Source organism: Oxyura jamaicensis, chromosome 4 (genome assembly GCF_011077185.1).
Source record: "Oxyura jamaicensis isolate SHBP4307 breed ruddy duck chromosome 4, BPBGC_Ojam_1.0, whole genome shotgun sequence".
Classification (NCBI taxonomy): Eukaryota; Metazoa; Chordata; class Aves; order Anseriformes; family Anatidae; genus Oxyura; species Oxyura jamaicensis.
In genome coordinates this window covers 50,499,193-50,643,371 of record NC_048896.1, presented here as the reverse complement: position 1 = coordinate 50,643,371, position 144,179 = coordinate 50,499,193, and the positions used below count along the sequence as shown (strand labels likewise).

At 37.0% G+C, this 144,179-nt stretch overlaps 3 protein-coding genes across 4 annotated transcripts in view; 2 read left to right on the top strand and 1 right to left on the bottom strand.

Moving 5' to 3' along the window:
* The first annotated feature begins 30,698 nt into the window (after window positions 1–30,698).
* Window positions 30,699–64,980, top strand: GUCY1A1 (guanylate cyclase 1 soluble subunit alpha 1). 2 transcript variants are annotated; one of them, XM_035323426.1, is made up of 9 exons: window positions 30,699–30,842; window positions 51,011–51,420; window positions 54,097–54,158; window positions 55,383–55,441; window positions 56,491–57,200; window positions 58,399–58,884; window positions 59,397–59,540; window positions 61,586–61,740; window positions 63,899–64,980. In XM_035323426.1, the coding sequence occupies exons 2-9, from the start codon at window positions 51,172–51,174 to the stop codon at window positions 64,098–64,100; spliced, it is 2,067 nt and encodes a 688-aa protein (XP_035179317.1). In that variant the 5' UTR covers window positions 30,699–30,842; window positions 51,011–51,171; the 3' UTR covers window positions 64,101–64,980. The 2 variants fall into 2 exon arrangements, with proteins under 2 accessions (XP_035179317.1, XP_035179318.1); XM_035323427.1 differs by lacking the exon at window positions 30,699–30,842 and adding an exon at window positions 40,135–40,381.
* A 7,377-nt stretch (window positions 64,981–72,357) lies between these two features.
* GUCY1B1 (guanylate cyclase 1 soluble subunit beta 1) lies at window positions 72,358–113,940 on the top strand. Its single transcript, XM_035323428.1, has 14 exons — window positions 72,358–72,410; window positions 72,675–72,748; window positions 86,644–86,744; window positions 87,525–87,643; window positions 92,562–92,759; window positions 101,741–101,971; window positions 103,436–103,552; window positions 104,402–104,535; window positions 105,350–105,547; window positions 106,117–106,354; window positions 107,205–107,345; window positions 108,523–108,677; window positions 109,248–109,374; window positions 112,586–113,940. Exons 1-14 carry the CDS (start codon window positions 72,408–72,410, stop codon window positions 112,607–112,609), a joined length of 1,860 nt encoding a protein of 619 aa, XP_035179319.1. The 5' UTR covers window positions 72,358–72,407; the 3' UTR covers window positions 112,610–113,940.
* A 20,841-nt stretch (window positions 113,941–134,781) lies between these two features.
* ASIC5 (acid sensing ion channel subunit family member 5) overlaps window positions 134,782–144,179 on the bottom strand; it is a 13,907-nt gene continuing 4,509 nt past the window's right edge. The window contains exons 3-10 of the mRNA XM_035324831.1: window positions 143,105–143,336; window positions 142,305–142,424; window positions 141,187–141,336; window positions 140,481–140,628; window positions 139,742–139,798; window positions 138,170–138,338; window positions 135,701–135,792; window positions 134,782–135,090 (exon numbers count right to left, since the gene is read on the bottom strand). Of these exons, the coding sequence (XP_035180722.1) occupies window positions 134,891–135,090; window positions 135,701–135,792; window positions 138,170–138,338; window positions 139,742–139,798; window positions 140,481–140,628; window positions 141,187–141,336; window positions 142,305–142,424; window positions 143,105–143,336 (1,168 nt within the window). The 3' untranslated portion in view covers window positions 134,782–134,890. The remainder of the gene's footprint in view (window positions 135,091–135,700; window positions 135,793–138,169; window positions 138,339–139,741; window positions 139,799–140,480; window positions 140,629–141,186; window positions 141,337–142,304; window positions 142,425–143,104; window positions 143,337–144,179) is intronic.

The window sequence follows — 144,179 nt, the reverse complement described above, 5'->3', positions numbered from 1 at the left end:
TCATATTTCCAGATATTTTTGATTAATAACCAAGAGCATAAGCAAGTCTTATATTTGATCCTTATTCACAGGAACTTTTCATAGGGGCAGTGTCAGTCTTACATGAAAGAGTTGACAGCTGTTGTTAGGGGGCTGGATTTAGTCGTGACTGTCTTTGACCCAGTGCCTCACATTGTAGTTCAAACAATGCACTAGGAGTGCAGCAGTCTAACCAACTGTGCATGTAAAATAGCCAGTTTTGTATCCTTGCCTCAGAAGAGGCATACTATTTGCTTTTGGATCTATTATCTGATAGGTTGGGGGGGGGGCCCCCCCCCCCCAGTTAAGTCAAAAATAACTGTAGGGAAATTAAAATGCTATGTTGCTCTGCCAGCAACTTCTATTATTACATCTACTTATCATGAGAACCTTTCTCGGTTCTTTCACTTAAATACCTTGTCATAATAGCTGCCATCAACACTCTTCTTTGATTCAACTACAGTTATTTTAAATTTCCCAAATGACACTTGGAACTTTCTTGAGGCGAGTTTTACAGTGATATATCCATTGCACTGCTCTGTCGAAGTCAGAGCAAAATCTGACTCCCTCTTATTTTTTTTTTTCCTGAAACTGATTCACTGATTTAACTGATTGTATGGAAATCCTTTGTGCTTTTGTTAGGGTAGGAAATTAACTTTTTAACACTAGAGTTAGATATGCAAAAGAAATGCATATCTTAACACATAATTATTTGATTGCTAGTGCTGTATATTCTTTATTGCATATTACCATCTTTTTGAGTTCCTAGTATAGTAAAATGAAAGTTATGAAATAACAGAGAATTATGTCACAAAAAATGTAGGTATAAATTATGGGTGCTCTGTGCTGTTTTAATAAAGAATGTTTTCTTTTACCTATTGAGTTCTGTTAATGAGGTAGTACCCTTCAAAGAAATTATAAATATTTTCCTGAAGTGCCCCAATGAATCATAAGATTAAACTTTTTCTTTTTATATATAAGCATGAATCTCACTTCATGCATAACAAATCACTGTTGTGGTTTTTTTTTTTGTTGTTGTTGTTGTTCTATTAATAATTCATTTGATATGTTCATTTCCAAATATAAAGCTACATGAATTTTCACAGATATAGTTAAAAGTCATCCTGAAGTCCCAGCGCTAAACAATAGGAAACATAAAATGAGGAGAAATGCGTTGATGTTAGCTAGTTAAATCTGAGTCCTGGTAAGCCGTTTCATTTATATACCTGGTTTACTGTAATGTAGAATCTTTTTACTTGGTCATCTGAATAGCAAATACTTGTAATCAGCCAACAGAACAACTGTAGGAAGTTTTGGCTGAGGCTAAGTAGATGTCAAATGAAGGCTTTAAGGGTTCAAGAGTCAGATAAATATATTAGATTCCATTCCTGAGCTAAGCTTAGCTAAAAGAAGAACCTGACTGCATAAACAATATTAATCAACTACTCCTATACTGGTAAAAGAGAAGTATCTCGACACTTCATATATGAGCAGACTTTTAGAAATACTTGGACGATTTCTAGTTTTGGATTATATACATTGTTTTCTACTGTAGCCTTAGTAAACAGGATCTTTGTTTGAAAATCCATGTTCCAGAAAGAAACAGAAGAAAATTTCAGAAAATTTTCATTTATATTTTCCATATAGACTGAAAAGAGTTACGCATGTCTGATATCCTCAAGTGTGATCACCAGTTCCGGGCTTCTCTGATGATACATCTCTGGATGTTCCTATCTTCTCTTCCATATGATTTCAATAGAGTTGCTCAGACTATTGCCAGAAAAAAATGTTTTTAGTAAGAGAGATAACAACAGGTAACAATATGTTCTTTATGTGTCAGTGCACTGTTGTTGCTGGAGTGTCCCATTTTCACAGTGCTTCCAGGAAGACTAAATGCAGTCACACTGGGCCCCTCATGTCTCTGGTCTGTAGATTCTTCCTCCCCTAGCTAGTCGTCAAGTTTTCAGATAAAATAACAAATTAGCTACAAAATATGCAGACCAATGATGACAACTATACTGCAGAAGTAATTGGATTTTATTTTTCCCTAATTTCTTTCTAGTCATGTCTGTAAGAACTGTTTAAGCCCGACTCTTTCCAGAAACATTCTAAAAGACAGATTTTAGTATCTTGAGTGCTTATTTTTTTTTAAGACATACTTTTGTAACTTTTCATGATACAGAGTACAACCAGTACTTGAAACTAAATTTACTGTCTGCTATTATTTTCAGGTTTGTTCCACTGCACATGCTAACAAAGGACCAAAATGATGACACCAGTTTCAGAAAATGGCTGTTCATGTACTGTAAAACTAATAAAAAAAAAATGCAGTGTATATTAACCTCCCAGGTACTTACTGAATTTGTCAGGTGATGTCAACACATACTGGGTTATTTGCTGCCACTAGTCAAATGTTGTCATTACCTAACTAAGCAACAACCCCATAAGCAGACAAGGTGAAGTCAAAGCCTGTTCGTCTTCCATGGTTCATAGTCATCTGTGCTGACTCTCCCATGCACCCTGACACTCAAGGGAAAAAGGAAACTTCCTTAGATTTATGGAAGAAAGACATAGTTCAGCCAGGGATGTCAGCCTAGAGGGAAAAACAAAACAAAACAAAACAAAACAAACAAAACAAACAAACAAACAAACAAAAAAACAGGGACATTGCCCTCTAAAATACAAAATTTGTGGGCACCTTTGCAGACCTCCTCTCCCCTTCACCACTGAAAATACTGAAATGACACATGAAATACAGTATACCAATTCAAGTCAAACAACATGATAGGATGTACATTATTTTGATATTTCTCATGAAAAAAAAAATGAAAGAAGTCAGAAATAAAATCAGTCTTTCTGAAGACATTTTCAATGTTGTGCTCTCTGGGTCCTCTTCAGAAGTATTACATAGAACTGCTCAACTTTATTTTACATGAACAGGAGTTAGATTTTGACTTACATTGTTTATGTACCTGATTGAACAAGAATGTATACAAGCATACTTAGCCTGTCAAAGGTGACAATGAAATCACCATTAGCTGACCTCAGCCAAACTAGCCTCTCCTGTCAAAGGTAATTCCTTTTCAATAACCAGTCTATGGGTGGCTCATTTTTCTTTCTGAGTCGTGTATACTTAGAACAATCAGAAGAAGGGATCAGGAACAGAAGTGTGGCAAGTCAAGAGTGCTGCTGAATTTTATGTTAATATTTTTAAAATTCCTGTGTTTAAGTAAACTTTTAGCAGGTAAATTTTAAAATACTTGGTGAAAATGAAAATCATTGACTTGATACCAGAAAATAAGCTAGTTTTCTGGGGTCACTGTAGAGAAGTCATTACAACATCAATAATTACTGAATGTGGATTTGAAGATTCTTAAGGTCAGCCATATCTGTTAGTATAAATAAAGATAAACAAGTAACTGGGCCTGGGGTCTTCTGACACAAGCCAGATGTTGACAAATAGTTAAGAATAAGCCCCAAGTATTGCCCTTGTTCTTACAACCCTAAGTTGCCCCCTAACCTGGATAGTGGCAGATTCTGGATTCCTTGCACAGCTATACCTTGCCAGCTGTATTTTCTTGTTTACGATACAAGAAAATTACATTAATCATAGAAGTCCTATTTCTTAGAGCCAACACAGTGTTCATTAACAATATTCCCAGAGGATCTGCCAATATATCTATTTGTTTTTTCATTTCTGTCCCTCAAGTCTGCTATGCAATTAGTCAATGTAATTAAAGACTGCAAATCATAGGAAAAATGTTTGGAAAGTATATCATTAATTAAATTCAAATGATTTGAACACATTGCCACTAATGTGCTACGGCGTTTCTGTCACAGATTTTTAGTTTTAGATCTACAGCAAATTTTCTATTAATCTATTAAGTATCATAGCTTGTCTCAGACCCATAGTGTATGCATTCCACTTAAGCTGGGATGTACTCCATAGTTGTTCTCAGGCTTTGTCAGGAGTTCCTGTGTGGGCACAGGAACACACTTGGGGATATTAAAATCTTCAAAATATGCATACTTTATGCATGGAAATGAGTAAATGCACTGGTTTCTCTACCAGGTCATGTTAGTTTTTTTAAAAAAATAAAATAAAATAAATAAACTTAAAAAATCATTGTATGGGTAAATTCTTTCTTGTAATCTTGTAATCTCCTAAAAAGTAGGAGAATTGTTGAAGTTTAAAAAAAAAAAAAAAAAAAAAAAGTCTTAAGCTCACTGGTATTTTTAGATATTTGTCACACAATATGAAGGATTTCAAAAGTTTGACCCTTCAGAGCCCTCCCCATCTACGCAAACATGCAACCCAGTTTTTCAGTTCACAGAAAACAACATTTTTCTCCTCTGTTTTACTTGGCTTGAATTTTAATTGGAACTTCTCTTTCCCACAGTGTACTTTGAAATGACAGAGAAAAAGATCAAGAGTTTTCTTAATGGATGACAGTTAGCAGTAAAGGTCTGTGACTTGATAATTTTCAGTCAGTAACCTCTTCAACAGCAAATATGCTAAATCATTATTTTGCTCTTCACGTTTGAAAATGCATTTGTAATGTGCCCTCAGGGAGTATGGCCTGGCCTATCTGCTCGCCATGCATTAAAGGAGGCATAAGCACAGCCACCTAAGCTTTAGTGCAGTCAGCCCCTGCAGAAGAGGACAGAGGCACACACTGTATCACAGCAATTTGCAAAATCTATTTGTCAGCAGCTACATGGATTTCAAAATAAACCAGTAAAATGTTCTAAACACATAATGAAAAAGCAGGCTTTGCACAGTTACTTGAATGTCTTATATGTGAAGCTATGATTAGTTTATAAAATAAACTATTCTGATGAAAAGTAGTGACATAGTTCATGTTTAAATCTTGCAGTAAGAGTAGCAAGAAATAAGAAAGCACGAAAGACCTCATGTTTAGTTTAACTAGTCTGTTTGGGTTTGATGCAAAGTGGTGCATCTCCTAGGGAAAAAAAAAAAAAAAAAAAAAGGAAAGACAACTTGCAAAGAAGAATGTGACTATCTTTACTGAGCAGTGCTCCCCACTCTGCAATGTTGAGAAAGGATTCAACCACAACTTCTGTTTTCTAGCACTGCTCTGGATATCATGTACTTCTAGCACTGTAGCTGCAGCACAATTAAAATACTCTATCCTTCTCATCATAACTAAATGGACTTGGACTATCAGCTAGCTATTATCCTACAGGAAATGTTCTCTGACTTGATCATTGCTGAATGAATCTACAATGCAGATAATTGATGCCTGTACATCAATACCAATTGTGGTTATGACCATTTTAATTTACTTAGCAAAGAGTAATATAAAACCTTGGCAGGTATTTTCCATCTGTATTTTCCAAGCTGCTGTCAGACAGTCTGATAAGAGTAACACTGTGGTTTGCTAGAGTTAGCAGCCAAGTTGATACTTATGCACATAAGATAGAAAGCCAGTCCTGTGGGAATATATGTGATGTACCCAGAGAAGCATTTTAGTATGTGTTTATCTTTGAATACAAGAGCAACCTCATTACTTCTTTGAGCTGGCTTAGATGTTTAATAACAAGTACATGTTGAACAAGTTGGCAGAACTGAAATCATAATGCTTTGCACTTTGCAAGGCTGATCCCAAAGGGCCTCTCATTTCAGAAAAACTGATTTCTGATCATACTGCAAGTTCAGCCACTCACTACTGTCACACGTTCAGTACCAGTCAGCTGTACAGAATATATCAAAAAGTCCTTAGCATAAAGCTTTGCATTTAGATTATTGAGTAATTTGTTGAAACAGACTAGACAGAAGTACTATAAACTTTGAGCCAAATTGTACCATGATAAGTTTACATACAGCTTCCAATGACTTCATATCTGCTGACTGCAGGGTAGCCACATGCTTCTGTCTGAAAACAGAATTTGGCTCTATGACAACTTAAAAACAGAAAGAAGCCTTTCAAACCAGTTGGTAGATAAATACTTTGTACCAAAGGCCTTTGTATTTCAACCAAAATGAATCACCACTCTCTCTTTTTAGACAATATCTTTTCAAATCAAGTCAGAATTAGGAAAACCACAAAATCACACATTTGCTTTTTTTTTTTTTTTTTTTTTTTCCCCAATGAGAAAAATTCTGTGACCTACAAATCTATTTTCAGCTAGAAAAGAATTATATTTATAGGGCACATAGCTAATTCATCCCTACATTCTGGTAGCAGAAGGTCTGTCAATGGAATTGAGACATTATAGCAACTGTTTAAATGTTTCATATATTACAGATGGGATGAGCTCATTTAGAATATCACATCTGATTATTAACTACACTATTTACACTAATTAGTATGATTATACACAAGCTAATAACTAAAGAAGGGGTCAGTCAGAATTTCCCTTCTTGCAGTTTGTGTTTGCTATCTCACCTCCTTTGGCTATTCACACTGTGAAGATTCTGGTTCCATATTCTCTATAGCCTTCCATAAGATACTAAAACACCAGAAAACACCTCCCTTGATCATCTCATTCACCAGCTGCACATCAACATACTTCTTAAATGTCCTGGACAGTTTGCACCCTGCTATACTGCCCTTCCATCACACCTTGTGGTTGCTGAGAACCAGAGCCTGCAACCGCTATGCTTCTTTCAGTTGCTTAAAGAAGGCCTTTGCCACAGTTTTGTTTGGGTAGTCTGTAGCAGAAGCCTACCATGGCATGAACAAGTTGGAGACCTCTCTGATCCTTACAGGTAAACTATCAGCTGTCCCCTTGCTCAGTCCATTGCAGAGCTCTTGCATGTACAAACTGCTCCTGTGTGCAGCAGGAGCCCTCTTCCTGCTCCCCCAGTTTGGCTTTCCTGAGGACACTATATTATTCTCTGCAGTACTGCTGTCATGTGAGCTATCCCACTACTGTGACTTCAACAGCACACATCAGCAAAAGTGCATGAACCTCTAACTTGGCATGTTTGCTTCCCATGAAGTGTGGGCCTGTGTACAGGCACTTGAGATGGGCCACGGTCATAAAAGCCAAAGCCCTGCATTTGACACCCACCATGAAAGTATGTCCAATCTTGTTCAACATTCTCCTTTCTGGTGGCAGGAAAAAAAACACCAGTGGGATTCCAAAGCCCCACAGTCACTCCCGATATGTCTGTTATCTTCCTTAGCAGATTGTTGGTGATCACATGGGTGAGCAGCAAAAGGTAATTGTCCCCATGAGATGGCCTTGGCAATTTCTGTGCAACATCCTCACTCTGGGCCTGTGGCAAGCAACAGACTTCTTGAGATTACTAGCATAGGGGTAAATTGACTCATATAAATGGAGCAGCATGTATTCAGGATAAGGGTCTGCATTACTTTTATCTACAAATTCTGGTTTAGGATATGCTAGCTCTTTTATACAATGTCACACTGGCACTAGATTAGATACCAGCAGCAATAGTAGCAGCATTTGCATTGAGGCTACTCCAATTGGCTTTTAATGCACAAATCCTATGATGAAAAGCAGTATGTGTGAATCCCAGCAGAATTCTTCTCTAATGTGGATTTATTACTCCCAGTATTCAATCTTCTCCATTTATTCATAACTCTGGTAATTCTGCATTGTACTGCAATGTGCAGTATAGACATAATCATCAGCTAAGCCAACTGTATTCCCTGTGACTAGAACCTGAAGAGCTTCCTTCTGCTACCAGATGGCATAGTTTATGTCTCATGAAACAGAAGTGAACTTACAGTGTTTAATGTTAAGGAATAAAGCATGCTACTTCCATTTTGAAAACTGTTTGCGATCTGTTTTCTTAGCACAGATAGTACTTCTGACAGCCCATTTTAAAATTAATCCTGACATCTTTGACAGTCTGTCTCTACACGGGGAAACAGTGTTTTCTTGCTGTACTGACATTTCACATCCCACTGAGTTCAGAACAAAGGTGGTTCTGCTGCATTGCTTGAATGCTAAGCTTTGAGTAAGAGATGACAAGGTGAATGTGTCTTTGATTAGGTGGATCCATTTTTAAGACATGATTGATATATAATATTTGCATCAGATTTATACTGAAAAAGTCCTGTCCCATTAAAATGTGCAGTATTTCTTGGAGAGATGCATTTAAAGGTAAGTATGCTCTGCCATTGGTAAGCTAACATTCTGTTCTAGGTAACAGTGTTAGCTTTCTTATAAACAGTACTAGACAAATAGATTTTTTTCTACTTTACCCATATCCAGAACATGTTATTTTCCTTCAAACTATTAAAAATCAATCTCAGAACCTTTACCACAGGTGAGGCTATAAATACCTGAAAATCGGAGGCTTTATTTGTGCCCTCTTCTTCTTCTGTATGTTTCCTCTACATGATGGCATCACAAGAGTGTAGGATATAGCTATCTGTACTTGTTTGGGACAGAGGACCGAGTAATATGGAGTAATATGCAGAACCAGTTCCTTGGCTTTACTCCAGCCAAGGGCAATTCAACACAAGCTGACCTGAAGCTTTAAAGTTTCTGTTCTTTTTCATGTAATACAAAATGAAAGTTACATTGTCTGTACCACAACACAGATAACTAAATTAATTTATAATCCTTTTTCCGCAGTTCTGCTGGAATAGTCAAAGGGTTTTGGTAGATGATAGAGGTTTCATTTTATTCCTTTGAAGCCATGCTTATTTGTTAATGTTGTACAGTAATCAGCTAGAGTAGGTGTTTGGAATTCAGCTTTAATTATATTTTTGGTTCATTTAAATGATACTGCAGCAGACATTGTGTAGCTTGTAGGATCAGCTTAATTACAGAAACTCAGTACCTTTTTTAAAGCTAGGAAATCTAATAGCTTAATATGAAACATAAAATGTTCCTAAATGATATTAAAGATCATGCTCCATATATTTTACATTTTAGGGCAAAATTTGCACATGTGCAAAACCTGCACCACAGCAATAGCAGACACCAGTGTATCTGCCTCGAAAACTATACCCAGGCTTTTTGATCTATTTATTTAATGTTATGTCACAGCATAAATACCAAGTGGGATCATCTGGTTGTAAAGGGGCAATCTTAATTTCAAGCCGTTGATAATCATAGAGAGTCCTGCATATTCTGATTATTGCTATCATGTCATTAATTAGTAAGGCATATTAGTGTACGGCAGTATTAAGCAGATCTGCTGAAAGTATCTGTAAGCAAAACCAGATTGGACATGTCCATTTGCACTGTGTTGAACAAATTTAGTTTTGTATAGGTTTTTTTTTTAGATTTTCAAGAGATTTTCTAATATTGCAGCACTATATCAACTAGCAGACTGAAAGAGCTATGCAAAGATAGAGACTCCAGAAAAAGACCTTGTTGCAAATATTTTTGTAACTTTTTGAGATGCATGTCTCATACTGGTGGTTCAAAAATACATGGCAAGAGTGCACCACCCACACTGCAGCACTTCTCATGTGCCAGGGAGTGGAAAAGAGAAACATTATCTTTCTTCATTCTGCCCATTTTGAGTAACTGACATATTGTTTGTGCAATTGTATATCCCTGGAATGGGATATTGGATTCTTTCATTTGTTAATACAGGGTTTATTTATAACCTGGAATACATCGCTTAGATGATTTTCCACGCACAAATGCATATTCACACACACATTCATAAATTACTTATGGTATAAATAAATGAGAAAAAATGGTAAACTTTATGAATCAACTGACTGACTGTATTGATCCTGTAGTACAGTACAAAGCAAGAACAACAGCTGCTAGACTTGCATGGTTGTTTTAATTTACTTTTGAAAGTAAAGACAAGAAAGTTTTGCTTTATGAGTTCTCTCACAAATGAATAAGCTGGTTGCCATACAAAGTTAAGATTCAATTTTGGGAGTAAGGGCCTCTGCAAATCACATGCCAAATAGATCTATGTACATAGTGAGTCGCACTATGAATGATCAACACTGAAACTGCATGTTGTCACTGCAAGAGATCCTTCCAGTACTGTTTAGTGAATAATGATTTGAATGCACTATAGCATGAAAAAGAATAGTATATGTGTCCTCCTGCTGTAACCATGAAGGGATACAAAAACTCATCATTAATATGGTGAAGACAGGAAGCTACAATCAGGAAGTTTTCCATTCATATTACACTGACTGTCATTCATAACCTGCCATTTTCCAAACCCGTTAAAAACTTTGCTTGAAAGAAGACGATTTCCATCTAGAAACAAAATGCCCAGAAACCCCCAACATCTGTTTGTGTGAAAAATACTCACCACTTCAAAGACCCTGGCCTAATGCTTCCCATATTCTCTAAAAGCTGAAGAAGACTGAAGCAACATGCTTTCTGTTCTCCAGATTTGCTGGTTTATCTTGCTTTCTATTATTGTCTGAGAGATACAGAATAATCTAGCCAGACTAAACTAGTTGCTTTAAAAATACAGCATATATAAAGCCTACGCATAAGTATCTCTCTCTCTATATATATGTAGTAAGTATACCTACTATAATGACACACTTTTGCTGAACACTTAAAAAAAAAAAAAAAAAAGGAATTTATGTATTTCTGAAGCGTGAAGGGCTAGAAACCTTAATTATATTTAGCAGCTAACATGCAATAAATAAATAAATAAATCCAAACAGTATGTTCATGGAGATTTTGATCATCCTATACACTGACAGTAGCACAGTCATGGGTTACTTATCTTCCACATGTTTTCTGAAAATAAGTAAGTACATTAAAATTCTGAAGTGCTCAAACATGGTAAAAGAAAGAGCAGAGAACCAAAGGGAGGGAAAGAAAGAAAAGCACAAAAGGGTACCAAGAGAAATAGAGAAAGAAAAAGAAAGAGAGATAAAATTATCAAATACAGCTAGCAATAAATTAATTCCATCTGTCAATGGTAGGAAATTATCAGAAATAAGAATTTACCTGACGGGGTCAATAAAGGAGAGCAGTAGCTAAAAGGTTTCTTCCAAGGTGCTACAACCCAGAAACTTACCCTAATCTTTCCCTTACACAGGGAAGTCTACCCCATTAAACAAATCGTTCAAAATATTTTTCACAATAAATCTAGGTACTAGGTCTAAATGGCACAGATAATCTTTTCTAAGGCAGATAGCTCTTAAGCTGAGATTTAACACACATCAGTAATTTTATGAAATTCCACAGACTGTGCTCTCTAGTTTTGTGAACCCTGATAAAAATCAGATGCTTACATATAGATTTTTTCATAAATTCTTGTATATCAGTTTTTATCATAAGTTTGCTGTTCTGCAGTTTCTACTACTGTTCTCTGTTATCCAGCTTTAATCAACAAGGCTCTGATTGTAGATATATCACATTTTGTTACAATGATTCCTTCCTAAATTATGGCAAATGGTTTCTGCAACATCTTTCAAATCTGTACTAAGTTCCTGAAGATTCACGTGTTAATCCATAGCAGGAAAGCATGAACATTCATGACAGGTTTTCAGACTGAAGCAAACATTACCGAAATAAATAAAACACAATGTGCTCACAATTAATTAGTTAAACCAGTGCAATTTTGTTTCTAATGAACAGAAATTTGAATGAATACAAAGAAATATAATTTAATTATAAATATACTTGCAGTTGAACATAATGGTTCCATCAATTTTTTAGCAGACTCCACATTACAGTCCATGGGGGATCTGTTAAAATATTGATAGCAGGATATGGCCCATTATGAGGACACACAATGTGTTCTATGTTAAACAGAGAATTAATGAAGATTTGTTTGAGGAGGATGTAAGAAGAATAACTGTAAGCTTTATTTCAGTATATTGCTGGAGCATATAAGGATATCTGAACTATCGTCTTTCTTTTTTTCTTCATACATACACATTATTTATAGAAAAAAGAAAGAAAAAAAGGAACAGTGTGAGCTAGAATATTTATATTGTATAATATATATTATCATTTTCTTATATAATAAAAATGAGACTCCCTAAATCAACCGGAGTACTCAAAGGCATGGAATATTTTCTTAATTTTCTGCTGACATCTCATCCAGGTTTACTACAGGCACAGCCACTAATATAATATTTCATGTATTTATTCTTCTCTTTCTGCTTTCTTAGAAATAATTGTGGTATATTTTATGAATGTTTTCTAGATAATGCTTTCCAAATGCTCAAAAGAGGAGGACAATATTACACTGGTGGCATCTCAGTCTTTGGGATTTTTTATGTGATAATCTTCTTTCATTTTACAATTTGTTCCCCCCCACAAAAAAATCATTTTCCCCCTATTTTTTTCTTCTGCTAGGGTGAAGGGAAAGAAGCACAAGTGTAAAGAGGAACTGGAGGGTAGTGAAGCCTGTCGAGCCAGTACTTTCCTCAGGATCCAAAAGTTCAGACTGACAATCTCCAACTCTGTTTCCTGTACACCGTATTTTGGAAACAAGGGGAATTTATCACCACCTAGACAGGGATCTTGAAAACTGATGATCAAATCCTTTATCTTCAGGTTTCACAGATTAAATAAAGTGTTAGAGTATGTAACTTATTGTTACTTATTTTAGCTAACATAACAATATATGAAGATAAGCTATCTGAAGACAGCTAGCTGATGATAAGGTTTTGGCTGAAGTAGGCTTTTGGCTTTCCCAGTTGGTGAGGCTGGGATATCTCTCAGAGCAGCGATTAGGAGTTCATAGCTCCCCTGGCCCCCCTGAAGGGATAGAAATATGGCATGTCTGTCACAGCTGCCAAGCCCAGTTTGATTCTGGGAATAATTTACATCCGGTCCACTATGCATATACAATTAGAATTGATAGATCTTGGAAACACATGTGGCACCTGTACAAATGCCAAACCAGCTCATTAAAATTGGTGAGATAATGCTTAAGTAATCATTAAACTAATCAGATCTGACTGAACTATCAAACAAATGGGAAATGAGTGTTCCTGAATTCCTAAAATCTAAAGTTACCTCTGCTTCTTGTGTCTCCTTTTTCTCCATCTTTTACCTGTGTTGTCTAAGTCTAGGTACTATGTAGAGGTTTGATCCTGGTCTGATCCCCAGCAAGGCTAGGGTTACAACCTTGAATTACACAGGTGGAAAATGAATAAGCTACAGCTGAATGCAAATTTGTACCAAACAGAAACCAGCAAACTCAGACAGTGTCATCCAGTGGGGCCAACAGTCATGCACACTGATGGCATTACATTAGCATCTGGTGCTGGCAGGATGTCCCTTCCTTTTACAAAACAGGTCAAGAAGTCAAGCATTAGATCCCGAGGGTTTTTTCTTCAGCAGCTGCATCAAAGAATGCAGTTTTCTAAATCTATACTTCTGTGTCTTTTTTTTTTTTTTTTTTTTTTTACTTTTCCTTTTTAAAGTCTTAATACAGTTTCTTAGTCCTTGTTTGTATGGGATGTTACACGTAGAAGCTTCTTGAAAACTGAAACAAAGACCAAGCTTCTGTGAGGGAAAAAGTCATACTTGCTCTGGTGTGGCCACATAAAGAAATGGGAAAAGAAATAATCTTTTTGATTTGTCTGAGACCCTATGACTGCATCTAAAATGTGGGTAGAATCACCTTGAAGTGTGCCTTGTTCCCCATCATGTAGATCAGGGATGTGTTGGTGCATACTACAACCTCCCTTGCCAACAGTGAAAGCAGCAGGTGATGAAGGAAATAGTGAATCCTAAGTCTCAACCTGGAGAGTTTTCATGACATAAGAAGGATGCTTCTTTGATGTGGGGGTCCACATCAACGTGCCATTTGTCACCCGTCAGACTGAGAGCACGTTTGGCAGTACAGGTGAGCCTAACGTGAAGGAGAGAGTGCATAACCAGGGAATGTATGTACAGATGTGCCAAATACACAAATGAAAATAATAATCATGATATATGAAAGAAATGGATGACAGCATTTTGGCTGCAGACAACTCTCCATTCTTTGACAACAGGGCTAGAGATTGCTATATTTTCTCCAGGTTTAGATAGCTTCACTGATGAAGTGGATTTCCACCAGTGTAACAGCTGCCTCATAAATACTAGCCAGACAAGCCATATTTTACTTACTCACTACGTTGAGTCCATTGACATTGAATCATAGAATCACAGAATGGCTTGGGTTGGAAGGGACCTCAAAGATGATCTAGTTCCAATCCCCTGCCATAGGCAGGGATGCCACCCACCAGACCAGGTAGCTCAGGACCTCATCTAACCTGTCTTGAACACCTCCAGGGATGGGACATCCACAATCTCTCTGAGGAACCTGTTCCATTGCCTCACCACCCTCAGAGTGAAGAAGTTACTCCTAACTTCCAATCCAAATCTCCACTCTTCTGGTTTAAAACCATTCACTGTCACAGAATCATAGAATAGCTTGAGTTGGAAGGGATCCACAAGGATCAACAAAGCCACCTCATGGCTCCACACAGCACCACCCCAAAATCAAAGCATACTTCTAAGAGCTTTGTCCAAATGCTTCTTGAACTCCATCAGGCTTGGTGCCATGACCAGTTCCCTGGGGAGCCCATTCCAGTTACTGACCACCCTCTGGGTGCAGAACCTTTTCCTTGCACCCAGCCTGACCCTTCCCTGTCCCAGCTCCATGCGGTTCCCTCAGGTCCTGTCCCCAGAGAGCAGAGCTCTGTGCCTGCCCCTCCGCTCACCTCGTGAGGAAGTTGCAGGCCGCCATGAGGCCTCCCCTCAGCCTCCTTTTGTTCAGCCTTTGGGCTAAACAAACCAAGTGACCTCAGCCCCTCCTCATACACCTTCCCCTCTAGACCCTCTGCCATCCTTGTAGCCCTGACCAAAGCATTGTTCACCTCTTGAACTCTGACCATACACACAGCTTTGCTCATGCACTCAGCAAGAAAAGCAATAAAGATATTGAAACCTGTGGCATGCAGAGAGCCAGAACAAGAATTGGAACTAGCTTAAAGGAGAGCTGATTATTGTAGTGCAGTTTAATGCCAGAATGTTTTTGGTGCAAGTGTTTCAACCCTCTGAATCAGAATGTAAATTCGCTATCAGTAAATCACTAGTGAATTTAGTATGCAGGTAAATCTCAAAAACCTACAGGATAGAAACTACACAGCCTCCCTAGACAACACTGATGATTACCCTTATGGTGAAACTGTTCCTTTGTCATTGTCCTGCTTAGGAAGTTGTCTTCTCGTCCTTAGGGAGAAAGTACTAGCACATTAGCCATTCCTCATGAAGATTCTTTGGCTTCAGAAAATACACATTGCTACATCTTGTATTTAAGGAGATGGTATAAAGACTGTATTTCCCCTTAGATTTTCAGTGAGCAATTTTATCCTTAAATTGAATATATTCAAGAAGACATGAACTAGCTACATTTTAGCTACAATAGAACTATGTATTTTATATTTATTTAGACCTGTGTATTTTAGCTACAGTGGAATCACTTAGTATCTGTAAGTTGTGATTGCTTTAAAGAAGTGCCCATCTTGGTTGAAGAGGCATGCAAACATAATCACACTGTGTTAAAAACAGGCCTCTTGCAGCTCTGCACTGGGCAACGTGATGAGGATATTCTATATATGTCATGTCCTGTTTTGTGTTGGAGAAGCATGAAAGGGGGATTTTATGATTTCTGAGGGAATTCAGGGAGAGAAGAACAAACAAAGACTAGCAGAAAGAGGAAAGGTAAATTTCATAAAGCCTTGTCTTCAACACCTAATCAGATCTACAGGATTTATAGGCTCATGTTTCTATACTCCTCAACATTCCTACAATCATCAAAATGCAAATTAAATACTTTAACAATAATTCAGAAAAGAGAAAATGAATATAATGAAGTTTTGATTGCACAAATATAATTAATTGCACAAGTCAGCATAACAGAACATATCAAACAGACAAAATCACTCATTTTCAATTGCGCTGTGTAAGAAAGCTAATTTCTCTCTCATTTGCAGACCTTTTTTTTTATTAAACAACATTTGAGGCAAAAGGCTAGAAAGAGCTATTATATAAACACATATGCACTGTTTAAAAGAAAATTGCCAAGGGTTTGCTATGAAATTAGATACTAGCTGAGTTTTAGAAAGAAAGGCCATGTACTAAGGCTTGCCATGTTAGACTGGCAGTTCCTGCCTGTTAGCACACAGTCTAGATGTTTTATTAGAATTGCTGTAACAACTGTGAAAATACTGCTCTAATGATGTGAAGTTAGAAACAAAATTGAAAACTGCAATTGTTAAAGAAAGGTACCAGGATCAAAGGGAGATAAAGTATCAAACTTTTTTGTTTTGTTTTGTTTAACAAGTTGTCTTTTTAAGGAAAGCATATGATCGAAAAGCTGTGGTGCTAATAGATACACAGAAAAAAAATAATAATTTTAATTTGTCTTACAACTTTAATTCCTGCCAGCAACAGAACTACGCAGAAATGCAACAAAGTGTTTTTGTTTGGATACTTTCTAATTAGGGTGAGCTATATTGTCATGACTGTTCTTTAACCTAATATTTCAGTACCGTAAAGAGAAATTTTTAATTTCTTAGGCTAGTCTCTTTCGGACATAATGATAACATTAGGTGAGCTGTGGAACTAGTCCATGAGCGTTACCGCTTTCTATCTACCAGAAATTTATCTTTTTTTTCCAAAAGTCTGATGAATAGTGCTCAGATGTCCTCCCTGGTATGAGAACTAACCGGTAGGAAAGCAGCCTGAACATTTCTGAACTGGAGCTTTATTGTCTTCCATGACATAAAACTAACCAGCCAAGGTTAGCATTTAGTTATGACATGTTATGACTCAGCAAGTACTATAGCTGTAAATACCCACAAATGCACCACAGGAATATCAAAGTACTTCACATATACAATCCATGTAACAAACTATTGAGTAATCCAAGCACAAGTACTTAAAATACAGTTCAAATAATTACCACTACGCATGATAAACTCAGTGGTTTGTCGTATAAACATTAGGGACTGCAGAAGTAAAAATATTTCTCTCAAGAAAACAAATAAATTAATTGTTCTGTTATCACTGAGGGAAAGGAAAGTTAAATAGCTTTAGCTGGTGCCTGTTAAACCCTTGTGTAAAGAAAGTTATGTTCAATCCTGTGAAATACTCCTTTAAATAATAATTTAAAAAAACAGCTCACTCATTATGAACATTACAGATTGCATATTCATTCTCATTCATAAAAGAAATGCAAACATTGTTCCAGGTCTATGCATATCAGACTAGGGCACAATGAATCACCTTTCAGAATACAGAAATATTATGGAAACAAATGTTTAATTTGTTTTAATTAAATTTAATTAATTCAAAACCTGAGGTACAGATGCTGAATTGTGGTAAATTACCATATAATGCCGTCATTTTGTATCTTACTTCTTTAGGGGAAACAACAGAGAAGAGCAATAGTCTTTCACTCAAATAAAGCAATGAAGTAATCGTAGCAAGAAAGGGCAGGACTCTTCGGTGTCTTTCTTATACTTACAGTTTACTTTTGGCATAATCTTCAGCAAGGATTCCTCTAGTAATTACAGTAAGGAATAGCTTCCCAGAACAAAGGTAGACTTCCCATTGAATGTAATTGAGTATTCCCCAAATTGTCCCTTGTGTGCACACCACAAGATTTTGCATGGATCAGAATATCACAAACTATAACATAGGAACCACTGTGGCTCCACAGAGTGCTTGCTGTTGTTGGCAGAAATTCAGCTGACTTAACGATGTTACCTACACCTTTTTTTCTAATGGCTGAGTTGCATTACAAGACATCTGGAAATGCACAGAGTATTTTCCTAAGGCTGATCTGCTATGGAGACAATTGCTGTTTTTACCACATGATCCTAAAGCAGCTGCAATGGAAAAAAAAAAAAAAAAAAGAAATCTGTTGGAGGAGCAGCATGTGGAATTTATAAGGTAAGGACTGGTTCATCCATATGAAAGGCCAATAATGAATATCTGGTGACTTTTCCTCTGGTGGGTGGAAGCCGTGAGAGGTCTAAAGCGTGGAAGGGCAGGACAGGAAGAGACTAGTCATGAATAAGGTGTTAAGATCAACTGATCTGCTGCAAAGATAGGATTTGCCCCAGATTCACAACTGCATTTCCTAAACTTTCATAACACCATTGAGTGTTATTTAAAACCTAATCGTGTTTAAAAAGTAGCTTAACCATGCTCTCTCTGTTCAGAAGGTTACAGCCAGAGCTGTTTGAATGAACAAGAAGTTCAGTGGCCATAAAACTGTATTGATAATCCATTTTTCAAAATGATTTCAAAAGAGATGTCTACCTATGTGTTTAAATACACCAGAAAGTACAAATAGGAAAAATTCCCTCTGCACGTTGTTTTTATTTTTAACCTATGTTTACTTTCCTCTTTCTGTGAAATTTTCTACATGACTTTTCTGCTAGTAATATTTTACAGGGCATTGGAGGAAACCAAAGAGCAGAATTAAAAATATCCATAAATATTTCTTATTTTCCCTCCCTTTCACATTCTCCATTTTCTGTCTGTTTGATTTCTCCTTCTGCTGCTTTTAATAAGTCTGTGTCCTTATAACTTCAGTCAAGGCTCTGACACTGTATTTTACCGGTATACCATTAATAATAAAGATTATACAGGTAAAAAAAATCTATTATTTGCACAAACATAAGTCATGACATTAGGTGATCAGTAATTTAAATAAAACTTAGTGTTCGTTATAAACAACACACAGAAATTATCTTAAATTTCAGACATTGGCAGGCACATGCCCTTTAAACTATAACTTGTTAAACTTTCAGTGTGTTTTGATGATTGTTTTTCTTGTAGCCTGCAGTTCTGGATTCAAAGGTTACATCTAGATTCTCACTTTTTATTTGAAAATCAAAAGGTAATATGAGTAATTTAAGAAATTTTAACATGCTATTTAAAATATTTTTCTTGCTAAGCTAACATAATAATTATTTGAAATCTAAATCCCATGTATTAATGCATGGCGTCAGAAATACTAGAAAATAATGTACATGATGGTTACAGGAATTAGCTTTTCTAATTCTTTAGAAGCTTCAAGGAAGAGCACAAAATTTAGACTTTACTGAAGTCTTCATTGGTGATAATCTTATGTTGAATACCTTTACCAACACGTTATTTAAATAGCGCATTAAATTCCATATTTGTGAATAAACCTAGTAATTCAGTGGCTAAATGTTCAGGGCCACGAGTCTTAAAACAGTTCAACACCGAATATGTATCACTTAAAGAAGTTGCAGAGGGTTCCTCCCAGTTGTGTGCACTGTTCATCTTGATGTGCCTTTTGTTAATATTCATGAAAAATCCCTCTTCATTGTGCTAAGCTGAATAGTTTGTGCAGTGGTGCAGGGCTCTTCTAAACACAGATGTGAATATGAGAGGCACAAAAGAGTACTGCCACCCTAGATGCTAAAGAAGAAAAATCTTTTTTTTTTTTTTTTTGTTCATGACTAAAAGCCTTTATCTCTCTTTCAATAGTCTTTTTGAAATTGCATAGCAAGCTTTCGAATAGGCCTGATCAATGGTTCAATTCAATTAGTATATTAAATTGTCTATCTCAAAAATTAATACATTTCCCATAGAAGAGGAAAATTACATTTTTAAAATGTACTTTTCTGCTGGATTTATTTTTTTTAAAGTAGGAAAAATAATCCAATCCCAACTGTACAATTTATGCGAACAGAGCATGGGAAAATATATTCACTGAACCACAACCAAAGTTAAAAAACTAATTCATCATTCCAAGACTCAGGTGAGAGTTTTTTTGGACAAGAGGCATGGAAGCTGCATGTGAACAGAGTAAGCCTCCAAGCTTTGTGGATGCTGACTTCATCTGCCTTTTGCCCTGAAATACATTTTTGTGTAGTTTCAAAGATATCTGTAGAAATCGATATATTCCTACTAAAATATGCTATACGCCCTTGAGAATTTAATATCATGTTGTCCCCTTTTTGCCAGAAAGCCTGTTGAAGTTATACTATTTGTATAAGTATATATGTCACATTTTATAAGTTTCAATTATATACTTTGAGAAATTTATTTGCATTTATTTTAGTCCCTCTCTCACTGGCTATAGTAAACTGGTTCAAGTTCTGTCCTTACTGTGATCTTATCAGATCAAAGGCAACAAAATACTATTCTTCTATGTTTCTGATTGGTTTCATTCAGAGCATAGATAAAACTGACTGCTTGATTTAAAACATAAAAAACATTTTACAAACAATCAAAAAATCCACAGAACACATACATACTAATATGGTGTTTATGCTAAATATCAGTTTCTGACACATCCTGTAGTAATCACTGCAAAAATAGTGTTGGCAATCTTGTTTAGTATCTAAAACAGCACAGGATAACATAGAAAACTGTGCTTACAAAGCAAGTCTGCACAGACAGGGATGAACAGGTTTTTAGTTTTTACTTTTGAGAACTGGTAGGTTTCTTCATTTGCCATTTGTTTGTGAAGTTTCCCCTGTAATATGGGTCAATCATTAAAAAATATTTCTCATACACAGGGCTACCCATTTTCCCTTCCCCTTGTTCAGGGGGATGATATTTTATAAAATCAGGAAAAAAGAAGACCAGGGAAATTTTTTAAGTCTTCTGTGAGCTAGGATTTTTAGTGTTTTTTTTTTTTTTTTTTTTTTTTTTTTTTCCATTGTACCTTAGAATTATTTTTTTAGTTCTTTCTGAATTTAAAGTAACAAGTAAACAAGCAAGTAGCAAGGAATTCCATAATATAAACCTTGGTTATTTGGTGTCCTCTGACTGATACTCCTCAGGTATAGCAAGAAGTACAATACAAAACACAACATTCTGTTGTATCTTGCTGCATACCTATACATCACTTAGGAAACTATTATTGAAAAGAATCCTTCCATACTCTGTAAACACAAAAAGTTCATAGTGATGGACAAAGATCCTCTTGAATGCTCCTACTATATTGTATCCTACTGAACATGGGATCCTACACTGAGTCACTCTTAAAGTTGACAAAACTCCCTGGGTAAAAAAAATAAAAAATGTTAATAATACAACTGTCAGTTTAATGGAAACTGACAGTTTAACAGAAACATGGGAGACTGGATATCTTTTTTTATTATTATTATTTTCCCCCAATCAGCCTTTTCCAGAATGATACTGTTTAAAAGTAAATAAATAAAAATAGAACTTTTATATTTTGACTCAAACACAGCACACTGTTTCATCCAAGTTAGTTCATTACCAATGGATATTGACTTTTTCAATGTCTAAATCTAGAATATAGCTAGTTTCTTATTTCCTTCAACTTTTTTTCACCTTTTTTTTTTTTTTTTTTTTTTTTTCTGGGCATCTACTGTCTTTTGCACCTTTACCTCAAAATCATTCACCTGTGATTTTTTTCTTTCAGCTATGCTCTTATGTGATTACCACCTGGTATTCTGTACATGAACAAGTCAGTGTCATGTCTGGACCCAAGGCAGGAAGTCCATTTGTGTGCTTTCAGATTCCTGCTGAAGACAGTCATTTCAGCTGCTGCTTTACAGACTCATACCCTCACAGAGAGGAAGATAAAAAACTGCACACCATAATCTCATCAAGTCATCTATTTCAGAAGTTTCCTTTATAAGGATTTCTGCAGCAGGACACCATCAGCTGTTATCTAGAACTGATAGAGAGATATTAAAAAGAGACTGTTTTGCATAGTAAATGTCAAAACCACCTGGGACAGCAGCAGGTTATATGCTGAGGTGATAAACGTAACTGAAATAGAATTAAAGCAGATGGATGAAACTTGACCCCTGCATAGAATGTCTTAAGCACATCAACTGACTTATCTTGAGATCTCTATATTACTATGAACTCCACGATAACAATCTGATTTAAAGAAAGGAAAAATGCACTAACATCTTAATTTTGATAAATATAAAAGTGAGGCTACTAAGAAGATAACGGTTATAGTAGATTTTCTGGGTTTTAGCTTATTCCTAAAAGCAGCATGCAAATAAATTTTAACCCATAGAATCACAGAATCACAGAATAGTCTAGGTTGGAAGAGACCTCCAAGATCACAGAGTCCAACCTCTGACCTAATGCTAACAAGTCCTCCACTAAACTGTATCCCTAAGCTCTACATCTAAACATCTTTTAAAGACCTCCAATGAACATTTCTAAACAGTTATATAATCCATTCACTGTGGAGTTGCTAAAAAATTTGAATGACTATCTGTACAGGTGAGCAAAGGAACAAAACAGACTACTGGAATTTTACACTATATGAAAGGGAGAGCAGACTTTGTCAAGCTTTTTCTTAAGAGTAGGAAAGGATTGGAAATATATGATAACCTGATTCTAGACATGTTTCCACCACAGACAACTAAGTACCATCTAGTAGGCTGGTTTGTAAAGTTACCAAGTTCAATCTTACATGAAGTAGGAAAACTCAGATAGTAATTACAAAGAACTTAAAAATGCAAGCAAATAGTACAAACTAAGCATAGACTATCTGGTCTGGTATCTATTACTATAATGGTATTTAGATAGTGCCTTGCTATCTGAAAAATCCCTAACTTTGTAAACAACTTAGTCCATGGTGTTGCTGCGTATGATAGCTATACGGTGGGCTCATTTCCTTAGTAGGAAGATCAGCAATCTTTCCAGCCTCAGCTTCTTCTAAGACTTCTAAATCTACCAAAAACATAACAAACTCTTACATAAGACCTGAAAGAAAGTCTTTTCATCCTCCACATTTTTAATTTAAAAAAAAAAAAAAAATTAAATTCAAAATTGAGGTAAAAGAGCTGTGGTTCTGTTACAAGAACTGGCACAAGGTGATCCTGTTGGCAACATTTGGGTGTACAAGAGGAAAGTGAACTTTGGTGCATGTGCATTTGTAAGAATATTTATGTGCTTTGGATTTTCCTGCTTGCTAGTGTGCAGTATATAATTTTAAAATACTACAAATATAATGAAATGTACTTTTCACCCTGCTTCATAGATATTTTAATCTAAAGAGCTACTTCAAGAAAATCAAGTTAAACCTAGTGATAACAAATCAGTACAAGGGAAGTGATGAGGCTAAGCACAGGCGCATATGATCTTTACTATTTGAAGAATACCTTTCAGTCTGCTGGCTGAAGGTTTTCTGTTTTGTTTGTTTGTTTGTTTGTTTTGGTTTGGGGTTTTGTTTGTTTGTTTGTTTTGTTGTTTTTTGTTTGTTGTTGTTTCTCTTTTACTTCAGTTCTAAGGATGCATGATTCAATTGTGCAAAATTGCTCTAACATACAGCTCTAACTTTCAGGAATTTTTCTATACCAAGCCAGTTATCATAAAACTGACAATATCAAAATGCACATTTGAAGCTTTATCATGTAGAATTACCTTGCTCAGCTATGTATCCGCTTGACTTGATTAGAAGCAAACATCTTTGTTCACTCAACCCTTCACTATGAGGATTTGCTTGAGATGTACACACTGTAGTTTAAACTGTGAGCTATTTGTTTCATCTTTATTTACCTGAATTTTAATATCAAATTAAAATAGTAAATTTAATTATGCTTATATACTACTACTTTACTGCTCTGTTTTCTCTTTCTGGGCATTACAGAGATGTTATTATTATGTGAAGAGTATGATCTTTACTAGTTTCCTCACTCCAGCACATCACTGCTCTCATCAATACACCATGGCCCATATTTCTCCCACAAAACTTCTTAAAGTTGACCAGCTAGTCCTACTGTCCATACTCATCATTTCTATTGGATACTGTTGAAACTTCTGAAAAAGACTTTTTACCTGAAGAAACTTCAGTCTTGAACCTATTCAGATAACAAAAAGCTGAACAAGAATATAGGTTATAAAATCCATCCTATCTTTGAAAAACTAGCATGCACCCTTCTCTGTGCTTTAAGCCTTGTCTTAGAGCAGTGCCTACACTGCAGATCTCATTTTCACCCTGCATGTTTTGGAGATAATTATACTGCAGAACTGTTTAGCCTCTGCAAATGAGGAAATATTCTGCCATCAAAATCCAAGATCAGTCGAGGAAATTAGAAATATTATCTGAGTTTGATGAAAATGAGACGTATGAGAGATATATGCTAACTGCATACAGATGCAGCTTAGATCAGTCACGAGTCTCCTCCATATATAGACATACAGACAGCATAGTTAAGGCAATGAAATCTGAGGATCAGCAGAACACTCATTAAGGCTGAATATCAATAGATAAATTAAAATGTGTGGGTCTTTTAGATGGCATCTTTTATTTTCTTCGTACTGGAATTTTTCTACATTGCCTTTGTAAGCAGCACTTTGGAGAATGCGCACTTAGGCAGGGCAGGGACATGTTTTTTGCTGCTGACCACCTTGTAGCAAGTGCACTGGTACCTGATGTAAAGTAGAAGTGGAAATTTTTATGGAACAGCTAATGTGTATTGAATTTGAAATTCAGAGGCAAAAGTATGAAATCATTCAAGTGATTCTGCTCTTTTGTTACTATTCAGATTATTTTATTCTTCTTACCTATACTTTTATCCGTTACCAGGTAGTTCTGGCTTTTCAGAACGTGTTTTTTTCTTTCTTCCTTATTCTGGTTCTAGTCATTATATTAAGTCAATTTCAGATTTCCTTCTTTTGTCTTATTATCATATTTAATTATTCAAAACTGAGAGCATAAGTGTTACTTTGTATTGATTTTACACAAAGAATCTACTCATAGACTTATTCCATGGAAAGGTCTGCAGAACAAAAGGAGTGTCAAGCTCATTATAGGACAATGTGCACTGCAAAGAACTAATTCTTTTGATGAATACAACTGTGAGGTGAAGGGAGAATGACAAATTTTCATGCCTAACATAAAAAGGAAGGTTTCTGCATAGATGTGGGACATGTTAAAAATGATTTTATGAAGTTTTCGAATGAAGAATCGCATTCGGGAAAAAAATAAAAAATAAAAAAAATAAAATCAAAGCTCAGCGTGCTTAATGTGTCAAATTCAGGTGATAATATACTTTCATCTGCAGTCAGTCTTGAAGTAATTAGTATGTGCTTGTCTGAAGAGCAGCCTTTTTCTTACACTTTCAGTGCTCAGCCACACAATGCATTGGTCTTCAGAAAGAATATTGTAATACCTTTTTCCTGGTGTCATTTCATAGGAAGTGCTCTGCTGCTGCGTTAGCGGGAGGCAGTTTCTTTGTCAGCTCTCTGTTAGCCGCTCTAAAACTAAACTACTCTGTTTAACTGGGCAGGTGGGAACTTTTCCTGATGAATTAGAAAGCCAACTGCAATCAGTGCCTTGCAGTACCATAAGCCTATTCAAATGTTTCCAGCATTCTGAATCAAGTGCTGAGAGGTGGATTCTATTGATAATAATACCTTTGTTCTATAAGTAGTCAATTCATTTTAACTCCATGTGAACCAAGCTAAGAGGATTCAAACTAAAATGAGGAAATCCAGGAGCAAAATCAGAAAACATGAAACCCTGCTTTTTTTACAGTGGGTCAGTAGGAGTTTTGCCATGATACATAATTGGAATAAGAGTGAAACCTTCATCTATACAAACCAGTGTTTGCAAAACTGAGATCAACCAAATTTTATCCCTTTCTCAATGAAGATTATTCAGTACTGCATTCCATTTTCTGTTGACACAAAAGGATCTCTGGAATGAAATCTCTGTAACTAACTATTCATGATAGTTTGCTACAAAAGCAAAAGTGGATCCAGATGTTTGCAAAACAGTATCCAGAACAGAAGCTTCATGACTTTGCTTGAGAATGTTTTCATGTGTGATTTTAGCTGTAGAAAAATGAGATATTGTGTGTATAGGAAGTTGGATCTCAGCATATATTTGTAATCTCACAGCAGCCAAACATAAAAAATGACTGGAACTCATTGTACTTGGCACAATGCAAACAGATTCTCCTTAAAAAAAGAGCAAATGAGTAATTTTTATAACAATGTAATTATGCAACTTTATCTAATTTAGAATATTAGAGATTGAAATACTGAATGAGAACTACTGTTGTGGATAAGAATAATACTTGATCTGATTTTCAATAATGCTAAGACAGCAGATATAACAAGCACCTCAGATGTGATTGCCAACTTGTGCACAGGATTTTCTTCTTACATCAGTTCAACAGCTGAATTAAATTGATATTCAGAATTCCTGTACCTACGAGAATCAATTCGCTAACCTGAAGATAAAATGTGAAACAGGCTAAAAGTTATTGCAGCATAAATGCACTTTATGGCATTTGATCTCTGCAGTCCTAACTCCCGGAGCTCTGTGCTCCCTATGGGAGCACTCTGCAGCTCTCTTCCTGCCTGCCTGCCTGCCTAACCTTTCTTTTCATGTAAATCAAGGCATAACAGAAAAAAAAAAAAAAATGCATCTGCAGAGCTCCTCCAAGACAAAGTCGGGGTCTCATCAGGGCATGCACCTGGAACTGGGAGCTGAAGAATGATTTTGGATCACACAGCATAGGCATAGCCAATGTTTAGTACAATGCATGACAAAGATTTCATAACAAGTCACTTGGGACAGGAAGGATTCAATAACAATTTAAATTAGAGGAGGATGCAAAGAGTTTGCAACTACCCAAGCTGGAACTTGTATTTAAAGTTGAAATCTTTTTAAGTATGACTTCAGAAGTGAAAGAAAGTTATCTTCTGGCCAAGTGTCACAGATTCCCTGCCTAAAAGGAGATATTAATAATTTATCACTACAAAGCATTACATTCATCTTCTGAATGAAAATAAGAATATTGGGCAAGAAAGCAAATCTGTCTGGCAGGGTAACTTCCAATGAAGAAGGCTGGGAATCCTATTTCTCTGTTGCTACTGCTAGAGCCGTTGTAGTATTTCTGTGACTCTTTGTGGTAAGTCATCTTAAGAACGTCACAAAATCGTATTTCTACACAGTATACAGGCATATTGTCAGAGGACACACAGTTAGTCTAGACAGTCCTTCAGGAAACAGTTTACCAAGAAAACTTGCAACCGCAACAAAAAATCCTTTCTATCCTGGAAATCATATGTTCCAGGACAGCTTGCTTGCATGTGTACAAAGTCTATGAAAGAATGTGGAACCTATGCTTTTATTTGTTGACACAAAACCTTTCTTCATGGAAGACTTTAAGCTCTCTTTGCAACAAACTTCCTTTGGTGAAAAAGTAGACATTACTCCTAATAAATCTTAAGATCTGACTGATCAAAGCTGTGTAACAGTAAGACTATGACACGTAGTCTTTGAAAAGAACAAAAATAAGTGGGAGTCTTTCAGGGGAAAAGGGTGAAGGAAAAGACATTTTAACATTGGTGCCCTTTTGAAATGCAGTGTACATCCAGACAGCAAGACCTGTGTTCCTCATAAAGGTATTTATGAGCCTTGAGGATAACTAATTTCTAACTAAGATGAATTAACATTGTCCAGAAAGGGATAAATTGAACTACATGTGTATAAATCGCTGGAATTTCCTCTGAATTTGATATAATTTCAGTAAGAGGTCTGGGGTGGGCCCATCACAGGTAGTATGTTTCCCACAGTGTTTTCAAGTCCTTATAGAAAGAACTAGAAAGGAATAAAAGAGAAAAATAACCAGGTGGTAGAGGTGTCCAACACCCATAGTTAATCTGAGGTTGGATGTATTGTAGGTAGTACAAAACTATAACTCTCCATTTTACAGCACACCTTTTGGCACTTGGATTGATTTTAGAAGGGTCTCAAAAAGATAGAGTGTATGCAGCGTATTACACTTTTTTATTGTTTTCTTTTCTTTCTTTCTTTTTTTTTTTTTTAAAAAAAAGATTTTTGTACTCTCATCTGCCTTGAGGAATAATTGTCATTTCTTGATCTATAAAACTTAATGTGATTACAAGTGCCATGGATCAAGTGACTGTCACCTTTCTGTGTCATGTGCACCTCCTCTGCACTAGAATGAAAAGCTATTGTGTTCCTTGTGCAAGTCTCCAATATTTGTCACTGAATGGCAATGCTGGAAATGTATCATTAAGGGGTGGAGTATAAATTGCTGTTACAAACTAGAAACACTTTGAGAAAAAAAAAAAAAGTTGCAAAGGTAAATGCTATAGTTCAGGAACAATAAAGTTTGCCCATGCCTTAAAAAAAGACACAGAGTATAGCCATATCACTCTCGAGTTCAGTAATTTAGATAGTAGGAGTGAACTGAGCCAGGGAGCCCATGAAGAACCTGATCAACCATTTTGGATTAAAAAGCTGAAAACCAAAGTGTTCTTAGTAGTGTATCCACATTAATAAAATTTTTGGATAAATAATAGACCACTGACTGAAATGGATGTCTGAAATATAATTTGGGCTGCAATAAGCTTTGTATAGGCTGCAGTAGGAAGAGCACTGCCATCATCTGGGGGGAGGTGATGCTTCCTCTCTACTCAGCACTGGTGAAACACATCTGGAGCACTATATCCACTCCAGAGGTGCCTTCCAACCTGAGTCTTTCTGCCAGTATTTCCAGTCCCACAGGGCTGCTGCCTGAAGCCATCAAGGCTGAGCCATCAGTTGCTCAGCACCCAGCTCTGGGCTGCAGCTTTCTGTATTTTCACTCAATCAGTGTCAGAAATTGCAGTTGCCATGGGGGAGATGATAAATTTGAGAGGCACTTCTTTGAAGACATATGATTTTGAGAACTTGATTTAAATACAGCAGATGCCAGTAAATGGCAGTTTAGGAGTGCTGATTATGCTCTGAATTATGATTCCCTTATATTTGATTTTACATACATCTTAGCATCATTAGAGAAAATCTTGACATTTTATTGGTTGAAAGCAGATCTTTAATTTAAAGAAACTGAAGAAAATGAAATCATTTTAAAGTATAACATAAATGCTTCTTGATGGAAACTTTTTTTTTGAGATCTTATGAAATAAATTTATCTAATCTAATTTTGCTTGAGGAATTAACTTTTCAATGGTTAAAGAAAAAAGAATACTGCCATAGATGAACATTTCAATTAATGTAATTTGAAATACCATTTTCTTCTTCCAAATGCTCACTGCATAGGTCTTACTCATAAGCCTTCTCTTTAGTGCAAGTTTACGAGTCATTACTAGTGCACATATAGCGACTAATGTGACAGGGACGAGCAGCATCATTTCAAGAGCTCTAGAAGACCTCTGCGTGCTGATGATCCAGTTATTCACCCAATGTTCAAATCCCCCCTTGTCACCTAGCATTAGTCTGTTACGTTGGGCACAACAGGTTCACACTGCAGTGATCATCAGCTCTAAATTTGTGTCGCATATGCTGCAATAGGCATTCTCTGTGCAACAGAAGCTCTTAGTCCTTTTTGGTAGAGAATCCTGACAACAGAATCAATCATATCAGGTGCTTACAGAAAAAGCTGGTACCCTGAGGTCAGAAAAATGAGACTGAACAGGAAGAGTGAGAGCAGTTTGTAGGTGAGGACAAACATTGGCAAGACCACACCTTGCCATGAGACTAATCTTTGTTTCCAGAGGCAAGAGACTCCATCAATGCACTATTTATTAATTCAGTAATTTTATCAGGTACAGGATGTCCCAGTCTATTTAGCACTCAATTAAGCTTCACGTTGCCCATCAATAACTGCAGAAATGGCAACAAAATGGGCTTTGGCAGATTATTTTCATCTGACTGACTGGTGGTTGGAGGAATTCATCAATTGCTTTACTCTAGCTGTCAGGTTTGTCTTCTGTCAACACAGCAGGGAGGGAGGAATGGTGTGAAGCAGACATTTATGAAACCGTTTTTCAGTTCTGATAGTCAAGAAGGCAACAAATCACAAATCACTCACACTTTGAGATTTGATATCTCTCTCATGTGAAGTTGATCTGTTCAAAACCACTCAGAGATATTCTGGTTTTCTTTTGGTTGATTTCAACTCTGTCTTCAGCACTAGCTTGTTAAGTTACAAGACATTATACCCTTTCTTTTCATATCATGTATGCAAACACTATACAGTGTATGGTGCTCCTGCAAACTCATCCTTGAGCACACAACAGCTGTATTTCTTGGTGAAATCTTCTGATTGCTTCCATGTGACTTCGTAGGGCAACTAAGCCTACTGTGAGGTTAGTCAGCGTTAATTGCCCATGTCCAGCAAAATAACTATTGCTGACCTAGGGCTTCCAAAAGCAATCTGGTGTTTTCACAGAGAAAATACTCCATTTATGAAGATTTAAGAATTGTAGAGATGTCATTCTGTTTCGTTGCTGATACTCAAGAGTTAAGATTGGTCAAAAACGGTCTTAATAATTTGGGTAGCTCTATCAAAAGTATTTTCTCAATTTGAGGTGTATCTCAAGCTTAACTTTTCACTCCAATGTTGTGAAATCATCCAAATTCTTCTTTGCGGTGCTTATTTTTGTTTGGAAAGGTATTGTTTTCCTTCAGTCATTGCTGAGCTCCTGGCTGCAGTAGTCAGATAGCTACAGTAAAAACGTATGTATCATGGAACGCATAAAGATGTAGGGTATCCCCAGCACCAAGTAAATGAAGGCTGTGGTGGCAAAAGTGCAAAGGGAACAAATGCGGTAGCACCCGAGTGCCACGCTGGGGAGCGTTCAGAAAGACTGTGGTCTGGGAAAGGCACCAACAGCCTGGTCGCTGCCCATGCGGGACCAGCAGCCGGGAGCCGCTGCCCGGAGCAAGCCCGGCTGCTCGGGCCGGCGGGGGCCGCACACCCCCTCCCCTGTCCCCCGCCGCGGCTCGGGGCCCGGGGCTCGGGGCCGCCCGTGCGGGCCCTGATTGGGTCTGCGGGGAGGCCCCTCCCGCCCGGCCTCCTCCCGCCCGCCCGCCCGGGTGGCCCCGCCGCCGAGCCGCGCCCGCTCCCCAAATACACCGTGGCGGCGCTGGGCAACGGCAGCGGTTCCGCGGCATGGTGAGTGAAGGAGCGGGTGAGTGCCTGCGGGGACCCTGGACAGCGCTGGGACGGGGCGAGCAGCGGGGAGCTGGGAGCTGGGGCAGCAGGGACTGAGCGCCGGGAGCCAGGGGGCGCGGGGTGCCCCCGCTCTGCCCCCGCTCAGCACCCCCGGACCCGCGGCGGTGCGGTGCAGACGGCTCAGGTGGCGGTGCGGAGCGGTGCGGGGCGAGGGGCTTGCTGAGGGCTGAAGCCGCCAGGGGCACTCGGGCGGCCTTTGTGCGTGGTGAGGCTCGCCAAGAATTTGCCAGCTGATAGTGCCCGTCGAGCTAATTAAAACCATTCAGGCTACTTTCACTGCCTTACAATTAGGCAAGGTTTCTTATCTCGTTCTCAGAGTAATTCATGTCATTGCACTTCATGAATTAGTCACAAGCCTCACTTAATCACATGCTTAATGCTCTAACAATAACTTCACTTATGCATTTATTTCATTTTCTGGCCTTGCATTCCTTATGATTGGCAATTCATTTTTGCAGTTGATTTTCACAGCTTAACTATTTTTTCATTTTTTTTTTCTTTTATTTTTCTTTTATTTTTTCTTCTTTCCCTCTCAAAACTGTAGGCTCGTAGTTCCTTGTCTGCATGGCTAGAGGTAGCTGTTTCTGTGGCTCAAATCCAGGGAACATTATTAGCCTAGGCCTAGTAGAGTTCCTTTATAAAATCCTCTCTGTGTATAAACATTTGAGACACTTGAAAAGTTTTTGTTTCTAATGTAAAGGAGCGCTTTTATACATCTTATGTACTCTATCAAGCTTGATCCAATGCTACTCCTAAAATGGCTGTATTTTTAGAGCTGATCGCTTACTCTGTGTATGTAGTGAGATGGCTTATTTATGCATGAAGGATGAATTAAGAGGAAAAGGAAGAAGTCCTAAGCAAAGATGTAGCATTGGTAAAATGAGTACTGCAGTGCAATGAAGTGGTTTATAATGCTGTATTGAGCCCATCCAGTTTCACTGGGCTGCAGTTTACAATATGCTGCATATGAGTTGGTCTAAAAAGAAATGGTAAGACTTTTGATAGTTGAGATACTAATAGGGGAAAATAAATTTTTATTCACTTATATTTTTCCATGGTGAAGTCTCTAGTCAGACTCTAGTAACAGAAAAAATGTAATGGAGCAGTTTCTCATAAATGTGAATTGTAACAAAACAAGTGCTATTGTTCAGCTATCTTTGTTAGTAGAATAAAGTGTATTACTTGTTTGGAAATGGCCTAATTGTATAGCTTTTCCTAAAGCAAAAATCCCAGTAGAGCCACTCCCTTTTCTTGCAGTTATGCTAAGATGATTTGTCTCCAAATTGCCAAAAGTAGGAGCAAGGAAACATGCACTTTAAATCACATAAATAGGTCTAGTGCTTTTCTAGCATTAAGAACAAAAGGTGGTGACAGCCCATGTTAGAAAGGGATTCCAGTAACAGATTATTTTATGTAATTAATCAGAGAATAGTGATGATTGAAGCAACCAGAGAATGTGTGCAAATGTGTTAGAAACGCATGCATGGGATGTTCTCTTCATTGTAGGGAAGTTTCTTGCTTGTATTGTGCTGCTTTGGAGCACTACGTATGGCCATACATTCATAGCTCTTATGACTTTTCTCTTTAGTTTGCCGACAGCAAGACCCTTAAATGAACTAGATGATTTTAAGGAAGCATGAGGAATACTGTAACAGTGACTTTACATTCCACATTCTCAGAAGAGAAAAGCAATTGCTGATATCATGCTGACCCAAAGCATCCAGGAAAAGTAAGGAAGGAGAAAGGAAATCACAACTTGAGATCTCTTGTTTTTGTTTGTTTTGTGGAATTATGTAGCCTACAGCTACTATGAGTCATGAAAGTGCAAGATCATGAGGCAAACATTGCAGGAGAAACAAAGGAATGTAGTTCTACTTTTTTTTTTATTTTTTTTTGACGTAATCAATAAAATGGCTCACCATTCTTTCTCCCACTGGTTCAGTTGCTGTCTGACCATTCACATAGATTATTCAATTGAGGTTTTGATGCAAAAAAAGAAAAAAAAGAAAAAATTAAAAATGAGAAGTCAAGGTTAGTATTTGTATTGTGTCCATAGAAATAAGTACTAAAATGTTGTATATTTATCTTATTCTGACTGATGTTTATTTTAAAATGTCTTTAACCATTATATGACAGTCTGTTTCAAAACAGATCCCATAGTGAAATCAAAACATAAATAAGAGTTTATAATAAAAGTGTAATACTCAAAATATCAGTAACAGTCAAAACCTGGATATGCCATATAATAAAAGGTAAAATATCACAGCCATTATGAAGATAAATGCTGTGTTTGAAATATTAAAATAATGATGAGAAGCAAAGCAAGCAATCCAAGAACTCAAGGTAGATTTTGTACCAAATAGGGCTATTTTCCTTTCAACTGAAATGAGTTGTTACACCAAGAGATGTTGTAAATTATATCTTGTTTTAAAAAACAATATCAAGCTCCTCTGTAATCCAAGGAAACAGATACAAAATTCTAAGTTTTAAGAAAGGAAATATGTATTGGAAGGTATTTAGTCATATTTTCTTTTTACTCTGTAGACAAGCATCAGCTTTGCATTTTTATAAAAGCTTATTTATTGAAGAAAACTTCTGTGTAGGTTTTTAAAGAGTGTTTTAAAATAGCTATTGGAAATGACAGGATATGTTTTAAGGATTTATTTATTTAATGATATCTAGAGATCATTATATTTCACCTTGCCTGTTTTATTAGCAAATGGAAATTAAGCTATTCAGAACTTTCATTATAGTTTCTTTGCTGGAGTTCCTTGTGCATTCTGTACTACTTCATTTTTTAAGATCTTTATTATGTGTTTATTGCAATTCATTGCATTTATTTAGAGGTCATGGTCTTCCATGACCAGTGGTACCAGTGGTAGAGAATCAAGTCTATCATTGGATAGGGACGATATTTTAAAATTAGTATGCAATTTTGTTCAAGAAAGCAACAACAGGACAGGGTATTAATATATATTGAATTTTAAAATTCTGATAGTACTTATGTGCATGCATCAATGAGCTAAGGCTAGGGCTTCCAGTTAGGGCTTAAACCACTGATTTCCACTGATTTATTTATTTATTTATTTTGTAATAAAGACAGGAAAATTTGCTAAAGACAACAGGTTTTTTATTATTATTATTAGGGTTTTGCTTATTGAGTACTATAAACAAAATGAAAAGACCATGTTAATATCCCTAATTAAGCCTTTTACTTGTAACACAAGTATAGATTGCTACTCATTTGGTAACGTGTTGCTGTTCCAGTTTTTAGGTTGTCTTACTAAGGTGACGCCACTGGTAGATCAGTGCTAGTGTTTCCTAGTTGTTTAACTCCTCGTTTATGCCCTATGTCTCATACTGTATCCTTTATTTTTGTAGATGTGGAGTTTAGATCAATCTGATGTCTACTATTTTAGTTTAGTTTAATTTAGTTTGTTAAGGAGGGCAAGTTCCGCTGCTGTCAGTTTTTATGCTGCTTCATGATGTTAAATCAGAGCACAGATATTCTGTAGGGATTAATTGTACTTCACTATAGAGAGATTTCATCAAGTCCTGTTCATTGTGGCAGACCCAAGTAAATTTGAGGTTTAGGGTTTCCACAGACAGACCTTTGACCTTTAGAATAATCTCACTTTACTAGAGAACAGTGTTTTGTGACATTCACTTGCGTTTATTTTTCATTCATATTTCTTACGATGTGATAGTTTTGTTAGGTGGAATTAATGCCTCTGCTAAGATTACAGCTTTCACATCTAACTGCAGAGTAGTCTAACTAACATTCTTATTTTATTGAAATGTCCCCTTCCATAGTTCAGAGTCAGGCACCTTCCCTGTTTCTTGAACCTGGCAGTATTACCATTATTTTTGATTTCATTATTCTTAATTTCACTGCTCTAACTAAATCAGTTCAGATGTGTTACTTAGAGCTAAGCTGTGAATTGATTTTCTTCTTGCATATTCATTCTACAAGTAGCTCTTGCAAGAGAATGGTGCCCTGCTAGTAGTATTCAAACAAGCCAGTGCCTGATGCAATCCAGCACCAATAGAGTAATTTCCCACAGGCAACACACTGAGGCTAGATGATAAGCAAGTAGTGACCTTATCTATTATTTCTGAGAGGGCACTTCTTTCGTGAGACCCCCTGTGACTGTATCTTGCTCTTGTGTGTTTCTGCCTGAATGTGTAGCAAATGCTGTGCCTGCTTGAGTGCCAAAGATACTTCTTCCTCTGCCATAAGACAAGGTGAAAAATGCCTGAAGAATTGCACCCCAGGATGGGCCTACGGTCCACAGAGCTCTCTGAAACTCTCTTTAGGGACTGTTTGCCTATGACTTGCACTTTATGCATGGCTATGCCCATTAATTGTTTCAGCTAAGTCCATATAGAAAATAGGTCAGCCATGCAGTGGCTCAGGAAGAGAGCTTTAATTGTGTGGGGTTGTAATCTAGAAAGCAGGGTGTGTGCATCATCATGGAGGAGGCTGGAGGCAGTTCCAAAGATTTTATCAAGCATTGTGGAATCTAGCCCTTAGACAGCTATTTGTATTACAGTTACAGGGAATATCCCATGCAAGTCATCCAACTGTTTCAGTGTGAGTAAAATTTTCTTGCTATAAGGTAATGTGCTCAAATAGTTTTAATTTTTTTCACACATGGAAACTGAAACAAACATACATTAATGAAGTGAATCTCTTCCTTAGCCCCATTCTAAGATATTCAGAATGAAAATAAAACATTCTTTTCAGAAACTGTGTTTTGTGGGAATCCTCCTGGTAGTCTTAGTGCAGCGTAATTCTAGAATGTCACAGATTCCAGAGGATGCGATAAAACATGGTTTCTGCAATGACACTCACAGGGGTTGCTGCTAAACTCTCCACTTTTAATCAACAACAGTGTGGTTGTTTTTGAGATCCCAAGAACATTTTTTTTTCTATGGTATATTAAATGGGAATATGTTGTACAGTGGCAACTGCCTTTCTAATGCTCACCAAAGTAAATGCGTTTGATTTCATTTTAACCTTGCATTTCACTTGGTGCTTGATACAGATGGAAACTGACAAAAGCTGTTCAGGGAGCTGATTTCCCTCTTCGGCAAATGCAGAAACCCTTCACACACGAAAGAGCATTAGTAAAAGGCCATTGCAGAACACCTCAGAAAGATTTCCAGTTTGTTGCTTGGAAAAATTGGGTTTTTGCATTTCCTTGTAATTACTTGTATGATTTGAAGACAGAAGGCAATGCACCCAGTAGCCTTCTGGTTGATAGGGAGGGGTGTCTGCTTATACTAATAGCTGTGTGGCTCTGTAGTCTTGACTGCAGGCACTCTGGAGCCTAAAATACTTGTTACAGTTGTTGTTTTAAATAGCACTGCTAAAAATGGCAAAATTTCCATGTCTTTCTCCAAAGCATGCATCAATCTAACTTTTAACCCCCACCCCCCCTTTTTTTTTCTTTTTGCCTAAATTGTCTTCATAGTTATCCATTTGCACTGGTAAGCTGAGAGTACAAAATCATTGGCTTCTTGTTGAGGAAAAAATATTCAGTCAATTGAAAACCTGTTCAGATTTTGGTGCAAATAACCATTAATCCACAAAGCATGTTTAAAGGTAGGATTTTAGACTTTCACATGGGAAGAATGGTATGAAGGGAAGAATAGTCTTGGGGCTTAAGAAAATTAACAAGGTTTTTGGTGAATATTATACCAATTTTTCTTCTCAAAATGTCCAGGAAATCAAGACAGGAATCATTACAATTAATTGTAGATTGAATTAAATGCTTATTTTGATGCAGTTGAAGTTAAAGCTTCCCAAATGTGTTGCATGATATTAATAAAACCAGCCAGGAGGAAATGTCTTTCTTATAAGCAATTGCAAGGCCTTCGGAAATGAGAAAATGAAGTTAACCCTGATGTGTGTTAGGCACAAAGTTATACGATGAGTATACATTCTTTGTTCTGCTTTTATATATTGCACCTGCATACTTTTATGAATCTATCTGCAAAAACTATTTGAATTTCACTTGTAGGAATGTGCAAGTGTTTCACATATTTATTCTAAAATCTGTATGCAAATATTGGTAAGATTTCACCTTCCCATTTTTGCAAATCACTCAGATCTAATGAACTTCTATCCCCCAAAAACTTGTGCAACTCTGTTCAAGAGATCTGTATTTACTTCCTAGTTCAGCTGCAGTCTTCCTTTTGTGATCTGCAGCATGCCTCATTTCCCCACTTCTAAAAGAGGCATAGTAACACTTCCTTTCATATCCCATTTTTCTGTCTTAGCTGTTCAGAGGGCAAGCCCTTCAAGTCAAATACCATCTCTTACTATCTATCTGTGTACGGTCCTGATCTTAATTTGGGCCTTCTGGGAAGTTAAAATAAACAAATAATACACCTAGCAACAGCGATAGAGAAAAAAACAGCAACTCCAGCAGAACACAAGATGACATTGGCATAATTTCTCAGTTGAGAAACCTGTCCAAAGATAAACTCATCAGACAGAAGGTTAAATAACAGTATTTCAGTGTAAGCAAAGGCTCCATAAGAATTTTCATATGTTGACCAAGCTTCAGTCTCACTAACTGAATGGTATTATACTTGGTTGCTAAAATGTAATTCAGTAGTTCTTTTCCCAGACAAAAAAATACTTGGTTATGTGGTGGAAATGAAATACCATAGAGTAGATGCATCTTTCAGTCATGGGTTAGGCATGGCTTTCAAAATATTTTAATAGGCTCATGAGGCAGAGACTACGTATATAGTTTGACACTGAAAATCTACAGCTGAGCTGAAAATGAGCATCATCTTAGATCAGCTCTGCACTTACTCTGTGTGTCATGTGCTCCAGATCTGGGAGAAATGCAGCATGATAGTCAAGTATATGTGGAAAAGTCATTGACCATATCAATGGTAAATTTTAGAACCAATGGAGTCACAGATCAGTCAGAGTTTAAAATATGCAAGTATACCGCGCTTGAGATAATGGTGGGCATCGTGACAGAAAAAATATTATTCTCATAGAAGAGTAGAGTCTGGCACTAGGAATCAACAGTAAAAACTGTGTTTTATCTGTTGATTAATACAGTATATGAAATGTGATTTAATAATATCTTCCAGTTTCTCTTTGAAAATAATTTCCAGTTCTAAACAAGAAAAAGTTTTAAGTAAAAATATATTTAAACAGTAAAGAGGAATTAAAAGGTAGAATTATCTTTTCAAGTAGTATTTGAATTGGTAAAGAGGGAAGAGTACTGAAGGAATACAGGATTATGATCTACATGTAGCAAAAGCTAGAAAAGAACATCCGTCTTTGCCCATGGAGTGGGCACATTTTGGTTAGCAAAAATTGAAAAAATGAGAAACTGAAATGAGAACAGTACTGCCAGAAAATCACCAAAAGGGCTGATACATTTTTAAAAATACAGTCAGATTTTATTGCAGTTGCTGCAATGTACTGTGTTATAATGTATACATTATATACATACATAATTATAATGTATAAATAACCGGTCTGTCTAACAATGGAATAAATATGCAAGATTTTTTTATGCTCACTGGTTTGTTTACCTACTGTCACTCTACAACCATGGAAAACACTCATAATCTTTAGTCAAATATTAATACATTAGTTCAGATATTTATTCCTAACTTAGATTTGGTAATCTATCTTTTAGCAAAGAAGCTACATTACTTAGCAATGTGCTTCTTTTGTCAGTTTGAAATATAATGGGCAGTACAGTATTTTGGTGCTAGTTATAAACAGAGTTAAAAGCTCAGAGCAAAGGTTTACAACATAAATATGCTGCAAGAACTTCATTCCTTTATTGTCACTGGATACTTGGAAAGTTAGTGCTTTTGTCTCATTGGAAACTACCTGGCACAAATATTTAAAACATATATTTTGAATTTTCAGCATCACCTAAGTTGTAAAGAGAAGTATCAAAAGTTTCTGACTTCATGGAAAGGAAGACTATATATATACAGTGGAGAAAACTTTATTTCCTCCCCATTTTTTCCCTGCTGAGAGCACAAACTCTGCAAGATTCATGGTGTTTCCAGGTGCTCCAAAATACCAAGACAGTTAATCTTGGCAGGAAATTGGTTATGAATTCATGAATTCTTCACGAAAGGTGTACTACCTCTCTTCATCCTTAACCTTAGGTCTCTGGTTATGTCCTTTAGAAACTCATGCCTATCATTCCCTCCCTTTGCCCCAACTATACACATGGTGTCTCTTTTCATTGTGAAATGTCATATCCCTAGAAAAATAGGGAACTTCCTGTGTAGCATCATCTTCCTGTACAAACACACAAACACCTAGGTGGAAATTATTACTTGTTAAGGGATTTTGGTTATAAAGAACTCGGTTAACAATAAATTTAACCTTCCAGTCACAGGAGCATTTATTTTCAATATAATAATATTTCAAAATCTATTTGAAGTACTAATCTGACTACATATGGACTTGCTAGGGCTAGAATTTGATTTTGGTTTATTTTTACGTTTTTATCCCACAGTTCACTGTCCCCTCTCCCTATCCTTACACATCTGAAACAACTGAATTGTTTTATCTGCTGTCTTAGAGCTACTATTCAGAGTACCAGTATGCAATATTGCAAGTTGGAGACATCACATTATCTGGCCCCTGCATAACCCTCATAAAAGTTTATTCCAAAATTGTTTTTGCTTGAACTTCAGCTTACACCTGACCTTGTATAAAAACATAGGAGAGTCTGTGGCAGATCTTTAAATAGAGATGGGCTTATTATTCCAATCTCCACTGTGGTAAGATTTTTAAAATTAATGTGGTTCCTTAATATAATGAAAAACCAGGTGTTTGGGGGTGGCATGCTTATTTTAAAGGTTTAGTAAATAGTAAATACTGAGTGGGTGTTCTTTAACATTTCAGTGAGAAATAGTACTCAAATGACTTTTGATGTGGGACTTCAAGTGTTTCTTACAATATTTGTGTTGTTTATCACTGCAGAAGCTGAAGTGCTGAGACAAAGATGCTTAACAATTACATTTGATATTAGTATTGGTTCACAATTAAATAAATCTGAGATGACCCTGTTACCTCAGTAAAGGCAATGCAGCCCAGATCCTCTATAGTCCTTGCCTGCTACTTCAGGGTTCAGATTTAGACCTTCAGGAATAACTGGCACATCATATTTGTTGGTCAGTTGCCATTTCCACATACCTATGTGGTGCTACTTCTCTTTACCTGATGAGCATTTGGAGCATTAGCTTCTAAAGCAAGACTCCTTGTTCATTTTGCCTGAGTACTGAAACCCAAAGACTCCCAGCACCGAAGCACAAATTATCATACTTTTGAACTACAAACTGGATGATGTTTCCTACCTTCTGTGGTGCCACAGTGGGAGGAAGGTGTGGCTTGCAATTATTGATAATTGCTAATAGTAGCGCAGTCTCATGCTGCCTCACTAGGTTGGAGGTCTCAGCCTTTAAGGAAGCCAGTTAAGTGGTATCTCCGTCTTGGTATCTCAGATGTGTGTGCAGCACTAAATGGTGTTTCAGAAGGCCTGATGGAGAAAAGAAAGATTCCTTTTAGACATATAAAAGATAAGTGAAATAACTTTAAAAAATAAATGTAAAACTATGAAATCTTAAAGCAGCTAAAATGTGTATCTTGCCTTTAACTTACAAATCAATGCAATTTAAAACAAAATACTAGAAAATAACATTAAATGTCAAGTCTAGAATTTTTTTCCTTCTTTTTTAACACCAGGTTACCACATTAAGTAGTGCAGGAAAACAAGGTATGTCACTCCCTGCCTCTCATTAGATGCTAGTGAGACAAAACACTGAAATTAGAACTTTAATCTTGGAAGCCAGATCAGGGTGATAAACTTTTATCCTTCTGCATACAATTCTGCAACTGAGAATAATACACAACCAACAAAGTTGGTTGAAACACAAGCTGTAACAACAAAAAATCCCCTAAAATCTAAAATATTGCTGAAAAGTTCATTGATATTATCATTTCAACATTTCATATTGGCTTTACTGAAGACTACAGACTAATGATTTGTATAAGTACCCAATGTATTTCAGTGAATTTGTAGTGCAGAAAAAGCAGTATTTCAGTAAGAGAAGTGTCTATGTGTTTGCAAATTGTTCTGTTCTGTTGCCTATGTTTTCCTTCTTTCTTACAGATTTTTAATCATGTCCTTCTATAGGCTCTCTTCTCTACTTTCTTGTTTGTTTGTGTTTTTTTTTGTTTGTTTTGTTTTTTTTTTCTCCTTGTTCTCTTTTCTGTTTTGATCTCCCTACTCTCCTTTTTCTCCTTCACATAATAAAGAACGGCAGATATTGTAAAATAATGTTATGATAAATGAAAAAGACTGTGGTATCTGAGAAATGGTGCAGAGCTTTGGTCTTTTGGACTCTAGTACAGTGAAGTTAATATTGCAGATAATGGAGTTAAACAGGTTGTGAGATCAGGAACCATGGTCAGTTGTAGGTTCTCTTCATAGAATAACTCTAGGAAACTTATGCTATAGTTCATACTGTGCACAATGCTCAGGTTATGCATCATAGAAGCTGTTTTGTTTGGATAACAAACATCTTGTTTGGTAAGAGTTCTTAACGTGATTCTTGCCTTTGAAAAAAATCTGTATCCTCTGGTGAAATCATCTCCCTTGATTTATGGAAAAATTATCTGCATTTTCCAAATGGGAGAAAGACCTAAGAACCTTGCCCAGAAAGTCACAAGAGTTTGTGGGAAAAGTAGCAGGAGAATCCTCATGGTTAAAATACATTTATTTTCAAAATTACACGTTGAATTTAAAAGCCTGTGATTGGTACCTCCTGATCAGAGATTCTCCACTGTATTCTTTGTTAACCTTTTTTGGATTTCCATTCCTCCAAATCTCTTAATCTGCTTTGTTTCCCATGGCAGCACCCCTTTCTCTGTATTTCTCCAAGCCCAGTTCAGGGAAACATACTTGCTCAGGACAGAGCCTTGCCACAGAAATCAGTCAATTTCAATGGAACTTAAAAGCATTTTAAGCCAAGCATATTTTTCTGTGCTATTTCAGAAATGCTGGAAGATAGATACCGTTTTTTATTTTTGTGGGATTAAATACTCAAATTTGATATTGCTACAAGAAGCTGCATTTCAATGGCTAATGTACTTGAATTGGTATATTGGATGGTTTGGGATATGCTAAATGTTTCTGAATGCATCTGCTATAACTGGGAGACCAACACTGACTGAGGTTTCTCCCACTTGACAGCACTTTAGATATAAGGTCAGATCTGTTCTCTGTTCTTAGGGCTAGTGAATGTTTGGAAATTAATGTGCCACATGTGGAAGCCCAATATTTCACAAAACATCTCACTTTTACTTTATTATTTTAATGAAAAAAGAAAGCATTTTATGTAAAATATAAATTCATGTTTATCACATATTTATATACTCACGTATCTATCTTTCCTTGCTTTAAATGTGTATCTGCTGCATTTTCCAAAGGAGTATTAGAAACCAACTAACAAAGCAACTCAGCAGTGAAATTGGTATTGTAATGTATTCCTAGAGGATTCACTCTCACAAGATGTGCTGATATCCTTTGGAACTGTGCTTTACAAAGGTAAGATCCACTGCCTTTGTGCACTCAAATCTTTTCTAAAAATAGCACATTGTCTGAAAAGTGACAGACCAATCAGTGAAATAAAAAATGAAGGTACTCATCTACAGTGTGCATGGCCAAATCAGCTATTTAAAATATTTTAATCACATTTTGTAGCAGAAAACATCTGTAACCATTTAATTGAAAAGGAAGGTGCCTTCTGGTCCAGCCCTGCATATACCGTGAAAGAGAACAATTAGGGAAGCGGTTGATTTTTCCTCTTCTTCAGAGCTGCTTTCTTTGCCTTGGGCTCTAGCTAAAGCAGTGTCAGTAGTTGGATGATGGCTGTGAAAAAACGTCTTCAACTATCTATTCTGGTTGAATACAATTTTTCATTCGAAGAGCTATATTTTATTTTTTTGGTTTCCTATCTAAAAAATTATAAGGCCATGACTTTGCTGCTGCAGGACAAACCGTCTTCACTAATTAGAAGTTTCCACTGTTAGCTTCCAAGGCATAGTATTTAACTTTTCCAGAATCTTCAATGAGATCAGTTCTGTGTTTGCTATCACATCCAGACATCTACATGCAAATCAGTATTTCTGTGACAACAGTGACAGAACTGGTAGGGTCTAATCCTATTCCTGCTCTGTACAGAAGTTGTTATTGACTTCAATGCAAGTTGGCATGAGTGCTTAACTATGAATAAGTATGAAAGGAATTTGTCAGTGATTTTCAGCGTGAAAATGATCTTGTAGATGTTGTAAGCACAAGTTGCAGGTGGCAAATATTAAGTTTAAAAATTCTGTCCTTGAAATCTACTGATGAAGCACTTTGCTTTCCGCAGATCTAATTTTCAAACAATTCTCCAAGATCTATAGAGTACAGAGAAATTTTATATACTCTAAAATCTCTAAAATTTAATTTAAAACAGTGAACACATAAGGAATGCTTACACTGTCATAAGACACAATAGTTGGTGTTTTATATTCCTCTATGACATTCCAGTATCTTTGGGAAAAGAGTAACAATAATGGTGTTGTATGTGCCAGTTGTGTAAACAGTTAGCATCTTCAACTTCAATCAGACAAATACAAGCATGTAAAGTCTTGGCAAGATAAGTGTCTCTGAAGAAGCAGTAGAATTATTTTGTCATCTCTGGAGATGCTTTACTGTTAATACAGACCATGGTTCTCAAAGGAGAAGTAACTTCATGCATTAGAATTTGGCACTTTTAATAAGTTTGTTTCATTTATTATGGAAGACGTAGCAATCCTGGATAAATCATGAATACTAGCTAAAGATTTCAATACTCTGAAATTTATTAGATTTCATTTTTATTGTAGAAGATTACAATTGTTTGTTTTTATTTATTTTCTTTGCTCCTAAAAAGTGTTTCCAATCCCTGAGCAAAAAAAAAGTGCCAAACAAAAAAAACATAGTTTGGAGACACTCAAAGTTAAAGGTCTACTAAAATGAGTAAATCTATATGTATTGGCAAGTTTGAGATATTCATCTCTAAGCATGTATTTGGAAAGAATTTGTAGCCACAACAATTGCCAAAGACTTCATGTTCTAGAGCCATGGTGATTCACCTTTTGTAAATTCTAATTTACATTCCATTGACTATGGGCAAGTCTTTGATCTTTGCATTTAACTCCTCCTAATTGCAATGAACACTGTATGTCTGCAGGACAAGCTTTAATTCTTGAAGTGACAGAAAGAGTTTTGAAGACACTATTTATTTGCTTTCTTATGACACTCATTAAAATGTTGTACTTTCATGGACTGCAAATGAAGATTAAGGGGAAATGCCATATTTAAAATATACTCCTTTAGAAGTGTGAGAACAGTTTTTGGAAATTTGGATAACTTTTTGTCCTCACTGCAGCACCTCTGTTTCATTTGCTTCCCTCTTTGCATACTTCTGGTGTCATCAATTATGTCAGTCCAATATCAGGAGTACTCAAATAATAATAATAATCTGTTGTGGATACACACAACAGGTTGTACTGTTTGTGAGTTATCGCTAGCTCTGTCTCAGAACTAAGGTGTGACTAACATGAGCAGTCAAAGTTAGGAGTTCCCCCAGAGTAATGCGGCAGTGGTTTCCATAGGTAGTATCTCCACTCCAAGTCACTTAGCTGGTGGTACTAGCCATGCCTCAGACCACCAGTGAGGTTGAGAGGACATGCCACAACCAGGAACTGCTGTTTCTGCCTGAGAGCATGATGGGGGAGCTGAGAATCAGGTGCACAGAGACTGCCTGCTGGGCTTGCTGTGGAGTGTTTTCACAGATAGGCTTTGACTAACAGGAAGAGAATATTTTTCCCACGCTATCTTCTCAGCATGCCTCCCTGTAATTTCGTCCTTGCATAGGAAAAATATTTATGAATGAATGCGCATGTGATACTTAAAATGACAAATATACATTTTATAAGCAACATCTGGGAATCAGTCCTTCCTTTAGTTACATGCCAAAACATGGGGGTAGTAATTAGGGTTCCCCTGTGCCTTTAATTGAAACCAGAGATGTAGCTGCAGCATAACTCACATCTGGAGTCTGGGCCTCTCCCAGGACTATTTGGATCTCTGCAAGACACGTAGGACAGAGAAAACACTTGATTGCATTTTTCTGCTTCTTAAAACATTCCATGAAGAAAAAAGGTAGAAAGGTGAGTAAATTCCACACTATATGGGGAGAAAGTCTTCCTTGTAAACAAGGTCTAGATTTTTCAGTTTGTCCTAAGCAGTTATACAGGACAGAGACTTTGATAAGTTACCACACTGAATTTGGATTTAGCAAAATGTTTGGGTTGTTAAACCAACAGTTGATTGCTATAACTTGTCTAATCTTATCATAACTGCATTACTACTTTGTACATAGCTTAGTAATCACTGGAATTCCGCTAGATAGTTTGGTATATGCAGTGGTATCTCCTTCCTATCAAAATCAAGCATGCTGTGATTTATAGAAGAGTTGTGGATATACATCTCTTAGAAACAGCCCCAAAGAGAGCTAAATCTGGCAGACAGGCTACTGGAACTAGGCCTGCATAGCACACAAAGGCAATCAGTGCTTTGGAGTAAAAAATAACACTTCTCTACAGGGGTCTGTGGTACAGATAGATCAGAAGTAGGGATGACTTGCCCAAACGAAGGGTGAATGTTTGGGGGAAGAAGCAGAAAAGCTAATGACTGACAAAGCATCTTTCTTGCTACAGAATTTGAGATCACTGGTATCCAAGAAATTACTAGATTCAGCAAAGTATTGTGAAGTCCAGTTTCAAATACCATGTCTCATCTCACATGATCTATCTACAGAGAGGAAAACAATCTTGTCATCAGTTATTGCCTTTGTTCAAGTAGCCAAACTGTGCCTAGAACAAGCCTAGAATTTTGCTGAATAAAAAGGTACTACTTTGTAGTCCAAGTGAAGTCTGGGCAATAGTATCTAAACAAGGGTGTTAATGATTTAGGACTGAATAATCACCTACATCTGGAGTTTCCTAGAGCTCAAGTCCTTGGTTTAGCAGTTTTCTTTCTACAGTTACATTCTTTATGCAACCTGTTCTTATTGATATTTTAATTAAATTTGTGTTTTTACTGCAAATTTACAAATCCTATCCCTGCTTTGCATTTCACCTAATATGCACACGATATATTTTTTATTTATTCTTGCATAATGTCACAGTTGTCCTCAGGTAGATTAGCAAATGTTAGCAAAACCCTTTTAAAGGACCAGGTTACTGGAAAGAAGTAAATGAGGCATCCTCAAATTTCAGTGGAAGGGTTAGTTTCTTACTGGGGAGATGCAGGAAAACAGCTCTTTTCTCTTTTTGAGGACAAACGTCTTCCAAGATGTCCTCTACCTAAGTCATCAACTGGCAGTTTTCTATTTGGTATGACTTACTACTGCTCAGAAATTTGAAAACAGATTTGCCTGTCTCCTCTGGTAACTTGCATATTATGCTCCCTACAGCAGCAATACCAAAACAAATTAATGATTTGAAGGTATGTGCTCTCTGAATGTGTTCAAGTTTAGTGAAACAGCCAGAGTAAGCTAGCTTATTTATTTGTACAGGATTTAACAAGATTAATAAATACTTACTTTGACTTTTTAAAATATTGACTTATATTTTGATGCAGACTTGATCAATTTTCTATGAGGATTTTAGAAGCCTCCTTAAAATCTTTGGAAATGGACAAATCGCTTTGATTCCGCAGCTGCACACACCACTTTAGATAGAAAAAGTAAAGTGCAGATATTGCACTTCAGATTTGTAAGACTAAATGATAGCATGTAGTATTTTTTTTTTCCCCTGAGTTTGTTTGCTGACAAGAGCTGAATCCACAATGAGGTATTCCTGATAGGGTAATGGGTACTACTAACCCATCTTTCTAGGAGCTGACTATGTTTTGCCTGTGCATAAAGTAACAGATCCTGCCTTGCTCTGTGCAGAGTGCTACTGGCAAGGTGTAAAAGGCAGTGATTTCTGAATCCCACAAGAATTGGAGCTCAGTAGGAATTGCAAGTCTAGATTTTACATAAAGGCAAGATAGAAGTTAACAACTACTTCTGTTGAGGCAATAACTTCCAGACCACACTAAGCTCCTTCAAGCGCTGCAATCACTCTTGTGCTGCAGAAAGTTAGATCCAGTTAGTAATATATTTTGACTGATGCAAAGCAAACAAAGCTTTCCTTTTCCTTTCCTTTTCTTAAATTGTTGTTTAACATGTAGCAGTTCACCTAACGTATGTCTGATTTTAAAAAACTAACATGATAGCACACAACAGATTCTGCCCTACTCCAAGCAAAGGGACTCAGCTTACATGAAGAAAAAAGTATGTAATGTTGCTTCTAATTTTTCACCCACGTCTGCAAGATTATAAAACAACTTTAGCTACTCTTAGCAAGTAGCATTGCTTAATTCTTATAAATGGCTATGTTAATATTAGGAAGTTTTACTGTATGATTGATTCATTGCACTTTATTTCATGCTATTATCAAGGAAATGTTTTAGCAGAGGAAAATATTCAGAAGCAACTAGTACAAACAAGCATACAGGAAGGCATTTTGGCTGTAAGACAAGTACAGATGTAAATATACAATGGAATGTTTGCACAGAGCATTTTGAGCACTGTTAAATTATTCTACTGCTATGACTGTACTATGTAAAGTCATCTTAGTTTTTCTGAGCAGCACAATGCCATGTTCTATTCAGTCAGACACTAAATAAATTCATAGCTTGTAGTTTAATCTCACTACAGATTATTTAATTTTCAGTTTGTTTCCAAAGGTAAATAAGACAGCAATTAATACAGCAGAGATGGAGAATACACATTAAATACTGCAGCTCCCCTGGGATAAGCTCTCACAGAGCATGTTTGGAGAGAAATCAAAACCAGAAACTTTTAAACTTCTTCCACGTTTCCTCAAGTTTCTTTTTGTTGTTGTTGTTATGGTCAGAAAATGTCTTTAAATATTATTAACAATGGAAAGGCTGGAGTTCATTATTCTTGAAACATATCTGCAAATGTTTGACTTAACCTGTGATATGTGCCACATCTCATCTTACTCATACCTTTTTAAAGTCCATTACACTGCTGGAATTCCTTCCGTGAACTCTACAGTGGTGATTCACTGTCGTTCTCCTTTCAGATACTTAAACCCCCTGTCCAATTACTGTTTGAGTGATGCAGGTTTTCCTAGAACTTAACAGACTTTTCTGAATTTTAGTTATATTAAGTGTATGATACACTTAAGATACCAAATGGAAACTCGATGTTTCAATTAAGAAAGGCTTAGTATATGTATGGTTTTTATTTTCAGTATTTGAATTCTCTGAAGTTGTGATGGAATTAGGTTTCCACTCTGTTTCTTTAAATATGTGATTTAGGGGGTCTTGTTGCAGGTACAGAATCTTAATGTGATCACTGCTTTAAGCTTGCTATGCCTAATAAGTTGATACTGGTTTGAACATGCTATCAAAGGTTCATTCCCTTTATTCCTAGGAAAATAAGGATAGTTACAAAGTATTTCTGCAGAAGCATTCTTTAGGAACTGTGTCATAATTATTTGGAATTTAAAGAACTGCACATGAAAAATATTATTTTTGTACAACAGTGTTATTACTAGATACGTCACAGATCTCATTTTACATTCTTGCAAATGCATGACAGTTTTGATATAAACAGCAGTTGGCAGGAGCACAACATCACATCCAGAGGAAGGGCACAGATTCTAGCACCCACTGGGGAAGAGGAAGCTAAGAGTGTGGGTGTCCTGTAGCACCAAGGACGACAGACTGCATCCCAGACAGAAGCTGTGGATACAGCAGATGCATGCCCAGCAGCTCTGCCAACTCAGGGATTTTCGTGCCAGTGCCCACTTTGCCCCTGAGTAAGTCCTGGCCTGTGATCGTCTTCTGACCTGACAGGGTGGGTGGGACCTGATTCCCACCGTGCAGCTTCTGGCCACTTCAGGTTTTCCAGGTGTAAAATAATGGCAATATGTTCCTTCACTGAGCTGATTCTACCTGCCCAGATATTTTTTGTACTTCATTGAATGTAACTTGATTAAAATACAATATCCTACAATGGAAGTGAACCTCCATGTGATTCCAGATTACTGTCTTCTAGGAACTAAGAAATAATTCTGCCAGCTGGGGGAGGGGAAGGGATGGACACAACTAAACACTACTGATCATTGCTGAAGGTCAGTCACTACCTTTGTTCTCAGTTTAGTGCAAATGCGCTAAAGATTTGTTGGCATTTAATTTAACCATTAACTCAGTCCCACATTCTTCACAGACAGAACTTTTTTTTTTTTTTTTTTTAATAGCAACGCATAAATGAAGTATGGAATTAACTGGGAGATGTTTTAATGTTTGATTACACTTGAACATATTTCAACAAAAAAATATATTTAAGAAATTGTTTTCTTCCAAAATTTTAGTACACTTGATTTAAAAAAGTTTTAGAAGTGTTGTTTTGTAAATTCAAGATTTATCTTGACATTTAAGGCCCAAATTCAGAAAAGCATGCAAGTATGTATGTAAGATCCATCACAGCCGTAAATCTATCTTTGACAATGCTTCACATATATTCTTACATTACTATTTTTCTTAACAGTTTTAGTACATGGATTCAGTACACAGTCCAATTAAGTACAAAAAAGGTTAATTTTTTTCTGCTTTCCTTTTTTACTAAAGCAATATGAGGTTATATAATGGCTCCTGAATAAAAATATTTACCTATATATGTAAATGCTTATAAAGAAAACTAATATATATTAATGCATACAGAGAGTATGCTTTTTTTTTTCTTTTTTTTTTTTCTCTCCCAGCAGGAAGTCCAGCCGAAGTGGCTACTGCCTGTTTCTCCTCCTCTTATCCGTGCCACTTGTGCTGGCTCTGCAGCATACCCCTGCTGTGCCATTCATACAGCTGTTTCAAAAGAAGCAGTTGATAACCTGTATCAGAGAATTAGTTATTTTTAAACCCCGGTGCAATTGCTATGTGACCCTAAAAGCCCTTTGGGTGTCTCAGAGGGAGGAAAAAGCAATGTGGTGCACAGGCTGATTAAAGCCACAGTGCCTCTGAGAGAAAACGTTATTGTACTACATCTCTAGAGAGAGAAATGTAACACTTCAGCTGCTTCAAGAGTTGCTGGAAGGTCTCAAGGATTACCTTGTTAGAGTATTACATGAAGATGAGGGGATCTGATTCAATGAGATACAGTCAATAGAAAATGTAGCCCTTAAGGGAAGAGCCTTTTCAGGTTAAGTCTTACTGAAATATATGTAACAAAAAGGGAACAATTACTAAAATGAAATGTTCAACTCTGTTCTTAATGTGTTGTTTGAAAGACATCACCTGTAAAAGCATAAAATCCCTTGGTGTTTTCCAAGCAACTACATAAGTTATGTGGTCAAGTTCCCATGATGTCAGCTGTCACCAGTCAGTGGCTTTTACAAGAGGCATTAACCCATGGTCTTGGATGGTCTGCAGTTGCAGCAGTGAAAGTGTCAACTTTATTCACACAGTTCTCTGTTAGAAAAAGGATACCTTGAGCATGAATTAAATTGAGATTTAAGTGTCCATTACAAATCAGTTTCATTGTATCATATCAGGTAGTTTTAATAGCTGCTTGTAAAGAACTAAGAAGGTTTTCTCATTAAAATTCAGCTCTTTACTCTTTCAGGAGCCTCATCCATCACTATGACCAAAGATGTATCAGATAAAACATTTCCTCTGCCTTAATCACCAGAGCCCCAGTTCAGCCAAGCACTTAACCACGCACACCACTTGGAGCATTACCTGAAGCATTCACATTAGTAGGGATTACATGCTTAAAATGTCACATGAGCAATGTTTAAATGCTCTCCTGAGCAAGGCCCTAAAAAAGCCATTATTTTAATATACATATGGTAAAAATGGAACATCATGGGAATTTAAAGGAGAAAATGAAATAATGTTTTGTTGTGTGCTTTTATTTTTCTTGTTTTGTAGGGATGTGATGATTGTTCCCGTGATGATTTTTAGCTACCAATAATCTTCCACAGTGGTTGCCTCATCTAATATTCTAGCATCTTCTCTTGTTAGTAAACAAAAGATAACTATTGAACACAAAGCCAAGTACTCTTAGTCTCCAGAGAGAGACTTTGTACAGTATGTTCTGTACAAAACTGAAAGACTTGAAGATCACAGGGGAATGTCCTTTCTCCTTACTGACTCAAACTCACATTACTGATGAACGTGAGAAGGACTGCACAGAAAACAGCTCTAGAGCAGTTCTGCCGATCTGCAAAGAAGTCCATGAAAAAGATGCTCAAGGAGACCTTCCACAGAGGAAAACGAGCAGAAGTAGAGTGTACCTGCACACATTAACTGAAAGCATCTGCAAACTAATCTTTCCTGAGGTAAACAGATAACGTGTATTAATAGTAGCATTTCATTATACATATTAAAAATGCATTTGATGTAAGCCTTTTGAAAGCTGTTTTGACTTCAGTTTGTATTCTTATTTAGCTCAGCATAGCTTAAACCTTCATTTCATCCTTTTCCATTCCTTTTGTATACAATTTTGCCATAATGAGTTTTGTTCACTCTTACAGCATCTCTTCCATTGTATTTCCATGTATTTTTAGTCTTGCATTTGCAACCTTCCACTGATCATTTCTCCTTAAAAAAATGCATTTCCATAGCATTCTATTTTACTTAGCGATACAGTTGGAGAAACTTTGCCATGTCACCTAATTACATGAATTATATGAATTATAGGAATTACATGGTTACCTCATCCATTCACCTAATTGAATCCATACTAAGTGCATTATTCATTATCACAAAAAAAATCACAGTTTTCATCTGCTATGATACTGACCTCTGCTATATTATTTTAAAAAATATTACTGTCTGTGTTTTGTGCAAAGGAAAATCCTAAAGCATGTATTCAAGCAAATAATTCAAACATAGCAAACGGAACTTGTCTTAAGTGAGCTGTACCAAATGCTAACTGATTTAAATGTGTGAAGACTATAGAGCTTGACACCTAGTTCCAGTGTCCCCACAGCAGAAACCATGTCTTAATCCCTGCCCTGGAGAGACTGAACAGAATAGCTGTGCAACTGGGAAATGCAATGATCATATTGAAACACTGAACTAATTAATATCTATTAGTTAAAATGAAGAAAATCCTGCAGCAGTTCCACAGAGGGATTCTTGCATCTCTTCTCAACTCTACTGAAAATAGGCACAATACATTCACAGCAGTTTGCTTGAGTGAAGATGAATACCAAGGCTTATTTCTGTATCAAGAATTACAACTTTAAAGTGTAGCTGCGTAACATTCCATACTTGGGCTTGCCTCAAAATCGGAGGAAGGCATGAATGAACTGACTGATATATATTGGGACTATAGAGTGAATGGCCTTCTCTGGATGCTCATTAATTACAATCCAGTTAGGGACACTCAGTGTACCTTAATAAATGTGCTGGAGTTTTTTGAATCTATTTGCACATCTATTTTTGCAACTTATCCATCTCTTACTCTTTTGCTAAAACTCTACATTATCCATTTTTTATAGATGACTTTTTATTTCTGCTGCACTTACATAGAAGAAATTCATCCCTTTAAACTGATCTTTACTTTAAATGCGTAAAGGAAAGGACTTCCAAGGCAAAAATGAGCTGACGAAGTACCCTTCGAATAGTGTCATGATTGCTGTTTTAAGTCAGATTGGCTGTAGTCTTCTATTTCATCTAATTTTATTTTTAGTATATAGTTGTTGATGGGATTTTTAATGAAATATTTTTTTTTTTTCTTTAAAGAGTGGTATATGTGTATGCACCTGCCTATTATATAAATATGATAGGCTAGTTCCTCAGCTATGACAAAAGGCTGGCAAAGTTCAATTTAGATTTTTGCTTAGAAACAGTCTCAGAAGATACTGCCACTCTTTCATGGGATATTTTATTCTGGAGTGAAAACTTTCCTTTTAAAAAACAAAGAAACAAACAAACAAAGTAAAAGATACAGTGGAAAAACTAATATCCCTAGGGAATGAAAACCAAAGAAAAACCAGACCAAATCAAGCATAACATACGAATTCTAACATGGCAGTTCAGTACTATTCTGTGACCCTGTCTCTGTTGAAGTTTGGGTTTCAAATGACTGGAGACTACATACAGAAGACAGCTCTTCCAGTCACAAAGCAGTTGTAATACACATTTGGGAAGTATTGTATCTGCTCCAATTAGAAACTACGGAAAGGATATGGAAGGAGAGGATTGATGGAAAATGAGATAAATCTTCATGGTACTCTAAAGGTTCTTCATTATGAAATTTTTTTACAAAGGTTATCTACAGCGAATAGATTTTCATCTGGAGGATACTTGGGTTTGCAGAACACCCAGCCAAAATCCTTCTTTTTCTACAAATATATATCATATATCATCTTGAAATATTATAGTCTTGAAAACAGAAAAGGAGGTAATCTGAAACACAGGATGTTATATTGATCTTTAATGTCTGCTTTTGAAACTGTTACCTTTAGCAATTTCAACGTTGACACTTTTGAAAATTGCCCTGAAAAAAAAAATCTACTATACCAAGAAAAGTTAGTAGTTAGAAGAACCACTTTTTAATATATTTTTTCTGGGAATATAATGCAGAATGTGGTAGTGTTTTTTTGTTTGTTTTGTTTTTAATTTTATATTTACCAAAGTAGTTCTGAATTGAGGGGTAATTCTCTTTTGGGCGTGGTGGGTTATGATAGAAAGTTGGGTTAGTTATTTCTCAGTAGCACTGTCTTTATTATCCTCTGATAACTTGGAGGTAAAGTACATCACTATTTTAAATCCCTAACTACAGGTACACATCAGTGAAGGGGGCTTAATTACAGTGGTACTGGAGCTGAGGACATCAGCATAAACTAAACCTCAAACACAGAATTAGCATGTTCTTTCTAATGATACCACCTTGAAAAAAGATGTTGGTCCCAAGGACAGCAAAGTAATTCTCCTTATGAACATGTTATTCTGATTAAATTTTCAGCAATGATATTTTAATCAATGTAGATTTTTTTCTTCCCCAGTTTGAAAGGCTAAATCTTGCACTTCAAAGAACACTAGCAAAACACAGAATAAAAGAAACCAGGTATGTATGTGTAATGGGTTTGCAATTGCATTGTGCACCAAAAATGTTTTGCTGAGAGTTCTTAATAACTAGGGTGATGACTTGGAGTCAGGAATTCTGGAATCTGTGTTCTATTACCTTGTTAAATTGGTGTGTGACAATTCATGCAATGTATGTTGGCTTGATTGGCAAAATAAGCCATTTGTGCAGGGAAAATTCCTTAAAATAAGCAGGTGTTTTGGAGGAACTTGGAGACTACTCAGACATAGATGGAAAGGTGAATATGGTTGCCTTATTTCACAACAATCGCATGGCCTTCTAATAGTAAATAAAACACTGATATTTCTATGACCGTGGGGAAAGAATTTTAAATGCAAATGATTAGTATTACACAAAAAAATGTTGGCTTTTGATACAGTGAATGATCATAGTCTAGATAGCTGAGCAGATGTGTATTGCAAATGCAAACTGAAATGAATACTTTAATTACGTATTGTTTCATGCAGTATTAGCTTGAAAAAAAAAATAGTACTCTATTCTGAATGGTGTATTAAGGCATACCTAAAGCAAATCTAAACATCTGTATTGCTGCTTTTGCATATATATTTATTTAAAATATTTCAATTAAGGAAATTCAGAAAATATCAATGGCTGTTCATATAGAAGTTCATCTAAGCTACATCTTCTCATCATTTTGCATCTGACATTCAGGGTGATATTTTTAGACGTCACAGAACTCAGAGAGCTGCCATTCTGTATCACAGAAATCTGGATTACTACCTATGAATAAGTAATTTTAAAGTAATGAATTATTCTATAAAAACAGAAATACCTTCTCACATCTTTTTTATTTAATGGAATGTAAAATGCTTGAATGTATATTCCAGTTATATTATACATGAATATGAAATATAGTTACAACTTCAAGTTACAAAATATAAACCAAACTAAAAATAGGGTTGTTGCAATGTAAGAGATTTTAATCAATGACAGCTTACAGCATTTGGCTTCAATCCATAATCTGAGCTCAGACCACTAAAACTTTAATTTATCTCAAATGCACAGGATAATCTAAGATCCCACCAAACCCCTATTTTGAATGAAAGAAAAACTGCCTATTTGATCAGTAAAACTTGGTCTTTACCGAGTAAAGACAGGCTAGATATAACTTCTGTTGCATATTATTTTTACCATGTTTATATTGATTTTTCAGGGGTTTTATTTATATTTTTATGATCTTTACAGAAAAACTGGGGATAGAGAAGATTTTGAAAAAATAATCAGTGATCATGCTGATGCAGCAGGTAATGTAAGCTTGTTTAATAATACAGCTATATTGCACATACATAGATTATATAAAGCTGATATAACTATAAAGTAATGCATATATATATAAAATAGTCTTGTTACTAAGAAATAATTTCCTCGTCATGATGGCTTGAGTGATGCTGACATCACAGATACTAAACTGCATCTGTGCAACTAACAGCTCAAAGAGTCAAGATTTGAGTTAAAGAGTTTCTCAAGTCTGAGATGCCATAGACTCATACACTGCTAAGATAACAGCATATAGGTAGTTGTAATACATGACAGTGTTATATTGAAAAAATGTTTGATCCTTTACGTCTTCTGGAGAATTCTAGTCTGTGGGAAGAGAACTACTTTAATTTGCAATAGGATAACTCTCTGGCTACATCTATAGGAGTAAATTAACATTTCCAGAAACTGAAACTTGGTCTTCTGTACACTTAAGCTGTTAAGCTGGTCTTGGCACACAGTTGGCCTGTGACAAATAACAGTTTTCCAAATGATTCCCAGTAAAAGTTGGGGAGATGGGACATGCTCAACAATCAGTTTGCATGCAGCTATCCCATTAAAATTAATTTGCTACAAAGATGTGAGCTGTTCTGTGCCAGTTGGTCTCAGTGCCCTAGGGTCATTTAATTTATTGGATCAAGCATAGTACTTATATCTGCATGTGTGCACAGAGACAATTTTGTTTTGAGTCTTATTTTGTTTTATAAAATTATTTTATTTCTTTATATCAAGCTAAGGGAACTGGGTTAAGTCCTGTGCCAAAATGTGCATTCACTCTGTCTACACCCCCTACCACACAGCACTGAGTCTTGGATCATTCCAAACCACAGCCTATTGTCTCTATGTTTTCCAGGTACCAGGTAGTACAACTTTTATTGGTCACAAGAGGACACCTCAAAGAGAAAGTCCTCAGTTGTCTGTGATGGGTCAAGGAAGGAAATTGCTAATTTGATTTGATCTAGGATGAAAAAAGTGGAGATTAGCCTGAGATTCAGCATGATGAGCGCAGTTCTGACTAAAATCTGATTCCATGCAGGTGTGCCTGTTGAGTCTCTACAGGAATCTCTTGGTGAAGAGCTATTCAAAATATGCTATGAAGAGGATGAACACATACTAGGGGTTATTGGAGGAACCCTTAAGGACTTCTTGAACAGTTTCACTACTCTGCTGAAGCAAAGTGGCCACAACCAAGAAGCAGGAAAAAAGGACAGACTTGAAGAAGCCTCCATATTATGCCTGGAGAAAGATCAGGACTTCTTAAATGTGTATTACTTCTTTCCCAAGAAAGTCACGAGTCTTCTTTTATCTGGCATTATTAAAGCAGCAGCTCATATTTTGTATGAAACTGAGGTGGAAGTCATGCTCATGCCTCCTTGTTTCCATAATGACTGCACTGAGTTTGTTAATCAGCCTTATTTGCTTTACTCTATACAAGTCAAAAGTGCAAAACCTTCTTTATCACCATGTAAACCACAGTCTTCACTTGTGATTCCTGCCTCTGTGTTCTGTAAGATTTTTCCATTTCATTTTATGTTTGACAAGGACATGTCTGTTCTACAAGTTGGAAATGGGATAAGAAGACTTTTGACCAGGAGAGAATTTCAAGCTAAGCCTAATTTTGAAGAGTATTTTGAAATTCTTACCCCTAAAATAAGCTGCACTTTTAGTGGAATAATGACAATGCTAAATATGCAGTTTACTGTACGAGTGAGAAGATGGGATAATACTGATATGAAATCATCCATGGTAAGAGACTTTTTAAAACTATGGCTTCAGTGAGGAATTTGTTTTCTTCTTTTGGGAGATGCAAGACAGTTAAAATAGCCACCAAACAAAATGATGTTGTATTTTTCATTGTCTACCTTTCAACATCTAATACAAATAAATAATAATGATCTATGGTGAGGGCATTGTAATGTAATTCAGATTCTGAAAACAATATTCAGTCAAAATTCTCTGTTAGATTTTTTTTTACATGAGTAAAATCTGACTGTTAACATGATTTTATTAAAAAATGAGTAATTTGAAATCTGGAGATAAACTCAGTGAATTGAGATAGTGGCATGTCATGCTGCTGAGAATAAGAGCATCACCAATACAGAGACAGTGGCAGGGGAAGCTTAACCTAAGTGCAACTGAGTCACCTAGAAACAACAGTTCTAGGATTTGGGGAAAGGAATAGACATTTCCTGTGCCCTGTGCTCATTGAGCCTTTGCTTTCTTCAGGATTTTGTATCTTTGATATTCAGGTATCTGAACTGATGCGATCACTACCATGAAATATCCTTTTTTTTTTTTTTTTTTTTAAAAAAAGGTGATTCAAAGCAATGTTAAGGAGAGCTCTACAGCACCTTGCACATTACGTAACTGAATATGGAAGAGACATAAAAACGGCACTTCACACAAAACACTGTGCCTTTTCAGGTCATTAAAGTGGGATATTTCTGGCTTTATTTCTTTTTAATTTTAAATTGCAGTGAGTACTGAACATCCTCTAATAAAACTGAAACAGTTGTTCTCACTTTATCTTACAGAGAAAGAAGTGCATGAACCAAACATGGTTTTGCTAACCAGTTGTTAGCGGAAATTAATTGACCACTGTAATCAATAACATCTTAACCAGTAGATAAAAATGCACAAAATTCGACTTTTGATTTTCTTTTCTCCCTAAGATAAAATTGATACTTACTAATACCCAAACACAATTAGGGGTTTGTCCTTAAGCTGTGGTTTAACTTTTGCACCTGAAGGCTCAAGTAAAATAAGCTGAACTTATGATTTAACTTTATGATTTTGTATTCTGTGTTTTCTCTTTAGCAACTGAATGAAAATGTGCGGACTATGGGCCACTCTGATTTGCCTGTAGTTCAGCAAAATGTATGTCTTGTTTCTAAGCACTTACCATGCAAGTTGTGCATGAATCTTGTTTCTTTAACTGTTTCAGGTAATGGATCTTAAAGGCCAAATGATCTACATTATTGAATCCAGTGCCATCCTATTCTTGGGATCCCCATGTGTGGATAGGCTAGAAGATTTTACAGGACGTGGTTTATACCTCTCAGATATTCCTATTCACAATGCGCTGAGAGATGTTGTTCTGATTGGAGAACAAGCCAGAGCTCAGGATGGACTGAAAAAGAGGTTAGGAAAGCTAAAAGCAACCCTTGAGCAGGCCCATCAAGCACTTGAAGAGGAAAAGAAGAAGACCGTAGATCTTCTGTTTTCTATTTTTCCCGGAGAGGTTGCTCAGCAGCTATGGCAGGGACAAGTTGTGCAAGCCAAGAAATTTAATAATGTCACAATGCTTTTCTCTGACATTGTTGGATTCACTGCCATCTGTTCTCAGTGCTCACCTATGCAGGTTATCACCATGCTTAATGAGCTTTATACTCGCTTTGATTACCAATGTGGAGAGCTAGATGTCTATAAGGTACACAATTTATTGTTCTTCTGTGGTGTTCTGTGGCAGGAAAGGAAATTATGAGTAAATGGGAGAGAGGATAATAGAAGTCCAAAAAATATTTTGTCCTACACCTTCATTTTATGAAAGATTTAAGATCAATCATGAAACAATGAAAAGTATATCAACAGCATCAGTCATGCATGCAGCCAAGTGAGAAACCCACCAAAACCTAAGAGGTCATTTAAAAAATTAATTTCAGCTACAGTGCTGTGAATCTGGGGTAAATAGCTGTTTAATGTAGCTACAGGTGCCTGACAACAGGTGAGTTAGGAAAGGTATTCTAGCACTGTGACTAGCAATAAATACAAGTTGTATATTTTTTTCCTTTTGAATGACACTGCAGGATTTGCCCAGGACCATTTAGCAGGACAAATAAATCTCAGTCAAACAGTTACGTAAAATTCCTGCTGAAACCACAGACTATTCTTTTATATGTCAAGCAGCAGTATAACACTAAGGAACAAATATACCTGTTTCAGGTTGAGACTATTGGAGATGCCTACTGTGTTGCTGGAGGTTTACACAAAGAAAGTGAAACCCATGCTGTTCAAATAGCATTGATGGCCCTGAAGATGATGGAGCTGTCAGATGAGGTGGTGTCTCCCCATGGAGAGCCTATCAAGGTCATATATTTTATTGTATTTTATATGGTAAAAATGGAAATTTTGGTTGTCTAGTTGGTTTCAGGGTTTTTGTGTCAAGGAAATTTCACATTAATGCAAGTTGTGGGATCAAGAGTGTATGGCTGGAGAAACTGTTTTAGTTCTATGAATGAGAGTTTTGTGGAGCGTTAAAGATGAAACAGAAATCTGAAAATTAACTCCGAAAGCTTAAATGCAGTGAAATCAATAGGTGCACATTGATACGCTGCTGCTTTTGTCTTGGTAGCAATGCATTTGTAAGTGGCATGAAATACTCTGTTATCATTTTCTAATTAGGAGACTAATCCCTCAGAATTAGAACCAATGAGAACATAAAAGTCCTTTGAGGCAACAGGTATAAACATCAATAATCAAATACATGTTCTACATGCAGCAATCCACATATCTTTAATGGATTCTATTGCTGTTCGTATTTTACAGTCAGATACTGAACCAATACCATAAGAATGGCAAGACAACTGCCTGATTCAGTGGTAATTACATTTATGGCCTCCTTTCAATGAGGACATAAGCATGTACTGAACTTTCCACATAGGTTCACCTCTCACTGGAAAAAAAAAAAAAAAGAGAGAGAGAAAGATCGGTGCACATGACAAATGATGTGGGCCTTCCGTTAAGTTCAAATGTCCTGGAATGTGGTCTATTATTTTTAATACTGGTGTCTCAATTCATTATGTCTTTCATTTGCTCATTTTTAACATTTGTCTGTTCATTTATTCCTTTAGACAACTTCAAACTTCTTTGATTATAGATTAAGGAATGTTTTTGTATTCCAAAAGCAAGAAAGTGATTATTATGAGGATAACATGTTCCACATTTATCATACATTTATATAACAGCAGTTAAAAATACCATTATTTTTGTATTTCACAATATCAAATTAAACTAGGGTTAAAAATATAGAAAATAGAAACATCTTGTCAATATTATAACACGTTTATAATTTCCACACAATTGACACTTCTATGGTTTTGAATGAGCAATGTTATTATATTCAAAATAATTTTAAAATAGAAAAAAAATGTATAAACAACTTCGAGAAGCTTCTTAGAAGAAAACAGAATCTTTCTATTTCTAATGAAAGCATGCATCTATTTTAATGAAATGCTTCATGACTGTTTTGCAAAGCAACAAGTATGCCATGGTATACTGTCATTTTCTATATGAATTGTCAAAGAAAAGGCGTGACTGCAAACTGCTTATTTTAAATCAGACTTCTGTGTCAATGTACGTATATAAGCCATCTTTGCTGTGTGGGTGGATTTTGCTTTTATTACCAGCTTTTTTGCTTTCTCACTCAAAACCAGAAATTGTAACTTCTTCATAAATGATATGGTATTCTGTGGGTATATAAAGAATAGCACACATAGTAGATATGCAAGTTTCCCAATATCAGCCATTGTTGTGTCAGAGTGCTACGCTGAAGAAAACATGTCTACATATGTATAATGAGCATAAAATACACTAAAAAAAACCATAGAAATCAGTACCTGCTAAGCAAAACTCAAAAATTGTAAAGAAGAGGTATCCAAATGTTTCAACTGCTGTATAATTTAATTAATTAGACAAATTACGTGCTCTGAGATTGGAATTTACTCTAAGTGATACATTGTAAATACAATTCAACTGAAATATACAGCATATACATATTTTCTTCACTGTTCCCTAAGTCTTATCTTCTGACCATAACAGAAAAGTGAGTGAGTGTGATTCAGTAACTGTCACCAGTCTAACACTGTGCCGTGCAGTTCCTCCCAGGAAAATATTCAAGTGTCTTAGCGTCTCCTGATGATGTTTATACATCGAGGCAAACTTGGGCTAGCACAGGCAGTAATGAACAGAATACAGACATTTTAACAGGGCTTTACCAACTGAATTTGTATTACCAGCTCATAATCTATTTATTTATTTATTTATTTATTTATTTTAAAGGAAAAATGTATAAAACTGACTTTAACCATTTCGTTAATTTTATTTAATGCTGTTTTCTATCTTTTTATTTGAAGATGCGTATTGGCCTTCATTCTGGATCTGTCTTTGCTGGAGTTGTGGGGGTTAAAATGCCTCGTTATTGTCTCTTTGGAAATAATGTAACTCTTGCCAACAAGTTTGAATCTTGCAGTGTACCTAGAAAAATAAATGTCAGCCCAACAACTTACAGGTACAGTGCCTTACAATGTAAAACGTCCACCTGAAGTAGTTAATGTGAAATTTATTCATTATCTTGCTGATCTTTTTTTCCCTCTGAAGTGCTGCTGTTTATTTTCTTTTTCTTTCCTCTTTTTATCTGACTACTCATGATCGCACCATGGTTATTTTTATTCAGAATGCAACCAGCAGCAAGAAAAAGGGTGAAACAGAACAGCTGATACTTCTTTTTCAGATGTTATGTTTAAAATAAATGGAGGATCAGGGCCAATTTTGCTTCTTGCCCTGAAGCTGAAGAAAAATCTCTTGAATTTTTATTCTCTCAAATAGTTGTCTCCTCTTTGAGCTATGTATCTTTCAGTGTAAACTGGATGCCAAGTTTATGCAGGTGCCCTTGAAAATAACCACTTAACTGAACAATTGTTAAGCATCACATTATGCATCTCCATTCTCTTTTGATTATGGAAGTTGAATGAATAGATTGCAATGAATCAACAAGCCAGTGTTTAGTTTATACGTGTCTTGATCCCAGCTAAGTTTGAACCTTAGTATGGAATCTAGTCTGTACTATTTATTATCCATTCAAATCAGACATTTTTAGGGTATTTGTTGTCATGCTCTCCCATGGAAAATAGAGCATCTTTCCTTTGTACCCTTCATACTCCTAACCTAATACTCTCTTTCTATTATCTGTTTAATTGTATTTTAAAATTACCTTGCAAATATGTTAGTGGCCAAGTAATAGTGTTTTATATGTTTGAACAGACTGTAATTCAGTCCAGGTCTGAATTTTATGTCACTTAAAATGATATAGATTATTGTTTCTTCCAGAGTGGCCAAAAATTATAAAAAGCGAACTACAGAGAGTGAATTTAGTAATGGGAAGTAATATTGCTGGATGGGTAAAATAACCAGAAATATGGATATAAAATCTTTTTTTCCTTTTAAGGAAGCTCTACTGCCTCCACTGCAGCCTGGACAGTCAGCTATTCCTACTCAGCTTGTACCCACTGCTGCATATCTGATCTTGTGGCAAGGTCCTGTGGCCAGTGTTAAGAGAATTTGGCATGTTATCCTCAGACATCCCCTGCAGCACATGCTATGTGACTTATAGGGTGCCAAACTATATATTATCTTGTATAGGTAATTTTGATACATGTGTTAGAGGTATTAGAGTACACAGCAAGTAACCTGCTTTTGGATCACATACTCTAAAGAGCTATTGTGTATGTTAGAAGAACAGTGATGGCCAAAAGTGATTTCTTCCACGTGCATATGGCATAACATTTTGAATCATGCTGGCTATAGTCTTCTCTTAAATCATTAGACAGTTTTTCCACACAGTATTTGTTTATATTCTGAGGCATACTCTGCATGGCTGTGCATTCATTTCAAGAGAATATCTGAAATGAGTACACTGTTGAAAAAAGATAATTAATTGCTTGGATGCCGAGAAAACAGACAATTTAGTTAAAGGATAAACTATTGTTATTATTCTCATGGTATGTTTTTTTTTTTTCCCTCCCTGCATGAATGATGTGCTAACATACTTTGTGTTCAGTGTTTTTACTTTCTGATTTGTACAAGAATTATAAACACATATTCATAACATTATGGCACCTTGCACAGCTCCTATATGTAAAAGTATTTTACATATACAGGAACATTAGGAACCAGTTTACATTATTTATCTCTAAACAGTAGTGATCTGTATTTCAGATATAAAAGACCACTAGGTTTAGTGGACCTACGTGTGAAAAAGCAAAATTAGTAGAAGTAATAAGATCTGAATAGTTCAGTTAATAAGCTTTTCAGTATTTCATTAGTTGTAACACTAATTATGCTACCAGTCTCATGCTAAGCTGAGCTAGCTCTCAGTACTAGAACATTTTTGCAAATATTTACAACAAATATATCACCTACATTCAAAGCACTGACAGGCCAAAAAAAAAAAAAAAGGCAACATTCCTGTTTGCACTGGTGCATGAATTAATGGGTTATCAAAATTACCAAACAGTTTTTAAAATATTTTCAGTAAATAACGTATAAATATAAAATTAAATTCTGCCCTGCTTTATAAAGTATACCCAAAGAATTATTGAATGTCTATGCACATAGTAACAATTAGTGACTGATTCATTTTTAACCAAGATGACTCATTTTTGTTATAGGTTGTTAAAGGAATATCCAGGTTTTGTGTTCACACCTCGCTCGAGAGAAGAACTTCCTTCAAATTTTCCCAGTGATATCCCTGGAATTTGCTATTTTCTGGATGCTTATATTCAAGGAACAAGCTCACTAACTTGGTTCCAAAAGAGAGATTCGGGAGATGGCAATGCCAATTTTTTGGGTGAGGAAACAGGAATAGACTAAATGGTCTACTACATTCACAAGTGTATAGAATAAATTTATAAATATTCTGTTTTTTTGTGTTTATTTTTTTTGTATAAATTTAAAATTTTTAAAAAATGTATGAAACATGAAAGCACTTTAGATTGTTAACACCTGAAAGCCAGTATTAAAATTTCAGGAAGTATGTCACTGAGTACTTTTTACTTTTCCTTTGGATAGGGAACATAATCACTAAAATAATATCGCAACTTTACTGTTTAAAATGCTACTAAAAATACATTTTCCTTGTGGTGATTTGTAAGTGCTACATAACAACCCTCTCAGTTCTATCAGTGCTGAGAATTCTAGATGTATTGTATATGCAGTGTGTCAGGAAACATAATCTGCAAGTGATGCAGCCACGTGCTGTGTTGTGAGTTGGTGGTTACCAATGACTATTAAAAATATATTTTCTTAGTGATTCCATAAGAAAAATATCCATAAAAATGCTGTCACTGCTATCACATACTCCTTCCAGTGCATCCTTTAGGCCCCATCCTTGTAGCTGCTGACCATCTTCTAACATTTGCTGGAGTCGATGTGTTGAGTGTGCTCAGCATTTTCTGAATCAGGCTGTTAATTGTAGCTAATACACATATAAATAGCAGAGTTTGCTGCTTACTGTTTCCTGAACTTTATTTTGTGTATAAAATGAACATAGATTAAAACACTGTATAATCACATGCTAAAGTCTCTGTAATCATCAAACAGTATTTTAGTCCTTTGGGGTTTTCAAAATACTTTATAAAAATATCAACTTGCTATTATGTATTAGAGCAATAAATGTTTTCCTTTTGTTGTAATTTAAATTTGAAAAGTTTTAAAAGGAGAGTAATAAAATGTGCTCTGGAGTGTTTACTTACAAAGGAAATTTCCCATCAGACTGTATAACATGGAACAGAAACTCACTGTTTTAAAGCCATGATTCTTGTTCAAGGAGAGCAGTATGGGTATGACATGTTACCCAGAACACCTATGCTACGCTCACTTTATAGTTGTCAGGGGGATCTACAGATGAATGGAAATGCTTTAAAACATGCGAACACATATATTAGTATTTCTACGGTAAAAGCTTTTCTATAGCTGATGGTGGAACATGAGTGAAGAACTCACACGGGTCTGCCTCTGGAACTGGCAGAATAGTTAGTTACTGAGTCCTGAGTTTGGGATTCTGGCTTTGTAACTATCAGATTCATCTGTGCAGAAATTTCTCTGTTTAGTACAGGTTGGTCCCACCTGCAGGCTGGAGAACTGCATTGTTTACACACACAAAAGTATTTTCAGTAGTACCAAATACTATTTGTTATTACTCTAACCTCTGAAACTCTTGGGTTTTGGCATATCAAACCACAAAAGTCTTTCTCCAAGATACTTGCTGCTGAATTGAGATTTTACTCTCTGAATATTTACAGGGCATGATTTTACTAGACGAAGGTGCCATTCTGATATTTTTCTGAATTTTACTGCTTCATTCTGAAGCTATTGTTCTTATCCTACTCCTTTGCAGTAGAAACTTGTACAGAACAGGTACCATCAGAACTTTGAGAAAAGTCATTATAAGAGACTAGCTTTATGAACATTTAAAAAATGTATTTTAATTCATGTTTCCTGTGAGCATCATTTGAACAAAATTTGAAACATGGAATCCTGCTATTCCTTGAGATGTCCTATATCCATCCAAGATGTTTAGAAACTCTGACTCAAAAAGGAATCTGAAAAGCTATATGTACATGACACACCCATACACACATATACATATCCAGTTTGTAATATTTTTAACAGCAGTGTTTCAGGAAAACAAGAACTCTGCAAATCTTGGTGACTGATCTTTGCAGTATTATTTTCTTAGGAAAATTCTATTCTATTATCATAAATACCCCAAGACTAGTAGCAGTCCCCAAAGGATGCTACTAGATATAAAAATGTGGGAGAATTATACTACTGACTCATGATATTGACCCAGTAGTAACTGGTCAGTAAGAATCTATTCATCTATGTAATTTATTGAAGATTAAAAAACACATAGACTTTGAAACAAAAAGGATTTCTTTCTCTGTATCTACAGAATGGGAGGGGGATGTAGTTATATAGGATGTTCATCCTGGCAGTTCCTGACCCCTTCCTATGTGTCTCTCTGTAAAATAAAATGTGCCCTAGGCCAAAGTTTTTACTACAGATCAAATTCACCCTGCAATGTTATTTTTTATAACTCTCTCTTTTTTAACACACAGTAGGCTACATTATCAGCTAAGATAAAATTGCTGTAGAACTCCTTTTTATTTCACTGACTTTTTTTTTGCTGACGAAATCAAAACATACTTTTGTCTACTTCAGCCCTAATTCAGAGATGTATCCTGATAAGATGCTAAAGCATACACATAAAGCTATATGCTTTCATGTCAGTGAGATAAACAGGATTTATGCACGTATTTAAGAAAATTATCTGGGAAGGTACTTTAATATGTACTTGTGACCATACCTCCTCTGAAAACAACAACAACAAAAACACAAGTCTACATTTATTTTTAAGTGTAACTGTTAAGAATTTAGGTCTCACTGAAGCTGTTCTCCTGTTTTTTGAATGAATATATTTGTATATGTGTTTTTTTTGGAATGAATGTTTTTAATAATGGACAATTTTTTTCAGCTAATCTTTTCACTTAAATTAAAGCCAATGGAAATAAAAGAATCAGAAAATTGATAAGCAAATTGTTGAGATAATTAAAAGGAAGGCAATTTAATTGATACAATGCTGGGAGATTTTGCAAGGAAATCAAACAGCTGTTTCTAAGCTGATGTCTTGTATACTATTATTTTGTCTGAAACTGTGAAGTCTTCAGAGACTATACAATGCTTTTGATATAAAAATGTGCATTTTAGTATTATGTACAGAAACAGTTCTGATGTGATTTTTTATTTTACTAGTACACAGCTGTGGGACTGATTCTTTTTCACATTTACACCGTGCAATGTAAGATAGGTTTTGCTACACTGTAGTTCCTTAGGCAAAAAGTTGTAAATAGTCCTTGGAATAAATAAGTAATATTTCCTCTGAATCTAACAGTGATATAGCTAAAGTAAAAAATAGAACAACAACAACAAAAATAGAAATCCACTACTTTTATTTCATTCAGGGAAGACCTGATCTGATTTCAGGGAAATGTTGGAATTTTTTTTCTCATTGCTGGTGTCAGAGGAAGTGCAATTAGTGTAGAGTGGTGTTTTCTTTCTCTGTGAACTACTGTACAAAAACAAACCAAATGAACTCACAGAAACTGGCAAAACATTGCAGTGCACAGATAACTGAGCCCCAGGCCAAATCTACTTCCTGTGAACTCATGTAAAGGAAAAATTCAGACCTCCCCAAACCCATTTTACTTCTCCCATCACTTTCTTTTGCATTCTCTGCAGAAACAGAGTATTTCCAGCTGTAAGCTGAAAGCCATCAGAATTAAGGGAAATTTCTCTTGAATCTTGGCAAAGGGACCTTCTTTCAAACCCCACCCATCCTACAACCCAGCAGCTACTCTAACTGCTACCATTTTTTTGTATGTCTGGTCATTGTTCTGAAAAAGCAGTGGAAGGGCAGTTTTTGTTTCCTGGAATAGCAATAATTTTTGTGGCTATTTGCCATACAGCATACAACGGACTATGTTGCTTTCAAAGGCATGCTTTAGTTCATCCGAATTCAGTTCAGCATGAACCAAAATGAATTTCTCTGAAATGAAAGCTAGGACTTTCTTTTCTACTTCTGAAGTCTGCAAGATATGTGCTACAACAGACTTTAGAGGCCTTTTAAACCAAGTCTGGTGGTACGGCTGCTCACAACAACTGCATAGGAAGGAAATGAATCAGATATAAACCTTTTTTTTTTTTTTTTCCTTAAACTATTTTCCTAGTCCAATTTGCATGAGTTCACTTTTCTGTAAAGGGAGAGAGTAAAACCCATAGTCCTACATTACTCAGCAGCACTCTGATACTGAAGCACCAATAAAAGGCAGGAGAAAATCAGCGGTTCTGAAACCTCTGCTTCATCCAGATGCGATAGTTTAAAGATACATTTTCTCCTGAGCACAAACAGCAGGATCTGAATGTTAAATATGCAGCTAGGCTGGAATATAACCTGGAGATCCAGTCAAAAAAAATAATAAACTGGAAGAATCTAAAACCAAGTAAACAACCTTATAAAGTTGCATGTCTTGAGCTTCAGTGGATTTTTGATGCTGACAGTAAAGTCAAGCCAGCTGTTTCCTAATCTAAATGGAAATGAGGACATGCATTTAGTAATGTCCCAAGTATGCGCAAAGGGGCAGATCAAATAATAGATAGTTCCACTCTTCTATACTTTTTACCCCAAACAAAACCTGCAAAGAAATATCAAGGACCGTAACTTCCCAGGAACTTCGGACTACAAGTCTATGAAAATCAGCAGGAGTCTTTCCACTGATTGTAGGAGGTGTTTGGAAAGAATCGTTTAGATATGATTACTTCGTTCTGCATTGCTAACATGATATTCCTGTTACAGGAGGATGCAACAGAGCCTGCAAAGATTCTCATATATACATAGATTATTGTATTGACTTACTGAGGATCGTTTCATTTATAGCTTGTAAATACCAGAATTAGAAAACAAACAAAATGGTATATTGCTACATTAAAAATAACTAGTCTTGCTGAAGGGTTCTTAAAAAAACACATGCCTGTTTCTGCACCTTAAAAGCGTATTATGACTATCCCAAATTTCAAGTCTCAGACCATTTGAAATAGAAAAATAAAAAATACCTGTAATTCAGTTTGATGTTAGTAAAATAGCTTCACTAAATGAAACCCAACAATACCATATAAAGCACCATTTTTATTAGGGTTTATAGTAACAATATAAACTTTAAGAGCAAAGTCCAAAGTAAAAAAATGTAACTTATTAAAATGCTTTGTTTTATAGTGGTTGTGTATTAACACAAACCACATTGAACTGAGTGTAAAAGTTCTTGGCCAGCTAGTAGTTATCCCAAAATTAGTCTCAGCAATTGTCCTTTCATACAGCATAAAAGGATCTTATGTTACATTTTGCTTTCGCAGACCTCAACAATTCCCAGATGAAGTTAGCATCTCACATCAGGAAAAACCACATGTATCAACACTTAAAAAGTACAGCAGTTGTTTTTCTCCTGTAATCCAAGACTGCAGCTCTTTTGGCTTTCTCATGGCCAATGCAGGAAACTCCTGAGAAGTATGCAAGGGTTCAAGGGGACACAATGGGGAGAAGTTGCCTTGTGGGATTTCAGTTATAGAAAACTTTCTAGAAGGCTTTTCACACCATTATTCCATCTCACGCACATCCCCGTTGTGGCTAGTTCCACAGCTACTCTCCTGCTCTTGAACACTAAAAAGCAGCTGGACAGCAAGTCATGAACCCAGTGCATGATGGTCCCCAAATTAAAATGAGATCGCATGCTATAGAGAATGAGCTGCAGGCTTTATGGAAGTGCAGCTGATACTGCCTAAATGGTTGTGTGAAATGCGTAACTCTGGTGACCAAATGCCTACTGAGTGACGGAGCTGGGCTTTCAAACACAGCCTGGGGTTAACAGCTTAGAGTCTGACATATATGTAGTGTGTCTTGTTGACTTAAAGCCTCTCTGTCCTTCCACCAAAACCAAATGTTGTCTAAGACCTACCTGATAATCTTGATTCAGCTGGCACCTCGAAGGAAGGTTGGCCCCTCTCAGCAAATCACGTGGTTGAATTCTTTAATTCAACATTGTCCAAACCTTTAAAATGGGAACCCTGTTTTAGAAAAGGAAATTAATCACTGTGTGCTTCAACACTGCCTATGCTGTTGAGTCTACCACTTTTCAGTTTACGTTTAACAAATCTACATCACCTCTGATGCCAGAACACTTGCATATAAAGCTTAATCCCAAGAACAGCTTGCAATACAACCTACAGGCCTGAACCAAACCAAAAGAATTGTATAAAGCAATTTTGAATTTTGCTGATATCAGCACTGTTTAAAAAGTGTTATGCTTGTATGCAAAATTGCCAGGATAATCTACATTCTAAAAACCACATTCAAAAATAATTTGATGTAATTTCTCTAGTACCTTTTTATAAGCATAGGGGCTTACCCCATATAGAGAATAAACAAGTGAATTTATTTGAAAGTTTAAAATAATTAGGATGTTATTACTGATTCTTAATCCACTCTTATCCCTACCTTATCCTATTCCAGTACATATCCATACCCTGCCCAGGATGCGCTGTCAAGACTTCTGAAAAGCAAAGCTTATAAAGAGCTACAACATTAATAGAGCAGGATGTGTTTTCCTATTTTCCCCAAACTTCGTTCCTACCAAACAGGAAAAGTAGCTGGCTTAACTAGAAGTGGCTTTCGCAGTAGATTTGGACTGTGTTAAACTAAGTAGAATTGATTATGCCTGCTTGACACAAATGCAGGGTGTCCCTCAACTGTTCTTGGAATGCCATCTGAAAAGAGGTTTACCAGCTTTCTGATGTCCATCACCCCGTAATTTCTCTCCTCACTTACTAAGTATTTTAACAAATCTTAACACAGATTCAGAAGTTCACCAAGCACTACATGAGATTTTAGAAGATTTTCAATTTTATAATTTATTTACTTACATGGCAGTTCAAACACACACTCCACCTTTATTTTTTCATAATGTATGTCAACAGCTTAATCATTTTTTAAAGTTATTTTATATTAGTTATATTATTATCTTAATAAGGTCTGAACTTTTACAATTTTACTTACATCTAGAATCCACATGGATCCTTAGAGCCAGATCTATGAACATCTGTGGCCCTTCTGGCTTCATGTGGCAGTCTCTGCCCAAGAGTTACTACAGTAATAGCCCATCAAGTATTCATCCTATAGTCCTCCCAGATAATCTTATTATCTCTTGAATATTCTTTAATTCTTTTTAAATAACCAAAAAGAATTATATCTCTCCTTAGGATTTTTTATTTCATATACCAAGTCTTTAGATGGTATAAAGGGCTTTAAACTAAATAAATGTTTTTTTTTTTTTTTTGGATGTTACACAACCTCTTTCGTTCCACATAGATTATCATATATGATGCCTGTGTTATTTCTGAAGTCTCCTTCACATGTTGTCAGCAATTCTCTATTCAAACTCCAACTGTAAGGGTCATAACTTCCTTGGAGATCCCTTTGAAAATCTCTGTTTAGTAGAACAGTGTAACAACACTCTACAGAAATGACTCTTTCACGTTAGCTATAGACAAAAGACTTATCAACACACACAAAAATGTATTGAGAGCACTTACTATGTTTTTAACTTCATTAACCTTTGAAAATTAACACACAGAAACAGAAATATCTGGAATCATTTTGTTCCTGTGGTTCTCCACTCTTCAGGGGGCATTTATCTGGCCAAATGCTAAGCGACTGCATGGGGATATGAAACAACTGAGGAACCATTTCTGTTCCCGCAGAAGCAACCACTGCAAAGGGCATTGACACCAGAGCATATACTGCCCTCCATGTACCTACCTAATCACTGTGATTTTTCTCAGGCGCTTTGACTATCTTCAGAGTGTTAAGTGAGCCCCAGTAACTCCTTTTGGAAAAAAAAGCATTTGGAAAATCCCTTTTGATGTGCATGAAACTCTAGGGCAGTGGTTTGAATGGTTCTCTGCTGGGAAGAGCAACGGGAAAAAAAATAAAATAAAGGATGAGCATACTTCACAGGCATCACGTGAGCAACAACGCGGTTTTTCTCTCACACAACGCACCCCGAACAGAAGGGGGACGTGGAACAAAAACTCCCCTGCCCTCTCCGGGGGTACTCTCTGCATTCTGCCTCCCGTCGCTGAGGCTTTTCGGGGCCCGTCCCTCCATCTCCGTCCCACAGAGGCCGGCCGGGAGCGGAGGAGAAGGAGGAGCCGCCGAGCTCCCGGGCAGCGGGCTGCCTCACGCCACGAGCCCCGCAGCTCCCCGCTGGAGAAGGCGGCCGTGCCTCAACCGCCCTCGCGGCGGCCGTTAACCGTGAGGCAACCGTCAGCAGCGGGCGGCCGTTAGACGCGAGAAGACCGTTAGCCGCGGCCCTCTCGCCCAGCCCCCTCCTCTTCGCTGTATCCCCGTCTCCCCTCCACGGCCCGTAGTCCCGCCTCCGTCCCCGATTGGCGTACAGAGCGCCGGCCGCGCTCGCCATTGGCTGTGTCGGCTGCCGCTCGGGGCGGCGGTGGCCGGGGGAGGTGGTGAGGGCAGCGGGGCTGCTCTTCGGCAGCAGCAGCGGCGGCACCATGGTGAGCTCCGACGAGGACCCGGCCCTGATGGGGCCGGGTCCGCGGCGGGGAGGGGAGAGGCTGGAGCAGCTGGGGAGGGGAGCCAGGCTTCCGCCTTTTATTTTTTGAGGGGTTTTTGGGGGTGGGGGCGGGGGTGGCCGACGGGGGGCGGCTGGCGGTGAGGAGGGGGGTGGCAGCTGGCGGTGAGGAGGGGGGCGGCGGGGAGCTCCCGGGGGCTCCCCAGGCCGCCTCCTGACCGTGCCGCCGCCTCGCCCTGCCCCGCAGTACGGCTTCGTCAATCACGCCCTTGAGCTGCTGGTCATCCGCAACTACGGCCCTGCTGTCTGGGAGGACATCAAGTAAGTGCGTGGGGTGCGTGGATGGGGTGCGTGAGGTGTGTATGTGGGATGTGGGGTGTGTATATGGGATGTGGAGGGTGTGGATGGGGGTGTGGGCGTGTGTCTGGCTCTGGGCCCTCCGTCCCGGGAGCCTGGGCCCGGCAGCACCCGCTGTGCCGCCCGGTGTGGCGCTCCGGTAGCGGCAGGTGAGCGTTAGCCGCCTGCTGCCGGGAGGCGGCTGCCTGCGGCGCCGAGAGCAGTCCGCATCTCGCCGCCTCTCGTCCCGCTCGGGGCCTTTCTCAGCGCCGCGAAGACCCGCCTCGTTGCACCTTTACTGCTCTCCGGGAGCCGCAGCGGAGATGAAAATGATCGCTGCGCTTCTCTCGAATGTGTAAAGTCTGGGATAGAAGTAAAGAGTAGGCGAAACCCCAGAAACCACAGAAACCTTTCCTTGAGCCAGCTGAACCATTTAACACTTTTCTTTGCGTTCGTGGAGGGATTTAAATAGTTTTTTTTTTTCTTTTTTTTTTTTTTGCTAATATTTTGCTAATATATATCTAAAACTAATGTGAGATTTTGATAATATACTACGCTTGAATTAGAAATGTCACTGCATACAGGAACTGTAACTTCATGTACACATAAGAGTGATTTTTGTGTTTCTTCTTGTGAACATGCTTTTTTGTATCCAACCCTTGCATGTCAGGCAATGACTGTCTCCATTTAAAACTTCTGATGAATTGTGGGATTGCAAGAAATATGTGAAATGCGTAGTGCCAACAACATTCTGTTTGCCATAAATATAGTAGTACTGATACATAGCCACAAGTATAAATGTTTTAAAAACACATAAATGCTTGCAGAGTTGTAAGCTTTGTAAGCTATGTAGTTAGATTAGATGGTTTAATATGGTCTCTTGTTATTGTATGTTTTAAGGGAGAAGGAGATTATCCAGCTTGGAGAAAGCAGTCTCCTTTCAACAGGACAACTTCTATGCTACCCTATCCCATTTATTTTGGGCCACTTTTAATAGTATGTCAGCATAGCTATCTTGCTCTAATACAATTTTTGAGTTAAAGGGCTGCCCTTGATTGTGAAATTCTTGTGACCATGTTTTTTTTTTTTCCTTGAATTCATTCATTAAAAATGGGGTAATCTTACCAGAGAATCACAGAAATGTTGGCTTGAAGGGGTGTCTGGAGGTCATCTATTCCAGCCTGTGTTCCAGCCAGGACTGTTACCAGCACTATCTCAGGGCTCAGCTGTGACTTGGTCTAGCTGAGTCTTTAATATCACCAGAGATGGAGAGTCCACAGTTCCGGTTCAGCAGTCACTGCTCCACTGATCCAAGACAGTTAATCTCTAAATTACACATTGCAAATACAGTTCTATGGATTGCATAGATGCTTCAGTGAATACCACAGTTTTGGACTGCAAGTTAAGTAAACTGTGTAAGTTTATTTTTCTTGCACACCTTAACTAAACACAACTATCTCTTTTGAATTGTTATGCCTTGATACTGAGTTTATATGACACGTGTAAGTTAAGAGACTTAGTAAGAAAAAAAAAAACACACCTTAGTGGTACATCAATCATTTTCCATGAAACTTATAATAAGTATAAAATGTACTAAGGAATGTTCACTCTTTCCTGGCATATCATCCTTAACAGCATGCCTTTGAGTCCCCTTTTGTCCAGATCACCTGATCAGCAGAACTTGCACAGGAGAGGAATCCATCAGAGAAGATAAAAAGTCTTCTCCTCTAGTATGGATCATGCTGCAGACTGTCAGGACCCCCAGCCATAATTCTTGATACAGCCTACTTATAAGACTTTTGCACGTACCTGCTAGAGTACCAGAGATAACTAAAGTCCATGATGAGTATTACTCATTTAATGTTTTGGAAAAAAATAATAAAGAGAGAGCAAATGTTTGGCTAAAGGTCAGCTGTGAAAGTTCAGGAAGCTGCTACATCCTGTTTCTGTCTTTCAGCTGGGAAACATTTCTGTCTTGTTGCAGCCCAGCAGCTAGGATCTGCTATTAACTCTCAGAGAAGATGGCTTTCTGGAAGGAAACAATACCATAATACAACCCAAACAGAAGAGTGGAACATGATCTGCAAGAAAGAGCCAGTATATTTGTATATGCAACAGCTGCTGTAGCTCCTTGTGCAAAAGGAGTTTGCAGCTGGATTTTTATTCATCAGGATTTGTCTTAAACTCTAGAACATACTAACTCTTATAAACCAGTGAACAAACCCCCTATAAATCTGGAACAGGTTATAGCGATTGCACTGCTTTAGGGGTCCTCTGCTAGCCATTAAATATCTGCTATTTTAGGTCCTTTCAGTTCCTCTCTTACACTTGCAGAGATGTTGTTAGGTTAGGTATTTGATGCTCTTGTGAAAGTGGTGTTTTCGTTGCCATCACTTGTTGTTAATTGAGTCAAAATGATGATTTCATTGTACTTCAGTCTGTGGAAGGAGAGACCTGGAATACATGTAGAAATGCTCTGATTAGCACTCTACTAGTCCTGCAGTCCTTTCTTAGCAAATAAATTGTTAATTAGAATGATTAACCACATTTTTGCTGAGAAGACACTTCTGATTTGTCCCTTCCCTGCTTGAGAACCTCTGTCAAGCTCCTTATTTTGTCATTATCACATGTAAGAGCTATTTCAGATTGTTCGGCAATTGCATTGTCCATAAAAGATAGTTCTCAAGATTCCTTTGGCATTAGATATCTTTATTTCTCCTGCAGCCAACACAAATGGTAGCTAACATAAAATTGTCAGGCCTGATCGCTTTCACATACATGCAGTTTTGTGCTCATGTCTGATCAAGACCGAATTTGTGCTGCTGGGTAATCCTGCAGTGCATGAATGTGATGGTAAGTAGTGGGCATGGAATTACTGTCTATATGCCTGTCCAAAACAAAATAGAAACACTACCCCCATGAAAAACAAAACAGCAATAACAACAACAACAAACACAAAGGAAAGCAAACCAAACCAAACAAACAGAAACACACAAAAAGGCTTTTTTTTTTTTTTTTTTTTTTTTTGGAGTGGATGTATTTAAACAATTGTGTAGTTACAAATTTTTAAAAGGGACTTCTGCTATAATAAAATGAGCTCCTTTGCAACAGATTCCACATGTAGCTGAGCAGCACAGCCAGTACATGTGAAAATCTGAGCACTGTTCAGCAGCTCTAAAGGTTTAAGTGTGTAAAAAACTGAAGTATTAACAGGGATGTCTTCTTGAAACAGCTCCAGGGTGGTATGTGGGAGCTAGGGCATTGTTGTCAGCTGGGAATAGTAGCTTTTCCTGTGTTTCCCAACAGTATCACTTCACTCTGTGTTTGATTAAATGAATACAGGATTTTCCCACAGGCTCCTAAATCTAAATTTAGGCCAGGTTAGATGCTCAAACTGTGACAATTTCAGATATATTGCCAAGAATAGGAATGAGAACTTGAATGTCATATTAAGAAACACATTCAAACGCTTCATCACAACAGTGTAAAATAAACCAGTGTTTTTCCCACAGAGGTACATGAAGGATCTAAAAGATAGTTTTTGAGAAATGAAATGGTACAGTCACTCAAGTGTAGTCTCCATCTTTGTTTTGTTTCTGTGTTAGAAGTCCCCACAAAACGTGTAGCCTGCGAGCATGGAAAAACAAGAGCAGAAGTTAAAAACTGTTGCAAAAACTAAACATCTAGAGGTAAAAAGGCTTTCTAATTGATTCTAGAAAAGAACATCTGTGTTGAAACTTTCACAGTAGCAAAATACTCATTTTGTGCCCCGAGAGCCATGTATTCTTTGCCAGATGAGCCTTAGTATGGGATGTAGAAAGCAAGAAGTAGTATTATTTTCCTGTTGCTCAATGTTTAGTGTGGAATTAAAGCATCATCCTGCCTTTGCCCTTTTGTGGATCAGTCTGGCATGCACTGGCCACACCTATTCTTAAATGCCAATGCTCAAGGTCTGAGTAGACTGCTGGGTAACACTAACTTCCCATGGATTCACAGACTGGAAGTGTGCACCAACAAAGATCAAAAGGCAATCACTTTTCCTTTGAGGAAGGAAAGCTTTGTTGTCCTCCCCCAGACTTTGTCCATTATCAGCTACCAAATATCTAGGCTAGTTCATTGATCAGAATTTGTTTTCTGTAACTGTCCTGTTATGGTTAAAACAGTGAAACACGGGACTAGGGAATTATGCTATAATTATCCTGGTATAAAGTAAGCAGAGAGCTTCTCTCCTCAGATTCAACTTGGGTTCAGCTGAAGTGGTAGAAAAAAATACTCCATATGAGGGAGTGAAATAGACGGTAGGGCTGGCATTTTCCTTTAGGAAACGGTACGGACAAAGTTTCCTGTCAGTAAAGGGTAGCATAGATCAGACTAGTTACTGTAGGCTTTGCAGTAAAAAGTAGATGATTTAAGAATACATGTTTATTGGGTAAATTTTCAATGGCATTCCTAGCAGGTGTATTGGTGTTGTTGCAAGTTGGCTAATTAAGTCAAGAGAGGTAGATGATTTTGTTTATTAATACATGTAAAATTGACCTCCAGTAACTTTCATTAGAGTTTGGGTACTTAGGAACTTATGAACTCATTGATAGAAAGTGATATTCTCATTAATTTTATTTGCAGTTATATTCCAATATAGTAAATAATATCAAGTCAAATAATATAAAGAGAGAAAATCTATTCAACTGTGCCTTTAAGAATATGTATTACATTTTTTTTTTTTTCCCCAGGGGAAAGAATTGGATTTGGTTTAAACTCACATTGTTTCCTGGGAATTTCTAGTGTAACAAAAACTAGATTTTTATGTTTCCTATACAAACAAACAAACAAAAAGAACTTCTTTTGCAGCTAGAAAATAAAGGGACTATACTTCAGTATATAGACTAGTGTCTATATACTGAGTTTAGTATGGTACCTTGCCAAAGATAATTTTCTCTGCTTATGTCTATGGCAAAACACAGTTTTTGTTTGTGGCAAATCCTGTAAAAATCGAGGTTTTTGCCTATTACTGTTGCTTAGCAAAATGTTTAGATATAATAATAGTTCATAGTGTACCAGTTTGCCTTATCAGATATTATTAGCAAAAGCTACAATGAAAGACTTGTTACAAGTTACAACAGTAAGCTTTTAAGAGGTGCTGGAACTCGGGTGAATTGTGGATCTGATGCTGGTGATGTGTGAAGTCCTTGAAAGCTGTGCTTTGACCATAAAAAATGCAGAGTATCGTGAAAGAACAGGTTCACCTGTCTCAAACTGGGCATTCAAGATTAATGAAACCTTTTGTTCATTTATTGTTACCAGTAGATGTATTTTTTGATCTGTGGTTGTGTCATCCATTTAAAACAGAAATTATATAATTGGTCTCACTAGCTTGTTAATTAATACTTGTCCATGCAAATACAGGGATCAGTTCCACAGACAGGCTTCTTGCGAAGGAAAATTCTGTCTTCAGAGCTGCATTATAAAACTTTGCTGTATATCAAGTCTGATGTTATATATTGACTAATAGGATAAAATAAAATATTGAATAGCTGTGTACTATCTGTGTAGAGCCTGTCCTCAATACTGAAAGATTCAGTAGCCTTGGGGAAAAGAAGGTTTTATGTGTGATGGGGAGATTGCATCATGTAGGCTCAGGGAGAGGTGGGGAAACATAGTAAGGAGCACACTTCACCAAGGTTGCTGTAAGCAGTACTTGAGCTCATCTTTCCAGCTTGTGCAAAGCAACAAAAAGAAGCTCATCAAATACTTCAGGCTCTTTATGAGATATTTATTTCTTATAATCATTTCAGAAAATGTCATGTTCTCTAAGATTTCAGCTAATTTATATAGGGCAATATAAATAGAAAAGAAAAAAAAAGGATGTAAATGTATTAGAAATGATGTAAAAGTGTACCATAGTCTGTATCAATCTGTACTGTGTTAACGGCATGACTTCTGCTAGGGGAGAAGGTAGGTTAATCATCAGTTTAGAATGTAAAGTTTCTGGAGAAACTATACTTCCCTTTATAGATGCATAGGCATAGAAATACTTATGGGTACAGGTATATACACACGTGTGTGTGTGCATATCACATCTACATAACCACAGTGTGGCCTGGGCAACAAGAATGCAGATTAAATAGGCAAAATCAAAGACCTGTACAAAATGTGAGGTATAGTATTTCAATTAGGTATCGTGTTGTTGAAGCATGGGATAGTCCTTCAATTTTTTTTTTTTTATTTTTTTTTGTGGTATTTCTCAACAAGAGCTGATTTACATAAGAAGCTTGTTGCCAAACTCCTTTTAGACATCCGAGTGTAGATTTGGATGTGCCTAGGACTTCAAATATTTTATTTTATTTTATTTTATTTTATTTATCTTAATGCCTTTGGGATTTCTCCCAGGTTGCTGACTTTTCTGTTTCTTTCCTATGTACTTCTCTTGGCAGGAACTGTAGAAGAAGTCCAGGTGCCTATCAAGCCGGTTATGGATTTTACCACACAGACATGTAGAACTATATTGCAATGCTGATAATCAGTCCCATGTGAATCATCTCTCTTGCTTTGTTGAGCTGCAGGACCTTGCTCAGTACTTGCCCTTCCCAGCCCACAACTAATTTATTACAAGGAATCTTTGCTTTACAGTTTACCCAAAGTTACTGATTCCTTCATGCTCAAAGACATTACAGGCATACTGTGTTAATTATCTTAAGTGCCTTTTCACCATGAACACTGATGAAAAAATAGACTCTTCACTACAGCTTTATATATGGGAGTCCATACTTTTTCTGGGTTTTGTAGAACCGAGTTATAATTAATTGCAGTGGTCTGTGAAAAGCCAGGAAAATTGATTTTTTCCTGCCTCCATTAGCATTGTGTCTACCCAGTACTGAAGATAGAGTGTTCCCTTTGATCAATCTCATAATAATTAAAAAAAAATAGAGGTTAAGTATAAATAGAGGTCAGAAAGACAATTTGGAAAGCCATTAGTGGTGAAAAGACAATGGATTAATTATTTTAATCCATTACACCTCTTAACATCAGTGAGTGTTTATCCAGAAAGTGACTGCTCCTTCAGTTCCTCACAGCAGAAGGACTTGTTTGGAGGTCAGGATTTTAAACTCTATGGATGCCAAATTCTTTAATTCATTTGGGAAAGACCTGGCTAAAAACAAATAGTGCTGTCGTTTGGAGCATGGTGTGAGTGTGCTTGCAGTATCTTTCAGGTACTTTTTAGTTTTCCCAGAACTGGGAAGTACTTTTAGATCTGTTAGGATACCAGGTGTTGTAAACATATCAGTCACTCTTATAAACGAAATGATTAAAAGAAATACCATTCCTTGGTATGGTAAATACCATTCCTTTTAGTCCACTTATGTAAAAGAAAGCAAAATAATACTAGCTTTGTGTTTTTAATAATATTTTTAGTATTTGGATTAGTAACAAAGAACTTGCACATTTGTTAACTGTATCTTCTAGGATAATCTTGTTTTGAAAACTTACATTAAACACTCTCATCTCCAGCTTGTAAAACTGGGAAATAGCTCAGAGCACTGAAGTCTATAAATACACCTATTTACTTTACCCAGAATGTCATTTTCCTGGACAGATTCCCATTTTTTTCTAATCTTGTAACTTAATATAATTTATGTTTTTCCCAGCTGGGTGTTTAAAATATCTCTAGACCATCCATAACACATACAAGTTTATTTTTTTTCTTTTTTTCTTTTTTTTTTTTTGTTTCTGGGAGGAGTGGGAAGATTGGATCAATATTTTAAATACTTTTAGGAAAGCATCTTTGTGAAATACATGAAAAAAGATTAATAGTGTTTTGAAAACACAAACCATGTGCGAAGTAATACAATAAGCAGTGATTTTGCCATCTTAATGTAAGAGGGATGCAAGGATGATGATTCGTATTTCACTGATATCATCTTTAGTTCTGACACATGTAATTCTGCTTAATATTGTTGCTGTTGGAACTGAATTAAGCTTGACATGCTCGTATCAGTCAGATCAGAATCATGCTGGGTTTCTAAGTGCAGTAGTGTTATTTTGTCAAGAAGATTGTTTTGACTGGTTTCTTCAATTTAACAAGCACTTTTTACATCCTTGGTACACCAAGAATAGTAAAGGACAATGGTGGCAAAAGTCCCAACAGAAACAATGACTATCATGGAAGGGGTCATAGAGGTGGTCTTGGAAGTCGCTGTTGTGGCATGTTCAAGGTGACACACCCATGGCATGCACTTAGGACCACAGTTTTGGTAGGAAGAGGTCCAGTTGTACTTTTGGTACACTAGATGATCTGTAAAAGTGATACCAACAGCTTCTAAATAATAGTATAGCTGTCACAGAGAAGCTTGTGTATCTTGAGGATACAAAGAATTGTTCCATGTAGTCTCCAATCATCTAATTTTCCTATTTGTATCCATTACATTTTCTCAACATTTACTGTGTGCAAAGTTCTATGACGAGAAGGGTTCTTCTGTAGAAAAAAATGTTGTTTTTTTTTTTTTCATTTTTTTTTTTTTAATTCCAGCCTTATGACTGACTACAGAGATAAAATAACCAAGTGCTGCATAAACAAACAAACAAAAAGTTCTGAAAGCTGCAACCTTCTGCTTGATTATGATTTATTACAATTGCTTTTAAATGCTACAGTCTGACCGCAAAACTACATTAAAATCCACTTTGTGGAGGATGTACTATATAAGTAAGAAAAACATGTATATAGAACCAACCTGTCATGGCATCGTGTCCAACTATGTTGCCTGTAGAATCTCTTAAGTTGGCAAAAGGAAATCCTTGAAACATCAAAAGAGAGAAGGTATTTCCTTTATGTTTCCAGGACCTTAAAGATCAACATTCATAGCAAGCCTTTTCCCATGCATACAAGTTAGGAATCTCTATGCTAATAAAAAATGGGTCTTTTTCAGACCACATTTCTTTGAGGTTTACAGTGTGAAGTCCGAGAGTGAAATAAAAATGTGTGCAACCTGTGGTCTAAACATCCATAGTATGAGATCTGTTCTCATTTTAAGAATGGTTTTTGTCTGAATGTTTGTTAGCACTTAAGATTTCATTCATCTTTGTGAATTATTAACGCTACCTTTGAACATGAGTAGTGTGTTTTCAAATACTAAACTAGCCTCACAATGGAAAAGATTTTCAAAGGGCCCATTGTACACCTGTAACACTATTTTGTGCTTCTAGACCAACAGCAATTTGGGGGTGTTAGCATGACCAATAGTGAAAGGGCTGCTTTTAGGACTTGATCCTGCTTTGATCAACTTGGTAGGAATTTTTCCATTGATTTGGATGATGTCAAGGTCAAACCTGTACATGAGAAATGTCTTGTGTTTTACTGTTATTTTCCATGGTGTAATGGCTAAGGTTATTTTTCCCCAAGTAAACTTCCACAGATTAACCTGGATAATTTAAACATTCGGGAGGAAAACGTTTTAGAAAAAGTCCTGGCTGAAATCTTTGTTTGCCACAGTTGGGATAGCTTTGTGTAATCATTCAAAATTAGCCTAGAGTGAATAAAAAGGGCTGCCAGACCGCAGCAGTTAGGACAGGCATAACAAAAGATGCAAGTTTTGAACCATGAAATAGCACATCCTGTGTGCTGACAGCAGGAGTCTGTTCAGGCAAGTCTCCTGGGATTTTTAAAATTTTTAAACATAAACTTTCTGGGGAGCAAAACACACCCTTCTTTTGTTTCTAGAAATGTAAATGAGAAATTAATTGTAAATCATGTTCTATTTGTCTTAGAAGTTGTTTTGAAAGCAAGGGCATATGAAAGTTAAAAGTTTGCTACTGTAGTGCTGCTGCTTCACTAAGGAATTAACCAGAGCTTGAACTGGGAATTTGCCAGAACTTGTTGCTTTTGGTTCATTTCCAGTCAAGCCCTTAAGAAAGTCACCACATGTTATTGCTGTTAATACCTTTGTGATCAAACACCAGGGTCTGCAGAAAACGTCTGTTAAAAAAATGAGAATAATGATTGCAGCAAAACATTTCAAGAGAAGTGCTGCAGTTTTTCATAAAGCTATGGATGATGAAGTTTTTTATGAAATATAGTCAGCCAAATGTAAATTCTGTGCATTGAAGGAGGCCATGTTATACTGCAGTTCTAATCCCAGTTTATGAACCATCTGTCAGCCAGGAAAGAGACGCTGTTTGAATGAGAGCAGTTGCAGCCTTCTGGTATTTGAAGATTCAGACACCCAGACTTATAGTCACATCTTGTTCCACACAGGCAGGTTTGTTTTCATACATGGTACTCATAGGTCGTGGAGTAAAAACAGCTAAAACTGGAAGAGTTGCTGGTTTCTTCGTATCACCCTTGTTGTAGAGCCAGCTCTGTAAATGCAGACAGGTTTGATAGAACAGGTAGGGGTCAGGCAATTAGGTGAGAAAACTGCAGCCATGAGGAAACAACTTGGGGATTGCCCATTCATCTACATGAGCATTTCAGTGGCTTGGTCCTGTTTCCTGGACTGCTGGTGTTAACATTGTGGTCAGCCTCTGGTGCTCATAGCTCTGACGCTCTGCTCTCAAAGAAGTTTACTAGAGGACCTGCAATTTGATACATTTGCTGAAGGACAAATGCCTCTGTGAAAATAGAAGTGTTTTCACATTGCATTGGTCATTTTGGATAAACTTAGAACAGCATTTCCTCATCACCTGTAGCCTTAAGGATAATGCGTTTCAGAGAGAAGGGTTTCCCAAAGTTCTCAATGATGTCAGATTACCAAGAGAAGCAGAAAGCTTCAGAAACTGCAGTTCACTAGAGGCAGGGGAAGAGGTTTCAGCCAACTTTATTGAACTGCCTGTCGTGTCCTCAGCAGCTCTGTCTAGTTGTTGTTCAGTATGCACAGCAGCTTCTGTGACCAGGGGAGGAAGAGACTGGGAAATCCATCCAGCAGAAAAATAACCCAGTAAAACAAATACTTAGCTGAATTACAAGTCAGTTCTGCATCAAGATAAATGATTGGGAGGTACCAGCACAGCAGAGCTGAGAGGTATGGAGAAGGAATCATCCCGGGAAAAAAAAAAATCTTGATTCTAGTATTTTTCAAGCACTGGTTTTAGAAATAAAAGCTATTTGTCTGTTGACAGATGTTTACATCAGACATTGTCAGGGGATTTACCATAACTGTAGGACAAAGATTTTTGCCCACACAGTTTTGAGTGAGGAATGTAGTCCCCTGCTAGAGCAAATATTTACTTCAGCAAATTCTCTAGAAAGAAAAAAAAAAAATCCCAAAAGGAGGTTGGTTTCTGTTGGGTCACAATTTTTAATATCTTTCTCTGTCTTTTTAAAATAAAAATTACTGAAAAGCAGGCATATTTTTTTTTTCTCTTGGATGATTAGGCTGCAGTACAAACAGCAGGTTCTTTGCCTGTACTGCTAGAATGCCCATCAAGACTGTTGATGCTGAGGGAGAGTGAAACCTTGGAGCTTGCAATTTCTTCCCAGAAAATTATGTCCAATGTAGACATAATTGCTGATGAACTTTTTTGATGGTTTAACTTTACCAATAAAGTTATTTTAATAGGAAATACATACTAAGACTACAAAGAAGATGGCTGCTGAGTGACGCAAAGCATCTAGAGAAAAGTGGAGAAAACCAAAAGTACCTGAATAATATAAATGGGATAGGCATTTAAATAACCAGTGGTAATTTTAAAAAATTATGGCTCAGAGAAGCTGTAGGCATTGAAGACAAACTTTGATGAAATACAGTGAAGCTAATTAAAAAAGTAAGGATGGCTTGGCACTGAGAAAGAAACAGGAAAAGTTCCAGTCAATGTAATTGGAAGGAACTAAGCATTTTGAAAGAGATACCAAAGTGATCAAACTCGTTCATTTTTTATTTTTGTTTTTAATACAGAAAATTCTCACACACAAAAGCTGTGTCTAGTGGCTTGTGCAAGTATGCAGTATTTCTGAGGATGTTCATTGCTTTTCCAGATGTGTGTGTAATCCTTTGTGGTTTGGCTGAGAACTGAGAGACTAAGAGAAAGCACAGTGTGTATCAGGGATGTGGGAAAGTTTGTGCACCCTTTGCAAACTTCCCTCTAAACCATAGCTGACTTCCAGTTACATACCATTTTATGAGACTCAAAGAATCAAGATGGTTTTCTTTTCTCATGTGATTTCAGTTCAGTTCTTAGGAAGTGTAAACACCTTCTTGTCACTGACGGACCTCATATGCTTCAGGATGTTTACCATTAACAAAAAATAGTTATTCTGCTGTTTAGGAAAAAATGGAATATATGGCATGGGAGCTGTTTTCAGGAATCAGTGAGACTTGATATCCTGCAGGCTGATCTGAAGTTTTCAGAGAACGACTGGGGAGGAGGACCAGAAGTACTTTTTTGGAGTATTAAAAAAATATTTGTGGGGGACTATGTGTACACAAACAATTTCTGCTTGATTTTTTATGAAAACACTATTTCTTAATATAACGAATAAATTATTGCAATTGATTGTTCATAAAAATAATACTGTGCTTTTTATTTTTATATATTTGAGAAAACTCTTGCAGCCAGTTTTGCTCTGCTGTAAAACCTGTGAAACCTGAGAACTTGGGAAAGTTGCTTAGCTTGTTTTTTAGCTCATTATGCCTATTCATAGAATGCGTATAAAAAGGCATATGTCATGTAGATGGTATGAGAGCTCATTAATTAATAAATAATGTCAGCATATTTTAAATATAAAACCAACGTAGTATAATTTTTGGTCAGTGGTAAGAATATGATGAGCAGGATTAAAGGAAGTGGAAGAGGAAGAAGAAAATAAAGGATTCCAGACTTCCATTGATAAGTGGGCAGATGGTCAAAGACTGTTGATTACTAACTGGAGGGTTAAATGACAAGTAATTTCATTTAGGTCAATAGAATAATATCACATGAGATTGGAATCAGGCCTTATCAACAGTACCATTTGTCATCTATCAGTTTTAACATGAAATAGAATACTTAATCCTCAGGCCTCTCTCCCATTGGGTAACACAGAAAATGTTTCTGTGTTTGTATAGATGGATATTTCCGGTACAACTGTAAATACGTGAATTGTTGTGTAGGCATGATTAGTTTGTATTATTTCATTTTAAAAAGAAAATATGCTGGCTTTAGAAAATCAGAAGAAAATGTCAAAGAGTTTTGTTCTAATGATGCATGAAATATGGTGGTAGAGATGGAAGATTTTGTTGTAAAAGGGGATACAGAATTTTAGATAGTAGGTTTAGAATCTAGTTTTTAAAGGTTTATAATTCTGATGATTGTTATAAGTTTTGAACCATTAGAATATTTGCTCTTATGCCATATGTTTCAACTTTATCTCAAGACAAATTTCTGTCCTTCTCTGGTAGGAGCCCTTCATTACCACAGTACTAGTAAGTAATTTTTCCAAATGGTTGTCTTTAATTTTTCTATTAGAGAAATAAGTAGGGTACAGTGGTGAGTTGATTGTCTTAATTCATATAACATATGCCTAGTTTTTATTAAAAAACACTATTTAATCATCTGCCTTTTTGAAAATTGTTCTAATTCTGGTTTATTAGATATTTCCCTTTTTAAACTACAAATTCTATCTTCAATTAGTTCAGCAGCTTCTTTGTGAGGCTCTGTACTGAAAAATCATATTTATTTTCTCCCAGCTAATTATTATTTTCAGAGCACAAATGATCATAAGAGAATGGTGTTGTACTTTAATTATCCTGAGGTATGGATCAGATGTATTTCTAATTTTCTACAAGTAATTTCTTAAAGGTATAAGCTACAGACTTATCTTATTTAAAGACTAATACCAAACAATATGTGACTGGTTTATAGATTTGGTGCTTCTCCCTCAACCAAAAAAAATTTTTTAATTTTCTTTTTAGGAAGGAGGCACAGCTAGATGAGGAAGGACAGTTTCTTGTCAGAATAATATATGATGATTCCAAAACCTATGACCTGGTTGCAGCTGCAAGCAAGGTTCTTAGTAAGTAATATGGAAATCTTCTTTGCCCACTTATCACATGTATGATTAAAAAATAAATAAATCCATGTAGCAGAGAGACACAGGATTTAACAAAGAAGAAATGGAAACATGGTAATGGTCAGAGAGAAAACTAAAAAATCTCAGAAGATGGGATTTGATCTCTGCATCTTTGATCTCTCTGCTGAACAATCATGCCCATTTACAGAAGTGTTTATGGCATGTCATATTTCATATCTACCATTAACTGGGGTAGCATTTGTTTTCAATCATTCCAATGCTGGTCTGTAGTTTAAAAGGCAGAATTATGCCCACCATCTTTATTTTATCTGTAGACCCGAATGCAGTATGAATTTGTTCTGAAAGAGTAATTAGCCAAGAACTCAAAATACAACGCTGACTAGTAGTCATGTTGAATTGGAGCAGCTGATGTGGTTTCACACTATTGTAACCCAGAAGTAACTCCCCTGAGGCGAACATTGACGATTATTTGCAAACAGTGTTTCCTTATCTGTATCAAAATCTAAAACACTACAGCTACACGGAATGCACAATGCCCAAAAACCGTAAAGGTTATCAGTAAATTGTACTGAAATTCCCGTATTGAATACACATTACTGGGTATGTGGACCCTGGATTTTGTTGTCCCCATATTCTTGGCCCACTGGATCTGGGAAGAGTTTAGGTACTGTCTTTCTTATTTATGAATATGAGACTAAAGTAGTAAGCAAAGTGCATGAAATGCAGTATTTGAACTAAGTCGAATTTTCTTGTTTTAACTAGATCTAAATGCTGGGGAAATTCTTCAAATGTTTGGGAAGATGTTTTTTGTATTTTGTCAAGAATCTGGTTATGATACAATTCTACGTGTCCTGGGCTCAAATGTCAGAGAATTTTTGCAGGTAAGATTTTTACACCTAATTATTTCCAAATACATTGGACCAGACAGAAGTATGGTCTAGCCAACAGGTTTGAATAGAATTTGAAGATAAAATGGCATAATCTGGTATTATCTTCCAGTTACTTGTGGAGAGGCGTATGAAAAAAGTCTTTGTTGGTATTTGTGTTCTATAGATCTTTTCACGACTCAGAAGTTCTGTCATTGCTGTTCTGTTTCCCTCTCAGTTAATATATTCTTCAATTACCTGACATTTCAGTCCTATTTCAGCACCTGATTTCAGAGTACTATTTTTCTCTTTAAACAATCATCTTTGACTGTTTAATTACATGAGAAGGGAATGAGAAGGCAGGTAAGCTGGATTTGCAGAGGCATTCATAAATCTGAAAATTAATTTGAAACTGCAAATAAAAGTTTTGAACTGGAGTTTTCTAGGTAACAGAAGTATGGAGTACAAGAGACATGAAAACCCTGCACCAAATTGTCTGTGCATGTTAATTAAAAAGGCTTTACGTTGCTTATATTAACAGAGAATGTGGTCTTCAGATTTGCAGGATATTTCTTATCCCAAGTGCTCTTTGACTAATTACAGATACTTGTTATTTCTAATTGTACGCTATATACAGAGTGGGGACCATACACAGCTTCTCTCATAAGACAGAAGATTTTATTTTCTCCATGAACTGAGGGTGGGATAGAGTAGCAGTGTTTAAGCCCATTTTTGTGCTTTCCTAACTTAACAACAGTTTGATAGTGTGCTATAAAATAATAATAATAAAAAAAAACAATGTATATTTTCAATAGCACAGAAGAAGTATAATGACTTCTCTAAAGTGTGATTTCCAAGTGTAGAAAAAAGGGACTTCCCTTTCTTGTCACCTCAACATTGTTCATTTCAAAAACACTTTGAATTTATGGTTTGTGAAATATGTCACTCTTGTGGAGACGTGCATGCTGTATTGAGTTTAAAAACACTGAACTGATGAAGGTTTCACGGGAGATTGTCCAACAGTTGTGTCAAGCCTTTATCAATTTTTACTAGAAATTTAGCAGCTTCTTGTCATCTTTGTCCTTAAAAATCTCTCCAGCAATAACAAGTGAAAAGAGCAGAAAGCACGTTTTGCTGAATTACTGGAATATTTACTTGCCCTACAATCTGGATTATTGCAGAGAATCCTAAATTTATTCAACACAGAATTCTACAAATCCCATGGACTGTAATCGCTGGGCGGACAGACAGGTTATGTGTATGCTTCCACTGATGCCTACCAAGTATGTGGTCTGTGTACCATTGTCTGTGGGAAAGGATATCCTTTATAATTTATAGCCTCATTCACAGGCTTTCCTCAAAGCAAGCATTCAGATCAATGTAATTTTTAAAGATGTACTGAAGCTGTGATTAGGGTTGCGAAAGAATAGGAGAGGATGAAAAAAAAAAAAAAAAAAAAAAAGATGTAGCTGGTCTATTCCTGCATCACTTTGGGTACACACTGGTGGGCTAGTCCTTTTGTCTTCCTCTCATCCCCTTTTCCATCCAGTATACTTCTCTTTCCATTCCTTACTGTGAATAATGGTGGACACGTTTGCAGTACACACCAAACCTTTGTAAAAGTGTGAACAGCATACATTTATATTCTTCTAATGACAATATTTTAGGCTTTTCTGTTTGCATTTCAATGCTAAAAGATGACATTAGTTATTATGTACTTCCCTAAATTCTATCATGACTAATATATTAATAGCTGTGCCAGCAATGTACTTTTAGCTCTTAATTATGATGGAAAATCAACATTATCTGTGATTTACTGTTTTTGCAGCTTCCAGCAGTCAGATTAGGTCAGGAAGCTCATTTATATGCTTACAAAAATAGGTTTGATTGGACTTGATGTGCTGAGATTTTGTCAGATTTTTAAGATACATAATACAGTTCCAAAAGGTGCTTCTTGAGACCTGTACTGAGCCCAGGAATGTGTGAAATAATAGAGGGCTGCTGTTTTTTTAAGCGTGTGAAAATAAATCTCATATTTATATTCTATTTCCCTTGACATCTCTGAGAGAATTTAGTTTATTCGTAGATGAAACACAGATACTTCAGTCTTCAAGAAAGAGGAAGACGACAGCACAACCAAATGTAATATTTATACTTCCTATGAAAAACACAGGGCTGGAAAAATTGCAAATCATATTGAAAGAAGACAATGTGCCAAAGAGAAGTAGTGTGAAAAGTGATACCGCCTAAGAAACCCAAAGTGTGCTTTTGTTATGTCCAGTATCTTTCTACTGAAAGAAAATGAAACACTGGAGTAGTGGTTAGTTCTGTCTCATTTAGGAGATCATTTACTTGGCTATTTAATTGTTCATAATTGCAGTGCAATAAATTTAACAGGACTAATTGCTCTTTTAAAACACTTTCCAGATGCTCTGTACAGCACAGAGCTGAACAGCATATCTTTGTATTTCAGGTGCCAGTCATAACTTTGCTGTTTTCAGACAGGCCAGGACCTGCCTTAGTATTGCTGGTCCATGTTCATTCTTGCTTGGAGTTCCCTTTGTGTTTCACCATGGAGATGATCACTGCTCTCTACAGCTCTAGAATTAGTGTCTGGTCGCAGCACAAGCTCTGGCATAAATCTGAGTAACCTGGGAGCCAAGATTTCAGGGAGAGTACTTAAAATGTTATTATGTGTACCTGACCACTCCTCCGGCCCACAGCAGGTGAACAAACTAGAAAAAAAGACACATTTGTTCTTCTAGAAGCTGCAATGTCAATTTAGAATGGCTCAAGCAGAAGAAAGAATAGGAGTAGCTAGAGGTGACAATGATAAGATGTCTAAATTACAGGATCTGGGAGCAATTTCAGGTCCTGGGTCTTGATGCACATCTCTACTGCTTCTTGACTCTGTTGGAGCAAAGATCTGGATGCAATAAGCTCTTTGCTCAGCCCATAATCTGCATGCACCAGGAGAAAACACAGTGGGGACTCAAAAGCAGCTGCAGAGCATTCTGGGCAAGTCCTCCACTCCAGCTGTTTAGACAGTCGAGACTAAATGGCAGATCATGTGGATTCACCTGTGATGTTGCTTGGACAAAGTCAGTAATGAGGTATTAGGGAAGCAAAGTGGTCTTTCACAATTAGGCCACTGCCACTTGTTAGCAACACTTGTGCCAGACTTAAATGTTAATCATTAGACAACCACATTATAAAAATTCTCTGCTTTACTCCTTTTGATATTCTTCAGGTGTTGATGACTGTATAACTGAATAGTTCACCCTCTGTTTCTGTATATCTCCTTAAGAATCTTTTTTCTAAAAGGTCAGTATATCCCAGCTGTTTCTGAGGCATGTGTACGGAAAGAACAGTTCTGCACACAATTAAGGAGATTCAGGAGCACCCCCTTGAAGTCAGCTCTCACATTTTCATCCATGCTCTTTCAAAGCACTCTCTTCCAATTTCATTGTCTTGAACTCCACAAAGATCTTAACAGCATTTGCCTTCAAGCCTGTTGCAGCTTTTTGCAATTGAATGCCCACTAACAGCTGGAATGAATTGACTCCCAGACTTCTGCCTCTTCAAGTTTTAATTTGAAGGTGTTGATATAGCAACAAAAACATGAATGTGAAACAAATTAAAAAATTGAAGGAGGAAGTTCCAGGCTGAGTGCCTGTTAAGGAATTCATTTTTAAGAGCCTCATTTCCTCTGAAGGCCTCCCAGGAGAAGAGGCAGATGCTCAAGGGCTTCACAGCTCACATGAAATCAAGTTCAGTATGCTTCCACAAATTTAATGATCGACAGATGGTCATGAAAGGTAGAGAATAGCCCAACCAGCACATTGAAAGTATTTGCACCTCACTTCTTGTGCAAAACAACATGCAAAACCTGATGACAGCAGTTGCTTGCGGTGTTGGGGAATTACATTTTAAATATACGGTAATGTTCTGGACTTAGGATGTAAAAGAATTGCATATATTTTACAACAGGTAAATAATTATGTGGGTAGCAACATTATTCAGCACTCCAGATTGCTCTTTCTGTATTAAACATTATATGGTAAACAGCAAGCTGGAGCCATGGTAATTGCTTCCTAATCACAGTCAGAGCTAGCAATGTATTCTTAGTGTGTTTTGATCTTGTTGTTCTCTTTTTTATTATCTCATCAGATATGCCTATCAATTTCTCATTTTAATTTTCCTGCCAAGATAGCAATTTGTCTTGTGAAAATTTAAAGTTAAATACACAAGATGTCCAGGGTACAGGGTATCAGCTAAAAATATACAAGACCTTTTCTCTTTCTTGAATAGCATTTTCTTAAACATTTTTGTAGTAGCTATGATATGTTTTATGTGTTCTCAAAGTCTGTATTTGAGATCAGTATTTTAAATCATTTAAAACTTTACTTTGAAGTTTGAGACTTTGTCAGGCCCTGTAAGCTTGGGTTGACTGTTACGATGATAGAGCTAGCCTGTTGTTTCATTGACAATATAGAGAAAGATTCACACTTATTCAGACACACTTATTTGTATTTGACACCTAAATCTGAAGGGGAGATTACCGGGACAAGAATCTGGAAGGGATGCAAATGGATGAGCTACAGGTTTGAGAAACATATACGAGGTCTTTAATCACCAAATATTTTGAAATACAGCATAACTGAGCATAAATTCTTACTACCTAGAGTAATTTTTCTAATGCTAGTGTTGATGTCATTCATGTCCAAACATTTCCACAGTAGATGGAAAGAACTTTGCAAGCTACCTGAAAAGTCTGCTGACAGCTGTTTTAGAAATAGTAAGGCAAGTGCACAGGGAGTGTGACCAGCAGGAGAAAGGGAATCATGGAATAGATTAGACAAGATATGTACTTATTTTCTTTAAAACTAATAAGTATATGCCTTATAATTATGTTTTTAATTTCTTCTTCTAGAACCTGGATGCTCTGCATGACCATCTTGCTACTATTTACCCAGGTATGCGAGCCCCTTCCTTCAGATGCACTGATGCAGAGAAGGGGAAAGGACTCATTCTGCATTACTATTCAGAAAGAGAAGGTCTACAGGATATTGTCATTGGAATCATCAAAACAGTAGCTCAGCAGATCCATGGCACAGAAATAGATATGAAGGTAATGCTTGAAGTGTTGTACACATTGAATGTTTATGTCATTAGGACACAATCAAGACAAGTAAAGTGATGGCAAACAATCATTGTTGCTGTCCTCTGTTAGACTGTGGCTTTAGTACTGACTCAGGAAGAGCTACTGTCATTTGGGTTGCTTTAAGGATGGGTCAGTCACATGCTGAGAAGGCCAGCATTTAATTTGCAAGCAGACCTACTCAAGAATAGTTCAGAACAAATTCCCATTGTTCAAAGAAGAAGGTGATGTACATAAACTTGGTACTGGTTTATTAGGGTTGCTCTTTCCACTTTCCTAAATTCTTTATCTATATGTAAACTGTGAGGCTGATGTGCATTGGTGATACCTGGCTGGAGAGCAGAGTCTTCCTCTCGGCATTCATGCCAGGTCCTTAGCAGAACCAAGATACATTTGTGTGTCTGGGTTTGTGGGTTCCATTCAATGGGAATGTGACTGGATATGCACCTACAGCCCCAGAAGAGGAAAAATGTTCTTTACTCATACAGTTTACATAATATTATGTGTGCTAAGTTACTCGTGAAATGGAAAAAGAAACTTCTGCTTTGAGTCCATACAGAGTAACAGAAAAATTTAACTGATCAGTCTAACAGTGGAAAATCAGGGTTTGATCTAACATACAGTTAGCCTCAGATACATCAGGGGGAAAATGGCAACAAAAAAAACTTGTTGGTGTTAGCGATACTGCATTTCATACCAAATACTTTACATCAAGTACAGAAGAATAGAAGCAGGTACAGCAAGCTTTTTTCTTTTTTCTTTTTCTTTTTTTTTTTTTTTTAACTATTCCCTAACCATACTACCTTTCTAGCACAGCTTCACTACTCTAGCTGAAGTAATACTTTATTTTAGCATTAATTTGGCTAAAGTCTAAAAACAGAAACTTCAGTGTAATGTTCATTCAGTCATTGATATAAAATATGATTGATTGTTTGCTTGCTTTCATAAGAGATTTAAAAATGACCCAGTGACAAAGGTAATTACTGCTCCTATATTGAAGTATTTGCCTCTTAGGTTTCCTGTTATAAGCTATCTCAAATTTATAATGAATGGCTTTTCCCATATTGCAGTGGTATTATACTTGATGTCCTTTGTTTAAGTTCTGCTTGGTAGAAATCCATATTTAAAACTTTAACAGCAAGTGTTAGTAGTCAGATAGATAAGGATGCAACAGATCGGAACAGTCCCCTTCTTTGGTCCCTGTTTATTCAGTGTTAAGACAGACTAGGAGGACCATGTTGGAAAGTTGGCTGCAAGAATGCTGAAGCTGTTGCTCGACAAACATTTATTTTGGTGGCGCAGGCAACTTACACAATCCCCCCTTCTCTTCCTGCTCCAGCTTGTCCTAGGACACCTTTTTCTGATGTGTCTCTCCAGCTGTTGTGAAGCTATAAAATAAACTACATGGAGGAAGTGAACTAGGTTCAAAATAACATTTGTTTTTCTGGGTTATTTTTACCCATATCTGTTCACTTATGTTGTTTGGTGTTCTATCACAAAGAGTTCTGCCAGCATAGTCAAAGGGTTATGCAGAGACAAAAGTGGTCACTGGGAAAGAGTAGAAATCCAGATTGTGCAAAGCAGCTACCAGAACAAAAGTCTGACAAATTGTGTCCTCAGTCTGAATATTACTTTATTTAGAAGATTGTATTGGACAATACCAATATCCGTATAGGACTTCTCACGAGTAATAAATGTACCAAAGAAGTTTAAATATTGTTTCTAAATTTTACTTTTCATTTTTATTTGTTTTTGTTAGGCTTTTCTGGAGACGTTATTATTTGTGCAGTAATTAAATAGAATTTTGACAGTATTGGTCAAATCCATTGTAATTGAACACAAAGTTTCATTTAAGTCCAAACTGTTCTTCCAGAGCCAAAGGCATATAGGCCCATAAATATTGGTATTACCTCTTAACTGAAAAAGTGCACATTGTCTCTCATTTTGTTATGTCAGTTACCCTGATTTTTCTCATTGCTGTTAAAAAAATATGTCCCTGTTAGAGTATTATCTCAGCCCTGAACTTCTCATCTTTGCTAGTTAATAAAGCCTAGCTTTTGACACCTTTAATGACACCAAATAGTGCTTTACTCCACAGATAATCACAAACTGCAGTGGTACCTAAGCAGAGAATAAACAGGTACTATGTTTCTGCAGGGTGACAGTGCCAAAATTTGCAATTAATCCACAGACTCTCCCTATTACACCACAGGTCAGCTATTAATCATTAATGTTACAGAATGAGGTTTTTAAACTAAAGTTTGTCATTGTGGTACCTGGCTAGTTTTACACCATTCTAAAAATGGGAACAGGAGAAAAAAATAAACCATTTTCTTTCATCTCAATCCCTTGCTCCATAATTTAGTAATTACGTGTTTCTGACTGTTAGTAACACATTGTTTAAATAGCACAGCACAGAGGAACAATGCAGTTGCTTTTTATCCCCTCAGTTTTTATAGACCAAGCAGTGGCACCTTTTCTGTAAATTATTTCAGTTTTGACGTTAGCTAGATTTTTGCATGAAGAAGAATGTGTTTTGGCATTTATTTACTTATTTATTTATTTTGAACTGATAAGAGCCTTAGTACTCAGCCCTAAGTTTCTGATTTTGTTATGGTAGTTACCTTCCTACTTGAAAGAACAGAGCTGAGATTCCCAAGTTATTCTTCCAAATCTCTTTATTCAAACATTTATATTACAGTCCAACATGGGACTGTTTTAGTAAGATCTGTAGTTCTCTTTATATTAGTATAAAGTCCATATCTGCAACATTATGTTTAATACTTTGTTATATCCACTTTTATCCTCCAACTGTTTAGAACAAATGCTCACATAAATCTTCTTGAGATAGTGCAGGCTTCTAAGTTTACATTTACATAAAATTTTGCTTGAAGTTGTCTTTCATGTTACAGTTTCTGTGAAGTTGGCAGAAGATCTTAATTGTTTACAGTATATATATATTAATTTCATTACATGTTTAGATTTTGTTTCATGCATTGCAAAGAATCACAGAATGGATGAGGTTGGAAGAGACCTCTGGATTTCATCTTGTCTAACCCCTGCTCAAGCAGGACTGCCCAGAGCAAGGTGCCCAGGACCACATTCAGGTGGCTTTTGAAGATCTCCAAGGAGGAGACTCCACCACCTCTCTGGACAACCTGTGCCAGAGCTTGGTCACATATATGTGTATGTTCTTGTGGTATACAGTAGGGCTTTCTTTTTCCAGAACAGTGTCCTTCAGGAAAAATGCCTTTTAACACCAGAGACGTGTGTATTATGACAACAAGGAAAAAAGAAAGGTCTGAATTTGTCTCTGTTAAACTCTGTTAGCACTGAAAGGGATTTTTTTTTTTTTTTGAGTTCACAATTCCAGCTGAATAGTTCAGGAAAGCCTTGGTTGACATTAATCATCTGATTAGTTCAAATCCAATTTGCCTTATCTTCCCTGATATTGTAATCCATTTTAGCTAAATAGAATTAAGAACTTTTACATTTATTTTTTTTCAGCAAGTACTGTACTAAGAATTGTTCCTGACTTTGAGAACACACTAAAAATATTTATTTAACTTCTGCCACTCTCAGTATGAGAACTAAAAATCGTCACACTGCTCGTTACTAGCTTTGGCATAAGATCTCTGTGAGCAGCCTTCTGCCTGTGCCTTCTCTTGCTTTGCTTGTCAGAGGTTGTTTGTATAATAATGAGGGTGATCTACAAAGGTGAAGCCAGAACAGAGATTCTCTCAGGGCTACAAATGGTACAGGACAATGAAGAGTGTTGTAAAATCCTACAAAGCAAAAAAAAAAAAAAAAATCTGTTGGGAAAACAGCCTGCTGCAGTTCTGTTAATATCTGAGAGTGAATTATCAAAATCTCTCTTTCGGACTGTCAGGGAAGATGGTTTACAGTATCAAATGAAAAAGTGCCGGAGGAGATCCTTGTCAAGATCCCAGGAGGGCCAACTGTACCCTGGGGTGCATCAGGCCCAGCACTGCCAGCCGGTTGAGGGAAGGGATTGTCCTGCTCTGCTCTGCACTGGTGCAGCCTCACCGCAAGCACTGATCGCAGTTTTGGGCACCATGGTATAAAAAGGACATAAAGCTATTACAGAGTATCCAAAGGAGGGCAACAAAGATGGTGAAGTGTCTAGAGGGCAAAATGTATGAGGAGCAGCTGAGGTGACACTGCTTGTTCAGCCCCGAGCAGAGCAGGCTGAGGGGAGGCCTCATGGCGGCCTGCAGCTCCCTCACGAGGGGAGCGGAGGGGCAGGCGCTGAGCTCTGCTCTCTGGGGACAGCGACAGGACCCGAGGGAACGGCGTGGAGCTGGGACAGGGGAGGGTCAGGTTGGGGGTTAGGGAAAGGTTCTGCACCCAGAGGGTGGTCGGGCACTGGGACAGGCTCCCCAGGGCAGTGCTCACGGCACCGAGGCTGATGGAGTTTAGGAAGCATTTGCACAATGCTCTCAGACGCAGGGTCTGATTTTTTATTTTCTTTTTTCGTATGGTCCTTTGGGAACCCAGGAGTTGGACTCAGTGATCCTTGTGGGTTCCTTCCAACTTGGAAATTCTATGATTCTAAGATGGGAATTTCTGACTGTCTTATGTAATGGCAATCCAAAACGCAAAGCCAGTGTGACCAGCTAGAGATCTGGCCTAAAAACTACTTAGGTACTCGTCACAGAGGACAAGCAGTACTGAGCTTGTACATTAAAAGGTTAGCTGTGTATGAAGATAAGGCAATCATGGAGCACAGTTGGCCTCTGACCCAAGGGCAGCTGGAAAGTTCAAGAGCTCCATACTCAGAGGTTCAGTGCAGTGAGACAGCCTCCGCCTTCAAACCAGCTGCCAGGCATCCCTTTGGTTTTAGCCTTGGGTGTGCAAAGCTGACAATGGTACCACTTCAACACTGAACCACCCTGGAAGAGCTGCAGTGAAATTTGTCAAGTAGCATTGCACGGTCAGTTTTGATCAGAAGAGATCAAGAATGTCATCCTGTATTCAGTTTTAAATGGCAAAAAAAATGTCTATATATTCGTCATCACAATCCAAAGGAAAAAGATCCTTGTCTAAGGACATTCTTGTCTGTCACTGATGCTGAGATCTGAGTATATCTTGGGGACCTGTGTGTACCTATAGAACTGAGTCTTGTCTTGCAGGTACATTAGAGAGAGCTTAACAGACAGCATGTGTTTGTTATACATGCTGTAGCACAGTGATACTGTTTGATTTAATATCTTGTGTGAAGCTCACCAAATATATTAAATCATAGAGGCATGTTTAAAATAATTGTTCTCTGAATTGTCCCTCCCTGAAATATTGGTCTGACTTTTCACTTGGCTAAGCAAGAGCACATGTTGAAAATACATTTTCTGAAAAGCACAAGTGGGTAACCAGTTGGATGTTATATATTCTCTTTGAAACCAAGAGAGTGATTTTTCCCTTCAGTTTTTAGCTGCAGTTACTATGGTGATTGAGCTCTTAGACGTGGTGAGCTGATGTCACTTCAGCTAAGACCACAGAGGGAGGCAAAAGAATTAGACTTAATTCCTGGCTTTGTCACTTCTGTCACTGAACTTTCATTTGTCAAGCATTTAATTGAAGCTTCCTCAACAATATTAAAATGATGCTGAAATTCTGTGGCTTGCAAACTTTGCTTGCAGAATGAGACAATAGAAGAGTTCTATCCTAGTTAAGCTTACTTCAGAGTAGCTAGGGCAGGTCTTTATGCCAAGTAAGTATCTGGACAATTAAGTTGGACCCGTATGTCCAAAGGTGAAAGGACAGACTTTAACATATTATGTTAATTGCCAGAAGTGCTGATTTTAAATTTGCTGACAAGTAAAAGCTCAAGGCATTGTAGGAAAAATGACTAGAATTTAGTTACTGTGAATGTCACTGTATTTCAAGAATACACTTGGAGAATGTGGTCTTTCTGAGCAGGTAGCCCATGTTATTCTGTGTTATCCTCATTACCTTCTTTAAGATGGATTTCATCTTCTAGGACAGGAAATATATACATACATAATGATACATGAATACATATCATTTTGAAGACTGATTTTTTTCTCTATCCCAAATACCTCAGAAAAAGGGAAGTTGTAAGTTGTTCGAGGTGGGTTAAATCATGAGACAGGAAGATTAGCTAGTGCATAAATGAAATGAGCAGGAAAGACATCATAAAATTACCTATCCAATAGGGAGTTACTTGAGGATGATTCAGTAGCTTTCTTAGCCTGTAGAGGGATATGATTGTAGCTTCGGTTAACAAGGATCTGTGCATGGCAGACCAGAACCAAATTCAATAAATCTGCCGTGTCCACAGCATATCAGGCTTACCACTAGTGTGCAGCTGGTGCTCTGGCTGTTTTGTAGGTCTGACACATTTCCATGTGTTTTGCCTGTAGTGCATCTGCTGCACTATCATGATGCGCTAGTACAGCCAGCATTTCTACATGCCCTGGAGTCTAGTCAAACATAGTGTTGAAAATGAAGTTGAAGATGCTGGGGAAATTTGCAGCTTTATACTGTTACTGACACAGTTCTTATCTGTAAAGATAAGGAAAAGAGCGCATTGTGCACGATGACTGACTTCATCACAGTGAAAACGTGTAGTAACTGCAGAGGGTCATAGCTCAAACTGACCTAGACGTGTCTTGAAGCATGTAGCAGTTCTAGTTTTATGTTGTTTCTTTTTTAACTAACACTTGAGTTTTCTTTATCGATGCATCATTCATTCTAATAAAAAATGGGAGGTTATGAAAAGCCCATACAGTGCTACATGGTAGCAGGAAAAAAAATGTAAGTACAGGTGTAGCATGGTAACAGAGTATGCAGTGACTAAGATGGTCATTAGGTGGTAGTACTAATATCTCTGAATATTATCTGCTGTTATTGTGAACATTTATTTAAAAATATTCAATCTCTAAAAATGAATTTCATGACTGCTTTGATGAATGAAGAAGCTTTTCATCCAAAGTACTCATTTTTTTTTTTTTTCCCCTCTGGGAAGAGCAACTCTTTGAAGTAAGATCCAAGACTGGAAATCATCTGGAAACAGATGAATTCTAGTGGTAATTCTACAGAATTTGAAAAAGGTTACTGTGTATAATCTCAGCTATCCTTTGGCCACCATAATAGTAATGATACAACAAAATCTGTGGGAGTGCACATGAGTGAACATGGAAAATAAGAACTAAGACACTAACTGCATTTTATCAATCCTCAGTATGGCCACAGTACCTCACAATTGTAGGGAAAAGGATTTATATGAAGAGGAAGACGAGGAAGAGCTTTAAGCCATAAAATCAAAAGAAAACCAGGTCACCATCTACTGTGTTCCGTTTTACTAGATAAACCCACGTAGTTTGTTTGTTTTTTTTCAAATGACCACAACATACTTTTCCTGTGTGTTTTACCTCTTATTAACTAGTAATGTCCCATTTATCTTTGCTACGCATTACCACATGGATTACCAACAGTTTTTAAAGGAATTTGGGTTTTATCATCATTAGCATGTGAACTTGTTCTTACATCCAGCTTTAGGAACCTACAGACGCCAGTAAATTCTGATCTTTTCTAACTTATATACTCAATAGAAAGAGAAGACTAATGCGCCAGATTATACAGAACACCTACATCAGACTCCTTCTCCAAACTGTCCTCAAGAAAAGCCTCTCTTTCCTTTAAATGTATAGTCAAATAGGAGATCTAGGAGCACCACCTTCTCAAATTAAGCAGCATTTAGAAATAAAATACTATTTTGCTGTTTTATGCTGCTGCATGCAAATAGGAACAAATAAAGTATCATCACACCCCAAGCCAGCAGCTAACACAGCTGACAGTTGTGGAGGGGAAATGTTTAATAGTCTAAACAGCAGCATTTGCACAGTCTGTGTTTTGTTTTCACATTTTAACTGTTAGTCTCTGTGGCTAGATGTGTAGAGGGCAAAATCAGGATGCATTAGAGATTTTAAGAAGCCTTTGTTTCAGTGGCTGTAGGATCAGGCTCTGTGAAAATATAACTGAGAGCAACATGTTCCAAAAAGTTGCTGCTAAACAATACTGTGTAAATAGAGTTGTTCTGTTCCAGTCATTAAATCTAATTAGGCTTGAGAAGAGGTGAATTTGGCCTCTCAGGGTAATTATGTTATTCTATTAATTATTAGCTGTAATTATATTATAACATATGACTCTCCCTGCAAACAAAATAATCCCTGTTAATTTTATCTTTTTCACTAACTTTCAGTAAAACTACTAAAGTGAAATGCCATATTCAAGACATTTATTTGAGATTTCACTGATGCAGAATAACCAGAGTCATCTATGATTTCATTTAATATGAAATACAACTCTGAGAACATTGTAATTGCTTTTAGTTTTATCTTTTGGGGTCATCACTGTTTGCTTGGATAAGGACTGCACACCTTTGCTCCATTTACATCTCTTCGGGCTGACTGTGACATGCCCACCCTCTGACCAAGCACTATTTGCTGTTGTGTTATAAGCCTTGCAAGCAGCTTTCATTAAAATAAGGATTCAGGTGGTTTATGTAATTCAAGACTTGACACAGATCCACTCAAGGAGAGGGGAGAGTCCTGTTGTGTGGCACACACCAACAAAAGCAAGCATAACCTGAGCCTGAATCCCTGATTTCAAGAGGTACATTTCACTCATCACAATCATCACATATATATTTGAATGATCATCAGTATGTAGTTCATGCAAAGAACAACTGTAGCTAAGCAAAGACACAATTCCTCCCCTGGAATTATAAGTACTCTTTAAATTGAGAAATACTTATTAGAACACAGAATTTTTAAAGATACAGTTATCATTCTTGAATTTGTCTTTCTGGTATAAATGTATCCATCCCTGTCTTCATAGTAGCATTCCAGTTAATAATGAATAGAAGGGTTTTCAGTCTTTCGTCTCTTCCTTCATTACTTTTTTTCTAGGTTATTCAACAGAGAAATGAGGAATGTGACCACATTCAATTTTTAATTGAAGAGAAAGAGTCTAAAGAAGAGGACTACTATGAAGACCTTGACCGATTTGAAGAAAATGGTACCCAAGAATCTCGCATCAGTCCCTATACTTTCTGCAAGGCCTTTCCTTTCCACATAATATTTGACAGAGATCTGGTGGTCACACAGTGTGGCAATGCTATATACAGAGTCCTTCCACAGGTTAGATGATTCTGTTACATAGTCATAGACATGCCTTATGCTAGATACACAGCTGTTGTTTATTTATTTATTTAAAGATGAATAAAACAGGTTTAGGATTCTCTGTCTAATCAGCATTTCCATTTAAGTGTATAACACTAAATGCACTGTGCTCCTGTTGTTTGAAAAAATATGAAAAATAGTCCTTAACCTGCAACAATTGTGTTCCTTAAAGATTATATCTATAATGTGCAGTAACAGACCAGAGAGTAAGCTCAAGCAGAGAATACCTGATCACCCACACAGCTCAGGTGTTAGCTTGTTACTGGATTATTTTATTTGTTTATTTATTTTAGGTTTTTACTTTTCACTAGCCTGCTGCAAGATTTATTTGTTACAAAAGTGTGAGATTAACAAATGGACATAATACAGCATGACTTGTTGGCCTGTGGTTTAGGAAATAGTCTTGCACATACTTGTCTATAATGTAGCAGCAGGTAAATAGTATATATTACTTCATATTATATATTACTTCACAAAAATACTTTGATATATATACTTTAAGTGTCTGATGCACAAAAAAGGAAGAGCTGAATAACAGAAGTTATATACTTTCTTAGCTTGTGCATTATAAGCATCAATATTAGCTGAGGTGTGCCAAACTATGATTGTGATATAAAACTGTGTTCTGAACTGCTGTTATTTCCTCAGTTTATTTGAAATAGAGGAGTATTCAAAGGCCCATTTAATGTTATATATTCTATATATGAATAGGATAACTCAGTTCTTGCCTGAAAGGATAGAGAGTTTCTAAAAATAAGCAATAGGAAAAAATGATATGATAGACAGAAACAAAAGGAAAAGAATGAAAAAATCAAATGGCCTTTATAGTTATGTGGGATAGTATTACACATACATTGTATATGAATCAAAGCTATATTTTTAAAATGTAATTTTACATTATTTACTTCTTCCTGCAATTGGCTTGTGGTGATGTCTTCCTGGATTTTATTGAATGATTTGAAAGAAGAGCTTTGTCAATTTTTCTCAAGGTCGTTCATGGAACAGCTATAACTATTTAGCTTGCTGAGGATGGTTGCAATCCTTGGAATCCTTGCTACCAGATGAGACTCTAGAGAATATGGATTATCATTGAAAAAGGAGTTACAGGGAGGATACTTAAGAGAAAAACACTGAAAAGTTGTTTTATACTTTACTGTAGAATGGGGGCAGTTTGTCAGATAATTAATGTGAAATAGCCTAACACAAATTTTCAAGGTTATCTTGCAGGCTAGAGTTGCACTTTGAATGCTAACATACTTCTGTTGTAAAGTCCTTAATTTGAAAACCTTGTGTTCTAACGGAGAAATGTATGAAGTATATATTCTCTTCTGTTCAGTATTGTCATTTAAGCCAATTTAATATAATTACTCCATGTATACTTTTATTATAAAACATTCCTTTTTTTTTCCCTTTACATTTTAGCTGCAGCCAGGAAATTGCAGTCTGTTGTCAGTTTTCTCCTTGGTCCGGCCTCATATTGATATTAGTTTTCATGGGATTCTCTCACATATCAATACAGTCTTTGTGCTGAGGACCAAGGTAATTAGAGAATATTCACCTGGCTTTTCTATAAGTAAGTATGCTTTGGAAAGATAAGAAGTGCTGAAAAAGCAGAAGTGTTCAGAAAATATTCTTTGAACAGTAGTAAGCTCAATCTCTTTTGAGTCTTGAGATGAGAAAAAGTGACAGGTCTGAATTCATGTTTAGTTGTTAGGTTAAATGCTTTATAGGAATGATGAAGTATGCTTACTTCATGCCTGATGCTTTCTTTGCAAGGGGCCAACCCCACATATGGCATTGTAACAAAGTAAATGTAGAAAGGTAATTACATGCACTTTTGCTTCATAACAATATGGGAAGCAAATATGAAATACGTTATTGCTTGAGCCCATACATTCCTATACATTTCTGTACCCTTTTCTCTAGGGAGGGGAGGAGAGGAGACAGCAATGTGAAGCAATGCAGCATGTAGAGTAGAGCCTACTATGCCAAAGAGTGCATTTATTTATAGAAAACTGTACCCGAGAGAAACCAACAAGATTTCTTAGAGATTCTCCCAGGCACAATTAAAACTTCATAGAATAGGCAATTCTTGTTTCAAATGATTGTGAAGAAATCACACAGAAGAAAACAAGAAATTATAAACATGAAGATAAAGAAAGGTGCCATGTTTTGTAACTTTGAAGTAGAAAATTGTAATATTAAAGTAAGGACAACAATTTGTTGTGCTCAAATGATAATTGGGTTTTAACATTGGGTGTAACTTTTTTAGACATTTTGACAGCCTTCGTTGTGAAAGCACTTACATACATGTTGCGATAAGTAACACATGTGCCAATGCCATATGCCATTATATAATAATTGTGACTTTTTTTTTTTTATCACCAGGAGGGGCTGTTAGATGTAGAAAAACTGGAGTGTGAAGATGAGTTGACTGGCACAGAAATCAGTTGCTTACGCCTGAAAGGGCAAATGATCTACTTGCCTGAAGCAGACAGCATTCTCTTTCTTTGTTCACCAAGGTACTTTAAACCTTAAGAGTTCTGTAATACTGATTTTCATTTTACAATTACTAATTTTATGAGCACTTATGAGAGTAGTTATACAAAGATTAATTGACTCAGGTATTGATTTAATTGAATTTGTTTTATACAGAAAGAGGAGGGAGCATTTAAACATCAGAAGTTAGCTGATTATTAAATAATTCAATATAAACATTGGGATGCTCTACCTAGTTTGGACAAGTGAGAATATCTCATGATTCAGTGATTTTTGGCAAGTCTTGCCCCTTATTACTTATTCTGGGAAAGCTGAGATGTCACTATGATTTAGTTTCCTATGAGGATTCATTTTTTGAGGATTCAAGCTTTAATTTAAAAGAGGTATGATGTTTATAAAAAGAGTGGTTGGGATTGGGAATTGAATGGAAGGCTTTAGCTAAAAGTTTACTGAGCTAGTATACCAGATTACCTCGTTAATCTCATGTGTAAAGGTAAAACAGAGAGTGGATGAAGACAAGAAGAGTAGAGGCTACCTTAACATAATCTCACTTTTATTTGTTCACTGAAGAATGTGCATTTCATATGTTCATGGAATTTCTGAGTAAGAATTAAGTATTTAAATTCAAAAATCAAGAGACATGTTTTAACACAAGTGAACACAAATAGGGTAATCTGTAGAAGGAATATTTTATACATCTCATCAGAATTTTAGAAGCACAATCTTTTTTTTTTTTTTTTCTGTTATTCCACAATCTCTGCTGTTCATCTGAGGTTTAAATGCTCCTTTGGCTAACTTAATTGTACCCATATTACTATCTGTTTTTCCACATTGCAGTGTGATGAACTTGGATGATTTAACCAGAAGAGGGTTATATCTGAGTGATATTCCATTGCATGATGCTACCCGTGATCTGGTTCTTTTGGGAGAGCAGTTCAGAGAGGAATATAAGCTGACGCAAGAGCTTGAGATCCTCACTGACAGACTGCAGCACACACTACGTGCACTAGAAGATGAAAAGAAAAAGACAGATACGTAAGAACCAAATCTTGATTTTGATCTGAAACAGTCACAGCAATATTTATAGGTACCTTCTTCACAAAATAAAATAATCTGGGAAGGAATATAAAAGATACGCAGCACTAGTAATTTTGGAGTCAAGAAAGAGCATTTCATTTTAATTCCTTTTAGGGTTTTCCTTAATTCAGATTGTCAAATGTCTTCTGCAACATAGGCTGTAGCTCACACAGGTGTTTTGATGGCTCCTTCCTTTAAATGTTATGAGAATTGAACTGGCAATCCTTTTCGCTTTCCTAATTAACCTAAAATAGCAGTTTGCAAGCTTTCTTACCTGCCATTGCTGTAGCCAGGTGAATCTGATGAATGCCCAAATGTTACTATTTGACAGAGTTGTGTAGACCACTTTATCTTTCTGTACCACCATGCTGACAGGTTAGTAGATGTGGCAGAAATGCTTAAGTAGAAATGGTCGAAGACACTACTAATGGATCATGTCAGAAGAATTAATAATGTCTGCAATATGTAAAGTCCTTTCTTACATTTATTTCTTTTTTGCTTTTGCCTTTCTTTCCTTACTCATTTAGGTTACTGTACTCTGTTCTACCACCATCAGTGGCAAATGAGCTGAGACACAAACGTCCTGTTCCAGCTAAGCGGTATGACAATGTCACCATTCTCTTTAGTGGCATTGTTGGATTCAATGCTTTCTGTAGTAAACATGCCTCTGGAGAGGGAGCCATGAAGATTGTTAATCTTTTAAATGATCTTTACACAAGATTTGATATTCTGACTGATTCACGAAGGAATCCATTTGTTTACAAGGTAAGCAGAAAATGTTCAAGTAATTTGAACTGACTTCTCAATAATTTACTGTTATGTCTCCCTTTTCCATCCTTTGGACCTTAGGCTTTTGAAAAAAGCAGTTGTATTTGAACGGTGATGCCTGATACTACATAGCTAAAGAAGAGAGTATGTTGTTTATCTTTTAAGTGTGTGAAGGAACATAAAGGGCATAGTTTCCAGCAGTTTTCCTGCACAGTCACCCATTGGCTGGATATATAATTTTCCTTCCACATTTAGCAAATGTAAATACTTAAGTAAGCAGTTTGTTGTTCTGCTGACCCCGTGCTTTAAGTCATATACCTGGGTCTCCTGGTTGTAAATTTTAACCTATTACTTGGTTATTCAATGTGAATTTCATTTCTTCGGTAGCAATGAGCTGTAGTTGCAGATATGGCTGTTACGAGATAGAAAAGTAGATATGTATGTCTCATATATATATATATGTGCATGTGTATACTTGTGTGTTATATATATAAAATCCATTGCTATTTTTTTCTAGAAATCAGTTTTATGTCCTGTACCAAGTAAATCAAGTGTGTGAGTCAAAATAAACATGGCACTCAGTTTCTACACAAATTCTAGAAGACCTGAAAAGAGAGGCTGAAGTTCACATAATTGGTGTCATTTTCATTTGTTAATACAGTAAATGTTTATCAATACAATAAATGCAAGCAGGGATCATTAGAATTAGCATGATTTGAGTGAAAGCAAAGGGAAAATATTTGAAAGGGCAAGCTGTCTTGAAGGAAGCACTACCACCATTCTAGGACTCCAAAATCCACAATAATAAAGTAATTGACCAATGCATGTCTTCCCTATTCCACAATAGGTGGAAACGGTTGGAGACAAGTATATGACAGTGAGTGGTCTACCAGAGCCTTGCATTCATCATGCACGATCTATCTGTCACCTGGCATTGGATATGATGGAAATAGCAGGCCAAGTTCAAGTAGATGGTGAGCCTGTACAGGTTAGTAAATGCGTGGGCTTGAATGAAAAGCCTGTTCTTTGATACGATGATAATGCTTTGAAATACCGTAATGCTGAAGTCCCAGTCTGTGCAAACTTTATTCTCTACAAACTTTATCTCTACAAATAATATGACGAGTCACATGTAGATGTAGTATGTATAGTTCCTCAGACCTTAAAATTACGCTTAACCGTTTAAAGAACTAAATTAGGTCCTCATCACGTGTGTTTGTTTTCTGATCTTTTTTATCTAATCAACAAATTTGCATTGTGCATCAAATACAATTAGTTGAGTCTTCTTCATCTCAATGAACAGAACAATAATATCCCTTGTTGACATTTTCAATTGTGCTTGAGATCCTCTTGTCAGCATGGGAAAATAATTGCATTATAAATAGAAAATTATAGTTCCATAGGCAGTTATAGCAATGATTCTAACAGTAATGTATCTTAGTGAAAGTTCAGACATAATGGGCCTTTTAAAGATGTCGGTGCATTAATATAGGATTGATGAGGCTGCATTGACCAGTTAATGACCTGTCCTCATCAAAAGGCTCTGAGGGCCAAATAAATAATGAGTTTGATACATTTTTCTATTTATATGAAGCCTGTTGCTCTAACACTTAGCTTAGGTCTGTGTTTTTCACTTTTTCAGTGGGCAAGGAAGTGAGAAGGTTTGATTTGGGGGCTTCACAGTAACCATAATGTGCTATAAGAATGAATTTCTTCAAACCCCTGTCCTTGAGCTTTTAAGTGTAAATACCATGATATTTCCTCTGAGAAACACTCTTTTTCTTGGCCTAAACCATCCATTTCTGCATCTTTGAGAGCTCATTAAACACAGACCTGCAGAATATGCTACTCTCTCCGCTTATTTTTATTTCACAGTATGTAATAGCAACATGGCATGGTACATGTTGGAAAAATATGATGCTTGTTCTTTCTTGTGGAAGGCAGAGACATAACAGTACAACAATAATAATTAAAAAAAAAAAAAAAGGTTAAAAAAAGACACAAAATGCAAAACTGAAGAAGCTGGAGTTGTCCACTGGGGGAAAAAAAAAAAAAAAAAAAGAACAGCTAGTAAATAGAAATGACATAATATCTGTATTTAGTTGGAAGCAGCAGATTAGCCACACTGATTTTAAGTATTCAAGCACTATTTTTTCTCTCTAAAGATAACAATAGGAATCCATACTGGTGAGGTAGTCACAGGTGTCATAGGCCAAAGGATGCCACGTTACTGTCTCTTTGGAAATACAGTCAATCTAACAAGCAGAACAGAAACTACTGGAGAAAAAGGAAAGATCAATGTCTCTGAGTATACATACAGGTGAGTGAGTAACCATTTTTACTGTTGTTGACATTTTAAAGCACTTTTTCCGTGTAACATCAAAGTGTCTTCAGAATTGATAGTGATGGGAACCTATCAAAACATTAGAATCATAGAATGGATTGGGTTGGAAGGGATCTTAAAGATCACCTACCTAATTCCAACCCCCTGCCATGGGCAGGGACACCTCCCACCAGGCCAAGTGCTCCCACCAGGCTCAGAGCCCCCATCCAGTCTGGCCTTAAACTCCTCCAAGGATGGGGCAACCTGTTCTAGTGCCTCACCACCCTCATAGTAAAGGAATTCTTCCTAATATTTAATCTAAATCTATCCTTTTTTAGTTTAAAATCATTCCTCCTTATCATCTTGCATTATTTAAATGCATGAGTTCATATGAAACTGTATTGCAGAGTGTATTATGATACATTATTTGTATGCAAATATAATAATCTGAAGATAGACTCAATTGTTTTGTTAAGTTGCTTATGTATCTGTATGTGTAATATTTAATATAGTGCATGGCATGTGTGCATAGTACATAGATTTACATGTTTTCTCTTTCAATTTCAGGTGTCTTATGACACCAGAAAATTCAGATCCTCAGTTCCACCTGGAGTATAGGGGTCCAGTTTCTATGAAGGGTAAAAAAGAACCAATGAAGGTTTGGTTTTTGTCCAGAAAGAGTACAGAGACAGAGGTATGACTAACCAAAGTGTACTTTTTTTAAACAAGGTATAAATATGACAAATTTAATCTAAACCACTGAGATCCATTTGCATTTGCAAAATAAATGTTCCCTGGAAGAAATGAACAGTTTTGTACACACTTTCATTAATGCATTTATTATCTTGACAGCAGATTAAAGCCGTGATTATTTGCCTTTGGAGTTTGTGCAATCCCTGAAAGAATACTTTCATAATTTAAAAAGTCCTTGAGGGAATGCCAAGTGTTTAAAAATTTCTCTCTCTCTCTTATGGATTTCTCCACTGTACTAGATTTTGCAATATAATGTCCGTTTCTGTTTAGCAGACATGTCTGGTTATCAGCACTTCAAAATTTACCATTCTATTTCTTACAGTGAGTAAATAAATGTGCCTTCAAATATTTAGGCAACAGTACAGCAACTACTTGCAGGCAAATCTGCACCTGATGTGTGTGGTGTTCTGTTAAATCTCAGATGGATCTGCTTGCTTTGGCAGAGACTGTTGTGTAGTAGAGGTCTTACTTTAAAAATATACAGGGTGAAAAATACGTCTTCTGAATGACATATGAAACTAAATCCTGCTGTCAAAATGATGTAGTGTAAAGCTCTTCAAGCACTAAGTGGTCTTTGAGCTTATATGTAAATTTCAGAAGTTTGGGCATGTAGTAACCAAAATCTTACTAAAGGACAATGAGATTTAGACTCATAAGTGGGCTACAAACTTAGACACTTAATCAGGTTATTATAGGCCAGTTGATTTGCCATAGCTGAGCAGGTGCATACATTCCACCCATTGCAAACAGGGAGAAAAGTGGGTAAAAGTAATACACATAGCTTGAAATTTGTCCTGAAGTAATACAAAAAGAAAAGGTTCTAAGCTAATGTATTTAATCTTAAAAATACTAGACTAAAATAATGCAAGTTATCAGTTACCTTTACTGAACCGAAAAGTCACAGAGAATTAATTGTACTTTTGAATTCTCATGTGCTTCTGAAAATGAAATTTAGGCTGCTAAACCATTTATAATCTTTAGGAAATCAGCTCTAGCTTTAATATCACTGGTACCCAAGTATATGAATATTGACTTTTTAATGACAACTCCCAATATTAACCCCTCAGTATTAAAATTCAGGGGAGAGCCTGTACTTTAACTCCACTGAATTCTGTATTTTAGTAAATATTACTTGTAATAATATTCTGGACACCACTTTTGATAGTACTTTTATGATTTTGTTCTATATCAAAGTTAATTGTAATTTCACATGGCTACCATTTTTCAAATCTATACTTGTATATGAAATATATTTTAATTAAACACCTTAGGCTTTTTTCTGCATTAAAAAAATATGTCCTATCATTTGTGTCAGGGAATATTGTAATTTGAAATGTAAAACTTCAGATGAGTACTGAGTCAAGGTTGTGTTTTCTATGTTTCAATCTCACACGACTTTAGGTTCAGGAAGTTTATAATTTTTGTAGAGATCTTGTATAATACCTGACAGCAGCCCTGAGAAGTACCTTCTGTTACCATTAGCTAATAATTCAACTTTGTAGAGGGGAACATAGGGGCAGAAACAAACCTGACGGAAAACTGCTGTCAGGAGCACGTAAGAGTCACGGCTTAAGCACACTTGAAAAGTCTGTTTTGATTTTTGTTAGTTTCAGCTATACATATAATTATCATACACAGAAGGACTTCCCCCATCACAAGTATCTCTTTTATGTTGTAGTAAGTTTCAGAGAATAGGAAAGTAGAAAGATAATTCATGTGGTGAATGAAACTGATAATCATTTTGTCAGAGGTGACTTTGAAAGAAGATAATTCTCTAATGGTCTTTTCATTCTTTTTCACTCCCTGCACCATTTCATCTTTCCAAACACAAAAAGATGCTCTAAGATTTACTACTTCAAGATTTCCAAACTGTTGTTATTTCTGGCACTTTATAGCCTGTATATAAAGTTGTAATCCAAAAGCAGAAATCAGATAACTAACTTTTTATGTTGTATTACCTTAGAGTAATTGCTTTGCAAAGGTACAGTTTTGGTTTTCTTTTCAGATACTTTGTCTGACGTTTCAAACATATACACATGCTTATGTTTATTACCATGTGTAGTGTGATTAACTTCAGTGGGGGCCATTCATAACGATTAATATTGCATGTTAACATATATTCGGAATCTACATATTATATATATGTCTTATATATATTTCTTGAATGGTCACTCCAGAATATTGTGGGAACTGATTTAAAGAAGTAAACCTGAAAATATTTTTTAAGTCATCCTGAAGACATTTCTGCTGATAATTCTTTTACTGTGAAGTCTTCTACCTCCAATATCTTTAAATCTAGGTTTGAATCATATTAGTGATGTGTTCCCTTCTTGATTATATACCTAAGGAATTGATTAGCTCAGCATTCACAAATCTGTTAGCATAATATTTTACCCTGAAGCCCAGTAATGGATATATGATGGGGAAAGGACAAAATGGTTACAGCTGGCATAGAGGTATGAAACCAAGGTCTAAAATATGCCGTGTCTTCACTGAGCCTGTAGAACATGATAGGGTTGGAGCAACTCACCGTACTTTAGACTTGGTTACTAAGTTGGCATCTCTATTGTGAATGAGCAGCATTTATTTCTGGGAAAGATCTGTTTTACAAGAATCACTGTCTGTTCAGAATGCTGCTCCTTTACATTATTCCCACTTAAGGTATCTCTTCCATAATACCATTTCAGGAAAATTTAGAATTGCATCAGAAATGTGCATAGAACCAAAGTAACTCTGACTACTTACTTGTCTGCTTGCTTGCATGAACAGAGGTTCAATTGCAGCTTCTCTCATGAGAAACTGACTTGTAAAACATAAAGCTTGCAGTGAACCTCAGATGTCTGACTGCAACTTCCGTCATTCCTCTCTTCCAAATATGTTTTTCTCCCATGTCCCCATATTACTAATTGGAACAAGTTAAAGTATCTCAGAGCAAGTAGTTCATCAGGGAATGTAGGAACTGCTACGTTCTTACATATAACAAACACATACAAAAGAAATGCTTGTGTTAACTATGCTCTGTTATATTATTTTTACTATTTGCTAATACTGGTTACAAGTTGTCAAACATACTTTGTCACTGCATTGATCCACTGTGTTGTTACTTCAAAGAAAATCCCTTACTTTTCAAATTCTACTTGCATGCACTCAAGGAAACAAAGCAGGATGCTTTCTGAGCTGAGGGAAGAGGAAAAGGAGGCTGAACAGGGTGCAATACTGTCTCCAAATAGAGGGCCAGGCAGTAAGGATGAGTTTATGGATGTTAACTTCACTTTATATTTCCCATTGCTATGTGCAATAACATTGTCTTTTGCCCTAGTCCTGAAATCATACTCATCATTTTCCTCCAGGCTTGCTTGCTACTTGCTACTTTTTCCTTAGCATTTGGTAGTTATATCTCTGCTGTGGGCATGTATTTCAAGCTTTCCTTTTTTTTTTTTTTTTTTTTTTTGATATGTGTTTTTGCATGTCAGTTATGTGGCCTTCCTATCACCAAATAATACTGAATAAAGTTTCGTAATATGCACGCCACAAATAACCACTCCAGTCTGATGCTTCACACCATCTTCATCTCCATCTCTGCAGTACAGTGGCTGCAAAAATCAGTGACATTTCTGGAAAGGCGGGAAGCATTTCAGTTGTTTGGCAGAACGAAGAACCTAAAAAACTATTTGTAAAAATAATACATAAAACACCATTATGAAAACTATTCTATAAAACTTGTTTATCAGATTTACTTCTGCTATTACCATGCTTCCTGTTCATTTTGTGAATAACACTTGATACACTGTTAAAACTCGGTTAGAAAAAGGTACCTCTTTTGATGTCATCCTGCATTTTGGCTTTGTAACACTAAGTAAACACTGTCTATGTTGAATGGAGGCAGTTGTTTGTCTGACACTGCCATTTGAAGCATGTGCTGATGTACTTTTACTGAAACGCTGTTCTCTTGCAATGTATTTTGCATTGTTTTATATTAACTAAATTAAGCTGTCATGTTAATAACAGTTTGCTGGACAATTTGAGGCCACTGATAGTGCTCTAATTCTTTTCTGATAGAGCTCCCAGAATTGACAGGCATACTGCTAGGACATGATTGTCATGGTTGCCTTCTGTTTTGGTCTCTAATTTTTAGAAATGATTTTATATTATTCCTTGGGACAACCTGATGGTATTCTTGGCATCATGGCATAATTAAAAGATATATAGCTTGTAAGGGGACATAGTATCTTTTATTTTACCAGCTGATACATTTGGTTAAATTGGACAAGGTTTCAGATGTGTTAGACCTTCCATAACTTCAATGTATGGTGCATTTTTGTGTGAATAATATCCATTCTTATCTGTTTGACATTTCTGAATATTTGCATTATGAAATTGGATAGTGCAATTACTTTGTGTATAAAAATTGTCTATCTACTATACTTTATGAGCACAGAATATATATGTATAAATGCTTCATGGTAATGTGCAAAATAAATTGCAATAAATTATTTTTTCCACTGACTTTTAGAAATCTTGGAGTTTTCTTTTTAATGAAAGTTGCATTTTAGTGTAATAGTTGATACAAAACAAGCATGTTCTCCATTTTGTAATTCCAAGTTCACGTTTAAGTAATTTCTCAAGTCATTGTTCCAATGTGTACATATGTTTAAGGGTCTCCCACGTTCAGGTTTGTGGATAACATCCTCAGGTTAAAGTGGTGTTAAAAATGTGTAAATTAGTGCTCCAAAAATAGTAGAAGAGATCACAGAAATACATACGTGGTATTTCTTTTGGAAAGTCTTAAGATAAATGCTGCATTCAACAGCTAAAAATAAAATTGCTTAAACATTTCTCTCAAATAACTTTGGGTATTTAGTTCCTTAGTGGGTGCTCTCTTGCCTCTTTGATTTAAATATAGTGATTTACTTTTTCAATAGAGGCTCTCTAATTGAAACATGAGGTAAAATAATTTACAAAGTCTGTTTCAAAGGCATTTACAAATGCATCTACTTTATCTTAGTATTGTTTTTTTTAAAAAAAAAATAATGTTGAAACAAAGAGAAGAAAAGTGAAAGCAGCAATGAAACTACAAATTACAGAATGCTTAGCTGTTTCTAATCTTCTGGATCAAATGCTTTTATTTGAATTCATATATGCAAAATAATTTGGTTTTCTGTGGTTTTACTAACTAAGGCTGGCTGTGCAGGGGATTGCTACTATGTCCTAAAGTTGACTTGAGAAGTCTGAGTGTTGCTAGTGTTTCTTGGATAATGTATGCACTTTTATCTATTATGGGGCTTGAAAACAGCAGAAGGACTCTCACTAGCTTTAGTAAATTTTGAAGCAAGCTTATTAATCACATACTCTCAATCCTTAGAAGCTGTATTATAAAGGCTCACAATGAATGAAGCCATTTGATAATATGGCCTATATTTGTTGATTTTTTCATTAACCTTTCCCATGCAGAATTCCATAAAAACTAGATTTTTTATTATTGTTATTTACAGGGATAGGCAAATATGCCTCTGTACTTTTTAGCAAAAATATTAACAATTCTAGCATATTAAGAGGAATGTATTATTACCATATATTACTTTTTAGTCACCATTACACTTCTCTCAGGCTGTGTTTGGATTGAGATGTTACAGGTCATGAGCCTTATGCAGTTGATTTTTATTTATGTTTATATGACATAAGGTAAAAGCTGCACAGTGAATTTTCAGTGGGAACAAATTCTGGGAACATAACTTTGTGTTTGGTAACTTGGGGAGGAAAACAATAACAATGAATAAGATACTCACTTGAATATATGCTCATAGTATTATCACAACATTTATTCTTGTATTTTTTGCTTACAAAAATAAATTAAAACATACTACTGTGTTTAGGGAACTAAAAAGGCTTTATAAATAAGCATAGTTTGAAAATTAGCTTGAAACTTTAATTGACAGGAAGGGTGGCATACTGCTATTTTTAACTCTTACGTATGTTTCTGAAGTTATACATTGGGACAGACCAAGCAATAATAACCTACATAAGTAGAACTTCAGCTTCTTGAGTGTGGGTCTTTCAAGATTTGCCTTCTTGGCAGACACATCTACAGATGCCATAATTAGGCTATTGACGGCAAGAGTGAACAAGTCAGCAGATAGAGCAGAAGACAATATTAGGATGGCAGCTCTCATTTTTCTGACTGATTGGTATCAAAAGCTACTATGCAGCTCATACATAGTTCTTTCCCTTCACACATGCAACAGCAGCTTAGCTATAATGATCCCAGAGATACAAAGTCTCTGCTTTGCACCAGGATTAAATTATATATATATATATATATTTATTTTTATATATATATATATAAGATGCATTATTCATGAAAGTGGTGGCCTTTTCATTATTACTGTGATTTCTGTTGGGACTATTCACTACCTTCAGCTGAGTGCACATTTAAATTTTGCAGGATCTAGGGAGTTTTTGTTCACTAAGTCACTAGACAGCAATATGTCTTAGACTTGGGTACAGTAATAAAAACTATTCGCCAAAGGAGTTTTAATTCACCTTTCCCTATCTGCTGCTATTGGGCTGCTATTTTTTGTGGGTTTATTTTTAGAGGAACCTCACATTTTTATTACCTCACAAAGGCATCATTGGCAGCAATGGTTTACAGGCACCCAAGATGATCATTTAGCTCTTTTTTATATATGTGTACACACACACACTCGGGAAGGAAGGAAGGAGACCTGAAGACAAAAGTACAAAAAAAAATAGGTTTTGTGAGTTTTTTTCATGACTTGTTTACAGTGTTTAATGTAGGTTTGAGTACATCTGACAAGCTCATGTTCAAAAGACAATCATCTACATAAGAAAGAAATAGGAAACAATAAGGCAGCATTTTATATTAATAGGGGCTTGCTGGAGCTGAAGACCCCAGAGCATTTTCTATTAACAAAACTGTAAAATCTAAAGCTAGTAAACATTTTAGTGTGCTGCAGCCAAGCTGTACACTGCATTAGACATTTTTGTACTCTGAAACCTTGATAGCCTTATCAATAACACCCATCTCCGTGGAGCCAGAGCATGGTCTGAGGCATCCATATCCTGATGTGTTTTTAATTCACCATGGTGACAGGTCAACAGTAGACATACATTGTCACAAGCTGTAAAATGATTATTCAGGGCATTTCCAGAGCCATCATGAAAAAAAGGAAAGGAAAAGGAATAGCAAAGGGAAAGGGAAAAGGCTTATGGACTATAGTTAACTAATTTTGCCACTGTGTTGGCTCCAAGCAAAGAGATATTCCTAGAATTTCAGTCCTTATTTATCGGAGTGCCATGGACACACAGAGGAACCGTGTTATTATTTTTCAATAAATGTTCCTCTTCATTGCTTGCTGACATGATCCTCTCTTTTCTGTGGGAGAGGCTGAAACTTGTCATTTCATGCACCTACCTGACGATGAGAGGTGGACAAGGAATAAGCCAGTAAACAGAGCAGTGCTGATCTAACTGTAAAAACAAATGAACAAACAAACAAGCAAAAGTCGTTCCATTCCCCAGTCTATAACCGCACATACAAGGCACTATTTTTTTCTCTATTGTTCTTCCAGCTCTGGCCAGCTTTGGGTGACAATTGTGGAAAAATGGCAACAATACATGCTGTCTCCACCAAATCACTCATTGTTTATTATTAGCAGGAAAAGGGCAATGTTCATTTTCATCATAATGGTCAATGGGTCCTTCTGCCAATGTGACTGTTTTGTAGATAAAGATGACAAAGAATATAAGAACAATTTTTTGGTTATTATTCTGGGATAAAAAGAGAACAAGCTCTCTGTTACAGAGGTTTGTTCCCAATGTAAACTCTGCAGTGGTTACCAGATACCAGTCAGATTGACATCACTTTTGCTATTTTTTTTTTCCCCAGAAATTATTAAGGAGATTTCAATCTACATAAAGAACCTAATGCAAGTTTTAGGCTACAGTACAGTTATATTCTCTGGGGAAGTGATTTTGCGTCATGAGCGTATATGAATTCACAGCAGTTAGACAATGCTAGCACACATTTATTTTTATCTGTTTACGTGCAGGACACCACTGGCATGAAACCTGTGCATTTTTTTATTGCAGATTCTCAGGATCATTCTAGCCTCCCAAAATGGATTTTACACTTTGATAAATATGTTATTATGTCTGGAGCTCAAGCAAGGGACTTTTGATTGAAATGACAGAACTTAGCTGAGTGCAGGCAAAAGACTGAAAATATACATAGTTCCTCACAGCTGTTAATTGTAATCCCAAACTGGAAAACAGTTAATAGTCCTCGAGGCTCAGTTTAAAAATAAATGAACAAACAACAACAACGACAAAAAAAAATATACACAGCCATAGTTTCTAGATGGAAAATAAAACTGAGTTCAGCATTATGGGCTTCAGCCCTTATGTCAACATGTGCATAATGAAAAATGAACTGTGAAACTAGCTTCATAAATCTCACTGATATATGATGTATTAAATGTGAAGAAATGCACATTTCTAATAAGTCCTGAACATTGGGTGTAAGGTTCCTAGAAAGAAAAGAAAGGTTATGTCCTGTTATTTTCAGATATTTTGTGCAAATCAACTTAATGAATGGCAATTTTCATAGGGAAAGAGTTCAGAAGCAATCTCATTCTCAACAAAAAGCTTGTATAAAGAGGTTGAATATATATATATACACCCTCTTTTTTCTTCAGAGGGTATAGTGAATCATTCAGAGATTCAGCCTGTACAGGAAACCAAAGCCTTGCCTTCCGTCACATATAGCAGAAATTGTGGGCATTTATGTAAAGATACAGAGGGTAAAAGACTTGCACCAAAAGGGAGGATACATGCCATTTCACAGAGCCTCCTTTCCTGTATCATCCTATCCCTCAGGTTATATATCAACAGATAGATAGATAGGCAGACAGACAGACAGACAGACAGATAGATAGACCTTTAACTTCTGCAGAGGCTACTTTGCATCTTTCTTTGCTGCTTGGCCTGTGTCAGGGAGAAAGACAACATTCATGAGGCCTGTAAAACAAGTACTGCAGTACTGTAGGAACCCGACAATGGCATTTAAGCGGGGCCTGTGACTGCCCCTGCAGTCCCTCTGTTCTGGTTAACATAAAATGTATGAGCAATCTTGGGAGCACAATTGTCCTGGTTTCAGTTAGGACAGAGTTATTTTTCCTCCTAGTAGCTGGTAGGGTGCTATGTTTTGGATTAGGATGAGAAGAGTGCTGATAACATGCTGATGTTTTAATTGCTGCAGAGCAATGCTTACACCAAGCCAAGGACTTTTTAGCTTCTCGCTCTGTCCTGCCAGCAGGCAGGCTGGGGGTGCAGCAAGAGCTGGGAGGGGACAGACCCAGGACAGCTGACCCCAACTGGCCAAAGGGGTATTCCATCCCATCTGGGGTCATGTTGAACAATATATAGGGGTGGCTAGCCGGGGTGGGGGGCCGGCTGCTTGGGGGTAGGCTGGGCATCGGTCAGCGGGTGGTGAGCAATTGCATTGTGCATCACTTGTTTGTACATATTATTATTATTATTTTCTATCTTAATAAACTGTCTTTATCTCAACTCACAGGCTTCACTTTCCCGTTTCTCCCCCCCATCCCAGAGAGGGAGGGGGGAGGGTGAGCGAACGGCTGTGTGGTGTTTAGCTGCCAGCCAGGTTAAACCACAACAGCAATTATTGTCAGGAAAGGATATAACAGGAGGGGAACAACTGAACTCCAACTAGAATTCCAAAGGAAGGCTCTTGGATTACAACGAAACTTTTTTTTTTTTTTTTGTCACCTATGGCTCATACCATAGATATCTCAACCAAATTTGAGGTTCAATATACATACATTGTGAATCTGGAGATGCTAGTATTTTCTTAAGCTATAATTAATTGATGTTTTATCATGGAGATGCCAAGAAAAAGGCAGCATTTATTTATATAAAACTAGTCCAAGGACAAGTTTCTTGCTTATTCGAGTTACTGGGCATGAGTCATTTTCTCAGTGTGGTATCTGTGGGTAAATGTTAACTTGTATTTTAAGTTGGAAAACACAGCAGTACAGCTGGAGGCAGTCTCCTCCGTCTCTTGCATTCCCAGGTATGTCACATTTTAACTATGACACTTCCTTATCTTTGGATGACGTTTTTGCTGACGTTTTAATACCAAAACTGTGAAACATTGCTCTCTGACAGAGTACTGTAGCCTGTGAAAAAGATCCAGACTGAACCGACTGAACCGACTTTAAAAAGCCACTGATTCCTTTTCTCATTGCACTTTCTTCCTTTCTGGCCTCACCAGGCTAAAAACTCTTTAACAAATTGTTCAGAAAGAAGCTGCAAAATGACGAGCTCCTGCCCCATCAGGAGACTAGGCCACGGTCAGCCAGTCGGCCAGCTCCTCGCTGGCACGGCTGCCAGTCCCCAGGTTTTTGTTCCTTCCTGCCTAATGGCAGAGCCTGTTCTCTGTCAGGTGACGTCATGGTTAATTAAATGCTGCAGAGCACTAATATTTTCTCCCCCTGTTGCTACAATAATACTAGGCAATCTATACAGAACACTGTGACCCTCTTGAAGAAAACAAAAAGCATGCCGTGCTAGACTGCGGTGTCCGGTTTTAAGGGCTCTGTGTAGCTGAGAGGACAAAGCCGCAGCTGATGCTCCGCACGTGATACTGCTCATAGCCCTCAGGTCCAGACCCCCAGAGCTGGGCTGCTGTGCTGCAGTAATGGCCATGAGGCTGGCAGAGACATACTGTAGGGGCATTTGTGTCCTCCACTGTGAGAGCAAGAACTTACTTCTCCTCCTTCCCTAAGGCATTTTTAGACATGACAAGATGGTGCCCTGGAAAAAAACAGTAACAGAAGAGATGCACCTGTATGTCCCACTGTAGTACCACCTGAGTAAAATACTCTCCATTTGAAAACCTCAATTCACTTTGTAAGATGGTAACAAAACAGGTTGGAGGAACACACTTTATGAAAGGAAATCCTACTTTTTCTAAATTGCAACTTAAATGGTGGGCAATGAGATGGGCTGCTGAGCAGGAATTCATGCTTGTCTCATTAATGCTGTCAGGGACATTTTGGTAAGACATTTGCTCAACTCACCTGGTATCACTGCATGTATAATGGCTTTAGTGACTTGATAAGAGTGGAGGGAATTATGTGTAGTTCTCCAGTTTGTACCATGGATTGTAGCAGTAGCGCTGACATGTCGGTGTTGAAGAGCTCACTAAAGGAAGAAAAAAGTGAGTGAGTTGCAAGATCCCATTCATTAGGTATGGCACCACAATTAAGACTAACAAAATTCTAACTACATTAGAGTCTACAAAAATACGTAGGCATAGCTGACCTTAGGATCCCACACCTGACCTGTGACTCCAACAAGGGTAACAGCCAGGTAAAGGCCTCTGTTCACAGATTTGTGAACCAGCTGCTCCTTTCTTGTTCCCTAATGTTTATCTGGAAGTGTCATTTTTGTTAGGCAGCAACTCAAAACTGATTAAAGTATCACAGGCTCTAAGCATTGGGAAAAAGTAACAGTAGGTCTTGCTCTGCCCAGCACAAGACGAGTTAACAGCCTCAAACAAGTGGTCCTAGAACAGCAGCAGGCCCCGGCTGGAAAGGGAGCTGTCTGAAGAAGAAATGTGTTTGTCTGGTGTTTTTTTAAATTGAAGTCTGTAAGAGAAGGTGCTGTGGACTAGATAGTTTGCTCCTATTATGTTTTAATGTCTATTATCTGCTAATACATGACTGGGAGATAAAGCTTTCCCTGGAAACCAGGAGCTCACTGAGTGGGGCTTTGTGTTAGGCCCTGAGTCACTTTGTGTTCGCTAGGCCGTATTGCAAACACACAAACATTTCACACTGCGAGGGGGTTTCTTTCTGCATCCTTCTGGCTGGTGGCTGTGGTCTGAGGCCATCACCTTTGCTGAGAGCAGGGCCTGCAGTCCCATTTAGCTTTCCTCCATAAAGCCTCTCTTGGAAAAGGAGAAAGGAGGTGCTGGATCATGCCAACCTACCAAGTGCTTATCTTTGAGCTGTTGATCTCTGTGGGTTTGATGACGTGCAGGGATGCCACACCATGCCGCTTCCCTTTTTGAAGGAGGACAAGGACCCTGGAGGCTTGGTGAGCAGGTGGTGAGTGAGACCCTTGGGAGGTGGCCTGATGCTGGCAGGCATTTCCAACCCAGCATTGTGTACATACCCAGATGCCTGATTTGCAATCATGCAGCAGAGTCTCTGCTGCCGGACAGGGAAGGGCAAAGATGTCTCTGGCAGCAGGACTGTGCAGCTCTAGGTTCTAGTCAAACCCGTGTTGTCACCATGCTGGCAAAAGGGTGTAGAGAAGCCACTAGGGGGCCAAGGGGCTTACTGTGAGTGCTGCTGTAGTAAAGGCTTGCTTTTGTAGTAGCCTTGCTTTTGGTTGGAGGCAGCAGGGTCTTGCAGATATTTGTTAGGGAAGAAGACCAGGGACCTGGACACCTTGCCAATCTGAGCTGGATGGAGGTTCTCCATGTTTAGAGAGTACAGAGGGAGAAAGAGGGGGGGTTAGGTATTTGGTCAGCTTTCCCCTTCCCCCCCCCTGATTGCAGAGAGGTGTCCCTTCCTAGGAGAGCTCAGGAGAAGGCCCAGATGAGACTTTTAATCAAATAACTCTTCTCAAAAGGAAATTTTCCTCTGAAAATAGGTTATGCCCAAGGGACAGTGAAGCCCTTTGTGAAGACTAAGAAAATGCTATGTACTGGGGCCTGATTTAATACTGGCAAAAGTCAGTAAATCTAGAGACATAACTAGCAGGCAGGCAGCATGCTACTGTTCATGTGGTACTCCTGCTTAAAAGGTGAGGAATTAATCACTGACTAAATAGGCACCTTTCTTCACCCTTTTGTGTACTGTACAATTCTGTGTGTGGTCTAAGCATCTGACATGACAACATGGAAGTGGTCCAGATAGCAGAGGTAGTAAAAGTGCTGCTTAGAAGTGAACTCCTGATTCTTTTTCAATAGCTTGTGGTGCAATGGTTATGATATGCCAATGTATAAGGGCAAACTGTAGTGCTATTTTTGGCAGTAAAGCACATTAAAAAACAAAGCTTCAGAGGTGTTTGGAAAAAAAAAAAAAAAAAAAAAAAGAAGAATGTAACGCACTCCAGAACATTGTTGTGTTCCTTCTCAAAAAGGATAGCTTCTCCCTGTGGTATGTTCTTAAAACAGAATCTGCAAAGCTCCTCTGGACTTCATGTAAGCAAGGCTGTGATTATCAGCAGTAAGGGCTGATTTCTGATTTAAGGAGATCACAGTAGACATTGCCTTGGCTCTTGCCTAGAAATGCAGTGGTGTTTAAAGGCCTGTTTTTCCTCAAATGCAAATGTGCATCAAATGGCTAGTATTATCTTTATTATGAGAATAAAAGAGAACTCCGACAGGGTAAATAAATAGGATAACACAAATAACTCCTAACCTACAACGAACATGCTGTTTCATCTTACCCTCCACAGGAGTAACAGAGAGTCCAGCTTTTTCCTTATTTTCTGGCAATCTTTTCTCACAATTTAGGATTTGTGTCTGGTTGACTGAGGTGAGACTTGCAAATAGAAGAGGTAGTATGGAACAGTTTGATTTCTTTAGCTGTGCCATTGTCAGGGTGCTGTTGGCTCTGCTTCATTCTGCTCCCTGCATTGCTCAGGGAACTGCCAGCAGCTTGGCTAAACACCTTTCCATGCCTGACGGTTGATCCTTTTTGTTTATTCACCTTTTCACAATCAGAAGATATCATAATGCCCTCACTCCCTCTTAGTGTTCCTTTCTCCTTAAAATCAGGGGCAGGGAACATGGGGATTTTTTAGTACAAAATTAACTTACTGACAGGGCATTTTCCAGAAATGGTTCTGAGATGTTCTTCCTGACAGAAAGATAAAATCTATTGCATTGGGAGTTACGATGAGGAGAAAGCTACTCAAAAGCTAACAGTCAGAATTCGTTATGTTCATGACAATACCAAACAGTTACAAAAGATTGTCCTATGGCATACAGACTGTAAAACACAGCTGTTTGAAACACAGCTGTTGGAAGAACCTGCATTCCTGAGATACTGAATTCTCCTCCTAAGCAAGATCATGAAATTAATTGGTTCTTCGTTTGTTCACTGGAAGAAGAGAAAGACCAGTTTTGCTATACAGGAAAATATTTATATTCAAAACCATTTTCTTCCTTCGATGCATAATAATCTGTCACAGTACAGAATTACACAGATTACTTTCCATTTCTCAATTTACAAGGCTGAAAAGAGAGGCTCTCCAGACAAAAGTGCTGGTTTAATCATCAGATCTCTACCTCTGTGGGAGGTTTTACCTCAACCTGAACCGTATTTCCTAGGGAAATGGTCCCTAAGCCATGCTACATACCTGTTGAAGGACACTCTCCATCCTTTTAGTTAAAGCTGTTCTACTTCCTCAGAGGTACTGATTGAAACAGAGGACAGAAGACTAGACTGGCTGGCTAGATCCCTGTTTTGGACACTAGCCACCTCAGAGGCGGCTCCATTCCCATGATTGTTCACTCCTGGGCCTCTTGTCCAACTCCTGTGCCCAAGAGAGTCTCTCCCAGCAACCACTCTCTGAATCCAGGCCTTAAATGTGCTTTTCAGCTGAAATCAGCAAATACCTTGGGGTCAATTGCATTGCTTCTTTGGCTTTACTTTTACTAAGTTGTGTAGTAACCTTCTTACCCTTGCCTGCCCCTGCAGCCCCCAAGAAAATCACAACCATTTCCCTTCCTGACTTCTAACCTTCCTTTGGACTTTGGGTGTCAGTTAAATGTTTGTGGTTGGTGTTCAGGATTCAACTGCTAGTTGAATACTAGCAGTATTCATGTTATTTGAAAAACATACATCTTGTAGTTCATTACATTTCAGTTTAGGAAAACACAAACAGATGTTTTATCTCTGAGGGACATGATGGACGTGCTGATACTTTTCATTGTAGCAGCTGTCTCATGTGAAAGGATGTGACATAACCTAGCATTTTAAATGAGCATAACATATTCCAGTATCTACATACAAAATGAGTAACAGGTCATTGATCTTTAACTTTTTTTTTTTTTTTTTTTTAGTAAGGATTCTGTAATAGTACTGTTATGTACTAATGTCAGTTCAAGGTAAATGAGTTACCTTTCCTGAGCAGAAGCACAAATTATTTCTGTAACTACCTTTACAGGAATCTTAGCTTCCAGCTCCAAAAAATATAAAATAAAATAAAATAAATAAAATAAAATAAAATAAAATATAGATGCAACAGATGCAATGAAAACTCATTACAAAGCAATTGCTGAAAGAGAAGACTTGTAAGTGAAAGTTAATATACTACTAGCACAAGTTTCTAAACATTTCATTTCATGTATAATTTTTTACAGAATTTTTGTGTCATTTCTGCTTGCATATTGGCCAGTTTTATTGCCCTTATGAACCTGGAGACTTCTTGTAGCAACCACATTGCTGCAAGACAATGTGATATTAAGGCATTACTGTGACGAGTTTTATCTGTTTTGTTAATGCAATTAGTTGACTGAAATAGCTTGTTAGCACTTCAGGAATGGCCTCTTTTTTGAAGTGCTCACTTTTCTGGTAGACTTTCCAGCTTCTGCTGAAAATATTCATCCACAGCATCACTCCCAGTGCAGAGTAGTCCATTTTACAGTTCTGTGCCTCATTTTCATTTTGAACACTGTAGTCAAAGTGAAGTCTTGACCTCTAGTGAAAGTACAGAAAAAGTTCTATTAAGACAATTGGTACTGAAGTTGTTTCTGAATTGTAGACAGGATTGAAAATACTTAAAAAATAATTAAAAAACAAACAAACAAACAACAACAACAAAAAAGCACTAATATTATTTGTATCCAGGGTGTTTCTTGTACCTGGAATGTGATAAAAGCTCCTAAGTCTGTTGTTTCTGTTGTATTCTACAGTTCTTACATCTTAAAAATACTTCATAATCTTTAATAATGAGGATTTGGATAGACTGGCTGGACTGGTGATATGGAGTCTTTACTTCTTTCCCCCTTCTGTAAAAATTCCCTTTCCCTTCTGTTCATCTTAACAACACAGATTTGAACTTTTGGTTACTTTTATCAAAATTGTTTTACTTGCTCCCTGTACTTGAAAACATCCATAAGTCATCAGTAGCAGGGTCAGCTTGGAACATCTCCTGCTCCTAAAGAACAAACACATGCTGGAAAACTCCTTGCCTGTGAAAAGATACCAAAAAGCAGGTTTCTTCTGGCTGCCATGCAAACGATTAATTCTATCACCACATAAATTGGTGCAAAACAATGTAGAAGCAATCAGAGAATAAGGACCTGAGCTGGAAATTGCTCAGAGAGGAGGAAGAGACATGATAGTTTCTGGCCATTAGGTTTCTTTCACATGCTTTTTACTGTCTGGGCACTTCTGTGAACGGCAGCTTGTGGGATGCATCTGCCTGGCCCTGCAACAGAGTGAGCATGGCTTTTTGCATGCAGAGGACCTGGGCGAGGGAGGTGTAAGGGAGCATCGAAGGTGCTGGAGGGTCTGGTCCTTGCTGAGGACTTTCTCCCCTTTGACACCCAAAGAAACAGCACAAAGCAACATTGTTGATTTTTCATTTTAATAAGAAAAGGAGGGACAGAAATCAGGCACTAGCTGATTCTGTAAGTGTGGCCATTGTGTTGTGTCTGCAAGCCAGCTTGTTTCTGTTGTCTGTTCTGCTATCCTTTATGTTCCTTAGGCCAAATATTTCTCTGTTGATAGGTTTTCATTTTAATTAGCAAGTGCTGAATCACAGAATAGAATAGATTTTCACACGTAGAATAATGTTCTTTATTTCATTAATCTGCTATTAGTAATACTTACAGATAGAATATGTGCTATAAATCCCTTCCTCTTGAAGCTTTCTCAGCAGGACAACAGTTCTGTCCTGCTGGCTGACTGCTGCAGAATCTTGAAAAGTAGCCCTTGTCCTTTTTCAGCTGATTATTTGAAGGACAAGACCCTTTACATAACCTAATGTTTATAAATCCAGCCAGGAAGACTGAAAAAGTAGTCAGATTTTATCCTTGATATAACATGTAGAATTCAGCCAGCTTTAGCCACTATTTTTTTGTTAATGAAATCTATGTTGATAGATGACTTCTACATATTTTCTTCATAGGGCATCTTACAGCTGGTATTGAATTAATGTAAATGACTGTTCAATTTGTGGAGGATTTTATGTTCTTTGTTCTAGCGAGGGGCCAATGTCAGAATCATGCAGTCAAATGCTGACATATTTGTCAACTTGAAGATGTGAGAGTGTGATGAAAACTCCCATATGGGTAAATTCAGTGAGCCTAACTCCAGTGCTGAGTGCACACACACTAGCAGGTTCTGGGTTTAGAAGGCATCTCTCCAGGTTGTTGTTATGAAAGACACAGAGGTTAAGAAGGAAGCCAGACATTTAGGGAAGCCTGTACCGAGGATCTGCTTGTATCCTTAACCCTCTCATTGGAAATGTCACAATAAGTACTCCGTTCCTCTGTTGAAAACTGCCCCTTTCTGTTCCACAAAGAGATCGTTCCCCTATTTGTCATATCTTTGGTATTGAAAGAAGTGATTACTTTGCTTACAGTATTCCTGATTTCCAGATAGAACTTTTAGCTGTAATTTTATTATCCACTTATTATACTGAAAACCTTTTATGGGGTGTGCACAAACTGGCAATGACAACTAGAGAGAATTTGGTCATGTATCAGCAGTAAAGAATGAATAGATTGTCTCTGGATTTAGGTATAAATCTCATATTTGCATAGCCTGGTCTGCTCATTGGTTGGAACATTTATTTTGTATTAAGACACCTGAGCTTTCTTTGCAAGCAGGCAGGAATAGGTAATATGAAAGTGGGACTAGATAGGCAATGGCTGTCTGACCATCTAAGGTGACATCCCAGAATATTTTGACATTTTGAATTCAGTGCTTTAAGTTGAGAGCCAAGGCAGAAGGTTTTCTAAGAGTGCAGGACCTTTTGACCAGGGTCCACATCTTTTGAAGTACTTCAGAAAATGAATCAGAATCACAGAATATACTGAGTTGGAAGGGACCCACAAGGATCATGGAGTCCAGCTCCTGGCTCCTCACAGGACCACCCAAAAATCAGACCCTGTGTCTGAGAGCATTGTCCAAACACTTCTTGAACTCCGGTGGGCTCAGTTCCATGCCCACTGCCCTGGGGAGCCTGTCCCAGTGCCCGACCACCCTCTGGATGCAGAATCTTTCCCCAGCCTGACCCTCCCCTGTCCCAGCTCCATGCCGTTCCCTCGGGTCCTGTCGCTGTCCCCAGAGAGCAGAGCTCAGCGCCTGCCCCTCCGCTCCCCTCGTGAGGGAGCTGCAGGCCGCCAGGAGGCCTCCCCTCAGCCTGCTCTGCTCGGGGCTGAACAAGCAGTGTCACCTCAGCTGCTCCTCATACATCTTGCCCTCTAGACACTTCACTATCCTCATAGACCTCCTTTGGACATTCTCTGATAATTTTACACCCTTCTTATACTGTGGTACCCCAAACTTCACATGGTGCTCAAGGTGAGGCTGTAGCAGTGCAGAGCAGAGCAGGACAACCCCTTCCCTCGACCAGCTGGCCATATGGTGCCTGATGCACCCCAGGGTACAGTTGGCCCTTCTGGGTCACTGCTGACTTGCATTCAACCAGAACTCTCAGATCCCTTTCCACAGGGCTGCTCTTCAGCCTCCCTTGCTCCATTCTGTACATATAGCCAAGGTTGCCCTGTCCCAGGCGCAGAACCTGGCACTTTCTCTTGTTAAATTTCATGTAGTTGACTGCCCGGCCCTCTAATTTGTCAAGATCTCTCTGCAAGGCCTCAGTCCTTGTTGGAGTCAACAGCTCCTTCCAATTTAGTGGCATCTGGAAACTTACATATGCATTTTTGTCCTGCATCTGGCTAATTTATTAAAACACTAAAAAGAATTGGCTCCCAGATGGAGCCCTGGGGAGTGGAACTAGTGACTGGCCACCAGCCAGATGTAACCCCATTTACTATAAATATGGTGCTGTGCTGCATGATGTTGCTTTGTTTCCTTCTGTTTTATTTATTTATTTATTTATTTATTTATTTATTATTATTATTATTATTATTATTATTAATATTATTATTATTTCTTTCCCCCTTTTTTTTTTGAATTATGGAAGCCTCTTTACTGTTTGCTAGATTTTCTTGTTTCAACAGTGAACAGCTTCTTACAATTAGTCTTAGAGCAGACATTTTGTGATGTTTCTTCAGTTTAATATTTTTGTTTTCTCATATCTGGTTTGTTTCAGGTGAGGCACTGTTTGCTATTTTCTTCATACTTTTCTGAGAAGTTTGAACTAAAATAACCTAAAAGCTTCCATTTATTCAGACTGCAGGAAAGGATCAAGATGCAATGCAGCCCTTCCAGACTAAAGCATGTACAATCTATAAGTGAACTGTATGTTCTCATAGGCATGACCTGAAGTTGTTTGGTGTTTTTAGGGTGGAAAATTTCCACTGAGCTAAGTTGATCAAGTCTACAACAATTTCTACAGCTAGAAAAGTTAAGGGTCCACAAAAGGTTGCAAGCACAGCAGACAATTTGACCAATAGGCAAGTCTTCCAGGGCACATTCTCTTAGCCTGGAGTAGTAGTAGGCTTTCTAAGTGTGTTTTCTTTGGCAGCCTCTGCACACAAAGACCTGTTGATTACACCCAGAAAAGAGGTTATATTAAAATTCTTAACTGAAGATATTGGGAGTGTTAGTTATAGAAATTTCACTAAGAATTGAGTTATTGTTGTGGGAGGCATATTGGTTGGGTTGAACAAAACCAGAATGATTTCTTTTTTCTTTTTCTTTTTTTCTTTTTTTAATGAATGCTTGTTTACACTTTATGGCACATGTGTAACCCCAAGAAGCCCATGTATTTCACAACTTGTTCACAAAATCTTTCTTCATGTAACTGTTCCTACTTTTTATCTCTAATTGATTCACCATTTAAAATGAAGCCTTTCAGGATGTGGTGGATACATCAGTAATGGTCAAATAGGTAATCAACGAGTATAATCAACAATCCCTTCTTGAATGCCTGTTTTCTAAGCCCTCCGTAAGGGAACCTGTTGCTGTGCTTACATTGAGACCTACAGGGGACATGTACACCATATGTTAATCTAGGTGTCCATGACTTCAAACAACTGGCCAGGTTGAAAGTGGTTTTGAAAGTGTAATGGTTTGTTACTGTTTTTGCTTACTTTGACAGTGTGGGCTACCAATCTTTTTCATCAAGGACCCTGAAGTGTACTGGAAGTATACTGAATCTTCCAAGGCCTAGGGCCATTTCTTTGAAGGGAAACCCCACAATTAGCAAGACAAAGATAGACACATTTGATCAGGTTTAATGCAGCAAGATGACACATTTTTCTAGAGGTAGAAGGGCTTCAGTATATGAGACTGGAAAGATCCTCATATGAATCTCTTTACCCTCTATGGCTTGTAAAAGCACTTCTTCAAAGCACTTATCGAAAAATCACCATGACTGTTCCTATACTGGGACAGGGGATGGTTATGGAGCCCCTACTAGTATGTTGATTGTGTCTGTGATGGGAAGGGCCATGCAGGAGTTTTTTCTCCTCTGAAGGAGGAGTTGTGTGAGGACTTTGCTGCCAGTGAGGAGTCAGCAAAGGTGAGCTTCTCCAGGTGGATGAAGGCATTTACAGAGCAAGAGAGTAACAGGACCAGGTTGATCATAAGCAGCATCAACAAGATGTGATGCTAGTTCTAGATCCACAGCAGTATCCTGTTCATGTAGAGTTTATTGTTTATAACCTATTCATATTTCAACATTGCAATAAGTAATTGCTACAATACAAGCTTGAAGATGCTTCCTGTATCCTGAGGTTTAATAAACACAGCAGCTGTTAGCCTGAGAACGCGTTTAACTCAGGACAGAATTACAGCAACTCGATGTACTAAAGTTTATAGTATAATAAGGGATATTATTCTAAAATACTGTGTAATTTGGCAGGCAGTATGAGTGAACCATTGTGGTTTATCTTGGCCTGGGCTTTTTAGAATTGCATGATGATCCTTGGATTTCTAAAATACAGAGTACTCCCAGAGCATTCTAAACTGGAAAAGATCCATAAGAAACCAAGAGGCTGTATCATGCTGCCATGATACAGGTGGGGAGGGCTGCCCTCCTGGAGTTCTACAAGATCCCGATCCACACACAGTGCAAAAAGTTGTATTAGGGCTAGAGGGTAGACGCAGCTTCAAACTTGAGTGATTTTATAGGGAAATTCAGCTCAGAATCGGTGAGGACGGAGGAGATTCTTCTTTGCACTTAACCAACAGTAGATCAGCTGGCTTGTATAAGCTAATTAAGAGATCCAGTAATCAGCTTACTCTGATGCAGAGGGGAGTTGGTTATATTTTTGTTTTGTTTACCTCAGAAATTAACTTAAACATTGAGCTGCAAATACACTATCACTCAGTTCAGGCTGAGTAACATCAGGTTTGTCAGCAAATCCTTTGAAACACTTCTCAAGCTTATACATCATTAAAGAGAGGGAAATAAAATGACTCAAGTTATACTGAGTAATTCTGTAATGGATGCTGAGAAACTGACTCTGTGCCTAAGAAGCCTAAGGTAAGCGGGGCATCTACTGGTGAGACACTGCAATGAACTAACCTACTGTGTGAATGTCTGATCCAAAACCCGTACAGGCTGTTCTGTGCTCATTTTGCTTTGCCAGATAAGCAAGTGCCAGGCCTGCCTGCTGTGCTCTTTTGCCAAAATTGTGCAGCGTCTCCTTGCATAAATCCTTACTTTACTGGCATTCCTTTAGATATGCCTGCCACATACATTGCAAGAGTAGTTGTGAATACAGTTGGAAGAAGAAAAGAAGTGAGCTAATGGAACTTTTCAAAAGATGTAATGCAAGTCTCTAAGCATCTCCAACCATCCCCTATCCCAATCTGTCACTGCAGAGTCTCTGTCTGTTAGATTATAAACTTTCTTCCTTGTACCAGGAGATACTTTGATACCCTGGTCTGCTGCCCAAGGGTGTGAAAACCCATATGGAGCATAAGAAAATGCAACAATATTCTATGGAGATAAATTCCAGATCAACCAAACACAGGTTGTTATCCACACCACCCAATTTGCCTTCCTCCATTGTTCAGAAAATGTTATATGCAACAGCATGATATTCTCTACAGTGTTAAATACCTCTTAATGACTTCTGCAGAAGTCATTTAAAAATGTTCCATTTTTATTTAACATGCAACATTTTGGGCCAGGTGGAGGGTGTCATCTTCAGGCTGACATGTTTATAGCTATAAAATTCTATGTTTCGTCCCATTGTGCACATGAGACACGGATTTGGAAGGAACTCAAGTGGGCTTGCCCAGTCGTGTCATTAATTTCATTGTTAGGACTTAATATTTTAGATTCAAACAGTCAGCATGCGAAAAGCTTGCTTTTCTGTATTGAGAGCATGGAGGTGCATTTGCAAAAAGGAAACATGAACAAATAAGCAGCAAAGTAATGCTAAATTAAGAGAGAATGTGATCATGCTGTTAAATTACCTTGCTTATGTTGTCTTTGTAGAGATATCACCTTTACTTACCTGGTAAAGTCACATCTTTTCCTAAGCCAACTTTAAATTCTTTTGTCTTTCTAGACCCACAATCACAAGTTGAAATACAAAAGCACCCTCACTTCTGCTCTGCTGCACAGCATACATTTGCTATATTTAGCTGTACCGATGAATCAATTGCTTTATATAATCTCATCACAAGCCATTGTTGAAAAAGCATCCAAGTCTGTCACTTGACCTTGGGGAAAACACTGGTCTTTGTGCTTTCTTCAGGGCTTCTTCTGCCATGTATGTTAGAAGAATCTGTAATCAAGAAGTGCTTTCAGCCATTCTTGTCCAAAAGTCAATGGAGTAAGCAAAAGTCATCTTACTCCGGTACTTAGATCTTTGCTTAGTTAAACAGTTAAACCTTCCCTTTCTGAGAACAAGGTTTATTACATCATTGTTTAATCTGTCCCTTGCTTTTCTTTATATCCAGATGCCAGATAATATCTGATTGCTGCTCCTAAAAAGAGAGTTTCTTCTGGCTCAGGAGTTCCACAACTACAAACTGTTTGAGGCTGGAAGAAGTCTTTAGAGAACTATCATGGTATGTTCACTCTGTTCCTTCCACATTGACCTCGGACAGTGGGGTTAGATAGACCTGCCCTTATGGCTGCTGTTACAAGTGTGTGTGCACTGGATAACAGGGAGCAGGGAAGTCCCAGCAGAAATGACAAATGAAAAATAACTGAGCAACAATCTGTATGTTAACCTTAAGGTGTCTCAAACCTGTGGTTACTGAGGAGTAAAACCAAGGCATCTCTTTCTAGGAAATCAGAAACATTTAATTTATTTCCTGAATTGCTTTTCCAGAACTTATGTTCAAGGGAAGCTTTTGATGGCCAAATGGTGGCATTTTCACTACTTTATAATTAACTGTAAGAACTTAGATGCTTAGTAGATCCATTTACTACTTCCTTTACAGAAAATGATCTATTGTTAGTTGCTGAAGTTGAGTAGATGGTGTGGAAGAATAGCACGGTTTATAGAGCATGGCTGTGGCTGACCATGCCTGGCTTTTCAGGCACAGTACAGTGTTATCTAAGAGCCTGGGGAGTGGTGGTTCAGAAGGTACGGTGTTGTAGTCAGTGTGAGCTTTCTGGTTGGACCTCAAATGCTTTGATTAGCAAAGTTAATTAAGTCTGTACTGTGCTACTCTGAAGTATAGGCAACTATCATTAGGCTTTTAAATAAAGTTACCTATTGCTCTTACATATAGCTAATTGAACAGATAGCTAATAGCTATCTGTCAATAACTAATTGTCAGTGCTTCAAATCAGGATAACCCTTTATCACATATTCTTAAATTCAATCCTGGGTGCATTTTATATAAGACAGTTCTGTGTCTACCTCTCCTAAAGGGTCTCCACCCAGGCTCTGGCACCTCCAAAGGCTCTGAGTGTCTGGCAAGACACTTAGGCAAGTATGGACTTGTTCAGAGCTGTATCCAGAGACACCAACTAGATAAATTGACTTTATACAGTATCTTCGATACATTTCTTCAATATCTTCGATACAAAATGTAAAAATCCTCTCCCCCTTCCTCCATTCACCCCAATAACCACCACCAACCCAGTGCACACTTCCTGTTCTATGGGTCTTTATTGTGTTTGTGTGAGAATGGTATCTGGTTACTCCACATTATTGCACATCTTTGAAAGTTTATTTACTCACCAAAGTCTTCTTTAAAAACATGAGACTCTAAAGCACTGCTCTAAGGACCCAGACAGATATAGGAAAGTTCAGCAGCTTTTCTGAGCATTTTTAAAAAAATAAACTTTCAGGAAGCCTGACTCAGTGCTAAAGCCACTGAAATCTTACTGTCACTGATTTTAGTAAGACATAGATTAAGCCTTTAGTCTTAATTATCCTCTTTTATGACATTAAGCACTGAATTTTTGTTGTTCAGTCCTACTGAGCCTTCCTGAAGTTTTATTGCTTCCAGCAATGATAAACTCAGTCAATAGAGCTTATAAAACATGGGGTCAGTAGTTTCATTGACATAATGAAGCAATCTTTTTGGCAATTAAATTAGAACTCTGCCATATATCATACAATTTTATATCTATTAAAAATAATAGAAGGAAAACAGGTATGTTTGCAGTCTCTAGAGTCCAACAACATGAACGTGGTCTGTTTGCCCTATTGCCATCTACCCAGATGCTGTAGGTTTCTCAGTTTCATATTTGTAGCTGTTGACAGATTTGTGAGATTTTTAAAAAGATTTTTGATGCATTTCTGACAAACAGACAATGTACTGTTGCAGTTATTGTTATTAGGCACCCTCTTAATTTTGATAGGCAAAGCTACAATATCCTTCGCTGGAACATGTAAACCCAGGAGCAAAGACTTTGTCGTTAATACAGAATCTGCTTTTTCAGCTTAGCAGTGCTACACCTTTATGGTGGTTAAGAAACTTCCTGTGTGTTAATTTGGCATTTGTATTATTTCTTCTCACTCAGAATACAGAAGATAAACTGGGTCAGAAATGCAAAATTGCATGGAATGTCAGTAACACTTGCTCTACTATTAAAAAAATGGTAATTTAAAATAAAATTTTAGGTAAAAATTACATTTTTCATTACATGACAAAGAAAGTAAGCCTTTCCAAAGTTAATTCTTTAAAATTATCTAGCACAGTGAAATGGCTCTAGGTGCTAAACGAAGCAGGAAGAATAAAGGAAGGGAGCCTTGGAAGATATTACTGTCTCCTTTGCATCTTAAAAAGGCAGGAAAGTAACAGAAACAATTAGTTTTGTGAGTCTACAAGCCACTAACATTCTTGTATTCCTGTATTTTTCTCCTTGTGTGTTGGTTGGTTCTGGGATGGATTATTCCATTGAGGCATTTCAGGAGCTTTCAGTAGAAGAAAGATGCACATCCAACAGAAATTAGTAAAAATATACTCAAGCAGTTCTATGAGTGTAATCATACTGGCACCACAAAACAATCCAAGCTGGCCACCTACATCAGCTGTAATAGAAAAAAATAAACATACGTCATCCTAAGTATTTGGTTTAGTCTAGCAAGCAAACAAAACTCTGCTAGTACTCAAGCACTAAATAAATTCAAAATCCATAATCCATCACTTTAAGAAAGCAGAATTAATATTCTTAAGAATGTTTGTGGGAAAAAGATGAATGTGTTGCTTAAAAATTTAAATAAAGCAAATACAGAACAACACATTCTACAGTGGAATATGTGCTTAAAATGTCTCCTACTTCTTTTCCTGTTCAGCCATTCTCTTGCCTATTATCCCTATGTTCTCCCTCTCCCCTTTAAATCCCAGAAGCTTCCCTATGATTACAGTTCAGTATGCTGTGTAGCTGTAAATTAGTGCGGAATTTAATTATTACTCTCCACTGCAGGTCATTTAATGGTATGGCAGGAGACCATATCAAAAACAAGCATGAAGCAAACGTGATTGTTACCATTATAATATAAAAGGCATTGCTTTTTGTTTATAAACCCAGATAGCCTATGACTTTGGAGAGAATAAAATATCTATTTATATATATATATATTATTATAATTTCAGATTAAATATTGATGAGCTATAAATAAATGTCAAGCATTCACTTACCAAGCAACTCAGATACAGACAAGGCCTTCTGCTGCTGAGTTATTTTGTAGTTCAGATCATGGTACTTAATGTCAATAAGCACAAGGTTCTGCCTAATGATAAGCACATACAGTATTACTTGAGACAGCCAGGAGTGCTGTTCATTTTTACCAACATCCATCAGTATGAACTGCCTTCATGGAGAGTGATGTATCTTTTAAAGAGCAATCCACTAAGAGGTATAAAAATTAGGTGACTGAAAAACAGTATTTTGTAATAGCGATAGTTATAAAAGCATATCATTAGAGAAGTTGATCTCCAGGCTATGTTAAAAGAACAACTCAGCACTATTGAGATAAAATCCTAAAGGGTCGTAGAGAGAAGCTTAAGTGGAAGTGTCAAGCATCCTCAACTACAGCAGATACAGTGCTTGGAAATGTAGTCTAATATAGCCTCTCGTTTATGTGCAAGTGCATATTTAATCCTGATGATCTCAGTGACAGTATTTGTGCAGAAAGCCCTTGTCCTATGCTCAGATCTTTAGTTCTACCCTCTGTTAATAGCTTACTTGCCTGCTGCAAAAGTGGAAGAGCAGGCAAATCTTTGGTGGAGCAGGATCTGTGGAATGATTCAGCAAGAATAAAGAGCTCATCTTTGTGATATCGTGACTACAGAAAGAGTCAGCGTAGCTGCTAAATAGAAGATAAACATAACAGCAGAGGAATAAAACAGACACAAAAAGTGATTGCATAAATAATGCCATATCCTTTAAGAATAAAAGTAGTGTTTATTATTCAAAGCTACAGATTTTGAGGTTGAAAATGATAATGAGCTTATTAATTTGATATTCACTGAAAATACAGTATTGGTTATACAAAATGACTTCCATTTCTTTAGGTGATAATTCTAAAATGTAGGTAACACTGGGTAATAAAAATAATCTTCCTTTAATGGCTTTTACTATAAGACCTCCTACAATTGCCATAGGGTACCTAGTTGTTCTATCCAATAAGGTAGTAAATAGTTAGCTTTTCCCTTCTTAAATTTTCAGAAATTAATCAGTGTCTATGTTTTACAGTTCAGAATATGTACTTTTTAATACATGGGCAGGATTCCTATTGGTTAAGGCTTGGTAACAGGAGAATGTTCTGTATTTTCTCTTGCCTAATTAAATAATTGCTGGGCTGTGCATGATGTTTACATACAATAAAATAATCAACAAAGATAAAATGTTCTCAAAGGATTATCTTTTGCATATAATAATAGGTTTAATTTTCATAATCCTCATATAGTTCCTGTTCATGTATAAATATATGGAAGCATTTGCAGACTGATGGTTTCAAGAGTGAGAAAACTGAAGTCACTGAAACAATGGAATAGTCACAGATAATTCATTAGCCCGATTTTCTACACTTCTTTATAAATTTATTTGAATCCATGAATATTATTGGTTCATGTAGCATTTGTATTGATACTTATGTGTACAAGTAACATCTACCTCTGTGAGTAAGAGGTAATTTGGACTACAAAACTGTATTGAATGCTCTTTGAGAAGTATCTTTCTAGCAGACCGTTATGGAAATCATTCTATTGGATATATAATGCATGCATTTTCAAGGAAATTCAGCATAAATTTATTATATTGTAAGTGTAAGGTATGCATGCTTTATTAAATCATAAGTATATATGATATTTCTGCCACAAATTTAAAGGTTTTCAGATTGTGTGAGCTCAGTGCTACTACTGAAAAACACAGCTTTGTGCATAACTTAATTTCTAACATAATTTCCTTGACATACATTTCTAACATAATTCCTTGAGTATAGCCCTACTTTGTTGTTGTTATTGTTGCTTGGTAGGTAGCATTTTCAGTCACACAACTAGAACCATCTTATTTTGCTACCTTAAGAGAATATTTCATCAAATATTTTCTAAATATATTTTGTAATAGATTTTACTAACAATAGAAAAGAATTTTAAACTTGTGACATTTTTGACACAATAAAACCTAGCTCTTCAGAGCTTTTGAAGCTTTTTTTGGTAATGTGTTGAGAGAAAGGAGAACTTTACCTAGCATTTATTTGGGTTGTTCACTGACTTCAGTTGTGAAAAATCTGTCTTCTTTGTTGGGTGGATTGCCCATGTGGGTTGTGAATAGGCTTGATAACCCTGCTCTTTCTTTATACCTAATTGCAAAGAGTGATTAAAAATGACACAAGAGGTAGCACAGAACATTACTTTCCAACTGAGGTATCTATTTTATGGTATCCACAGGTCTTAGATGTATCTAAGTATAGTTTAGACCTACATGAACATGTATAAAGCCTAACTAATCTCTTAGAAAAGATTGGTTACCTCACAGACAACATTTTAAATACCACACACTACAGAGTATATTTTTAAAAGGTCACATTTACATCATACACTCTGTTCACACACTTAGATGTAATGGATTATTTCCTTATTAGACAAAGCATTAAGTAAGATTACCTGATGTATTCTGGGCTTTTCTTCAGTTTTGCAGAAATGTATTTTATGGCTTTTTCTCCTCCAAAACTTGAATAGGTGACAGTGGTAGGATATTCCATTTCTTCACAAGGGGCAGGGCAAGTGGAATTATGAGTTCCTACTGTACACAATCCTTTTATCTCTATATCATCTGAAATTTCAGGAAAAAGAACTTGCATGTTTCTAAAACAACACACAGTGTTGTTTTTTTTAACCTTATAAAATGACTTCAATAAAGACTTTAATTATCTGTAGAAAGGTTGGTACATACGAGTTTGAAGGAAGAAACATGTATTTCTAAAAGGCAATTAGGTAGCTGGAGCACAGTATTAAAGGCTGAAATTTTGGCTTTTATTTCCCCTTTCTATGCTCCCCTTCTGAAATTCAGCACATGCAAGTCTTTTCACCTTCATTAGTACTTTGTGCTTACTCTTTCTCATCCATGATTTGTCAAGAGGACAACAGAAGGTTGGCTGCCCATGTTCTGTGTTAGCCTTCTGGTTGCATATTTAGGTTTATAATCCTTGGTCTTGACATTTGCCTAGCTCACTTCAATGCACAGGAGTAGGTTCCAGAGCAGCGTCAGTGGTTATTTAATGTCATCTGATAACTTTGTAAAAGTTTTGCTAAACTGAGCTCACTTAACACCACAGCCCCTGACCTTTGACTTTGGGGCTTAAGTCAGCTGAGAGGGATCCTTCTGTTTCCTCAAATACCAAACAGTTGTCAAAAAAAAATCTGCAGGTGTGGCTGCTCTGGGAGGCCATTCCTCTGACAAGGCTCTAACAAAAAGAAATCATTATGGGAATGTGGAAAAGCTGCAGAAAATCAATGTAGAAAAAATGGTAAGTCATAAATACCTCCTGAAGCATAAACCCTAACCTAAAGGCCTCTGCTCTGAGGTGAGTACTGTAACCTCCTGCCTCTGGTGCTCTGTTTGCCCTGGTGTGGTGGCAGTTGCTGTGCCTTCCCTCTTCACGTGGGCTTCTCACATTTGCATGCTGGGGGAGAGGAAGTATCTCAGCCTGTTAGGTGACAATTTGAAGCACTCTCTTCCTCCAGAAATGAACTTCTTAATCTACAAGGTTCTTTAATCATCCATTCCTTTGGGAAGAGAGAGTCACAACACACAGCAGAATCCATGAGCATTAAAAAGGAGGCTTTCCAAAATCCATGAGAAGTTACTTCTCAGATTATCGCTCACAGTATTTTCCAGGAAGTCTGCTGTAGTGACTTAAGAATTTCATACCTACTGTGTGTAAGTTATTTACTCATGAAAAAGAATTGTATTTGAAGCATTTTGAAAGTATGATTCATTTCATTTTTATTTTTATTATTTTTTTTTTAGTTATAGGATCTTGAAGTCCAGTGATTTAGAGTTAATTTTTTCATCAGTTACCAAGCTTTTTATTACTGTGTCTGATCTCTATTTTCAGAGTCTTAAATGAACTGGGATGTACACCATTTCATTACTAATTTCAGTATTTTAACTGATAGATATCTTCTGCTATTTGGAATTGGCTTAGAAAATATGAATATGAAATTACTACTTACAGACTGCAGGATAAACACAGTTGTAAAACTTCAGCAAATCACATTCAGTTCCATTACCTTAAAAATAAACAAGTAACTTTAGGAGTTCAAATCAATGATCTAGTCCTTAGTTCTATTTGTGTTAAACTGAAAAATAATGTCATCAAAGCCCAGATACCACTTTGTGCTTCTCTTTATACAACTGAGAAAACAATTCAGTAGGGCACAGTGCAGTTACGCCACGAGGGGTACATAGCAGTAGAAGACAATAGACCAAACCAAGAGGCTCACTGGAGGACTGAACGTTATTATTAGGCGTTCCAGCTGGAGCTGCCTTTAAGGCTGTGGCTCACTCTTCGTATTACCTTGCTAAGGAATTTTTGTTTTCATGGTGGAAATACAAAACAAAGTGGGTAGGTGGAATTTATGATTACAACCTACATGTTCCAGCAAAGGTTTCAAACTTCACGGAGGATTACTCAGATACCAATTTGTCTCACAGCCCTGAGGAATAATCTTTTTCAAGATTTTTGGTGTGTATCCTAAAAATAGCTAATGGACAGATGCTAAGTCTAGAGTTGACCAAATATCTTGCTGCTTTTCTCTGAATTAAAAAAAAAAATAGATTTAAGTAAATTAAATAATCACAGTTGTAAATATCCCAGAAAAATGTACCCTGTCTCCTTTGCCATTCAATATTGAGTTAGTTCTCCTAGCAAGATAGTCATTAAAGAGAATATATGGTAGTCCTAAGAAATACCTGGGAGAATGAAAGGCAAACAGCCACACCAGTCCTGTATGTACCGGGCCTTGCATTCCTGCAAACAGCCATTAGTACTATAAATATTCTGGTACTGAAGCTTTATATCAGGCTTGCACTCTCCCCATGGGTATTCTTGGATAATTGACTGTAAAGTAATAATAACAGAATACATAAATTTCTCTTTTAATTTAGATATTACTTTATCACATTTTACAGTGCTAAAGGAAACCTGTTTAAGACATAAGCAGTAATATTGTGATTTAATAGGAGGGGATTACCATTTGTGCTTTTAGAATTATAAAATCATCTCCACTCTCACATAGCAAGACCAGGACCTGATCAGACAGCCCAGTGCAGAGGGGTAGTCTTCTCTGGTTGTATCAGGAAAGGGCTATCAGGAATCTGATACAACGTTAGCTGTGATAGAACATATTGATGGGCGGCTACTGCACTATTTTTGTATCGTTATGTCAGTGAGACTGAGAGGTTAACTTGAGTAAAAAGAGATTAGGCAGAATCCAGGAAAAAAAAATGGGTTTGTTGGTAGGTTTTTTATATAGCTGGTTGAAGTGTTATTCTTAGGACTCGCTGTGGTATGATAAATATTAAATAATTGCAAAAGCGTGTAATTCATTGCCATGCCTCGGAAGAGATTAGCGATGATACAGGCTAATATTTCTACCTGATAGACAAGGGTGCTTACCTTCAGCTGGCGGATTGCGACCTGTGCATGCATGCCGACTGGTGTTAATAAGCCTAAACCATCAAAGCGTGGAACCTCTTTGGGTGAATGGATAACAAAAGTGATACCAGCGTCAGTATAACCAAGGGCGGGATCATCAGTGAATTGCTCCTGATACAAAAAGAAGTATTTTAAATAGTCTTGGCTTTTCTTATGCTCTGAAGTTTTAGCTATATTTAAAATGGTGCTGCTTTTTTATTATTATTTGGTCTTAAGTCTCTTGTTACACCTTAAGCAATTTACAGGAATATGTAGAACTAAGCTGACTCGAATTTTCTTTATTAACTTTGTAGGTTTCCCTGCAGTTACTCTAAATTTTAGTGTGTTTTTTTTTTTGATTTGTTTTGTTTTCTTCCTTATGTCCTCTCCCTCTTTCAAAAGCAAGAAGGCGTAGATGAACCTTTTTCAATAACTTGGAAATTCACTTCTGCTTGCAAGTGCTCCATGTTTCAGCAAGCTTTCCGTTACTCTCTTGAGAACCTGTCACTCCTCTCCCCTGTAGCTACTAGAGAATAAAAGTGAATGTCTAACTTTTATCATTCTAGGTTTTAGTTTTCTTCCCTGATCTCATAAGGTGATATTCCCTGAGATTCCCTGAACTTTCTGTGTTTTGTGTAGAACAAAACCAATCCTAATAAGGTCTTTACAGTGCAAAGACAAGATCCTTGCTGACAAGAGGCGCTTAAGATGCTGCTGAAACAAAAATTCAGTACTACTTAGAAGTCGGCACCATGTGACCTTTCCTAGTGGGTCTTTTACCGAGATAGAGATGTTATCCTGAATTGCTTCTATATAATTATTTGTCTGATAATATTTTTCAGTTGTAGGTGAATCGTGTATATGTATGTATATATGCTCGCCTGCAACTTTCTACACCATTTGGTTTGGGGGCACAGTCAATAGTCATTCAAAATTTTTAAACCAGTTTTGGATCTTTCCTTCAAAATACACTTTTACTCAGGAATAGTTCTTGAAAAATAATTCTGTGCATGGAATTCTGAAGGTTTGTGTAAAATGAACAAATGAAATATATGAATTATTATATGATTGGTTGTATATAGTCATTGGTATATCTGTACCTGCTGGACATCAAAAAGTAAACGTAAGCCTCTTCCAGACAAACTCACACTTCTTGCTGGAAGACCATTGTAATTAAAAGTAAAGCAGTTTCCGTATTCAGTGAAAACATGTTCAAAATCCTTAAATAAATGAAAATAGGGAAGTGTAAAATAAAAGAAAAATCACTTAAAATTTCATTAGTGAATCACAATGTAAGAGATGGGCTAGTGTTTTTTGGTTTAGTGTCCCCACCCCCACCGCCCCAGTCCCCAAGGCAGTATGAATAATAAGGCTAACCTGCAAGAATATAGGACTGATTTATCTGTTCACATATTCTGTTGAAGTTGGGAGTTGTTGTATGGCAGAACTGAGACACAAATAAGAGGATCATATTCTTTTGTTGCTGCTGCAGAACTAACTACATCAGTTGAGTGCAACCATGCAACCATGTCATGCAAAAAACCTCCATTCATACTGATGTTGGTTATAGGCCATTTATGGGAAAGGTTGCTGGATGAAGCCTGGAGGCAGGACACTTTTCAAAGCCTGCTGTCTATGCAGACCTGGGACTAGGCGGAGAGCAATTTAAACTGAAATTCCATGTTACAGCTCGGGGAGGCCAGCAGGCTGCCTCTGTGGTCACTGGGAGAGCTGGGGTGATCCTCAGGGTGATTTAGAGCAGGATGTTTTCTCTCCATTGACCAACTGTGAAGGGAAGGCAGGGGGAGTAGGTGGCAAAACCAGGTGTCTGAAGTTGAGTGGTAAGAATACATCCCCATCCCCTCCATGCTTCTGATGTAATAAAAGGAAAAATATTTACCTCTGGGTGACATGCCTTTCCAAAGAATTCACATTCTAGCAATGTGCTGTGGTTTAGATAAAACCCATTTTTCCTTGTAAACTCTTTAATGCTGAAGTTCTGGTTTCCAAGAAGGAACTCATTTATCTCTTGAGAATATTTATCTTCCATAGCGAATTTTTGGACAACTCCAGAAACAATGTTCCAAAGGAGAAAAATGACTTGGAGGTTGCTCACTGCATGAGCTTGAAACCTGTCAGTGGGAAGGAAAAGGAATAGCTTGGAGTTCTGTGGCGTTACAGGACTGATCTCAATGCTCTCACCAAACCCATGATGTGGTTTATCGCCTGCTTGCTAACTGTATTGTCTTGTCCACCATGCTTGCACTTACACTGTGATCTCTGTTCCATGGATAAATGATACAGTCTCCATTTCTAGGAAAAGGTTATTTTCCAAACAAGAAAGCAGGAAAGGGACCTCTTTCCAGGGTTATTCTAGAAATGCTTCTGTTGTGTGTGGTTATTTAATAAATAAGAATGGTCATCTGCATAAGCCAAACTGCCAGAATTCTAGAGCTGAAGAAAAGCTGGACAATTGCATTTACATGAGGAAAATAGCTGGAAGGAGATGTTCCTTTTTTTTTTTGGGGGGGGGGGGGGCAAGAAAAAAAGAAAGCTGTATTCCATCCTTTAGAAAATTGATCACTAAGTGCATCTCATGTACCTGTGTTGCTAAGGCGCTACCTTCTCATGAAGCCTGTAGTTGGTGACACAGTGGCATGAACCAAGGGTGACCCTTACTCCTAGAATCCACTTGAAAATTGAAAAAATATGGTAAGGTGTTGGAGGTGCTTTCCTGATGTACAGCACTGAAGACCTTTACTGAAGTAAATAAAGGGTTCAGAGAACTGTTATGGTAAATTTAATCTCAAAATACTGAAAAGAGAATAAAACCAAAGAGAACAGCAATACCGTGTTCTTTAGAATCGCTATTTTACATAATCCTATTTTACAAAACACATCAATGTATTTGTATAATAGATCTTAATACACAAGCTTAAGAAAGATCAGTAGGAACAGCTCTTCAACTGAATTTG

Bases quoted from the DNA above. Each gene is read 5' to 3' on its own strand.
- GUCY1A1 (XM_035323426.1), top strand. From the start codon at position 51,172: ATGTTCTGTACAAAACTGAAAGACTTGAAGATCACAGGGGAATGTCCT. The intron at 55,442-56,490 runs GTAATGTAAGCT...GATTCCATGCAG, and splicing joins TGATCATGCTGATGCAGCAG to GTGTGCCTGTTGAGTCTCTA. The intron at 59,541-61,585 runs GTCATATATTTT...TTTTATTTGAAG, and splicing joins CCCATGGAGAGCCTATCAAG to ATGCGTATTGGCCTTCATTC.
- GUCY1B1 (XM_035323428.1), top strand. The intron at 92,760-101,740 runs GTAATGCTTGAA...CTTTTTTTCTAG, and splicing joins GCACAGAAATAGATATGAAG to GTTATTCAACAGAGAAATGA. The intron at 109,375-112,585 runs GTATGACTAACC...CATGCACTCAAG, and splicing joins GAAAGAGTACAGAGACAGAG to GAAACAAAGCAGGATGCTTT.